General features: G+C 39.8%; 1 protein-coding gene across 1 annotated transcript; it reads left to right on the forward strand.

The window, feature by feature from the left end:
- Positions 1-776: 776 nt before the first annotated feature.
- Positions 777-119647, forward strand: LOC147639904 (uncharacterized). The gene is made up of 3 exons (XM_086824183.1): positions 777-982; positions 117507-119256; positions 119353-119647. Exons 1-3 carry the CDS (start codon positions 777-779, stop codon positions 119605-119607), a joined length of 2211 nt encoding a protein of 736 aa, XP_086680309.1. The 3' UTR covers positions 119608-119647.
- Positions 119648-128753: the final 9106 nt, after the last annotated feature.

Genomic DNA, 128753 nt, shown 5'->3' on the forward strand with positions numbered 1-128753 from the left:
GAGCCATCGAGTGAGTGTAAAAAAAGTGTGCAATGCATTTGAATAGTGGACAAGCAAAATATAAGGCTGGTGTGCATGTAGAAGTGAGACGAACGACCGGCGGAGCAGAGGACAGTGGAGATGAGTGCATCCCAATAAAAGGGACAAGTGGTGTGCAAAGAGAGAAATGCATCAAATAAGGGAGGCAAAGTACTCCACAAGTCAGGTGAGGAGATAGTAAATGAAATCATGTGGGGAGTGAAGCGAGTCTACAGACATCAAGGTGTTGGCGTCTAGGGAGATGATGGGGGATGCCAGGTCATGAGGGGATTTCCACTTAGGAATCATCCCTGGGATTGACCCCTGGAGGTTAAGGACCCAATCATCCTCTAGAATCCTAGAATACCCCATTCCATCTATAGGCATAGGAGTGGTGGTGGGAAACCAAAAGATCTCCACTATGTAGGCGGTGGTGAGGGTGGGGATGCGCTTGGTGGCTAGGTCCAAAGGAAGGATCTACATAAGTCCTCAAACATTGTGGTGAATTCTAAGGAATCAAAATGATCCAACCCTACTAGGGAAATCTCATGTGATGAGATAAGGGTGGACCTAGAGGGTGGCAAGGGAATGATACCTCAGCTCGTGGCTTGACAGCTTGGTAGTGGCGATGTGGTGACTATCAAGGAATCTGCGCGCAAGACATGATGGCGATGCCGATGGACTAGTGGAATGTGATAAGTGGAGGTGGTCAGTGGTGGGCCAGAGAAGAGTGACATTCTTGGGGTGGAAGTCAACCCATGTACTATGGCTGCCGAAGTGATGGTGACAGGGTGCTCCTCCATGGCAACAGCGAATGGCTTCAGAGAATTGGGGAAGTCTCAAGTGTTGATCATGCCACGCTTTACGTCAAAGTTTCTCCACCTCTGTGGCCCTTTGAGCGAGTTCACAAGTCCCTTCCAACACTTCAAGCTGCTCTTGCTGAGTGGAGTATGCGGGGTGATAGGTGGTGGCCCTAGGCTACCCCACTCCAGATGATCTTGTATTAAATTCAAAAGGTAATACAGCCTCTAGCCCAAAATCAAGTTGGAATGGAGTGTGCAAGGTGGTTTCCTTGTAAGCTGTGTGCAATAGGCCCACAATACACCCAAGAGGGCTTGATCCCATTGGTGAGAGTGCTCTTAGCCTTGAGGTAGTAATAAGCACAGGACTTTTGGTGGAAGATTTGATTAGCAGGGTATCTACGATTTCATTCATAAAATGTTTCCCTCTATCATTGGTGATTTCTATGATGGGACCCCCAAATCTAGTGAAGATGCTCTCATACAGGAACTTGGCACCTATGAGAGCAGTGTTGTCTCAAGTGGCTCTGGCCTCGGCCCATTTGGTCTCATAGTTGATTGCCACCAAAATTTACTCGCACCTAGTGGGGTGGGACTTTGGGGTGATGGGGGCCACAAAATCAATGCCCTACTTCTCGAAGGGCTCCCGGGGTGGTAAAACATGGAGAGGTGAGTAGTGCCTAACTATTTAGTTTGGGTCCAGACCTTTGACATATGTTGCATTGTTGCACCCACTTTTGGTAGTTAGAGAATAGGGAGGGCCACCATCATAGACCATACTGCATAATCTTTTGGGCGGTTACATGGCCAGGCCAGTGACCTCCACGTGGTCTAGAATGTGCATCCTCCATGATGAGGGGAACCTCATGAGGTTGACACATCTCCTCAATGCTTCATCCTTGCTTGCCTGACCCTCTTGTACAATTGTCCACAGCAATGAGCTGATAAGGCCTACTCTTAATTAAAAACCTCCTCTTTGCCTTAGAATCAGCATTCTGGGGAACTTAGCTATGATCAACATCACAATGTCCTTGTACCAAGTAGGGGTGGCATCCACCTGCAAACAACATGATGTCTAGGAGATCATCACAAATCTCATCTTCAAAGGCTGGCTCCCCATTTGATATTCTGGATAGATGATCAGCCATGACATGGTCCTTCCATGGGTGGCGGACCATAACCTCAAAGTCAAATTCTTGAAACAGAAGGAGCCATCTCCAGATTATGCCAACAACCACCTGGGTTTTATTCAACAAATACTTCAAGGCTTGATGGTCCATGATAATTGATCACCACACAAAGTGATGACGTAATAAATAATGTCTGAATTTTTGAAATGAATATACTATGGCCAAACTCTCCCGCTCTGTGGTGGATTAGGTTCTCTCGGCTTGATTGAGATCTCTGCTTGCATAATGAATAGGCCTATCCATCTTACATTCTACATCTAGCTGTGCTAGTATAAGATTCCTCCTCGACGCCCTGAATAACGAATAAGCCTCTATTTCAATCCCTTGTAATCATTCTATGTTTCTGAATACAAGAAAATATTATTTTTTCTTGTTTGACCTAGTGAGATAAAAATTTCTAGAGAGTGGTAAATCAATATTGGGATATTATATTTTATTTAAAAATTAAAGAAGGATTTTAGTTAAATTTATCTTTTTGCATAGATAAGTTTAAATGATGAAAGAGGTATTCCCACCATATTGGATTTCAAATATTTAAATGAGGAAAGTGTAATTCCTAGTGTAAAGGAATTAATGGAGATTTTTATTTAAATTTTAAGAGAAAATTTAGTTGAATTTATCTTTTTGCATAGATAAATTTAAATGACGAAAGAGGAATTCCCACCATATTTGGAATTTAATCATCTGAATGAGAAAAGTGGAATTTCTAGCTTAATGGAATTAATGGATATTTTTATGTATTTTTTAAGAAGAATTTCAGATAGATTTAATTTATGGTAAAAGAGGAATTCCCATGATAATTGGATTGCACTCATTAAATGAGAAAAAGAAGGATTTTAAGTTTATTCAAAAAAATGGGTATTGGTATCTAGTTAAAAGAAGAAATTTTATGATATTTTAGAAAAGAGGGATTTGAATTAAATCTTAGTGTCAAAAGATAAAATTTCCACCATAATTCTACCTAATGAATTAAGGTCGAGAAATTATGTGGCATAAAGAATATCTTTGGATATTTTAATTGGTAAAATCACTAATTAGATATTTACCCAAAAACTAGATATTTATCTGAAGGGAATCCTTGTAGAACTAAACCGAATGAATTTGGTTAGACTACGAGAGAGACAGACATTAAACCTACTTGTCCATCTCTCGATCTGAATCAAGTAAAAACTTCATGTGACCAATTCTGGTTAGTATCACAAAGCATAGACTACCAGAACTAAACTAGTTTTTCTTGACCAAACTCACCAAGAATCTAGTTGGACAATCAAACTGAATGATGGGTAGATTACCCTGATGAGAGATCCAGGATCCTCATTATGAAACTGGGAATTATGGAAAAAGGGTTTTTGGAACCAATCTCAAATTGGAATTTTACTTGCATTGGAACCTCTGTTTTTTTAAATTCAAAGGACTATTTTACGCGAGAATGCTGCAAAAAGCATTTAGCTTATGCTTTTCTAAGAGGAGGTTCGTTGGGAACAGCTGGTGGGGAGTCATGGGGGGATGTCGCTCGCGGCAAAGCCTACCTAGGTCTTGACCACCCTCGGTACAGTTAAAATGGAAATGTTCAGATGGAAATTTTGGTATAATGGACCATTATTGTGATAAGGAATTGAATGATATGATCTGAAAGAATTATTATCTGATGATGAGTTCTATATAAGGGATATTTATCCCAGGGTTTTGTTGGGTTCACCAGACTATAAGGAACCCCAGAATCACTTGGATCTTAAGGGAAAGAGTTGTCCTCTAGTTTACGAGATGAGGACATCTTGCATTTTTTAAGTGGGGTAGGGTGTAAGATTCCTCCCTCCAGCCTTTGAGGTGTGCACGTTGTCGTGCCATGGCACGTCTATGGTGTGAAACCATGCATGTGAGGCCATCAAATACAAATCCAGATGCATGGGGTTAAGTGCCATGATGAGTCATTATATGATGCCTGAGTGCATATGTTCATATTGTAAATGAGGTTCAATAAGATGAGCTAAGGCTGAGCCAGGTCTCGAAGCCTCTGACAGTGTGGTGTGAATTATGGAGTTTTTTATGCTTATGGAGAATTTTGGAGATAGCAGACACCTTGTGCCTTGATAGGACTTGATTATGCTTATGGGTTTGACTGTTTTATTGATTCCATGAGATGGTGAAATGCTCATAAGCCGTGCCTATCATGGTTGAGTTGATATTAACACTGAGACAGAGAACTTTTATGGTACATAATGGTCGTGGTCTTGATCATATGCTTTAGATAGCAAGGTCATATGTGTAATAAGGATGCCAAATGAAGCTTTCTTGATGTGGTGTGGGAAACCTTAGCAAGGTTATGGTGTGAAGAAGGTTGATTTTTTTAATGGTTATCACTTGAAAAATATATGCGTGGAATGGTAGGCGCAGTGAGAAAATTCAAAATGGGAAAAGCGCATTTTTAGCTGCAAAAGGTGGTGTGGGGGCCGATTTCCTCGCGAGAAAGAGGAGAAAAACCAGAGAATTGCAGGCGGCGCATATGAGAGTTTGGGGAACGTCTGCAGAAACGCGAACCAGTGTGATATCGACCAGAGATTTTCATTTCAAGGAGATACCTACTGTTCATAGCTTGTAGGTGCTAGAAATGAAGAGGGAAATGAGTACTACATGAAGAGATGATTTCGACTAATTCCGTGTTTTCTCCAATGCATGGTCTGCGCTGATGCGACTGTTGCTTCCCGCATATTCTCTATCGCGTACTCAGCTCTGAAGCGACTTATGAGATTAGCAAAAATAAAATCAAAGTGTAAATTCACTCGAAATGTTCAGATAAGTTTTTTTTTACTATTTCTTTTGATTTAGAAAAAGGCAAAAACTCTTAAATCCTTAAAGGATTTGGAAAATGAGTAAAAAAAGCTTTGGAGAACAAGTTAATGGTTTTGGAACTTGGTGTTTTGTGGGAAAAAGGTATCTAAAGCACATTTAAATCACGGGAAGTTGGTCTTGCTTCTGCTTGATTGAGTTTTGGAAATCATGAGCATGTTATAGCTATACCGTATGCCATCTTTTGCTTGTGAGATGTTAGAATATTAAGGCAGGTTTTCAGGTGATAAAGAGCATCTTGAAATGATGGTTTTGATGGCACTGGATGTAAAGAATGTAAATGGTCACATGTATGTTGGAAAAAATTGAAGGTTATGTTATGCCTACATGTGATTGGTTCAAAGGATTTGGAGAAAGGAGTCAGTGAATAAAGGGACAAGCACTTGGTACGCAATTTTGTGCAATCATCAAGAAGAATTCAAGGATGTATTGAGGTGAATTGACACATGTATATGTCATTGAAAATGGAGATATCCAATACTCCTTGGGAAATTTTGTGTGTGAGTTTCCTTGTTAGATTTGGTACCTACTCTCACAGCTAGAAGTCTCGTACTTTCCTGGCTATACCGCACACGTCACGACAACGTGTAAGAACCTCCCCTTCTGATCTTATAACTACTCCTTCCCTCTCTGAAATAAAAGAAAGATCTTGTTTTACCCTGTTTTGGCCTGGAGAGAGAAAATGTCTAGAGGGAGGTAATTCAAAATTGAGATATTTTTGGATATAAAAATCCTCCTAGTGTCTAAAATGGTTTCCCCTAAAATAGAAATTCAAAAAGAACTTTGTAATGTGTAATTAGAACTAATTAAAAATAGGTATATAAGGACCTTAGCCTAAGGGTCTAGATTTTTAGAATTTTTTAGATTATGGTCCAATAAAAGGTTCCTATGGACCAATAATATTAATCCAAATTTTTTAAATTTAGGGAGGAGATAAATTAAAGAATAAAAGAAAATCCCCCAAAAATGAGTAAATGCTCACATAAGATGACGAGTTGATTGAGTACAAGGTTTATTAATTAAAGATTAAGAGATATTTAGAGGAAATGATGCATTTTTGACACCTCAGTGTGGGGATATTCCCTCATGAAGGAGGCACCTATTTCACATGTGTGGAGGAGTTTTAAACTAAAAAATAATGAGATATTTTTATCTCTCCTCTCTCTTGTTTAAACTAGATCCAAAAGGTAAGCTAAACTGGCCCAAAAATGATCAAAAATTGACCAAACTGATCTGAAAAATTCTAGAATCAGGTTGCTTGGTTAGAGGTTCACTTTTTACTTTAAATAGAAGCCTCTCCTTTTGTAAAAGGTAAATGGTGTTTATGCATTGTTACTCTACTCCTACCCAGAGCCATTTACATTGAATTTTCTTGATAATTTAATTGTTTTTGGCTTAATCCTCTCCAAAGTAATTGGTGGCTACTCTTGCTTCAAACAATAGTAGAACCCTCAATCCCTCAAGCCAAGGAAAGCTTACAACTCCATGTAAGCTAAATTTCTCTTACTTTTTAATTTTAAATCTATGGTTCTCTTGATTTTCTTGTTTTATAGTTGATTAAAGTAAATTCTAATGCTATGCCTTGATGAAAAGGCCACCCCCTTCTCTTCTTTACATTCCAACCTTTTTTTATCCTAGAATGATTAACAAAAAGATTAATTAAACTTTTATTTTTGTTTATTCTCTTGAAAATTAAAAATTATGTAGATTAGAGTCCTATACATCTAATTGGGGTTTATTGAAGTTGAAAATAGAATGATAAAAATGAGAAATGGTCAGCCATACAAAGGAGGTTATGGTAAAATTTTCTAGAATTTTGTGGAAAAGAAAGTTTATTTTTATGCTATTCCAAAAGAGTAATTCCCACCGTTTGTGCATTCTAAAAGAAATATTCTAATTTACTCCATGTACATATTCACCTATGAATATGCATGGATATCACTAATATTAATTATTAAAATTGATTTCTATGCATAGAGAGATGCATAATGAAAATTATTTTATTATATAAAAGTGTTATTTTCATTGAATTTAATTTCGATGCATAGAAAGATGCATAAATGATTTATTTTTATTTCAAAAGTGTTATTCTCATTAAAATTGATTTTATGCATAGAAAGATGCATAAAGGATTTATTTTTATTTCAAAAGTGTTATCCTCATTAAAAATTGATTTTATGCATAGAAAGATACATAAAGGATTGATTTTTATTTCAAAAGTGTTATTCTCATTAAAATTTGATTTTATGAATAGAAAGATGCATAAAGGATTGATTTTTATTTCAAAAGTGGTATTCTCATTAAAAATTGATTTTATGCATAGAAAGATGCATAAAGGATTTATTTTTATTTCAAAAGTGTTATTCTCATAAAAATTGATTTTATGCATAGAAAGATGCATAAAGGATTTATTTTTATTTCGAAAGTGTTATTCTCATTAAAGTTGATTTTTATGCATAAATAGATGCATGAAAGGATTTTTATAAAAGTGTTATTCCCACTGAAGTTGATTTTTATGCATAAATAGATGCGTAAAGAATCTTTATATCTAAATTAGAATTCTCTTAAATTCTATGTTTAAATTCTGTGAATAGATGTAATGTGGATCGAGGTAGATAAGAATGAATCGCGATGTGAATGAATGGATCGATGGATGTGATGTGAATAGAAGTGATGAGATGTGATGTGAATCAGATAGATGTGAATGAATGGATGGATGAATGTGATGTGAATAGAGGTGATGAGATGTGAGGTGAATAGATGTGATATGAATCAGATAGATGTGAATGAATGGATGGATGGATGTGATGTGAATAGAGGTGATGAGATGTGAGGTGAATAGATGTAATGAGATGTGATGAGAATTATACAGGTGTGAATGAATGGATGGGTGGATGCGATGTGAATAGAGGTAACAAGATGTGAGGTGAATAGATGTGATGTGAATTAGATGGATGAATGTGAATGAATGGATGGATGGATGTGATGTGAATAGAGGTGATGGATGGATGTGAGGTGAATAGAGGTGATGAGATGTGAGGTGAATAGATGTAATGAGATGTGATGTGAATAGAGGTGATGGATGGATGTGAGGTGAATAGATGTGATGTGAATTAGATGGATGAATGTGAATGAATGGATGGATGGATGTGATGTGAATAGAGGTGATGGATGGATGTGAGGTGAATAGAAGTGATGAGATGTGAGGTGAATAGATGTAATGAGATGTGATGTGATTAGAGGTGATGAGATGTGATGTGAATAGAGGTGAATAGATGTAATGAGATGTGATGAGAATCAGATAGGTCTTAATGAATGGATGGGTGGATGTGATGTGAATAGAGGTAATGAGATGTGAGGTGAATAGATGTGATGAGATGTGATGTGAATCACATAGATGTGAATGAATGGATGAATGGATGTGATGTGAATCACATAGATGTGAATGAATGGATGTGATGTGAATAGAGGTGATTTGAGGTGAATAGATGTGATGTGAATCAGATGGATGTGAATGAATGGATGGATGGATGTGATGTGAATAGAGGTGATGAGAATCAGACAGGTGTGAATGAATGGATGGATGGATGTGATGTGAATAGAGGTGATGAGATGTGAGGTAAATAGATGTAATGAGATGTGATGAGAATGAGATAGGTGTGAATTAATGGATAGGTGGATGTGATGTGAATAGAGGTGATGAGATGTGATGTGAATCACATAGATGTGAATGAATGGCTGAGATGTGATGTCATATGAATCAGGATGTAAATGAATGATATGGGATATGAGTGGATGATATGTGATGAAAATGGATGTGAATGTATAAGTGAAGAATGGATGTGAAGAATGGATATGGATGTACGTGAAAGAATGGATGTGGATGTGTATGTGAAAGAATGTGATGTGAATGTGTATGTAAAGAATGGATGTGAATGAGTATGTAAAAGAATGGATGTGGATGTATGTGAAAGAATGGATATAGATGTGTATGTGAAAGAATGTGATGTGATGTAAAGAGATGTGATGTGACATGAATATATATGGATGTAAAGTGATAGATATGAATGTATGGATAGATATGAGAAGTCGTACAGGTGAACGATTGGATGGATGGGAATGAATGAGATGAGATGAGATGTGTATGAATGAGATATGATGTGGATAGATGTGATGTGATGTTATGTATGTGATGGGATGGTGATGAGAATGAATGTGATGGATATGAATGAATGTGATGTGAATCAGGATGTGAATAAATGAGATGTGATGTTATGTGAATCGGGATAGATGTGAATGAATGAGATGTGAGGTGAAATGGATGTGATGTGATGTGGATCGGGGTAGTTATGAAATGGATGTGAATGAATGAGATGTGAGGTGAAATGGATGTGATGTGATGTGGATCGGGGTAGTTATGAATGGATGAGATGTGAATGAATGTGATGTGATGAGATGTGGAGATGGGTAGATACGAGTGGATGAGATCTGATGAGGATAAATAAAGAAAGATGTGATGAGATGAAAATGATGTGATTGGATGAGAATGGGAATACATATGAAATGGATGTGATTTAAATAATGTGCATTGATGTGGAACAATGTGGAAAGACGAGAGTTCGTTATTATAGAAACTGTATTTATGACCTGTTTTTAAATGATTGTTTTATGTCAAGAATGCTAGGGAAGCATTTTGACCATCTTGTGAATGAAGTCATGGTGGGGACCTAATCTCATAAATTTGCAACAGCTGACGGCAGTGGAGAGTCAATGGAAGACGTCTTGCATAGCAAGGTCGGCCGAGGTCTTGACCAGCATCGGTTCGATTTAAATGGTGAGCTTGCGGTACAGTGGATGAGGGACTAAGGAAGCCGCCTATGAGTGAAGCACTAGGTGACCTGCAAATGATCCTAGAGGGTGCTGACCATAGGTGTTTGGGCTCTGGGTCACCAAAGATATCCACATGTACGCCGTGGAAGATATTGGAACAAGGAGTAAGAGTTGTTTTATGAATTCGGGCATGGATCTGGTTGATTGACCTTGCTCGTCCTTAACGGATGAGTCCATAGCTCTTTTATATGGATCCGTTGGTTGATCTTGCTGATCTTCAACGGAGATTCCATTTTGATATGTGAATATATTGCCGAGTACTATGAGCAAGGAACCATCGAAAAGGCCCCTGACTGGACAAGTGGTGAGCATTCTGGTTGTTGTGCCAATGATGCCATAGGTACACCGATGAAGGAAAAATTAAAAATTAGGATTCAACCGGATATTTTGGAGGTTTATGATCAGTGACACTATGGTTTCATTAAATGATTGTTTTAAACACAGCTGATTCTATGAAAAAGGCAATTTCATATTGGGTGTGTAAGTGGTGTGACTAGTTTTAAGTTTGCATGAATATCCAGCTAGGGGGCTTGAGAACTCTTTTCCCTGGTACCCGAGACAAAACCTAACCAAATTCTTAAATGGATCCCATCACTACAGTGGTTGGGCGGTTGGCTAACCCACGGGACTGGATGGGGTTAGGTTGGACTAATGGATCCCTAAATTGAGACTCAATTCTGCTATGGTACGATAGATGAAGTAAAACCTGGATAAAAATTATTCTATGGAAAAGAATCAACGGCTGTGCCTCTTAATGAGGAAATACGCATTGGTCTCTATGATCCAAGTGTAATCTTTTTCTTGATCTAACTATGGGACTTACGGGTTCGGTCAGATCAGTTCAATTAGTTAAGGCTTTTGACTGTGTTAGAGTAAGATTATCCTGGAGGAATTGCCCATGTTTTCCAGGCGAGGGAAGTTTTTCTAGGTTTCGATTTTGGAAGAACCGATGGATTAGTCTCTTGTTGGCAAAATAGGGAAAACACTTAAGATAGTCTACTAAGTCTTATCTTGGAGAAAATTTCCTACTCATCGACACCTTGACCATGCAGAGATTCAAGGATACGATTCATAGGTAAGACCTAGTTCTATCCCGCAGGGGGAGCGTGGTCTTCTAAAAATCAAATCACCCATAGGGTAATTGATCATAATTTGGGCAACTACTAGTCTTGATTCCTAGAGACAACGCTTTTTTCCTCATCCATGCAAGGCACAGCCGCCGCTGGCCTAGTCTTCTAGAATAGAATTGCCCGAGAATCTATTTATCTAACATAGGGCTTTCACTTAATATGTTGGAAAGCTACCCGACTAATCGGGTCCACCCGTCCATAGGATGGTGCCGTCGGGGCATTCCATCCTCCCACTTTCCACCCTACTCACTAGTCAATTTGTTTTCTAATTAATCCTACCACACTGTTTGACATAAATAAACATGTTCCTTAATTAAGACCCTTTTCACAAGGTTATTAAAACATCCTTTTTTCACAGTACAATAATGCCAAGACAAGATTTAAAAGAAAAGTTTATACATGCATCAATTTTATCCAAGCCAAACCGGCTCTCTTATTCTTTTCCTTTATATCATCGATGATCTAGAATTCGGCCTTCCAGCCTCTACATGCTGGGCAAAATCCTACGGGACCATACACCTCATCGTCGGGCTGGCGAGGACTCAAGCCGGCCTGTCTCCCTCTCAGGCTCCATCGCTCGATCCTCCCGCCCCTCAGAGGGATGTCTGCGCACTAGGGTGGGCTAATTCACCGCACTAGCCTGGGCCCTCAGAACTAGGCAGCATCACAATCACTCGCCTCCGGCAAACCTCATTCTCCCAATGGTATGAGGGATACCATGGGCCAACTCTGGGCCTTACTAACGTCTCTGCCATCCGGCTATACAAGCACAAGAATGGGGCAGCGTCAAGGCAGGGAGAGTTGTACCCGTACCTTAATTTAACCAAGATAACAATCCATTTACTTAACTAAACCATAGGACTAGAATCCATGTTACCTTCTTAAGAAAACAATCCTTTTCACAAAGATTTTTGCATTTCAACTTGAGATTGCAGATAAGACATTCTTTATTTACGCATATGTTGTTGTTTAAAAGAATACCAACTTTAAATAGTAAATCAATCAAATAGATCACTATTAACAATTTATAGAGAAGCCGGGGCCATACCTCAACCCCTAAGAATGATGTATAATTGAAAAACAAAATATGTATATATCTTATAGAAATTTATCATTTATCGTTGCCTTTGCTCGTTAACAAGAGCTTTACAACTTGACATATGAGAATAGAGTCTTCTAATACCTTGTCTTTTGATTGAAAACATCCAATAATCTCCAAGCTTTATCTTCTCTTACTCATACTGTGACTCTTCTCTCTTTCTAAGGTCTATGACAAAATAGCCTTCTTCTCTTACAGGGCTATGGGATACTATTCTTTCTCTAAAAGAAAAGCTATGGAGTTTTGGTCTCTTCCTCCGAAAGACCATAGCAATCTAAGCTTCTTTTCTAAGATATTAGATAAGAATGAAGGGATATATACATCTCAAACTCTAGGATTACCTTGAGGCTACTTGCTGCCTTCTCACAGTTTTCTTTGTATAGAGACCCTGACAGAAACAGCAAATTGTTTCGGCCATAACTCTCTGATAAAAACTCAGAATATAGTCCTATAACCAGTCAAAAGAACGGGAAGGCATCTGGTCTACAAGCTATCGCGGGCAGAATAGGCAAAAACGTCTGTATATAGTCACAAACGCGCCATCTTTAGAAACGCATTGTATTTCCACATTTTTAGTATGCATGGACTCTAAATGTGTAAAATTACTCTAAATATGATCTCTTGTCACCTAAATTTGAAATTCTATTTTTGGGGATACTTATCTCTTAATAGAACTATTCTTATGTTCTTACTTCTTTTAGGATTTTTGGAGCTAATATTTTTATTCTAACACTTTCCTAATGTTTCTGGCCTTATTGTCTCTCTTCTCTAATTACACCCTCTTTCTTTATTGAAATCTATATTAAAAGAGATACATACATACATGGCTTGGGAGGGACCTTACACACTGCTAGCACTCCTTGAATTTGTTGCGCGGTGGGGACAGGGATCTTTCACATATGTTCCCCACTGTGTGACAAACTTTGTCTTGAGCTGATCCTTCTCCATCAATCACTACCTGGTTTTAGCCACTAAACCCATCCATGAAGGAATAGAGCACATGGCCGGCCACATCTTCTAGAACCCCCTCTATGAAGGGCAAGGGAAACCCATCTTTGATTGTGCACTGAGGAGTCTGAAGTCGACACATATGTTGACCTTGTTGGTCTTATTTTTGGGAATCACCATAGTGCTCAATAGGAACAATGATACCGGCCTCTTCCATCTTGTCCAGCTCTTTCTTCACAGTACTTCAAAAAATTTTGAGTTCATGTGGTAAATGCCCTACTGATCGACTACCTTCTTTTAGTAGAAGTCTGTAAGTGTGCAAATGGTTGGTTCTATCCCTGGTGGGAGATCCTTGTAAGTCCATGCAAACACATCTTGGTGCTCTTTGAAAAAGTTGGTGATTCTCAAGAGAGTGGAAGGGTTCTCCTAGACCCAAGCTGCCACCAAGATGGGGCATGGCTCCTCTGCTGTGCCCAGGTTCAACTCTCACCTCCTCATGGTAAGTGGTGGATGGAAGAGGAGCGGTGCATAGTGCTACTTGATGGAGAGATCTCTTCTACTGTAAAGGCTTCCTCCCTAGTCTTGAGGTGCTCTGCTTTCGTGTCCTTGTGCGTATGTCCAGGAGGGGTTATAGGCACCACTGATGGCTCCTCTTGATGGACCTTCTTGCGAGGTTGTCGAGAAAACTCAGGATCCCCCCAGATCTATGACCTCTATTTCTTCTTGTTGAGGCACTGGTGCAGAAGAGGAGGCCAGAGTAAGCAAGAATTCTGTCCAATCCCATACTACTGCTTCTTCTGAGAGATCCTCTTCTTGGGACACCTCTTGAATGGAATTTGGGTCTAACTCCACTATGTCTACCATATTGCATTGGCCCCTCATAGGAATTTAACCAATTCCATAGAGGTTCTTCCACCTCTCCTTTTGAGCTGAATGGATCCCAAGCCTCATCCAGTGGTAATCCTTGCCATTATTGTTGCTTTTCCTTGTCATTAGGTCCTTCCTCCCGAATGGGAATCATGTCATGTAGGGCATTGCCCCTTGCACTCTCATCGAGGTCTTTTTCCAAGAGCAAGGTCACCGTCCCCCCCAGGTTAGGGATATGAAAGTTGTCTTGGCCCCATCATGGAACACGTGAGCTACCCTTAACCAAGGCCTTCAAATGAGAAAGTTGTAAGTCCCTCTAGGTGGTGGGAGGTCTAACACCAAAAGTCATTTCAAATACTAATCCCTCAAAAGTGATCGAAACTTTGCCGGACTAGTCCCAAGGGCATCACATCTCTCTGGTTTGCCACACTTGGATGGTGAAGGGAGCTGGTTCGGTAATTCGGAGACCCAAGACTTGCCTACTAGTAGCTACAAGCATGATGTTTACACAGAACCCCCATCCACAATGCCCCCTATAATTTGAGTTCCTCTCCCACAGAGACTATCACCCTTGGGTTTTGGTGAACGGCCACTCTTAGGGCATTGAGGCATACCCTTGCTTACTGCTTGGGCCATCGCCCACTACTAGATGTGGCTTCACCCCTAGAATCCATCCAATGCTGGACTAAGCCTAGAAGTTTCTCTCCTATTTTTTAGCTCAAACCACATAATTGAGAAAGTGTGATTTTCACATTTGCTCCTGCCAACACTTCCAACTTAAATTACTAATCTTGGGTTAGGTAGACCCATCACCTGCCTTTGAAGGTATGGTGGTTGGGGGAATGACCAAGGTAGGCGTTGCTTCCTTCTCTATGGGTGTTGTTCGAGTGAATTCCTCCATAGCCTACTTATAAGCTTGTTCCATAATGGATGGGTAAACTACACCCTCAAAAGAAGGAGTTGGTGTCTTTGGGGCTCCTTGGGACCAGGTGACAGCTGCCACTATTGGAGTGCAACTAGTGGGAGATGGCACCACTGCTACTATTGGAGTGTCAACCTTGGGAGATGGCACCACTGTTTCCACCATGTTAACTAGTGGGGTTCTAGTAAAATCTTGGGTGTGGTGGTCTCGGCTCTCTAGGCAATGGAGACATGGGGGAAAACCCTCTAGTACGGTGCATTGAGCTTGCATGTGGCCACTCCCCCCACAATGGTAGCATAAAAGAGCCTGGGTGGGGTTGTTGGGAGGACGGCGATTGGCAAACCCTTGGTTAGGTCAGTCCCCATACATGTTGTTAGCGGCCAGAGGTACTAGAGGAGCTATCGCATAGACCACCGGGGATGGGTTTTCATAGACTTAGGGTGTTTATGGGACCAGCACAGGTGGGAGGTATAGCTAATAGGTTGGGAGAGTGCCTGATTGATATGGGATTTGCATAGGTAGGGGGTTGTATGTTAGTGTTGCTCCGAGATGAGGGGTATTTGTGTATGCTATCGTGGCTACTTGAGCTCCTTGCTGAGATGATGTGGCCTGGGCCGGTGGAGGGGTTTGTACAAAAGTAGCCATGGGGAGGGAAGGGTATGTGGGGCTAGTGCTGACAGGGTTAATATAAGCTTGGGATTGGGGAGTAGCTACTCTAGCTAATTGAGGGTTTAAGAAGGACGTTGGGTTTAGTTGTGAATGCTATCATGGCTACTTGAGCTCCTTGTTGCTGAGATGATGTGGCCTGGGGCGGTGGAGGGGTTTGTCCAAAAGTAGCCATGGGGAGGGAAGGGTATGTGGGGTAGCTAAGTAGGAGGGGCTAGTGCTGACAGGGTTAATATAAGCTTGGGATTGGGGAGTAGCTACTCTAGCTAATTGAGGGTTCAAGAAGGATGTTGGGTTTAGTTGGTGGTTAGGGGCTTGGGAAAAAGTTGAAGCACTAATGGTTGGGGTCATCATGTAGCCTTCGGCGAAGGGATTAAGCGGGGTGGTACCTTACTTAAGTTTTTGTTGCTGCATATGCTGAATACCCTTGAGGTAGTAACACTCCTTATCCTCATGGCTTGCCTTTGAGAAAAATGAGCAATATTTCTTGGTGGGAAAATCATTTGGAAGATGGCCTTGCAAACTACATACTGGGAACCATGGACTCGTCTTGGGATCTTTGACCTTGAGCTGCTCGATCTCCTTCCTTAGCACTACCTTTGAGGGCCACGTCCTCTTGTTGTGACCTTTTGAAATCTTAAATATCCTTCTTGATCTTGGCTATATCATCCATGGAAGCAGATCTAGAAGCTATTGTTGGGGCTAGACGAACAGTTGGAGAAAGACATGCTGGGGATAGGTGGGGACCAAGAGGTACTGCACTCCAGTATGAGGCGAGCATTCTCCAGTTGTGTAGCTTTGTCTTGGAAGTCTTGCAGGTTACCTTGGGGTGGAAAGGTCTCTCTCATCATCATCAACATTTGAGTATGGAGTGCTCGAAGCACCCACTATTGCAGTATGTAGTTTCCAAGATATTGTGGTAGTCGAGCGACCAAAACTTTAGCTCTTCATCAACATTTGAGTATGGAGTGCTCGAAGCACCCACTATTGCAGCATGTAGTTTCCAAGATCTTGTGGTAGTCGAGTGACCAAAACTTTAGCTCTTGTGAGTTGGGCCACTGACTCCCCCGCCTTCAGGGAGAGTTGGTTGAAATCTTGAGTAATGAGGTCGAAGTAGTTCCCAGGAAAAAAGGTAGCTAAGAACTAGAGCATGAGGGTGGCCTAATCCGGGAAGTGGTTGATGGAAAATTTATTGTACCACCACCGGTTGGCACTTTCTTCCAGCGTTGTCAGGAACAAGACCAAGCGTGCATCATCTCGGTTGAGACCTCTTGAGTCACACATAGTGAGGAACCTCTGCACATGGTCTTCTTCATCTTCAGTGATGGTACCTTTAAAGGTTGGTAGTTTAACTTGCACGTGGTTAGGACAGTAGCCAATGGCTCTGGCCCTGGAGCTGCCATAGGCTTAGAAGAGGAAGATGTTGAGGGAAGAGTAAGGGAACGAGGAAGAACCCTACAACGACTAGTTTGAAGAGGAGAACAAAGGGGTGAATCACCTCTAGAATCTCTAATCTTTGGGGGCATACACAACACTCCTCTCACCACCATGAACAAAAATCACCAAGAAACAAAATAAATTTGAGACTATCCTTGACCTCTAGGAGAGTCCCATCGTGATCTCGCCAAATTTTGTCTAAGCTATTGACTAAGCTATTGATGACTCTGCCAATCCTCTTGCTAGGGAACTCAAGGACTACCGACATAAAAACTAGGGTTGGTGAAAGATCCCTGCCCCCTCCACGCAACGAATTTGGGGGGGGGGGGTGCTAGCAGCGGAAGTACACTTCTTGCAGGGCAGAACCTCTCAATCGGGGCCTCACCCATGGATATCCAGACAAGAGACTAATCCCTTGATTTATTCCAAAATTGAACTCGAAAAAACTTCCCTCGCCCAGAAAGCAGAGGTGATTCCTCTAGGATATTTTTATTCTAACGTAGTCAAGAGCCTTAACTAGCCAAACTAATCCGATCGAACCAGTAAGTAACATGGTCAGATCAAGGAAGAGACTTACACTTGGATCATAGAGACCAACACTTTTTTCCTCATCGAGGGGCACAGCCGTTGATTCTTTTCCATAGAACAAGACTATCCGGGATTTATTTCATCTATCGTACACCATAACAGAATTGAGGCTCATTTTAGGGATCCATCAATCCAGGCTAACCCCATCCAATCCCATGGGTTAGCCAACCGCCAAACCACTCTAGTGATAGGATCCATTTAGAAATTTTGTTATGTTTTGTTTTAGGTACAAGGGAAAAAAGTTTCTAGGCCCCCAGCCGGCGCTTCATGTAAACTTCAAGATAGTCACACCACTTACACACTCAATATGAAATTGCTTGTTTTATAGATTTAGCTGTCTTTAAAATAATATTTTAATGAAACCATAGAATCACTTATCATAATCTTTCGAAAAATCCGATTGAATTCTAATTTCCAATCATTCTTTCATCGATGTACCTATGGCATCATTAACAACCAGAACGCTCACCACTTGTCTACTCAGGAGCCTTTTTAATAGTTCCTAGATCATAGTACCCAAAAATATATTCACTTATAAAATCCAAATGGACTCTCTATTGAAGATCAGCAAGATCAACCAACAGATCCATATAAAAGATCCATGGACTCATTCGTTGAAGACCAGCAAGGCCAATCAACCAGATCCATGCCCGAGTTCAGAAAACAAGTCTAACACCTTGTTCCATTTTCTTCCTCGATGCACGCGTGGGTATCTTCAGCGACCCAGAGCCCGAGCACCCTATGGCAGCACTCCCTACTAGGATCCTTCGTAGGTCACCTAGCGCTTCACTCATAGGCTGCTTCCTTGGTCCCTCATCCACCGTACACAGAAGCTCACTATTTAAATAAAACCGAGATTGATCAAGACCTTGGCCGGGGACCTTGCTACGCGAGACGTCCTCCGTTGACTCTCTGTCAGCTCTGCTGTTGAACTTTATCAATTTGGTCTCCCTCGACTTCATTCACAAGATGGTCAAAATGCTTTCCCAGCATTCTTGATATAAAACAATCCTTTAAAAACATGTCATAAATACAGTTTCTAATGAACTCTCATCTTTCCACATTGTTCCACATCATTTCTCGTTATTCCACATTCTACATCAATTGACATTGCTTAATCCACATTCAATCATATGTATTCCCATCGTCCTTCATCCATTCTCATCCAATCACATTATATTACATCCCATCACATCTATCCACATCTATCCTCATCACATCTCATCCATTCCCATTGTCCTTCATCCATTCTCATCCAATCACATTATATTACATCCCATCACATCTATCCACATCCCATCACATCTATTCACATCTATCCACATCTATCCTCATCCATTCCCATCGTCCTTCATCCATTCTCATCCAATCACATTCATCCAATCACATTATATTACATCCCATCACATCTATCCACATCTATCCTCATCACATCTCATCCATTCTCATCTACCCATATCCACATCACATTACATCACATCCATTCACATTACATCTCATCCATTCACAACTACCTCGATCCACATCACATCACATCACATCTCATCCATTCACATCTATCCCGATTCACATCACATCACAGCTCATTCATTCACATCTATCCCGATTCACATCACATTCACATCACAGCTCATTCATTCACATCTATCTCGATTCACATCACATTCACATCTATCTCGATTCACATCACACCACATCACATCCATCTCACATCACATCACATTCATTTACATCACATCACATCCATCTCACATCACATCACATCCATTCACATCACATCACATCCATCTCACATCACATCACACCCATTCACATCACATCTCATCCATTCACATCTATTTACATCACATCCACATCTATCCACATCATATCTCATTCATATACTTTCTTTAGAATTAAATTCCATGCATAGAAGGAAGTATATTGAAATTGTTATTTTGATTATAAAAGTGTTTTTTTATCATAAATGATTTTTATGCATAAATAGATGCATAAAAGAAATTCTTTTATATTAAAAGAGTGATTTTCATCATAAATGATTTGTATGCATAAACACATGCATAAAAGATATTTTTTATATTAAAAGTGTGATTTTCATAATAAATGATTTTTATGCATAAATAGATGCATAAAAGAAATTCTTTTATATTAAAAGAGTGATTTTCATCATAAATGATTTGTATGCATAAAAGATATTTTTTATATTAAAAGTGTGATTTTTATCATAAATGATTTTGATGCATAAATAGATGCATAAAAGAAATTCTTTTATATTAAAAGAGTGATTTTCATCATAAATAATTTGTATGCATAAACATATGCATAAAAGATATTTTTTTAATATTAAAAGTGTGATTTTCATCATAAATGATTTTTATGCATAAATAGATGCATGAAAGAAATTCTTTTATATTAAAGAGTGATTTTCATCATAAACGATTTGTATGCATAAACATATGCATAAAAGATGTTTTTTAAATTAAAAGTGTGATTTTCATCATAAATGGATTTTATGCATAAATTAGATGCACAAGAGAAATTCTTTTATTCTAAAAGTGTAATTCCTACTAAATTGGATTTAAGCATGGAAAAAGAATTTATTTTAATCCAAAAGTGTTCTTCTCATCAATTTTGATTTTATGCATAAATAGATGCATAAAGAATTTTATTTTTAATTCAAAAGAGTTATTTCCATCAATTTTGATTTTATGCATAAATAGATGCATAAAGAATTTTATTTTTATTTCAAATGAGTTATTCTTTTATTTTTATCAATTTTGATTTTATGCATAGAAAGATGCATAAAAGAATTATTTTATTTCGAAAGTATTATTTTCATTGAAATTGAAATTATGCATAGATAGATGCATACAAGATTTATTTTTTATTTTGAAAGTGTTATTCTCATTAAAATGGAATTTATGCATAGTAAAATGCATAAAAAGTTTATTTTTAATTCGAAAGTGTTATTTTCCTTAAAATTGAATTTATGCCTAAATAGATGCATAAAAGGATTTTTATAAAAGTGTTATTCCTACTAAAGTTATCTTTATGCCTAATTAGATGTGTAAAGAATCTTTATATCAAAAATTAGAATTCTCTTACATTCTATAAATAGATGTGATGAGATGTGATAGGAATCAGATTGATATAGTGGATGTATGGATGTGGATGTGGATGTATGAATGTAGATGGGGATGGGGATGTGGATGTGGATGTATGAATGTAGATGGGGATGGGGATGTATGAGTATGGATGTGGATGTGGATGTATGAATGTGGATGTATGAATGTGAATGTGGATGTATGAATGTGGATGTGGATGTGGAAATAGATGTATGGATGTGTAAATGTATGGATGTGGATGTATGAATGTGGAATGTGTGGATGTGGGTATGGATGTGGATGTATGGATGTAGATATGGAATGTGGATGTAGATGTATAAATGCGGATGTGGATGTATGAATGTGAATGTGGATGTATGAATGTGGATGTGGATGTATGAGTATGGATGTGGATGTGGATGTGGATGTGGATGTATGAATGTGGATGTGGATGTATGAATATAAATGTGAAAATGGATGTAGGATGTGTAAATGTATGAATGAGGATGTGAATGTGGATGTGGATGTATGAATGTGGAATGTGGATATGGATGTATGAATGTGGAATGTGGATATGGATGTATAGATGTGAATGTGAATGTGGATGTATGGATGTGGGTATGGATGTAGATATGGAATGTGGATGTAGATGTATGAATGTGGATGTGGATATGGATGTATGAATGTGGATGTGGAAATGGATGTGGATGTGGATGTGGATGTATGGATGTGGATATGGATGTGGATATGGATGTATGGATGTGGATATGGATGTGTATGTATGAATGCGGATGTGGAATTGGATGTATGGATGTGGATGTACGAATGTGGATGTGTATGGGAAATAATGAATGCGAATGTGTATGAGAAATGATAAGACGTCAATATGAGTGAATGGATGAGATGTGATGACATGTGAATTGGGATGTGAATAAATGATATGTGATGTGAATGAATCTGATGTGATGAGATGGAAAATGATGTGATTGGATAAGAATGAGTACACATATGAATTGAATGTGGAATAAGTAATGTGGACTGATAAGGGATAATGTGGAAAGATGAGAGTTCATTATAGAAACTGTAATTGTGACCTGTTTGTAAATGACTGTTTTATGTCGAGAATGCTGGGGTAGCATTTTGACCGTCTTGTGAATGAGATCGTGGAGATCTATCTGTTAAAGTTGCAACTGCTGAAATGGAGGACGTCTCGCGTAGCAAGGTCGGCTGAGGTCTTGATAGCCTCGGTTTGATTTAAATGGTGAGCTTCTGGTCCGGTGGATGAGGGACCAAGGAAGCAGCCTATGAGTGAAGCGCTAGGTGACCTACAAAGGATCCTAGAGAGTGCTGACCATACGGTGCTCTGGCTCTGGGTCGCTGAAGATACCCACATGTGCATCGTGGAAAGATATTGGATCAAGGAGTAAGAGTTGTTTTCTGAAATCAGGCATGGATCTGGTTGATTGACCTTGCTAGTCCTCAATGGATGAGTCCATGGCTCTTTTATATGGATCTGTTGGTTGATCTTGCTGATCTTCCACGAAGATTCCATTTTGTTATGTGAATATATTGCCAGTTACTATGAGCTAGGAACTATCGAAAAGGCCCTTGAGTGAACAGGTGGTGAGCGTTCTGGTTGCTAATGATGCCATAAGTACACCGATGAACTAATGACTGGAAATAAGGTTTCAACTAGAGATTTTGAGGATTGTGATTAGTGACATAATGGTTTCATTAAAGGATTGTTTTAAAGATAGCTGATATACTGAGAAAAAAAGACAATTTCATATTGGGTGTGTAAGTGGTGTGACTAGTTTTATGTTTGCATGATAGGGAGCCTGGGAACTCTTTTCCTTGGCACCCGGGACAAAACCTAACCAAATTCCTAGTTGGATCCCATCACTACAGTGGTTGGGCGGTTGGCTAACCCATGGGACTGGCTACACTGATGGATCCCTAAGCTGAGACTCAATTCTGTTATGGTACGTTAGATAAAGTAAATCCTGGTCAAAAATTGTTCTATGGAAAAGAATCAATGGATGTGCCTCTCAATGAGGAAAAAAGCGTTGGTCTCGATGATCCAAGTACAATCTTTTCCCTGATCTGACTAAGGAACTTATGGGTTTGGTCAGAGCAATTCAGTTAGTTAAGGCTTTTGACTACGTTAGAGAAAAATTATCCTGGAGGAATCGCCTGTGGTTTCCGGGCAAAGGAAGTTTTTTCGGGATCGGTTTTGGAAAAACCGATGGATTAGTCTCTTGTCCGGATATCCATGGGTGAGGCCCCGAGTGTGGGACCCTGCCCTGTGCAAGAAGTGCTACTTCCACTGCTAGCACCCCAGAATTTGTTGCGCGGTGGGGACAGGGATCTTACAGAGAGAAAACTACTCATGGCCTTAGCGACGAATAGAAAGAGGTACGGTGCCAGAGGACAGCCCTGTTGAACTGAGCGAGAAAGAGGGAATCTGTCACCTCGGGCTCCTTGAATGAGAACATAGCTGGGAGATGCTGAATAAAGTCCTGAGACTCCACGAATCCACTCCATGGGGAGTCCCATCCGGCTCATAGTGCCCTCCAAAATCTTCAATCCACCTTGTCATAAGCTTTCTCAAAGTCTAGGAGTAGCACAATGAGGTCCTGTTGTCACATCTTGGCCAAAGCTATCACCTCCCAAAAGGTAAAGATGTTGTCCATAATACTCCAATCCCAAACAAAACTAGTTTCAGTGTCATGGATCAAATATGGGAGGGAAGGATGAAGTCGCCTGCACTGATGGCCTTGGCCAAAATCTTGTAGGCCATCCCTAGAAGGGTGATGAGTCTCCATTGCCGAATCTCCAATCTATCACCACCCTCCTTGGGGAATCAAATGTATTAAGCTCTCTCTGATCTTCTCTCTTGCATGGCACCATTGAGCATAATCTCATTAAAGAAGGCAGTGTGAAGGCCACCTTCCATGAGGTCCCAATGGCGAAGAAAAAAACAAGAAGCCCATCGCCCTTGGGCATTTGTCCCTGGGTAATGCCTTCACTGCCTCCGCCAGCTCCTCTGTGAAAGGGGTCAATAAGAAAGACCAAAGGGAGGGGGGAACCACCTATCTTGTATGCCTCTCGTGTGCATCACTTGGGGGGATAATGGGGCACCAATGAGAAGAGACTAGAAGAAATGCATGGCTATGGCTCTTACCTGTGGGGGATAAAAAACAATAGCTCCATCCTAGCCACGTAGTTTATGAATACCGTCTCTCCTCCTATGTGGGCCGAATATCTCAAAGAAGTCTCTAGTAACTCTGTCACTGGCTTGAGTCCAAAATAAAGCCCTAGCATGGTATCTATACTCCACCCTTGCCTCAATGGATCGAATCTTTGTGCAGGCGGTAGCAATCTGACTCTCAATCCATGGGTTGTCTGGGGAGCTCTCCTGAAGACACTGTAAAGAGGCTAGCCCCCTCCTCAGAATCCTCTCTTGCTCCTGAAATTTGTCCAATCTACTTTTGTGTTCCTTCTTGTAAGAAAATACTTACCTCCCCAAGGCCATAATCCAAAGTGCACTCTCCAAATCCCGAGGAAAAATTCAAACCTGCCCATATCTACTTAATCCGGCTACAACCTTAGGGTCTTGAATGAGATTGTCTGGAATCCTGGAGCTCGCATGTCTATCAGGCCTCCAAGGGTCCTCTAGGGATAGAATAACTGAGGCATAGTTTGAAAATGTAGTGCCTGCCAGAATACCAACCATACCTCCATAGCTACAAGCCCACTCCTCAACATAAAACCTATCCAACCGAGAGAGGTTGGGACCAGAGCTTCGCCTATCCAATCAAGAGAATCTAAGACTCCCAAGGCTATGCCCAAACTCTAGAAGATGCCGAGGGTCATGTCCCCTAAGAATTAGAATTGTCTCCTCCCATGCGGAGTACTCCACTCTTGAGACTGTAGCCGTGCCACCTCCAAGTATGTCCTTTGCTGCCTTTATCATGTTGAAGTCACTGCCCATGCACCAAAAATCAGCCTAGGGCGGCAGGGTCTGTTAGACAGTGCTCCAAAATATAGCTCTACCTATAGTCGCATCCATGGCATAAATGTTGAGGAAGCCAACGCTATCCTCTCCAATCAAAATGGTAACCCACTGAGCACATCCTGGAACTATGACTCCTGATCCTCTCATAGATGGTAGAAGTTGCTCACTAACACACACTCCTCCCTGCGTCCCTAAAGGGCGGAAGGATGGAGACCAAAAAATATAATTCGTGACTAGTAGAATCTTCTTGCAGCGAGTACACCCCTCAGTAAGATGATGCTCCTGGAGGAAAAGAATGTCAATAGATCCCCCACCATAGCTCGATGTGGCTCTCCTCTAAGGACACCTCATCTCTGAAAGCACTCAGGCCCCCCTAAGCCCTAAATGTTACATGAGACAATCCTCATCTCAAGCTTTGTGTGATATGAAACTACCAGAACTACCCTCCACTGAGTGTGGGATTAGACAGGGAATAGTCACAATCTGTCTCTTGGTATGGAGTCGCACCAAGTGGGCATGGATCCTACCCTCCATGTACTGCCACTCTACCTGAGCGTGAGAGTATGCATACTCCATTCTCCATCATCACACAATGGAGGTATCTGTAAGAAGGGGGGAGAGGTACTACGAGAGAGGTATGCATGAACACAAAAAGAAGCACCTCTAGGCTGGAGGTCACCACTCCCCTCTCCTTGGTCTTTGTGGGCTGATCCACCAAGCTCCATCTTGGCCAAAGGCCATAGGTGAGTAAGAACTTTGGTGATCCTGTAGATGATGCAATAGCTCAACTGCCTGATCCTGAATGGTAGCAGCCAACGACTCTAGATCCCACTATGTCTCAAGAGCTACACTCAAAGGAAAAGAGAAGATCATCGCGCCATTCTCTGGTGTAGAGGTCTGGAGTGGTGGAAGACCATACATACCCAAATAGTGGCTATAGTCTCCCCCTCAAACCCTTCTATCCCTTCTATTGGAAGACACTGGAAGAAACTATAATCAATAGGCTACCCCAAGATTTTGGGGGGCGCTATGGTGGCTACAGGGGCCAATGGGAATGCTCTGGAGAGGTTGAGGGGGGGATGGTAGGCACAGAGGAAGAGGAAGGCGCAAATGGAGCGACTACGGGTAGAGTCGGAGGCGAGGGGGAGTAGGAAGGCTAAAGAGGGATGCTTCTAAGAGGTATCAATCGGATAGGAAGGCTGCTAGGGAAGGCTCGATGAAGTGAGGGTGGGGTCAACCTGCCCCACTAGACAGTGAGGGCCAGACGAGTAGTCTCGCGAGACGAGGAATCCAGCACAACCTTAGGGCGGGTGGGGGGACTCTCTCCATGACTAGAGGGGGCCCATCGTCTACGGTGGGTGGGTGCTATGATAAATGCTCAAAATTGTTCTCTGATAGAATTGAATCCTCCTGCATGTTGCTAACCTAGTGCACATGGCGACGACACTCAGCTCTGGTGCTTGGCCGATGATGAGGGGGGGCAGCTGTCTGCCACTTTGTCTGGCTGATGGGTCATCGATGGAACCTGGTGCTCCATAGCCTAGGAACCTGCTCCTCCCTTGGCCCCCTTGATGAGGATTTGAGTGGGAAGTAGGAGGGGGAACCACCCGGGGCAGTTGGCTAGTCTGACGCATTGAGGGAAAACTCTGGCTAGATGACCCATCTGTCTCCAAATAAAGCATTGGTGTGGAAGGCCGAAATACTCCACTCATAGCATAATGGTATCACCCTGAAGATTGGGAATAGATATCATGTGAGGCACAGAATCCAATGACGCAACACAGATGCGGAGAGATGGAATCTCAACTACTCGTGCGAGGGCCGAGGTAGGTAGGAGAGATTCCATCACTCTCTTGATGGCACCACCAATCACCGGGAGAAGAGGAAGGTATTTCTTCCTGAGGCCTCGAAAGCAGACTGGCATGTGGGAAAGCCTAAAACTCCAACTAATGGGTCGGATGCCAGGTCAAAGTTGTGCTGCCACCATGCAAGGAAGTCGTGGGCCACATGCAGCACAACGCGGCTCAGCTGCATGATAAGATCACACGTCGCTGGTGAGTCGAACTCAACGTGGTAGTAGCTGCTCCCCAAAGGATGAATATTTGCAATCTTTGGTGATGCACCTAGGAAGCTAGCTTGAAGATCTCTGAGTTGGCCATGCGCGGAGTGGCTATTGATAATCTTGCATACCAGAGTGGAGGCCTCTAGGGATGTAACAATCATAGAGCGATAAGTTGCAAGTCCACTTCGAAAAATGGAAGGCAGGTAACGGAGGCCTTGGTCAGGGGAGGCGGAGCGGCTGCCATGGAGTCCTCTTGGGGGCGGAGACCAAAAGAGGCCAAAACTTGCTAAGAAAACAAAGAAATGTTTACAACTTGAGGGCGCTATTTAAGGATGGTGGTGGCGAAGAAAGGAAAGGAGGGGTGGAGGGTGTAAAAAAAAAAGAAAGAAAAAGGAAAAAAGAAAAAAGAAAAAGAAAGAAGGGAGAAAAAAGGAAAAAAGGAAAAAGGAAAAAGAAAAAGAAACAAAGAAACAAAGAAAAAAGAAAAAAGAAAAAAAGAAGTGAAGGCAAGGGATGGGCGTTTAAAGAAGTTAAAGGGAGGCAATGCAGGGAGGGGGTGGCACAGAAGGAAAAGGGGTGGGGGTCACAAGCATTGAATGGCACTGGCAAAACAGGGGGTGGTAGTCGGGAGCATGAAGTTTCGAAAGGGAGGAGGGGGCGTATGCGGGTAGGGGTGGATAAGAGGGTGCAGTCAGGCAGGGCAGGGGAGGGGCACAAGCGTTAGAGGGGGAGAAGAAAGGGGTGCAGGAGATTAAGAGCAAGAGAGGACTAGCGAAGGGGTGGAGCTAGGGAAAGAGAGGGTTGGCGAAGGGGGGGGGCATTGATAGCAACGCAGAGCAAGAGGGGGGAGCGTAGTTTGCTCGACCGTCTATCGTGATAAGCCTTGTGGGGACAAGGCCACCTTCAAACTTTGAAAGAGGATTTTAAGGTTGGATATTCTCACCAAGGTACCAGGTGGAGCTAGTTGAGCAACTGCATAATGTAAGGCAAAGGGAGGAGAAACCATCAGGGGATTACATCAGAGTTAGATATCTCCATTCACGCTGTAGTGTAAGAGACAAGTTCTTTGAGATGAAAGATTAATAGGGTGAGTCCTAGAGAGTCTTGATGACATGCCCTTACATAACTCATTGTATTCCTTGGGCCATACCTCCTTTGAGCAATGTTGTAGAGTGCTATGGATTTCGAGGACAATCTCAAGGGAAAATGTTCCAGAAAACTCCATAAAGGCACATCAGAAGCTTCCTTCAAGTCTACCAGTACTACAAATCCTGATGGAAAAAACAAGGAATCCATGTTAGGACAAAGTGTTGAGCAATTCGCCACTGCATTAATGCAGCAAATGACCCAACAATGGAGACTAGGGAGGCCAACATTTGCTGCATTAATGCAGCAAATGACCCAACAATGGAGACTAGGGAGGCCAACCTCATCTTTATCTTGGCAGAGAACTTGTATGGTGCCCAATCTCTCGAGCTAACCATACTGGCACTGCATGTCCACACCTGAGACCCTGTCCAAGATTTTATTGTACATATTGCGTAAAATGGGGCAATCATGAGGTCTCTAACTGCTATCATAAAAAATTTACCTTAGCTCAAGCTTTACCTCTGGCTTTGCTCACCAACCCCAGGCAACCCCAGGCAACCACTGGCCTTGCCAACACCTGCACATCATAATGCACCTCAACCTGGACAAGAATTAGCCCAAAGAGATATCCTAAGGGTACCTGAAATGCCCTTACCACCCCCAGTTCTTCCACCTCAGTCTTTATTACCAAGAGTTGCACTAGTTCGTTAGCTAACCTTGACAAAAATCTTTGAAGATGGGAATGAGGGAGAAATTTTAGAAGTTCCTATTTATGAAACCTAGTAGCCTACAAGTCCACCCTCTCAACTCTTTAGTCACTATGTTATGGAGGGAGATCAAATGTACCCCATGTACTTATTAGCAGCCCTTGCATCGCGGGCTAAAGACATGAATCGGATGACAAAACAACCACCCATACAGTGCTATGATTGTGTGGGACCTCACCGAGTGACTGATTGTCCTAACAGGAAAGGGATGGCAAGTACCTGTGTAGGTGCTCCCACCTGGACTCCATTGTGTGTAGGGTGTGGTATTGATCACATGTATAAGGATTGTCTACTAAGATCGGGAATGGCATGAAAGCCTTAACCTATTGAGTGTTAGAGATGGCTTCATTCGAGCAGTCCCTCTCAATGCGGTAACAAGACTTCAAAACCGGCATAGGGCCGCAACACATGCCACCTTCTACAAAGGCATCAACTTCACAACCCATGTCAAGAAAGGGCCCCTAAACAAGCATGAGTTACTCGGTGCTCATGAAAGAAAACCACCAAGACTAGAAAGGGTAAGAGAAGCGTAGCTATCAAGAGCCATTCGGGAGATGGAACTACAACTCACTCATCGACTTCTTCATCCAAAGAGGAAGATTTGCTATGCACTGTTGCCCGAGCGAGAGAACCCTATTGACACATGCCAATTACCCAAAAGGCTCATTGAGTATCCTAACCTCCTTGAGGAAAAGGAGAGACTTTTGGCAGCCCAGGAGTTGGTTAGGGAATGCCAGGCGCAATTAGAAGATGGCCCTCCCACTGCCTACCTTGAACCATGTCCATTGGTCTCTAACCTAAGACTTGCTGATAAAGCTTACGTATATCCTGGAGAGCTTCCAAACCAACCACTCCCACAAAGGTTAATGGAAGTAGTAGCTTCCATTGCAGCAGTTACCCCCACAGCAACAAGGAAATAGGGTAGCCGAATATCTTAAAAACGTGGGAGATGACCATATTTGGGGAATGAACACCGAAATCCCTATTCCCATCCCTTACACACAAAGAAGCTTACGACTAAGCCAATCCAACCTTCCTCGCAAAACAGCCCCCATTCTAAGAGAAATTGCAAGTCTCTCTGTCTTCCTCTCTTCTTGGGTACGAATCCCTATTGGCACTTTGCTCCAAGATAGCCCAAGCTTATGGAATGATTTGAAGGATTGGATGGAAGGACGCCTCAGGGTAAGCATGCACAAAACCATGGAGCCTAACAGCTCTAATGATTTTGAGAAAGAAGAATTTTGTATACCCCATAAGGTAACTAGGACCACTACAGTTTGAGTGAATAAGCTCGAAAAATACTTCAAAGGTGATGAACTCAATGCAGCCTTGCCAATAACCTTTGATGGCCACCAAGTCATAGCAATCTTGGATGGAGGAGTAGGAGTGAGAATTGTTACAAAACAATGCTCAGAAAAATGGGAAGCCCTTGCCTTGGATCACACCACCTTATTGGTTAAACTTGTTGATGGAGCCACCACTAGACCCATTGGTCTAGTGGTGGATCTTAAGATTAAGGTTTTTATCCCTTAAAAATCCTCTACTTTTGGAGAGATTGGAGCTTCTCTCTCTCTTCAACAATCCTTGGAGCTTTCTTCTCAACAGACTAAACCAATTGATTGGTTGGGGGCTTTCTTCTAAGAGAAAGAAGCAAGCAAGCAAAATTAAGAGGTAAGATATAATTTCATGGTTTTTCTTTAATATTCTCAATGTTTTCACTTCTCAACCCCTCTCAAGCTTGAGAAGTTTCAAAAGAATTGTTTTTCAATGTAAATTAAGCTCTCTATAAGAAGTCTAATGATTAATCACAAAAAAATTAGCATTTATACTTAAATATATTAGGATGCTTTTTATTTATCTCTCTCTCTCCCCAAAACAATAGTCATTCCTATGACTAATTCTTATTCAAATGGATGCTTCTCATTGATAAATTCTCAATTCAAAAATCAAACTCTATGCTAGTTAAGCTAGAGGTTATGAAAATGGCTTTTTATGCTTTTATGCTAATAAAATTATAGTAAACTTATGATTTAATTCCATAAATTGGATTTAGGTCCAATGATAGTTATTTTGTATTGTAAAGTCTTATTCTTTTCAAAAATATCAAAAAATATCAGTAATAGCAACGAAGCTATGGAAAACTTTTTAAGAAATCAATACATAATTCATTTTTGTACATAATATGAAAAGAGGAATTCCTACCATATTCTAGGGTTGGTCATCCTATGCTAAAAGAATGATTTTCATCACATTCATGCAAAACTAATTTTTAGTGTTTATGCAAAAATAAGTAATTAAGAAAAGAGGTAATTTTGGTAATTTTATTTTATGCAAAAAGAGGAATTCCCATGATAATGGAGATCCATGTAATAAAATGAAAAAGAGAAATTTTGGTATATTAAAATAATGAATATTTTTATTTAAAGAGAAATTTTAGATAAATTTAATTTTATGCATGAGAAAATTTAAATGATAAAAGAGGATTTCCCATGACATTTTGAATTCAATCATTTAAATGTAAAAAGAAGGTCCTTTTCTCAGAACTGTTGGAATTAGGGTTGCAGGAAAGCACACAAAGCTTGGAGAAGAAGAAGCAAGAATGCAAACAACACACAATGTATTAGATTGTGTCAATGTACAAAGATAAGTTAGCCCTAGAATGATGGGCATATATACAAGCTAGGAAAAAAAACCTCCTAAAGAGGGAAAAAGTGCCCCGGCGGTCCTAGGTGTGTTCACACACATCACTATTGGAATATGTTGGAATTTATGATCAATGTCATGGTCTAAGGTTAAAGCACTCAATCAAATGTAAAAGGACCATGTAATGAGAAGAGAATCTAGGTGAATGTAAGGGTCAAACCCCACTTGAAGTAGGCGAGTTTCAGAAGATTCCATGGAGGCTATATTCTAGGGAGCCATGTGGGGGGAGATGGCCTTGGATGCTCTTGGTTAGATGTAAGCAATGATGTCATTCAAACATGTACTCTTTGGCTATAAAATGGTGGCCCTCCTAATGAGAAAAACACGAATTCTATTGCCCCATTCATGTTGTTATTATGCTGTGATTAAGTCTCCCTAATCATGCTTAACTAGTGCTTAATTACTAGCTTTATGATATGGCTCTTTTCCATCCACCATAGCTCATCCATTGAGTATGAGATCAAGCTTATTCATACATTTAGTATTCTAACATGGTATCAGAGCCACATTTCATCCTTAGGCCTAGTTATCATCATCATCTACAAGGCATTAAACCATGGTCTTCATTTTCATCAAAATGAAGCTTTCCATTGAAGCTTCAACTACATAACCCTGGTCTTTTGCTGATTGCGGGCTGAATACTCAACCATTTCACAAACTTTTTGGTGCAAAAGAAAGCTAAGAGGCGGCGCTTTCAGCGTGTAGCTGCCCGAGAGTTCAATCGCCAGCATCGCGTCGTCATTACGCCTGCAAATCGGCGCCTTTTTCTGCAAAAACCGGCTACAGCAGGAGACATGGTCCATGGTTTACTAATTCCTTTGGTGAGCACTTTAGCAATGATATGAAGCTTATACATATTGAATTTCATGAGCATTGATGCACTGTAGCTGCTGCTTCAAGTCATTCATCAGTTTTCAAAGTGTCTGGAGTGTTGAGGCTCATATCAGTGATTTACTCACTTGTTTTGGATGGTGTTGAGCTCAATAGCTTAGCAAATCACTGCTATTCATTGTGTTCAAAGCATTTTAAGTGAATCATTTGGGAAGACCTTCAATGAAACACTCAAAGTCAACTCTGTTTTAGGGACAGCCTTCATATGAATGGATAAGGTTTGAGCTAATCCAATATGATTTTGTACTTCACTATCATATGGTATTGTGATGATGTAATAATAAACATCACAATTTAAAATCCTCTTCAACATTATCATGACGGAAAGTGATGCAGAATCCTCAAATGAATCATATGTGAGAAAATCCCTCAAAAGCACAAGAAAAATCAGAAAGCCAAGGATGCGGGTAAAAACTAGAACCTACTACTATCATCATGCTAGAGCTTTAGGGTTTGGGGAATTTCTAAGTAACAACATGCACTTGTATGTTGATGGTGCCTTCTAGTTTTTGAACTTTCTTATTTCTCATGAGACTAGACACTGCCATTGTTTGGTAAGACCTTCTCACGGAGATGTCATCTCAAATCCTCATTAAAAAATTCAATGGCCATGACTTCCACACATGGCAAGTCAAAATGAAGTTTTTGTTGATGAAAGATGGTGTTTGGGGCATCGTCAATGGATCTATACCTAAGCCCAACACTAGAGAAGGGGAAATCTCATGGCAAACCAAGGATGAGAAAGCTCTTGCTCTCATTGCTCTTGGATTGGAAGATAGTTACATTCATTACATTGGTAATGGTAACTCGTCACAAATAGCTTGGAACACACTTGACAAATCTTTTGGAGCACAAGGTCTACACAGTAAAATCAGTTTAAAGGTTGACTTTTACAGCTTGGAGCTAAAAATGGAAGAGACACTTGCGTCTCATATCAACAAAATGAAGAGCATAATGGCTCAACTAGAAGCCATCAATGAACCAGTCAAGGAGAGTGATGCCATAGCCATCCTCCTAAAGTCAATGCCATCCGAGTATGATACACTCATGCCGACCTTAAAGTATATGCAGGATCCCACTTTGGAGGGAATAGAGAGTGTTCTCTTGGAAGAAGAGAAGAAGCTGAAAGGTAGAGTCATTGATCTTGTCTCAAACCAGGCATACCTTGTTCAAAAGCAAACCGGCAAATCACTCCAATGTACACATTGTGGAAGGACAGGACACCTTGCCAAGAATTGCTACCACAAAGACAGGCCAAAGCGAATATGCACCAAATGTGGAAAGCCAGGTCACCTCGCCGACAAATGTTACACCAACCAGGCAAATATGGTAAGCACTTCGAATGATTCCGCAGAAGAAATCCAAGCATGCAACAATGTTACTACCTCCTTTGATGCAGAGGTAGATGCAGAATGGGCTTTCTAAAGCCAACAATGTTTATGCCCTCTCTTACCCAAATGTTTATGTATGGACACCTCTAACCACCGATGATGTAGGTTATGTGTTTCTATGATGCTCACAATATCTCTCAGTAGGCCATGTAGCCCTCAAGGGGGGATTGATGGGGAGTTGGGTCTCCATGACCAACAAATGATGATGATGATGTCCATGGATATGATGATGATGATGCTATGATGATGATGGGGTATGGGAGAGGAATGTTTTCATGTAGGAATGTTTTTTTTGTCATGTCATTTTCTTTTCGCAATGTAGAAGCTATGCTCCCTATGAGCGATGCTAATTTCTTTTATGTACTGTAGAGCTATACTCCTTATGAGTTAAGCTTTTTTTGTAATGTTTGGATCAAGGGAGGGCAATATACCATGCCATGATCAAGGGAGGGCAATATACCATGCCATGATCAAGGGAGGGTATTGGAATATGTTGGAATTTATGATCAATGTCATGGTCTAAGGTTAAAGCACTCAATCAAATGTAAAAGGACCATGTAATGAGAAGAGAATCTAGGTGAATGTAAGGGTCAAACCCCACTTGAAGTAGGCGAGTTTCAGAAGATTCCATGGAGGCTATATTCTAGGGAGCCATGTGGGGGGAGATGGCCTTGGATGCTCTTGGTTAGATGTAAGCAATGATGTCATTCAAACATGTACTCTTTGGCTATAAAATGGTGGCCCTCCTAATGAGAAAAACACGAATTCTATTGCCCCATTCATGTTGTTATTATGCTGTGATTAAGTCTCCCTAATCATACTTAACTAGTGCTTAATTACTAGCTTTATGATATGGCTCTTTTTCATCCACCATAGCTCATCCATTGAGTATGAGATCAAGCTTATTCATACATTTAGTATTCTAACAATCACTACCTATATATATGGCAACAAATCCCCCCTGGGAGTGATGGTCTGAATGAGAGCTGGCACTCATGTATAGGGAAGTGCCATGCCTGAAGTAGATCAGTCCACAAAGGGGAGCAAGCCCAAAGCTTTGCGAAAAGCTTCAAACTTCTCACGAGGAAGCACCTTTGTGAAAAGATCGGCGAGGTTGTTCTGTGTTGGCACATAGGCCAAGCTGATCTCTCCTGTTGAGAGTCTCTCCCTGACATAGTGATAATGCACCTCAATGTGCTTTGTGCGAGCATGAAAAACTGGGTTTCTCGCAACTGCCAATGTGCTCTGACTGTCCGTGTAGATAGAGGTGGTAGACTCCTTTCCAACACCCAAGTCGGCCACCATAAGCCGTCTAAGCCACACACACACTCAACCGTAGCTGTGAAAGCTACCCTGTACTCAGCGTCACAACTAGAAGTGGCCACAGTAGGTTGCTTCTTGCTCAACCAAGATATGCATGAGCTACCGAGTATGAAACAAAAACCACTTGTGGACACTCTTGTGTCATAGTAGCAACTAGCCCAATCTGAGTCCGAAAAAGCATGCAAATCTGGTGGCAATGATCCCCCCTTGGGATAAAACAACCCAAGATGTATGGTGCCACTCAAGTAGTGAAAGATGCATTTAACCGCCTTCCAACCGCCTTCCAATGCTGAGACCCTGGGCTATGCATAAACCTGCCCACCTGTGAGACTGCCATTAGGAAGTGAATGGGGTCTTCTTGGGCCCTTTAATTTGCCCAAGCCTAATCAAGGTGATTAAGGAATAGCCAAATGGGGGGTTGCCATGTGGACTGAAATGTTGGGTTTGTAAGAGAGGTGTAAGAGTGGTCAAAGGGTGCACTTTTCCCCCCAAAAAGGGGGGGAGGCAATTTTATAATTTTCGGACCTCCATAACTTCTACATACAAGCTCCGATTTGAGCGGAGATTATAGATCCGTGATCTACGCATCAAGAGCTTTCCATAGATATATTACATGATATGGTTTTGTCCGCTAGATTTTAAATTCCATTTTTCCCCCAAAATTCAAATTCGAATAAAGTAGCCGTTTTGAAGCTTCTAATTAGAAAACGTTTCTTCTTAAGAGAAAAGGTTTGACTCCTTAAACTGCCAAATAAAAGGGCCCAAGAAGCCTTCCATTGAGGTCCTAATGAAACTGAATGTCCGGCCTCGTAATGCATACATAAATGAGGTAACCAATAGATGTCTGATAGAGTATGACATCAAAGTTATCTCGAGCATCATGAAGACTCAACTTCAAACCTGTCTCCATTGGAGTAGCAATAGGCTTGCAATCTCCAAGGCCAAATCTCTACAACAATGTCTCAATATACTTTGTCTGACACAAAGCAATACCTCCATCACACTGCTTAAATTGTATCCCCAAATAATGATACAAATGCCCCAAATCTGACATCTCAAAAGAGGCATTCAAATCAGCCTTAAAATCAGCAATATGACTCTCATTTGGTCCTGTGAGCAGTATGTCATCGACATAGAGAGCAATGATTAGATGTACATCATCCACACGTTTAGCATACAAAGTGCTTTCTGTTGGACTATTTTGAAAACTATGCGCAGTCAAATATGCATGTATCTTTTCATATCAAGCTCGGGAACTTGCTTTAAAGCATATAAAGCCTTTTTCAACCTGCACACTTTGTTTTCCTACCCTCTTTGAACAAAACCACAAGGCTGCGATACACCTCCTCATGTAAATCTCCATTCAAGAACACAATCTTTATGTCCAACTGATGTACATTCTAACCATTATGAGCTGCCAATGCACAAATGCTATGAATGGTAGTCATACGACAAGTGGAAGCAAAGGTCTCATCAAAATCAATGCCCTTTTCTTGAGCATAACCCTTTGCAACAAGTCTAGCTTTATAGCGATCAACACTACCATCTGGCTTTCGTTTCAACTTAAAAACCCACTTACATCCAATGGCCTTTTTACCAATAGGCAAATCACACAAAGACCATGTACCATTCTTCATTATAGCATCATATTCACTTTGCATTGTAGCCAACCAATTTTCTGATTTTTGTGCCTCATCAAATGAAAGAGGTTATTCCTCTTCACACATACTAGACACAGCCAAAGCATAACAATCTGATGCATGCTGAAAACTTGAACGAGTACGACTAGATATTGGTGCATCAATTTTACTATCATGTAAGGTTTGCACCAGCCATTTAGGCATACCTCTAGCCTGCTCATGAATTACATCCTGTAAATATGCATCAGAAATAGGCTGATCTATGATGTCAATTGAAATTTGTATAGGCTGAGTATTTTCCTTATTAGGACTTACATTTGAATTCCCACCTATAAATAGAGGCAACAACATATCAAATACATCCCGTGAGCTCACACCTGTCTCTTTGGTACATGATAACAAAGGCTACACAACATCTTCCACAAAAACAATATCTCGACTAATCAAGATACACTTTGACTGTGGATGAAACAATCTGTAACCCTTGCTCTCAGCACTGTAACCAACAAAAATGCATTTGACAGCCTTATCATCCAATTTTTTGCGTTGTTGCATAGGCACTAAAGCATAGGCCAAGCAACCAAGGACACGCAAGTGACCAATAGAAGGCTTCCTGCCATGCCAAGCTTCATATGGAGTAATAGACTGTAAGGCCTTAGTGGGACACCTGTTGAGTACATATACAGCACACATGACAGCCTCAAGCCAAAACGCATGTGGCAAAGCTTGGCTCTTGACCATACATCATGTGAGATCCCTGTTCCCACCGAGCAACGGATTCGGGGTACTGGCAGCGGAAGTAGCGCTTCTCGCGCGGGCCAGGGGTCCCACACTCGGGGCCTCGCCCACGGATATCCGGATAAGAGACTAGTCCGTCGGTTGTTCCAAAACCGAACCCGGAAAAACTTCCTTTACCGGAAAGCACGGGCGATTCCACCAGGATAACTTTTTACTCTAACGTAGACAAGATCATTTTTGATCGAGATGATCCGATTACATCTATAAGATACTTAGTCAGTTCAAGGAAGAAACTTGCACTTGGATCATTGGGATCAACGCTTTTTTTCCCATTTAAGAGGCACAGCCGTTGATTCCTATCCATAGAACAGTTTCTGTCCGGGATTTATTATTATTTTTTTCTATCGTAAAAACAAAAGTTTGAGTCTCGATTTACGGATCCATCAGTCCAGCCTAACCCCATCCGATCCCATGGGTTAGCCAACCGCCCAACCACTGTAGTGATGGGATCCAATTTGGAATTTGGTTAGGTTTTGTCCCGGGTACCAAGGAAAAGAGTTCCAAGGCCCCCTAGCCGGAATTTCATGCAAACATAAAACTAGCCACACCACTTACACACCCAATATGAAAATTGCCTTTTTCTTAGCATCAGCTAGCTTTAAAACAATCCTTTAATGAAACCATAGTACCACTGATCACAATCTCCCAATTTATCCAGTTGATTCATAATTTCCCATCATTCCTTCATCAGAGTATCTATGGCATCATTGGCAACTAGAACGCTCACCACCTGTCCACACAGAGGCCGTTTCCATAGTTCCTAGCCCATAATACTCGGCAATATAATCACTTATCAAGATGGACTCTCGTTGAAGATCAGCAAGATCAACCAACAAATCCATATAAAAGAGCCATGGACTCATCCGTTGAGGACCAGCAAGGTCAGTCAACCAGATCCATGCCCGGTTTCACAAAACAACTCTTACTCCTTGTTCCAATATCTTCCTCGATGCACGCGTGGGTATCCTAGGCGACCCAGAGCCCGAGCACCGTATGGTCAGCACCCTCTAGGATCCTTCGCAGGTGACCTAGCGCTTCACTCATAGGCCGCTTCCTTGGTCCCTCATCCACCGTACCAGAAGCTCACCATTTTAATCGAACCGAGGCTGGTCAAGACCTCGGTCGACCTTGCTACGCGAGACGTCCTCCATTGACTCTCCGTCAGCAGTTGCAACTTTATCAGTTAGGTCTCCACGACCTTAATCACAAGACGGTCAAAATGCTTCCCCAGCATTCTTGACATAAAACAACCATTTACAAACAGTTTACAAATACAGTTTCTATATTAACTCTCATTTTTCCACATTATCCCTCATTAATCCACATTACTTATTCCACATTCCATGTATATGTGTACTCATCCAATCACCTCCTTTTCCATCTCTTCACTTCAGATTCCTTCACATCACATATCATATATTCACATCCATATCCACATCCATACATCCACATCCACATCCACATTCACATCCATACATCCACATCTACATGCTTACCTCCATTTTCACATCCTCATTTATACATCCACATCCCATATCCACATTCATACATACACATCCATACATCCACATCTACATCCACATACATACATACATCCACATCCACATTCCACATTCACATCTATACATCCACATCTACATTCACATTCACATACATCCACATCCACATTCCCATACATCCACATCTATACATCCACATTCCACATTCACATCTACATACACATTCACATACATGCATCCACATTCCCATACATCCACATCTATACATCCACATCTACATCCACATACATACATACATCCACATCCACATTCCACATTCACATCTATACAACCACATCTACATTCACATTCACATACATCCACATCCACATTCCCATACATCCACATCTATACATCCACATTCCACATTCACATCTACATTCACATTCACATACATGCATCCACATTCCCATACATCCACATCTATACATCCACATCTACATCCACATACATACATACATCCACATCCACATTCCACATTCACATTTATACATCCACATCTACATCCACATTCACATACATCCACATCCACATTTTCATTCACATCTATACATCCACATCCATTCACATCTATACATCCACATCTACATCCACATTTACATCTATGTATATACATCTTCATGCATATATCCATTTTCATGTTCATACATCCACACTCCCATCTCCATATCCACACATCCACATACATACATCCATTTTCACATTCCCATTTATATAACCCCATATACCTTCACATCTAATCTTTTACATCACATCCATTCTCGCCCTATCACAACCCATATACATCTTATCCTATCACATACACTTCTTACCTCATCCCCCCATACACATCTTAATTCATCTTATCACATCCTAACTTATTTCATAAGCATCTTATCACCTCTTATCACACCTCTTATCACATCCTATCACTTTCCATACGCATCTTATCAATTCTTATCACATCTCATACACCTCTTATCACATCTTATCACATTTCATATCTTTAAAAAAAAAAAAAGAGAATTCTTTTATTTGATATAAGATTTCTCTACACATTTATTTATACATAAATTCCATTTAAGGAGACTAACACTTTCGAAATTAAAATCAATCTTTTATGCATCTTCTTATGCATGATTTCAATTTGGTAGGGAATTATACTTTTAGAATAAAAGAATTTCTCTTATGCATCTAAGTTAAGCATAAAATCCAATTATGAGGAAAATCATACTTTTAGTATAAAAAGAATATCTTTTATGCATACCTATATGCATGAAATCCAATATGATAAAAGTAACACTTTTGATATAAAAATTTTTCCTTTATGCATACTTCTATGCATGAAAATAAAAATTATAAAAGTAACACTTTTGATATAAAAATTTTCCTTTATGCATACTTCTATGCATGAAAATTAAAAATGATAAAAGTAACACTTTTGATATAAAAATTTTCCTTTATGCATACTTCTATGCATGAAAATTAAAAATGATAAAAGTAACACTTTTGATATAAAAATTTATCCATTATGCATACTTCTATGCATGAAAATAAAAATGGTAAAAATAACACTTTTGATATAAAAATTTATCCTTTATGCATAATATTAAAATTCAATTTCTCCATGATTATAATGAAATTCTTTCAATTAATCTAGGATGATGATTCCTAGAATATGGTAGGAAGTCCTCTTTTTATGCTTTGAATGAAAATATGGTAGGAAGTCCTCTTTTTATGCTTTGAATGAAAATTTTTTTATGCATAATTTTTATAAAAATTTTGCCATAGCTCCGCTGCTATGACTGATAAATCTCAATTTTTCTAAGGGATAAAGCTTATCATTAAGGAAATAATTAAAATGATTCTCTAATTGGATCCTTAATCCATAATGGATTGAATCATCAATATACATAAACTAAAAGCATAAGAAAAAGCCATTAATTTGGTCTCAAGCATAGCTTAATCTTGGGTTAAGGAAAAGCTTTATGAAAAGCTTGATTTGGATTGAGAATGGGTCATGAGTATGACCATTTCTTGAGTGAGAGAGAGAATTTACATAAGAATCATTAGAATTTAAACATAAATGAAAATTAACTTCAATAGCATTTATTAAATTATGTAACTCTTCACTACTATTCAAACTTCAATAGCATTTAAAAAAAACCATACCAATTAAACTTCTCAAGCTTGAGAGGGATTGAGAAGAGAGAAACATTGAGAAATTATAGAAAGATGAATATTCACTAATTACCTTTCAACTTGCTTGATTCTTTGTTCACGGTAGAGGCCCCCAACCAATCAATTGGTTAAGTATGTTGATGGAGCCACTAATGGGGATTGAAGAAAGAGGGAAGCTCCAAAAACTAGTGAATTATTAAATGAATTCACAGTTCTTGGCTTAGGTGGAGTAGAGTAACGATGCATAAACACTATATATTTTTCAACAAGGGTGAGGCTTCTATTTATAGGAAAAATTGAGCTCCTAACCAAACAAACTGATTCTAGAATTTTCTAAATCAGTTTGGTCAATATTTGACCATTTTTAGGTCAGTTAAGCTAACTTTTTGGAACTAGACTTGAATGAGGAGAGAGGAGAGATGAAATATCTCAATTTTTATGAGTTTAAAACTCATTCAAGCATGTGAAATATGCACCTCCTTTAAAGAACTCCCCTTCCTTACATATGTCATATTTTTAATATTGCTCTTAGTTTTTTTACTAATAAACCTTGTACATTTTCAACTCTTCATCTTATGTGAAATATGCACCTCTTTTAAAGAACTCCCCTTCCTTACATATGTCCTACTTTTAATATTGCTCATAATTTTTTACTAATAAACCTTGTACATTTTCAACTCTTCATCTTATGTGAAATATGCACCTCCTTTAAAGAACTCCTCTTCCTTACATATGTCATACTTTTAATATTGCTCATAATTTTTTACTAATAAACCTTGTACATTTTCAACTCTTCATCTTATGTGAGTATTTACTCATTTTTGGGTATCTTCTTTTTCAAATTGGATTTATCTCCTCCCTACACATGGATTGATGCTATTGGTCCATATGAACCTTAATTGGACCATAATCCAAAAATTTCTGAAAATCTAGACCCTTAGACTAAGGTCCTTTATACACATTTCCAATTAATTCCAATTGCACATTGGAAAGTTCTTTTTGAATTTCTGTTTCAGGGAAACTTATTTTAATAAGATGAGATAATTTTCTATCCAAAAATATTAAAAATCTGAATATTCTCTCTCTAGAATATTTTCTCTCTCTAGAATATTTTCAGTTAGAAACAAGTCTTTTATATTTCTGAAGAGGGATTGATTACAGGGAAAGATACTAGACATCAAAAAGGGGGTGGGAGAGGAATCTTACATTCTACCCCACTTAAAAAATGCGAGATGTCCTCATCTCGCAAACTGGGATAATTTCGCAAGATGCACGAATATGAGACTTAGAGAAGAATTTTAATCAAGATTAACCATCAAGAAACGTCTTAAAGAGAGCAAGATTCAAAATAAGAACAAGACTTAAACTTTATTCATTCTCGGAACTTATACAGTAAAGATAGAAGAACTCTTTACACTTCCATAAGCCCGTCCATCATATGATCACAAAAGCAGTCCTCACAAGCTGCACAAGTATAAGGTAACTCATGTATGGGAATAATTCTGTGGGTTATTGCTGCGCCTATCTCAGTGGTATGAGGTGTTCTAACAAAAGGACCTCTGAGAGGCAAGCCAAAAACGGGGTAAAGGCATATCTTCTCATGAGGAAGAAAACACGCCAGTAAGAAGACCCGCTCAGAAAACCCAGGATGCCTTGATCTCATGACGCAGTAGTATCGGGGACCCAAACCCAAAGCTTCAATAACCATGGCCAAGCGGACATTGTTACGGAAGTGCTGCTGACCCCAGGGTGTTACCCTAGTTATGTCTTGATAGGTCCGCCATTTGGTCTGCGCTACAGAAGTTCCCAAGTGAGGGAAAAGTGAGCGCTCATACTGTTCTATAAAATCCTTCTTCACAGACTCACTTGCGTCTTGAAGGTGAGGAATCATTATGGATAAAACTAATTCTTGTTGCCAAGCCATGAAGGAGATTAGGAAGAAAGGAGATCGATGGGAGTAAGATTACTGTGAGCGACAAGTAAAAGTTACGACTTATATAAAGGAAGGAGCTAGCGTAACTTAGAAGCCAACGGTAGCTTGCCACCACTGAAGTTTTACCGTCTTTCCATGATTTGGGTTTGGCACAATTTTCTATAGAAGGCATTAAGAACTTTGAGATGAGGAGATAAAAGAAGCTCGTAAGCTAAGTCACTTACTTTCTTTGAAGTCAGATAAGGCTCACAATATCTGGGGGATAACTTCTTAAACTCCCCAATAGATAAAGAACTTCTTTTGTGCCGTACTCGAATGAAGACCAAAACCTTGGTATCCAAAACACCGATTTTCACTTCTGAACTCATTGTTCTAAATCCTTAAAACAGCGTGACTCCTGAGAAGTATTCTAGGGAAAGGGTCTTCCTTTTTTTAAACAGAATCTTTCTTTTATTTTTGAGAGGGAATAATTTTAAGATCAAAAAGGGAGATTCTTACTCCTGTATGCCTCGAAGGCTGGGGAGGAATCTTACATTCTACCCCACTTAAAAAAGTGTGAGATGTCTTCATCTCGCCAAGTAGAGGACAACTCTTTTTCTTAAGATCCAATTTATTCTAGGGTTCCTTATATTCTGGTCAACCCAACAGAATACGGGGATAAATATCCCTTATATAGAACTCATCATTAAATAAATTCATTTCAGATCATATCATTCATATCTTTAACACGATAATGGTCCATCAGATCGAAATTTTTTCTTTCTGAACATTCCTCCACGGGAATTTCAGTCAAGCAAGTTTTCAATTTGTCATCCCTTAACTTGATATACCGAGTCAAGTGTTAACAGTAGTACTTTGACAGCACAATCCACTAATCTCATAGTGATTTGTTGAAATCATTATCATCATTTATCATTACAGGGACTCGTCCCATTCATCCTCATTGCGGTTTTGCTCAAGTTATTATATTTCAACTAAATTTCAAAAATCATCATTTTTCAATCAGAATCCCAATCAATTCATCAGTTCCCAAACAGAATTAAAAATCATATCAACCACATTCAAATTCATCATCTGGATAGCATTAACGCTTATAATTTCAAGTCTTAGATTTACTCGTATATACTGTCAGTAAAGAGCTGCAGTTATACTCTCGGTATATACGGATAGTCACGGCCCTTGGAATTATAAGGTAAATACCATCATGTCTAGGCCTCAAGCAAGCCAAGGATTCTATATAATTGCGGTACTTCCATCTGAAGACCCAATTACCAAATTACGAATTTCAATTTGAATATCAAATTGTATGAATTATATCACACAATTACAACCTTTTTGTGTTTCTTGATAAATTTCTGACCTATTTGTCTTCTCAATTGATCTTTATTAACCAAATGCTCTGATACCAACTGTGAGATCCCTGTTCCCACCGAGCAACGGATTCGGGGTAATGGCAGCGGAAGTAGCGCTTCTCGCGCGGGACAGGGGTCCCACACTCGGGGCCTCACCCACGGATATCCGGATAAGAGACTAATCCGTCGGTTGTTCCAAAACCGAACCCGGAAAAACTTCCTTTACCGGAAAGCACGGGCGATTCCACCAGGATAACGTTTTACTCTAATGTAGACAAGATCATTTTTGATCGAGATGATCCGATTACATCTATAAGATACTTAGTCAGTTCAAGGAAGAAACTTGCACTTGGATCATTGGGATCAACGCTTTTTTCCCCATTTAAGAGGCACAGCCGTTGATTCCTATCCATAGAACAGTTTCTGTCCGGGATTTATTATTATTATTTTTTCTATCGTAAAAACAAAAGTTTGAGTCTCGATTTACGGATCCATCAGTCCAGCCTAACCCCATCCGATCCCATGGGTTAGCCAACCGCCCAACCACTGTAGTGATGGGATCCAATTTGGAATTTGGTTAGGTTTTGTCCCGGGTACCAAGGAAAAGAGTTCCAAGGCCCCCTAGCCGGAATTTCATGCAAACATAAAACTAGCCACACCACTTACACACCCAATATGAAAATTGCCTTTTTCTTAGCATCAGCTAACTTTAAAACAATCCTTTAATGAAACCATAGTACCACTGATCACAATCTCCCAATTTATCCAGTTGATTCATAATTTCCCATCATTCCTTCATCAGAGTATCTATGGCATCATTGGCAACTAGAACGCTCACCACCTGTCCACACAGAGGCCGTTTCCATAGTTCCTAGCCCATAATACTCGGCAATATAATCACTTATCAAGATGGACTCTCGTTGAAGATCAGCAAGATCAACCAACAGATCCATATAAAAGAGCCATGGACTCATCCGTTGAGGACCAGCAAGGTCAGTCAACCAGATCCATGCCCGGTTTCATAAAACAACTCTTACTCCTTGTTCCAATATCTTCCTCGACGCACGCGTGGGTATCCTAGGTGACCTAGAGCCCGAGCACCGTATGGTCAGCACCCTCTAGGATCCTTCGCAGGTGACCTAGCGCTTCACTCATAGGCCGCTTCCTTGGTCCCTCATCCACCGTACCGGAAGCTCACCATTTTAATCGAACCGAGGCTGGTCAAGACCTCGGTCGACCTTGCTACGCGAGACGTCCTCCATTGACTCTCCGTCAGCAGTTGCAACTTTATCAGTTAGGTCTCCACGACCTTAATCACAAGACGGTCAAAATGCTTCCCCAGCATTCTTGACATAAAACAACCATTTACAAACAGCATTTACAAACAGTTTACAAATACAGTTTCTATATTAACTCTCATTTTTCCACATTATCCCTCATTAATCCACATTACTTATTCCACATTCCATGTATATGTGTACTCATCCAATCACCTCCTTTTCCATCTCTTCACTTCAGATTCCTTCACATCACATATCATATATTCACATCCATATCCACATCCATACATCCACATCCACATCCACATTCACATCCATACATCCACATCTACATGCTTACCTCCATTTTCACATCCTCATTTATACATCCACATCCCATATCCACATTCATACATACACATCCATACATCCACATCTACATCCACATACATACATACATCCACATCCACATTCCACATTCACATCTATACATCCACATCTACATTCACATTCATTCACATACATGCATCCACAATCCCATACATCCACATCTACATCCACATACATACATACATCCACATCCACATTCCACATTCACATCTAATCCTTTACTCGGAAAGCATGGGCGATTCCACCAGGATAACTCTTTACTCTAACGTAGTCAAGATCATTACGGATCAACTGATCTGACTGCACCTTTAACGGTACTTGGTCAAATCAAGGTAGAAACTTGCACTTGGATCATTGGGATCAACGCTTTTTTCCCCATTTAAGAGGCACAGCCGTTGATTCCTATCCATAGAACAGTTTCTGTCCGGGATTTATTATTATTTTTTTTCTATCGTAAAAACAAAAGTTTGAGTCTCGATTTACGGATCCATCAGTCCAGCCTAACCCCATCCGATCCCATGGGTTAGCCAACCGCCCAACCACTGTAGTGATGGGATCCAATTTGGAATTTGGTTAGGTTTTGTCCCGGGTACCAAGGAAAAGAGTTCCAAGGCCCCCTAGCCGGAATTTCATGCAAACATAAAACTAGCCACACCACTTACACACCCAATATGAAAATTGCCTTTTTCTTAGCATCAGCTAACTTTAAAACAATCCTTTAATGAAACCATAGTACCACTGATCACAATCTCCCAATTTATCCAGTTGATTCATAATTTCCCATCATTCCTTCATCAGAGTATCTATGGCATCATTGGCAACTAGAACGCTCACCACCTGTCCACACAGAGGCCGTTTCCATAGTTCCTAGCCCATAATACTCGGCAATATAATCACTTATCAAGATGGACTCTCGTTGAAGATCAGCAAGATCAACCAACAGATCCATATAAAAGAGCCATGGACTCATCCGTTGAGGACCAGCAAGGTCAATCAACCAGATCCATGCCCGGTTTCACAAAACAACTCTTACTCCTTGTTCCAATATCTTCCTCGACGCATGAGTGGGTATCCTGGGCGACCCAGAGCCCGAGCACCGTATGGTCAGCACCCTCTAGGATCCTTCGCAGGTGACCTAGCGCTTCACTCATAGGCCGCTTCCTTGGTCCCTCATCCACCGTACCGGAAGCTCACCATTTTAATCGAACCGAGGCTGGTCAAGACCTCGGCCGACCTTGCTACGCGAGACGTCCTCCATTGACTCTCCGTCAGCAGTTGCAACTTTATCAGTTAGGTCTCCACGACCTTAATCACAAGACGGTCAAAATGCTTTCCCAGCATTCTTGACATAAAACAGCCATTTACAAACAGCATTTACAAACAGTTTACAAATACAATTTCTATATTAACTATCATTTTTCCACATTATCCCTCATACAATCCACATTACTTATTCCACATTTCATTTATATGTGTACTCATCCAATCATATCATTTTCCATCTCTTCACTTCAGATTCCTTCACATCACATATCATATATTCACATCCATATCCACATCCATACATCCACATCCAAACCACATTCACATCCATACATCCACATCTACATGCTTAACTCCATTTTCACATCCTCATTTATACTTCCACATCCCATATCCACATTCATACATACACATCCATATCCACATCCATATCTGCATTCATACATACACATCCATATCCACATCCACATGCATACATTCATTATCACGTCCTCATTCATACATCCACATCCACATACATACATACATACATCCACATCCACATCCACATTCCCATTCACATCTATACATCCATATCTACATGCACATTTCATCCATACATCCACATCTATATCCTCATTCACATCCATACATCCACATTCATGCATCCACATCTACATGCTTATCTCCATTTTCACATCCTCATTTATACATCCACATCCCATATCCACATTCATACATACGCATCCATATCCACATCCACATGCATACATATATCCACATCCACATTCCCATTCACATATATACATCGATATCTACATGCACATTCACATCCATACATCCACATCTATATCCTCATTCACATCCATACATCCACATTCATGCATCCACATCTACATGCTTATCTCCATTTTCACATCCTCATTTATACATCCACATCCCATATCCACATTCATACATACACATCCATATCCACATCCACATGCATACATACATCCACAACCACATTTCCATTCACATATATACATCCATATCTACATGCACATTCACATCCATACATCCACATCTATATCCTCATTCACATCCATACATCCACATTCATGCATCCATACATCCACATTCATACATCCACATCCACATCCACATTCACATCCATACATCCACATTCATACATCCACATCCACATCCACATGCATCTTATCATATCTTATCACTTCCCATATCTTTTATGCATACCTCTATGCATGAAATTCAATTATGCTAAAAGTAACACTTTTATAATAAAATATTCAACTTTTATGCATACCTCTATGCATGAAATCCAATATGATAAAAGTAACACTTTTGATATAAAAAAATTATCCTTTATGCATACTTCTATGCATGAAAATTAAAAATGATAAAAGTAACACTTTTGATATAAAAAATTTTCCTTTATGCATCCTTCTATGCATGAAAATTAAAAATGATAAAAATAACACTTTTAATATAAAAAAATTATCCTTTATGCATACTTCTATGCATGAAAATTAAAAAATGATAAAAGTAACACTTTTGATATAAATTTTTTTTCCTTTATGCATACTTCTATGCATGAAAATTAAAAATGATAAAAGTAACACTTTTGATATAAAATTTTTTCCTTTATGCATACTTCTATGCATGAAAATTAAAAATGATAAAAGTAACACTTTTGATATAAAAAAAATTATCCTTTATGCATGATATTAAAATTCAATTTCTCCATGATTATAATGAAATTCTTTCAATTAATCTAGGATGATAATTCCTAGAATATGGTAGGAAGTCCTCTTTTTATGCTTTGAATGAAATTATTTTATGCATAATTTTTATAAAAATTTTGCCATAGCTCTGCTGCTATAACTGATAAATCTCAATTTTTTTCTAAGGGATAAAGCTTATCATTAAGGAAATAATTAAAATGATCTCTAATTGGATCATTAATCTATAGTGGATTGAATCATCAATATGCATAAACTAAAAGCATAGAAAAAAGGCATTAAATTGGCCTCAAGCATAGCTTAATCTTGGGTTAAGGAAAAGCTTTATGAAAAGCTTGATTTGGATTGAGAACGGGTCATGAGTATGACCATTTCTTGAGTGAGAGAGAGAATTTACATAAAAATCATTAGAATTTAAACATAAATGAAAATTAACTTCAATAGCATTTATTAACTTATGTAACTCTTCACTACTATTCAAACTTCAATAGTATTTAAAGAAAAACTATACCAATTAAACTTCTCAAGCTTGAGAGGGGTTGAGAAGAGAGAAACATCGAGAAATTATAGAAAGATCAATATTCACTAATTACCTTACAACTTGCTTGATTCTTTGTTCACGGTAGAGGCCCCCAACCAATCAATTGGTTAAGTATGTTGATGGAGCCACTAATGGGGATTGAAGAAAGAGGGAAGCTCCAAAAACTAGTGAATTATTAAATGAATTCACAGTTCTTGGCTTAGGTGGAGTAGAGTACCGATGCATAAACACTAACTATTTTTCAACAAGGGGGAGGCTTCTATTTATAGGAAAAATTGAGCTCCTAACCAAACAAACTGATTCTAGAATTTTCTAAATCAGTTTGGTCAATATTTGACCATTTTTAGGTCAGTTAAGCTAACTTTTTGGAACTAGACTTGAATGAGGAGAGAGGAGAGATGAAATATCTCAATTTTTATGAGTTTAAAACTCATTCAAGCATGTGAAATATGCACCTCCTTTAAAGAACTCCCCTTCCTTACATATGTGTCATAATGGAATCATTTTAATATTGCTCATAGTTTTTTTTAACTAATAAACCTTGTACATTTTCAACTCTTCATCTTATGTGAAATATGCACCTCCTTTAAAGAATTCCCCTTCCTTACATATGTGTCATAATGGAATCATTTTAATATTGCTCATAGTTTTTTACTAATAAACCTTGTACATTTTCAACTCTTCATCTTATGTGAAATATGCACCTCCTTTAAAGAATTCCCCTTCCTTACATATGTGTCATAATGGCATCATTTTAATATTGCTCATAGTTTTTTACTAATAAACCTTGTACATTTTCAACTCTTCATCTTATGTGAGCATTTACTCATTTTTGGATACCCAAAATATCTCATATTTTTAATATTGCTCATAGTTTTTTACTAATAAACCTTGTACATTTTCAACTCTTCACCTTATGTGAGCATTTACTCATTTTTGGGTATCTTCTTTTTTACAAATTTGGATTTATCTCTTCCCTACACATGGATTGATGCTATTGGCCCATAGGAACCTTAATTGGACCATAGTCTAAAGATTTCTGAAAATCTAGACCCTTAGACTAAGGTTCTTTATACCTATTTCCAATTAATTCCAATTGCACATTGGAAAATTCTTTTTGAATTTCTATTTCAGGGGAACTCATCTAATTATAAGAGATATTTTTCTATCCAAAAATATTCAAAATCTAAATATTCTCTCTCTAGAATATTTTTCTCTCTCTAGGCTAAAACAGATAGAAACAAGGTCTTTATATTTCTGAAGAGGGTTGATTACAGGGGAAGATACTAGACATCAAAAAGGGGTTGGGGGAGGAATCTTACATTCTACCCCACTTAAAAAACGCGAGATGTCCTCATCTCGTAACTTGTGATAATTTCGCAAGATTCACGAATATGAGACTTAGAGAAAAATTTTAATCAAGATTAACCACCAAGAAACGTCTTAAAGAGAGCAAGATTCAAAATAAGAACAAGATTTAAACTTTATTCATTCTCGGAACTTATACAGTAAAGATAGAAGAACTCTTTACACTTCCATAAGCCCGTCCATCATATGATCACAAAAGCAGTCCTCACAAGCTGCACAAGTATAAGGTAACTCATCTATGGGAATGATTCTGTGGGTTATTGCTGCGCCTATCTCAGTGGTATGAGGTGTTCTAACAAAAGGACCTCTGAGAGGCAAGCCAAAAACGGGGTAAAGGCATATCTTCTCATGAGGAAGAAAACACGCCAGTAAGAAGACCCGCTCAGAAAACCCAGGATGCCTTGATCTCATGACGCAGTAGTATCGGGGACCCAAACCCAAAGCTTCAATAACCATGGCCAAGCGGACATTGTTACGAAAGTGCTGCTGACCCCAGGGTGTTACCCTAGTTATGTCTTGATAGGTCCGCCATTTGGTTTGCGCTACAGAAGTTCCCAAGTGAGGGAAAAGTGAGCGCTCATACTGCTCTATAAAATCCTTCTTCACAGATTCACTTGCGTCTTGAAGGTGAGGAATCATTATGGATAAAACTAGTTCTTGTTGCCAAGCCATGAAGGAGATTAAGAAAGAAAGGAGATCGATGGAAGTAAGATTACTGTGAGCGACAAGTAAAAGTTACGACTTATATAAAGGAAGGAGCTAGCGTAACTTAGAAGCCAACGGTAACTTGCCACTGAAGTTTTATCGTCTTTCCATGATTTGGGTTTGACACATTTTTCTATAGAAGGCATTAAGAATTTTGAGATGAAGAGATAAAAGAAGCTTGTAGGCTAAGTCACCTACTTTCATTGACAGATATAAGGCTCACAATATCTGGGGGATAACTTCATATACTCCCCAAGAGATAAAGAACTTCTTTTGGGCCGTACTCGAATGAAGACCAAAACCTTGATATCCAAAACATCGATTCTCACTTCTGAACTCATTGTTCTGAATCCTTAAAACAGGTGGGACTCTTGAGAAGTATTCTAGGAAAAAGGTTCTTTCTTTTTTAAACAGAACTTTCTTTTATTTTAGAGAGGGAATAATTATAAGATCAGAAAGGGAGATTCTTACTCCTGTATACCTCGAAGGCTGGGGAGGAATCTTACATTCTACCCCACTTAAAAAGTGCGAGATGTCCTCATCTCGCAAGGTAGAGGACAACTCTTTTTCTTAACATCCAATTTTATTTTGGGGTTCCTTATATTCTGGTCAACCCAACAGAACACTGGGATAAATATCCCTTATATAGAACTCATCATTAATATTCAGATCATATCATTCATATCTTTAACATGATAATGGTCCATTAGACCGAAAAATTTCCTTCTGAACATTCCTCCACGGGAATTTCAGTCAAGCAAGTTCTCAATTTGTCATCCCTTAACTTGATCTACTGATCAAGTGTTAACAGTAACAATTTGACAGCACAACCCACTAATCTCATAGTGATTTGTTGAATTCATTATCATCATTCTAGTTATGAATATCATCACTGGGACTCGTCCCATTCATCCTCATTGTGGTTTTGTTCAGATTTTTATATTTCAACTAATTTCAGAAATCATCATTTTTCAATCAGAATTTTCAATCAGAATCCAATTCAATTCATCAATTCTCAAACAGAATTAAAAATCATATCAACCACATTCGAATTCATCATCTAGATCGCATTAACGCTTATAATTTCAAGTCTTAGATTTACTCGTATATACTGTCAGTAAAGAGCTGCAGTATACTCTCGGTATATACGGGTAGTCGTGGCTCTTGGAATTATAAGGTAAATACCATCATGTCTAGGCCTCAAGCAAGTCAGGGATTCTATATAATTGCGGTACTTCCATCTGAAGACCCAATTACCAAATTACGAATTTCAGTTTGAATATCAAATTGTATGAATTATATCACACAATTACAACCTTTTTGTGCTTCTTGAAAAATTTTTGACATATTTGTCTTCTCAGTTGATCTTTATTAACCAAATGCTCTGATACCAACTGTGAGATCCCTGTTCCCACCGAGCAACGGATTCGGGGTACTGGCAGCGGAAGTAGCGCTTCTCGCGCGGGACAGGGGTCCCACACTCGGGGCCTCGCCCACGGATATCCGGATAAGAGACTAATCCGTCGGTTGTTCCAAAACCGAACCCGGAAAAACTTCCTTTACCGGAAAGCACGGGCGATTCCACCAGGATAACTTTTTACTCTAACGTAGACAAGATCATTTCTGATCGAGATGATCCGATTACATCTATAAGATACTTAGTCAGTTCAAGGAAGAAACTTGCACTTGGATCATTGGGATCAACGCTTTTTTCCCCATTTAAGAGGCACAGCCGTTGATTCCTATCCATAGAACAGTTTCTGTCCGGGATTTATTATTATTATTTTTTCTATCGTAAAAACAAAAGTTTGAGTCTCGATTTACGGATCCATCAGTCCAGCCTAACCCCATCCGATCCCATGGGTTAGCCAACCGCCCAACCACTGTAGTGATGGGATCCAATTTGGAATTTGGTTAGGTTTTGTCCCGGGTACCAAGGAAAAGAGTTCCAAGGCCCCCTAGCCGGAATTTCATGCAAACATAAAACTAGCCACACCACTTACACACCCAATATGAAAATTGCCTTTTTCTTAGCATCAGCTAACTTTAAAATAATCCTTTAATGAAACCATAGTACCACTGATCACAATCTCCCAATTTATCCAGTTGATTCATAATTTCCCATCATTCCTTCATCAGAGTATCTATGGCATCATTGGCAACTAGAACGCTCACCACCTGTCCACACAGAGGCCGTTTCCATAGTTCCTAGCCCATAATACTCGGCAATATAATCACTTATCAAGATGGACTCTCGTTGAAGATCAGCAAGATCAACCAACAGATCCATATAAAAGAGCCATGGACTCATCCGTTGAGGACCAGCAAGGTCAGTCAACCAGATCCATGCCCGGTTTCACAAAACAACTCTTACTCCTTGTTCCAATATCTTCCTCGACGCACGCGTGGGTATCCTAGGCGACCTAGAGCCCGAGCATCGTATGGTCAGCACCCTCTAGGATCCTTCGCAGGTGACCTAGCGCTTCACTCATAGGCCGCTTCCTTGGTCCCTCATCCACCGTACCGGAAGCTCACCATTTTAATCGAACCGAGGCTGGTCAAGACCTCGGTCGACCTTGCTACGCGAGACGTCCTCCATTGACTCTCCGTCAGCAGTTGCAACTTTATCAGTTAGGTCTCCACGACCTTAATCACAAGACGGTCAAAATGCTTCCCCAGCATTCTTGACATAAAACAACCATTTACAAACAGCATTTACAAACAGTTTACAAATACAGTTTCTATATTAACTCTCATTTTTCCACATTATCCCTCATTAATCCACATTACTTATTCCACATTCCATGTATATGTGTACTCATCCAATCACCTCCTTTTCCATCTCTTCACTTCAGATTCCTTCACATCACATATCATATATTCACATCCATATCCACATCCATACATCCACATCCACATCCATACATCCACATCTACATGCTTACCTCCATTTTCACATCCTCATTTATACATCCACATCCCATATCCACATTCATACATACACATCCATACATCCACATCTACATCCACATACATACATACATCCACATCCACATTCCACATTCACATCTATACATCCACATCTACATTCACATTCACATACATCCACATCCACATTCCCATACATCCACATCTATACATCCACATTCCACATTCACATCTACATTCACATTCACATACATGCATCCACATTCCCATACATCCACATCTATACATCCACATCTACATCCACATACATACATACATCCACATCCACATTCCACATTCACATCTATACAACCACATCTACATTCACATTCACATACATCCACATCCACATTCCCATACATCCACATCTATACATCCACATTCCACATTCACATCTACATTCACATTCACATACATGCATCCACATTCCCATACATCCACATCTATACATCCACATCTACATCCACATACATACATACATCCACATCCACATTCCACATTCACATCTATACATCCACATCTACATCCACATTCACATACATCCACATCCACATTTCCATTCACATCTATACATCCACATCCATTCACATCTATACATCCACATCTACATCCACATTTACATCTATGTATATACATCTTCATGCATATATCCATTTTCATGTTCATACATCCACACTCCCATCTCCATATCCACATCCACATACATACATCCATTTTCACATTCCCATTTATATAACCCCATATACCTTCACATCTAATCTTTTACATCACATCCATTCTCGCCCTATCACAACCCATATACATCTTATCCTATCACATACACTTCTTACCTCATCCCCCCATACACATCTTAATTCATCTTATCACATCCTAACTTATTTCATAAGCATCTTATCACCTCTTATCACACTTCTTATCACATCCTATCACTTTCCATACGCATCTTATCAATTCTTATCACATCTCATACACCTCTTATCACATCTTATCACATTTCATATCTTTTTTTAAAAAAAAAAGAGAATTCTTTTATTTGATATAAGATTTCTCTACACATTTATTTATACATAAATTCCATTTAAGGAGACTAACACTTTCGAAATTAAAATCAATCTTTTATGCATCTTCTTATGCATGATTTCAATTTCGTAGGGAATTGTGAGATCCCTGTTCCCACTGTGCAACAGATTCGGGGTACTAGTAGCGGAAGTAGCACTTCATGCGCGGGGCAGGGACCCACACTCGGGGCCTCGTCCACGGATATCCAGACAAGAGACTAATCCGTTGGTTTTTCCAAAACCAAACCCGAAAAAAAACTTCCCTTACCCAGAAAGCATGGGCGATTCCACCAGGATAACTCTTTACTCTAACGCAGTCAAGATCATTACAGATCAACTGATCTGACTGCACCTTTAATGGTACTTGGTCAAATCAAGGAAGAAACTTGCACTTGGATCATTGGGATCAACGCTTTTTTTCCCATCAAGAGGCACAGCCGTTGATTCCTATCCATAGAACAATTTCTATCCGGGATTTACTTCATCTATCGTAATAATAGAAATTAAATCTCGATTTACGGATCCATCAGTCCAGCCTAACCCCATCCGATCCCATGGGTTAGCCAACCGCCCAACCACTGTAGTGATGGGATCCAATCTGGAATTTGGTTAGGTTTTGTCCCGGGTACCAAGGGAAAGAGTTCCAAGGCCCCCTAGCCGGAAGTTCATGCAAACATAAAACTAGCCACACCACTCACACACCCAATATGAAAATTGCCTTTTTCTTAGCATCAGCTAACTTTAAAACAATCCTTTAATGAAACCATAGTACCACTGATCACAATCTTCCAATTTATCCAATTGATTCATAATTTCCCATCATTCCTTCATCAGAGTATCTATGGCATCATTGGCAACTAGAACGCTCACCACCTGTCCACACAGGGGCCTTTTCAATAGTTCCTAGCCCATAATACTCGGCAATATAATCACTTATAAAAATCAAGATGGACTCTCGTTGAAGATCAGCAAGATCAACCAACAAATCCATATAAAGAGCCATGGACTCATCCATTGAAGACCAGCAAGGTCAATCAACCAGATCCATGCCCGGTTTCACAAAACAACTCTTACTCCTTGTTCGAATATCTTCCTCGACGCACGCGTGGGTATCCTGGGCGACCCAGAGCCCGAGCACCGTATGGTCAGCACCCTCTAGGATCCTTCACAGGTGACCTAGCGCTTCACTCATAGGCCGCTTCCTTGGTCCCTCATCCACCGTACCGGAAGCTCACCATTTTAATCGAACTGAGGCTGGTCAAGACCTCGGCCGACCTTGCTACGCGAGACGTCCTCCATTGACTCTCCGTCAGCAGTTGCAACTTTATCAGTTAGGTCTCCACGACCTTAATCACAAGACGGTCAAAATGCTTTCCCAGCATTCTTGACATAAAACAGCCATTTACAAACAGCATTTACAAACAGTTTACAAATACAATTTCTATATTAACTCTAATTTTTCCACATTATCCCTCATATAATCCACATTACTTATTCCTCATTCCATTTATATGTGTACTCATCCAATCACATCATTTTCCATCTCTTCACTTCAGATTCCTTCACATCACATATCATATATTCACATCCACATCCACATCCACATGCATACATCCACTATCACGTCCTCATTCATACATCCACATCCACATGCATACATCCACTATCACGTCCTCATTCATACATCCATATCCACATACATACATACATCCACATCCACATTCCCATTCACATCTATACATCCACATCTACATCCATATCTACATCCACATGCATACATCCACTATCACGTCATCATTCATACATCCATATCCACATACATACATCCACTATCACGTCCTCATTCATACATCCATATCCACATACATACATACATCCACATCCACATTCCCATTCACATCTATACATCCACATCTGCATCCACATACATACATACATCCACATCCACATTACACATTCACATCTATACATCCACATCTACATCCATATACATACATACATCCACATCCACATTCCACATTCACATCTATACATCCACATTCACATATATCCACATCCACATTCCCATTCACATCTATACATACACATCTACATCCACATACATACATACATCCACATCCACGTTCCACATTCACATACATCCACATCTACATTCACATTCACATCTATATCCACATCTATATTCCCATTCACATCTATACATCCACATTTACATCCACATACATACATACATCCATATCCACATTCCACACTCACTTCTATACAACCACGTCTACATCCACATTCACATCTATGCATATACATCTTCATGCATACATCCATTTTCACATGCATACATCCACACTCCCATCTCCACATCCACACATCCACATACATACATCCATTTTCACATTCCCATTCATATAACCCCATATGCCTTCATATCTAATCTTTTATATCACATCCATTCTCACCCTATCACAACCCATATACATCTTATCTCATCTCATACACTTCTTATCTCATCCCATACACATCTTATCACATCTTAACTCATCTTATATGCATCTTATCATATCTTATCACTTCCCATATCTTTTGTGCATACTTCTATGCATGAAATTCAATTATGCTAAAAGTAACACTTTTATAATAAAATATTCATCTCTTATGCATACCTCTATGCATGAAATTCAATTATGCTAAAAGTAACACTTTTGATATAAAAATTTATCCATTATGCATACTTCTATGCATGAAAATAAAAATGATAAAAGTAACACTTTTGATATAAAAATTTATCCATTATGCATACTTCTATGCATGTAAATAAAAATGATAAAAGTAACACTTTTGATATAAAAATCTATCCATTATGCATACTTCTATGCATGTAAATAAAAATGATAAAAGTAACACTTTTGATATAAAAATCTATCCATTATGCATACTTCTATGCATGTAAATAAAAATGATAAAAGTAACACTTTTGATATAAAAATCTATCCATTATGCATACTTCTATGCATGTAAATAAAAATGATAAAAGTAACACTTTTGATATAAAAATCTATCCATTATGCATACTTCTATGCATGTAAATAAAAATGATAAAAGTAACACTTTTGATATAAAAATCTATCCATTATGCATACTTCTATGCATGTAAATAAAAATGATAAAAGTAACACTTTTGATATAAAAATCTATCCATTATGCATACTTCTATGCATGTAAATAAAAATGATAAAAGTAACACTTTTGATATAAAAATCTATCCATTATGCATACTTCTATGCATGCAATTAAAAATGATAAAAGTAACACTTTTGATATAAAAACTTATTCTTTATGCGTAATATAAAAATTAAATTTCTCCATGATTATAATGAAATTCTTTCAATTAGTCTAGGATGATAATTCCTAGAATATGGTAGGAAGTCCTCTTTTTATGCTTTGAATAAAATTATTTTATGCATAATTTTTATAAAAATTTTGCCATAGCTCCGCTGCTATGACTGATAAATCTCAATTTTTCTAAGGGATAAAGCTTATCATTAAGGAAATAATTAAAATGATCTCTAATTGGATCATGGATTGAATCATCAATATGCATAAACTAAAAGCATAGAAAAAAAACCATTAATTTGCCCTCAAGCATAGCTTAATCTTGGATTAAGGAAAAGCTTTATGAAAAGATTCTTTTGGATTGAGAATGGGTCATGAGTATGACCATTTCTTGAGTGAGAGAGAGAAATTACATAAAAACCATTAGAATTTAAACATAAATAGAAATTAACTTCAATAGCATTTATTAAATTATGTAACTCTTCACTACTATTCACCAATTAACTTCAATAGCATTTAAAAAACCATACCAATTAAGCTTCTCAAGCTTGAGAGGGGTTGAGAAGAGAGAAAAATTGAGAAATTATAGAAAAGAGCAATATTCACTAATTACCTTACAAATTGCTTGATTCTTTGTTCACGGTAGAGGCCCCCAACCAATCAATTGGTTAAGTATGTTGATGGAGCCACTAATGGGGATTGAAGAAAGAGGGAAGCTCCAAAAACTAGTGAATTATTAAATGAATTCACAGTTCTTGGCTTAGGTGGAGTAGAGTAACGATGCATAAACACTATATATTTTTCAACAAAGGGGAGGCTTCTATTTATAGGAAAATTTGAGCTCCTAACCAAACAAACTGATTCTAGAATTTTCCAAATCAGTTTGGTCAATTTTTGACCATTTTTAGGTCAGTTAAGCTAATTTTTTGGAACTAGACTTGAATGAGGAGAGAGGAGAGATGAAATATCTCAATTTTTATGAGTTTAAAACTCATTCAAGCATGTGAAATATGCACCTCCTTTAAAGAACTCCCCTTCCTTACATATGTCATACTTTTAATATTGCTCATAATTTTTTACTAATAAACCTTGTACATTTTCAACTCTTCATCTTATGTGAAATATGCACCTCCTTTAAAGAACTCCCCTTCCTTACATATGTCATACTTTTAATATTGCTCATAATTTTTTACTAATAAACCTTGTACATTTTCAACTCTTCATCTTATGTGAAATATGCACCTCCTTTAAAGAACTCCTCTTCCTTACATATGTCATACTTTTAATATTGCTCATAATTTTTTACTAATAAACCTTGTACATTTTCAACTCTTCATCTTATGTGAAATATGCACCTCCTTTAAAGAACTCCCCTTCCTTACATATGTCATACTTTTAATATTGCTCATAATTTTTTTACTAATAAACCTTGTACATTTTCAACTCTTCATCTTATGTGAGCATTTACTCATTTGTGGGTATCTTCTTTTACAAATTGGATTTATCTCCTCCCTACACATGGATTGATGCTATTGGCCCATAGGAACCTTAATTGGACCATAATCCAAAAATTTCTGAAAATCTAGACCCTTAGACTAAGGTCCTTTATACACATTTCCAATTAATTCCAATTGCACATTGGAAAGTTCTTTTTGAATTTCTGTTTCAGGGGAACTTATTTTAATAAGATGAGATAATTTTCTATCCAAAAATATTAAAAATCTGAATATTCTCTCTCTAGAATATTTTCTCTCTCTAGGTTAAAACAGTCAGAAACAAGTCTTTTATATTTCTGAAGAGGGATTGATTATAGAAGAAGATACTAGACATCAAAAGGGGGTTTGGGGGAGGAATCTTACATTATACCCCACTTAAAAAACGCGAGATGTCCTCATCTCGCAAACTGGGATAATTTCGCAAGATGCACGAATTATGAGACTTAGAGAAAAATTTAAATCAGGATTAACCACCAAGAAAAAGTCTCAAAGAGAGCAAGATTCAAGATAAGAACAAGATTTAAACTTTATTCATTCTCAGAACTTATACAGTAAAGATAGAAGAACTCTTTACACTTCCATAAGCCCGTCCATCATATGATCACAAAAGCAGCACTCACAAGCTGCGCATGTATAAGGTAACTCATCTATGGGAATAATTCTGTTGGTTATTGCTGCACCTATCTCAGTGGTATGAGGTGATCTAACAAAAGGACCTCTGAGAGGCAAGCCAAAAACGGGGTAAAGGCATATCTTCTCATGAGGAAGAAAACACGCCAGTAAGAAGACTCGCTCAGAAAACCTAAGATGCCTTGATCTCATGACGCAGTAGTATCGGGGACCCAAACCCAAAGCTTCAATAACCATGGCCAAGCGGACATTATTACGAAAATGTTGCTGACCCCAGGGTGTTACCCTAGTTATGTCTTGATAGGTCCGCCATTTGGTCTGCGCTACAGAAGTTCCCAAGTGAGGGAAAAGTGAGCGCTCATACTGTTCTATAAAATCCTTCTTCACAGACTCACTTGCGTCTTGAAGGTGAGGAATCATTATGGATAAAACTAGTTCTTGTTGCCAAGCCATGAAGGAGATTAAGAAAGAGAGGAGATCGATGGAAGTAAGATTACTGCTGTGAACGACAGGTAAAAAGTTACGACTTATATAAAGGAAGGAGTTAGCGTAACCTAGAAGCCAACGGTATCTTGTCACTGAAGTTTTATTGTCTTTCCTTGATTTGGGTTTGGCACATATTTCTATGAAATACATTAAGAACTTTGAGATGAGGAGGTAAAAGAAGCTTGTAGGCTAAGTCACCTACTTTCATTGAATTCAGATATAAGGCTCATAATATCTGGGGGATCAGTTCTTATACTCCCCAAGAGATAAAGAACTTCTTTTGGGCCATACTCGAATGAAAACCAAAACCTTGGTATCCAAAACACCGATTTTCACTTCTGAACTCATTGTTCTGAATCCTTAAAATAGCATGACTCTTGAGAAGTATTCTAGGGAAAGGGTCTTCCTTTAAAAAAAAAACAGAATCTTTCTTTTATTTTAGAGAGGGACTAATTATAAGATCAAAAAGGGAGATTCTTATTCCTGTATACCTCGAAGGCAGGGGAGGAATCTTACATTCTACCCCACTTAAAAAAGTGCGAGATGTCCTCATCTCGCCAAGTAGAGGACAACTGTGAGATCCCTGTTCCCACCGAGCAACGGATTCGGGGTACTGGCAGCGGAAGTAGCGCTTCTCGCGCGGGACAGGGGTCCCACACTCGGGGCCTCGCCCACGGATATCCGGATAAGAGACTAATCCGTCGGTTGTTCCAAAATCGAACCCGGAAAAACTTCCTTTATCGGAAAGCACGGGCGATTCCACCAGGATAACTTTTTACTCTAACGTAGACAAGATCATTTCTGATCGAGATGATCCGATTACATCTATAAGATACTTAGTCAGTTCAAGGAAGAAACTTGCACTTGGATCATTGGGATCAACGCTTTTTTCCCCATTTAAGAGGCACAGCCGTTGATTCCTATCCATAGAACAGTTTCTGTCCGGGATTTATTATTATTTTTTTTTCTATCGTAAAAACAAAAGTTTGAGTCTCGATTTACGGATCCATCAGTCCAGCCTAACCCCATCCGATCCCATGGGTTAGCCAACCGCCCAACCACTGTAGTGATGGGATCCAATTTGGAATTTGGTTAGGTTTTGTCCCGGGTACCAAGGAAAAGAGTTCCAAGGCCCCCTAGCCGGAATTTCATGCAAACATAAAACTAGCCACACCACTTACACACCCAATATGAAAATTGCCTTTTTCTTAGCATCAGCTAACTTTAAAACAATCCTTTAATGAAACCATAGTACCACTGATCACAATCTCCCAATTTATCCAGTTGATTCATAATTTCCCATCATTCCTTCATCAGAGTATCTATGGCATCATTGGCAACTAGAACGCTCACCACCTGTCCACACAGAGGCCGTTTCCATAGTTCCTAGCCCATAATACTCGGCAATATAATCACTTATCAAGATGGACTCTTGTTGAAGATCAGCAAGATCAACCAACAGATCCATATAAAAGAGCCATGGACTCATCCGTTGAGGACCAGCAAGGTCAGTCAACCAGATCCATGCCCGGTTTCACAAAACAACTCTTACTCCTTGTTCCAATATCTTCCTCGACGCACGCGTGGGTATCCTAGGCGACCCAGAGCCCGAGCACCGTATGGTCAGCACCCTCTAGGATCCTTCACAGGTGACCTAGCGCTTCACTCATAGGCCGCTTCCTTGGTCCCTCATCCACCGTACCGGAAGCTCACCATTTTAATCGAACCGAGGCTGGTCAAGACCTCGGTCGACCTTGCTACGCGAGACGTCCTCCATTGACTCTCCGTCAGCAGTTACAACTTTATCAGTTAGGTCTCCACGACCTTAATCACAAGACGGTCAAAATGCTTCCCCAGCATTCTTGACATAAAACAACCATTTACAAACAGCATTTACAAATACAATTTCTATAATAACTCTCATTTTTCCACATTATCCCTCATTAATCCACATTACTTATTCCACATTCCATGTATATGTGTACTCATCCAATCACCTCCTTTTCCATCTCTTCACTTCAGATTCCTTCACATCACATATCATATATTCACATCCATATCCACATCCATACATCCACATCCACATCCACATTCACATCCATACATCCACATCTACATGCTTACCTCCATTTTCACATCCTCATTTATACATCCACATCCCATATCCACATTCATACATACACATCCATACATCCACATCTACATCCACATACATACATACATCCACATCCACATTCCACATTCACATCTATACATCCACATCTACATTCACATTCACATACATCCACATCCACATTCCCATACATCCACATCTATACATCCACATTCCACATTCACATCTACATTCACATTCACATACATGCATCCACATTCCCATACATCCACATCTATACATCCACATCTACATCCACATACATACATACATCCACATCCACATTCCACATTCACATCTATACAACCACATCTACATTCACATTCACATACATCCACATCCACATTCCCATACATCCACATCTATACATCCACATTCCACATTCACATCTACATTCACATTCACATACATGCATCCACATTCCCATACATCCACATCTATACATCCACATCTACATCCACATACATACATACATCCACATCCACATTCCACATTCACATCTATACATCCACATCTACATCCACATTCACATACATCCACATCCACATTTCCATTCACATCTATACATCCACATCCATTCACATCTATACATCCACATCTACATCCACATTTACATCTATGTATATACATCTTCATGCATATATCCATTTTCATGTTCATACATCCACACTCCCATCTCCATATCCACACATCCACATACATACATCCATTTTCACATTCCCATTTATATAACCCCATATACCTTCACATCTAATCTTTTACATCACATCCATTCTCGCCCTATCACAACCCATATACATCTTATCCTATCACATACACTTCTTACCTCATCCCCCCATACACATCTTAATTCATCTTATCACATCCTAACTTATTTCATAAGCATCTTATCACCTCTTATCACACCTCTTATCACATCCTATCACTTTCCATACGCATCTTATCAATTCTTATCACATCTCATACACCTCTTATCACATCTTATCACATTTCATATCTTAAAAAAAAAAAAAGAGAATTCTTTTATTTGATATAAGATTTCTCTACACATTTATTTATACATAAATTCCATTTAAGGAGACTAACACTTTCGAAATTAAAATCAATCTTTTATGCATCTTCTTATGCATGATTTCAATTTGGTAGGGAATTATACTTTTAGAATAAAAGAATTTCTCTGATGCATCTAAGTTAAGCATAAAATCCAATTATGAGGAAAATCATACTTTTAGTATAAAAAGAATATCTTTTATGCATACCTATATGCATGAAATCCAATATGATAAAAGTAACACTTTTGATATAAAAATTTTTCCTTTATGCATACTTCTATGCATGAAAATTAAAAATTATAAAAGTAACACTTTTGATATAAAAATTTTCCTTTATGCATACTTCTATGCATGAAAATTAAAAATGATAAAAGTAACACTTTTGATATAAAAATTTTCCTTTATGCATACTTCTATGCATGAAAATTAAAAATGATAAAAGTAACACTTTTGATATAAAAATTTATCCATTATGCATACTTCTATGCATGAAAATAAAAATGGTAAAAATAACACTTTTGATATAAAAATTTATCCTTTATGCATAATATTAAAATTCAATTTCTCCATGATTATAATGAAATTCTTTCAATTAATCTAGGATGATGATTCTTAGAATATGGTAGGAAGTCCTCTTTTTATGCTTTGAATGAAAATTTTTTTATGCATAATTTTTATAAAAATTTTGCCATAGCTCTGCTGCTATGACTGATAAATCTCAATTTTTCTAAGGGATAAAGCTTATCATTAAGGAAATAATTAAAATGATTCTCTAATTGGATCCTTAATCCATAATGGATTGAATCATCAATATACATAAACTAAAAGCATAAGAAAAAGCCATTAATTTGGCCTCAAGCATAGCTTAATCTTGGGTTAAGGAAAAGCTTTATGAAAAGCTTGATTTGGATTGAGAATGGGTCATGAGTATGACCATTTCTTGAGTGAGAGAGAGAATTTACATAAGAATCATTAGAATTTAAACATAAATGAAAATTAACTTCAATAGCATTTATTAAATTATGTAACTCTTCACTACTATTCAAACTTCAATAGCATTTAAAAAAAACCATACCAATTAAACTTCTCAAGCTTGAGAGGGATTGAGAAGAGAGAAACATTGAGAAATTATAGAAAGATGAATATTCACTAATTACCTTTCAACTTGCTTGATTCTTTGTTCACGGTAGAGGCCCCCAACCAATCAATTGGTTAAGTATGTTGATGGAGCCACTAATGGGGATTGAAGAAAGAGGGAAGCTCCAAAAACTAGTGAATTATTAAATGAATTCACAGTTCTTGGCTTAGGTGGAGTAGAGTAACGATGCATAAACACTATATATTTTTCAACAAGGGTGAGGCTTCTATTTATAAGAAAAATTGAGCTCCTAACCAAACAAACTGATTCTAGAATTTTCTAAATCAGTTTGGTCAATATTTGACCATTTTTAGGTCAGTTAAGCTAACTTTTTGGAACTAGACTTGAATGAGGAGAGAGGAGAGATGAAATATCTCAATTTTTATGAGTTTAAAACTCATTCAAGCATGTGAAATATGCACCTCCTTTAAAGAACTCCCCTTCCTTACATATGTCATATTTTTAATATTGCTCATAGTTTTTTTACTAATAAACCTTGTACATTTTCAACTCTTCATCTTATGTGAAATATGCACCTCTTTTAAAGAACTCCCCTTCCTTACATATGTCCTACTTTTAATATTGCTCATAATTTTTTACTAATAAACCTTGTACATTTTCAACTCTTCATCTTATGTGAAATATGCACCTCCTTTAAAGAACTCCTCTTCCTTACATATGTCATACTTTTAATATTGCTCATAATTTTTTACTAATAAACCTTGTACATTTTCAACTCTTCATCTTATGTGAGTATTTACTCATTTTTGGGTATCTTCTTTTTCAAATTGGATTTATCTCCTCCCTACACATGGATTGATGCTATTGGTCCATAGGAACCTTAATTGGACCATAATCCAAAAATTTCTGAAAATCTAGACCCTTAGACTAAGGTCCTTTATACACATTTCCAATTAATTCCAATTGCACATTGGAAAGTTCTTTTTGAAATTCTGTTTCAGGGAAACTTATTTTAATAAGATGAGATAATTTTCTATCCAAAAATATTAAAAATCTGAATATTCTCTCTCTAGAATATTTTCTCTCTCTAGGTTAAAACAGTTAGAAACAAGTCTTTTATATTTCTGAAGAGGGATTGATTACAGGGAAAGATACTAGACATCAAAAAGGGGGTGGGAGAGGAATCTTACACATCATGCCATCTCCATAAGTAACCTGTTTTTCCTCTCAGCAACACCATTTTGTTGAGGGGTATACGGCACTGTACATTGGTGTTTTATCCCACGACTAGCCAGAAATGCATCAAACTCTTTAGACATGTACTCCCCCCCTAGATCAAAACGGCGGGTGCCCATAGTACAATTGGATACATTTTCAACCATAAGCATAAACTGTTTGAAGCACAAAAACACTTCGGACTTTGCCTTCAGTGGATATACCCATGCATTCCTTGAGTAATCATCAATGAAAGTCACAAAGTACAAGTGTTTACCAAATGTAGTTTGCATAGGCCCACATACATCACTATGTACAAGTTGCAATTTGTGAGTGACCCACACAGAACCATCCTTTGGAAACGCAAAACGCTGCATTTTTTCTAAAATACAGCCTTCACAAACATGTTTCAATGGTGCCTCAAGAGGGGGCAATGAAGCAACCATATCAAATTTCTGCAAACGCAGCAAACTAGCAAAGTTCAGATGACCAAAACGAGCATGCCATAGTTTTGCATCTAAAACTGCCTTTTCATCAGAAACTGCATTTGCTGAATCTTCCACACACTTGTCATAAGAATTGAGCCTATACAGCCCACAAAACAAGGTGCCAGATGCAATAATCGTATCACCAGAAGTCAAATCATGAACAATACATCTGTCATCCATAAATTTGACTACAAATCCAAGTCTAGCAAGCGTAGAGACAGACAATAGATTCTTCTTTATCCTTGGCACATACAAAGCATCTGAAAGTGTGAAAGCGCTGCCATTTGCAGTAGTAAGTATAATTTTACCAATGCCCTTCACTGGGTAAGAAGCATTATTGGCACATGTGATAGTATTCCCATTAGAGACAGACAAGTGAGCATAGCACGATGCGAGATAATGTGCTTTGTAGCACCACTGTCAAAATACCATACATTAGAGTCAATAGAATTTGCCAAACATGCATCATGTACAGATGGGTCATACTGGCAATACACGCTCAACGCCCATTCTGTATCCTGCACAACATTTGCAGAATCTGTAATTGTAGAAGTATCTGCTATTGTCGCTGCATTTGACTCTTTCTTCTTTTCCTCTTTAGCCTTTAGCTTAGGGCAATTCTTAATGACATGATCAGTTGCCTTACAGTAGTTGCACCTGATCTTTTTCTTGCCTTTATCAAGAGCCTTCTCAGACTTATTGTTGCTACGTGTGGAAGGAGAAGAAGTTGTAGACCTATTAATAGGAGAAGAAACAATGGAAGGGGCTGCCTTACCACTTCTTCTCTGCTGGGCAACAATAAATGCCTGATCAACTGCACGCTACCTAGCCCTGTTTTTCTTGGACTGCGCTTCTTGCAAGAGCTTGTTGTCCTTAGTAGCAAGTCTCCACGTGGAAGCAAAAGTCTGATATGACTCAGGTAAAGCATCAAGAACAGTCTACACAAGAGAATGATCAGGAATAATCTCACCTGCAGAAATCAACTGTTCCTTGAGATCTTTAATCTAAGCAAGAAAAACATTCATGTCATCATCTTCCTGCATAATCTTCGATTCTAGCTCTTTACGCAGGTAAGAGATTTTTGCCTCGTTTACCTGCATACATTAAACCACCCAGAATATCCCAAGCCTGTTTTGCTATTTTAGCTGAACGAATATGTGGGGTGATGTTACGTTTCACAGAAAGTGCAATCAAGGCATGAGCCTGTGCATCTTTACCATCCCAACAACGAGCTTGTTCAACAGTGGGTAAAATAGTAGCAACAGTAGAGGTGCTAGAACCTACAACATCCTCAACAAATCCTACATCCACAGAACCTCGACGTACATCCATACCTTGTACAATATTCCACACTCCTTTTGCAACCAAAACATGCTGCATCATGTATGCCCAAAGTGGGTAGTTGCTATCTCCATGTCATCGATAGACAACATGCGAAATACATCATTGCTGTTATCAGCCATGGCCACTGACTGAAACTGATGCCAAAGCTACCTGTAATGAAAGCAAAGACTAAACAGAAAACAACTCGTGCTATGTATCATGGTGCACAATAGAATACGTATGCTTGTTTTGCAGAAAACTACACTGTCAAAATTTTTGCACAAAATGACGAAAACACCTGTGCAGAAATTGTAATGCAAAAATGGAGCCCGAAACGACCTCAGATGCAATTTCTGAGAACGCAAATCCCTACGAGCTTATTTGCAAAGTATAGGGACCTGCAAATGCTCGTGAAAGCTCACCTCAATCGGAGAACGTGAGTTGGAGAGTGCTAGCGACATAGCCCTGGGAGCCGATGCTTGCTCTGACACCAATTATTGGAATTAGGGTTGCAGGAAAGCACACAAAGCTTGGAGAAGAAGAAGCAATAATGCACACAACACACAATGTATTAGATTGTGTGAATGTACAAAAGATAAGTTAGCCCTAGAATGATGGGCGTATATACAAGTCGGGGAAAAAAACCTCCTAAAGAAGGAAAAAAAGCCTCGACGGTCCTAAGTGTGTTCACACACATCACTGCCTATATATATAGCAACAAGAACTCAATCCCCTGGAATTCAACTTTGAAAGTTCCACCCTTGAACAAGGAAGTAAATTGCTATAACTGTCAAGGATTTGGTCATCGTAGTATGGATTGCCCAACTCCTTTTGGATCAAGGTTTTCGGAGCGGTGAAATCAGGAACCAAGATTCCAGACTCCAGATCCTTCCTTCCAGAGTATTTAGGTTCCTTTCTGCCAAAATCAGGGAAATCTCAAAGGTAGACCCTCTCACCAACCCTCAGTTTTAACCCAAATAAAATATTTTTAGTATGCATTTTCTTATACCTAGGATGAAAATTAACACTTTAAGAATACATATACGATGGGAATTACTCTTTTTGAATAAAAAAGTAAAACTTATTTTTCACAATTTTAGAAAATTTCACCATAACCTCCTTTGTATGGCTAACCATTTTTTAATTTTTAATTCTCTAAAATTAATTGGAAGTTCACCACAAGAGTATTTAAATCATGCTAATGTAAACATTTTCTACTTATCAAAGCGAAACATTATGAAAAACTTGATTTTATCCATTAATCATTCATCTAGGATAAAGAATGGTTGGATTTACTAAAGAAGAGAGGGAAATACCTTTTTTCAATGAGGCATAATATCATAATCATTTTAGAGAAGACAAAAATCATAAAAACCATAAAATGAAATAGAAAAAAGAAGAATCTCCAACTTACAAGGAGAATTTGAGAGCTTTCCTTTGGCTTGATGGTTTGAGGGATCTACTCTTGTTTGAAACAAGAGTGGCCACCACCAATCTTTAGAAGAGGGAAGGTCAAAAACTAATGAATTATGAGTAAATTCATAGTTTTTGGCTCTTGGGAGAAGCAGGGTAACAGTGCAAAAAACACTATTAAGCTTCCACAAAGGGGAGGCTTCTATTTATAGGAAAAAATGAGCCTCTAACCAAGCAAATTGATTCTAGAATTTTCTAGATCAGTTTGGTCAATTTTTGACCATTTTTAGGTCAGTTTAGCTCACTTTTTGGATCTAGTTGAAACAAGAGAGAGGAGAGATAAAAATATCTCATTATTTGGGAGTTTAAAACTCTCCCACACAACTAAAATGGGCATCTCATTCATGAGGGAAATTCCCCCATACTGAGGTGTCAAAAATGCATCATTTCTTCTAAATATCTCTCCTTTATTAACTAATAACCTTGTCCTTAGTCAACTCTTCATCTTATGTGAGTATTTACTCATTTTTGGGGGGATTTTCTTAATTTCTTCTAATTATCTCCTCCACACATTTGGATGAATCTTATTGGCCCATAGGAACCTTAATTTAAAATTTCGAAAAAATCTTGACCCTCAGGATAAGGCCTCTTGAACAGATTATACTTGATTTCTAATGCACCTTTTGAAACTTCTATTTCGGGGAAACTTATTTTAATAAGAAGAGATATTTTTCCATCTAAAAATATTTAAAAAACTGAATTACCACTCTCTAGAAGATTTTCTCTCTCTAGGCCAAAACTAGTAGAAACAAGATCTTTTATATTTCTGAAGAGAGATTTGTCTACATGGGAAGATACTAGACATCCTGAGAGGCTGGGGAAGAATCTGACATTCTACCCCACTTAGAAAATGCGAGATGTCCTCATCTCACAGGTGGAGTATAATCTCCTTCATCATCTTCTTCTTCTTCAATCACTTCCAGTGTTACTGCCTTGGAAGTGGACGGCCGATTTGGGAACAACTCTCTTTGACTTCCCCTATTCTGAGGTGGAGGTCTTGCATTACTTTGGATTGAAACTACAGGTTGGATAGAGGGTCTACCTCTGGGATTTCCTTGATTTTGGCGATAGAACCCTGATTACTCTGGAAGGAAGGGGTTGGAATCTTGATCCCTGATTTCCTTGCCCTGAAAACCTTGATCCAAAAGGAGTTGGGCAATCCATGCTGTGATGTCCAAACCCTTGATAGTTATAGCATTTCACTCTCTTGTTCAAGGGTGGAACTTTTGAAGTTGAAATCCAGGGGATTGAGTTTTGGGAAAAGGACATTTCTTCCATTTTGGAACTTCCCATATCCTCGGTTTGACCCTGATGTCTCTTAGGCGGAGGAAGGTTGGAATCATCTTCTGGGAATAAAAAACTTTTGAAAGGTGATGGTGCTGGCTTCGGCGGGACTTTGACACCAAAGGCTTTGGCGAAATCCTTCGCCATCCGAACTGCTTCAGCTATGGAAAGTGGCTTGGCATTCTTCACCAGGATATTCAAAGGTTCGTTTAGTCCCCGAATGAACCTGGCCATCAGCTGTTCTTCATCCAGTGGAGGCGAGTATCTGAGGAGGAGGGCAAATGCTTGGTGATATGCTTCAATAGATCTACTCCCGTGGGTTAACTTTAAGAATTCGTTCATCTTTGTTTCTAAAAAGCCTGGAGGACAGGTGGATGTGTATGTGGATATGGATATATCACTACAAGACACTGTTGCCATACACGCGTTCAATACACGTGATAAGTTACGGGCACGTGTATGGTCGCGCATGTATATGAGTAGTATCGGGTGCGTGTATATTGGCATCTCAATTCGCGTGTATATTGGCATCTCAATTCGCGTGTATATTGGTTTTAGAAACGCGTCTACTAGCACGTGTATATTGGCATCTAAATTCGTGTGTATACTGCTTCAAAAACATGTGTATTAGTGCGTGTATTTACACGCAATTATACACACGAGAACTTTATTAAGAAAAAATCCATTCCTTTACAAAATTTAAAACCATTTTCTTTAAACCATCTCATAGTACATTACAGTATATATCATTACACAATCCCACTACAGTATATATCATTACGCAATCCCACTACATGCATTTACAACAATGAAATATTTTTAAAAATAAATCATGAGATGATAATTAAAAGATAACATATACAATAGAAATGTCATCAATTTAGAACGATACAGTGATGGATTGGTTAGGGTTCGATCTCATCTTCAATAAGATCCATCCTTGCCAAACGATCAACATCAATATCCATTTGATCAATTTGTAAGGCTACGATTAAATTTATTCCACTATCGATATTCTGTCCATTGCTAATAGTATTGATGCCCTGATCATCCTCATCAACATCACCATCATCCTCAATGGTAGGGTCATCCTCATGATCATGAGAAATGGCACGCTCATCCTCATTATCATGATCATCTCTTATTTCTTGCAGATTATCGATCACAACATCTTCATTGGCATGTTTGACATCATCTTCATTGCGGCTTGTTACATCCTCCATATGCTCCATATCAGTGAATGTATTATACATCACTTTGGAACGTGGTGCAATAGGGATGACGTACCACCATTTAATGTCATGCACCATTGGCAGATAGATAAGCTACTCAAATACACATACTACAGTAATTAATTAGCATATCAAAAGTCAAAGGGTATGCAAGCTTAGATATATATGTACATGAAACACATTAGTAAAAAAATGCATACCTGTTCACATTGTTGTGGCAATACGAGCCTATCTTTCTTTGTTTGCCAAAACTTTGTAGAGTTAATAGTTACATAGCCACTTGCATGGCGTTTTATCGTTGCATTAGGCCCTTTTTCCACCACGTTCATTTGCCATTTGACATCCAAAACATACACAAAGAAGCGACGAAAGTCAAGCCTAAATATGTCTTGGATTGTGCCACAATAATCATCCATTTTTCCATTAGCTCCCTCAAAGCTACTAATGACACCGCAATCTTGTGTATTCCTCTTTTCATCAATTCTTTGTGTTTGAAAATGCTTGCCTTCACACCATATAGCATTGAACATAGTGCACTGGACCAAAATAGAAGCAATATTTGTGTAAGCAACGTGAATAAATATTAAAAGCAAATCACTTACAACTAATGCAAAACATTAGTTCTATGTACCTTTAACATGCATCCTCGTGCATACTCCCATTATTCCACCATGATATGCAGCCCCTCGCCGCTCTCTGCTCTCTCCATTTCCTCATGCAACCAATCAACATGGATATCATTCAGAAGTGTTGCTAGATGCTTAGGGTACACCTTACGAGAGCCATGTTGCCTCCGAAAGAGAGCTCTTTCTGCTTGCCTTTTTGTCTTTGCATCCTCAGATCTTGTTACCCATCTGCTCATCACATCACTTTTAAGGATGCAAGTGAAATTGAGATCATCAATCAATACTCTGTCAATTACTCTGTCCTTTTTCTTGAGGCACAATAGAGGTCATCCTCAAGTCCTCTTCATTGCTCCATAGTCGCGGGCAAAGAGCTGTCCACCTGACCAAGAAATTCTGAAATATATACAAGAGACTTGTATCAACGAACCCTCGGCCATGCTTCCTTCGGGCCTTGCACTTTGCCTCACAAAGTCTTTTAAGGTCTTCATGAAGCGCTCTAGGAAGAACATCCAACGTGCATGCACAGTGCCACATAAAGCAATTTTGTCCACTAAATGCACAATGAGATGTAGTTGACTTGTGAGAATGGTTCGCGGAAAAGTCTCCTCTACCAAACAAACCACCTCCACTACCATAACACGCGCATCTTTCAACGTGGCTCGATCAATTGCTTTGGAAGAACTAACATATTTAAAAAATAAATGAATAGTACATTATACGTCATGCACGTTCATTTTTTGCAAGGTATAATGAAGGGTGATTTGACATGGGTTTTACATACCTCACAAGCTTGCCCATCTTATAAATACATTTTTTCAAACTCTTGTTTGCACAATGGTCGATGCTAGGTAGTATGAACTGTGCACATAAGAGCACATGCATGTATGGTTTATGGTATTACAAAATTTAATTTCAATGTACAAGACTTGGAAAACACTTACTTGGAGCATCTTGTGCCAATTGTGGGACTTCAACCCATATAGTTACTCAACGCCTCTTTTCTTAGTGGTTGTAAAGGCTCCCTTAAATGATCTCATGCATCCAGGTTGATCTTAAGATGGGTCCAATATGGTAGTAGCCGAAAACAAATGGAGTACCTACACAAGGGATTGCTCTATGTGATCTTTAATCCAATTAGAGACTACACAAAACAAGATTGAAAAACATTACTATACCTGTTCATGCCATCTGGAGAAAGAACATTTGTAGACTCCCAAATACGCTTCCAATCTTTTGCAGGAAGTGTTTGTGGAGGAATGTTACTCTTACTAGCAACATATTTAGGATGATCTGATGGGAGAAATGGATGATGATTATCGAATATGGTCTTACACAAACCGTCAGCATACTCATGTACTAATGAAGGGCCACAAACAGGACATGCATGTTTACCCGATGTTTTCAAACCTGTTAAAATATAAATAAAAGTTAGAATAATAAAGTCAATAGTTATAATTTATAGCCAATATTATTAGAGTAGGGAGGTAATTAGAATTCTTACCAGAACAATCATTATATCCTGGGTGGAAAGTAATGCATTGTCCACATCAACACTGCTTTTAAGTCGAAGTGTCGAGAGGAGGGAGGCCTACTAATGTCCACCACTGCAACACCTCTCCATAGTTCCTCCAACTCATCAATCAACGGTTCGAGATAAACATCCATATGCTTAACTTTATGTTTCCCTAGAATTAGAAGGGATAACATAAGATGTCTCTTCTTGATTGCCATTGATGGTGGAAGGTTGTAATTCACCAACACAACTGGCCACACACTGTATGCGGTGCTTTTGAAACCAAATGGATTCACTCCATCCATACCTAGGCCAAGTCTCAAGTTTCTGGGTTCTGTTTTAAATTTGGGCCACTCATCTTCAATATGCTTCCAAGCAGGAGTGTCTGCGGGAATATCCGATCGATGTGAGGAATGCCATGACATGAGCTGCTATGGATTTGCACTTGAACATGTGTTTGATGCGAGGAATTATAGGAAAGTGTCGCAAGACTTTACGAGGTACATCATCAAAACTCTTCGCATCTGTTCTATACCTTGCTTCACCACAAGTGGGACAATGTCGAGCCTCCTTATGCATCCCACGAAAGAGAAAGTAATCATTGACGCATGCATGTACGCGATCATAATCCAATCCTCCAAGAGATGTCACATAGCACCTCGCTATGTCTCTTGAGGTGGGTAGTCTATTCCCCTTTGGAAGCATGTTTGATAATAGCCTGCATTCAATATCATCAATTAGCCCTAAACCCTAAACCCTAAATCCTAAACCCTAAACCCTAAACCACATTCAAATTTGCAAAGTTAGAATGCTTACTTCAATAATGCGTCAAGACTTGCATTGCTCCATCCATAAACTGTTTGTATATTGAGTAGTTCAAGTGAAGCACGTAAATAGAGAATGTGCACCCTTCAAAAATCGGTGTCGATGAAGCCTTGTAAAGATGCTCTTGATTCATAACATCGTCGTCCATACCTTTGGGATCATCCCTAAAAAGACACGGCACCATATCATCAAACACTTCCTCTTCCACAACTTCGTGGGGTGCAGGGCTATTGTCATCCCTTTCCCACTCATCTCTGACAATAGATCCCAAAGCTCCAGCATCATCTCGTTGATGTTTTGCGTGCTCTCGTCGCGCGTAGGGCACCATGTTAGGGTGTGGTACTGCATCCTACTTCAATTAGAGTATATATATTACAACTCCATTAATTTAATTTGGATACCATGAGTCATTTGAATACTATCAATTTACATCTACTCACCTCAACCTGTTTGATTCATTCTCCATACATGGAGATGTGATTCAAGGTAATTCGACGTGCTTGTACAATGCATCCTTGACATCGATTACACATACACTTGATCCTTTGTCCCAACCACACATCGCAATTATTATGATGCATTGTCTCATCCTCACCAGAACTGCTTGAGGAGGTTGATGACATCCTATGTCCAAAAGAGCAAACACATAATCATAATAAGTTTTTAATGAAAGTATAAAAAGAGCAAACACATAATCAGTTTTTAATGAAAGTATAAAAAATTTCAATGTTCTAAATCGCATGTATCAGCGCGTCTACATCCTAAAAATTGCGTGTATCAGTGCATCTCACTGTTTTAAATAGCGTGTATCAGTGCGTCTACATCCTTAAAATTGCGTGTATAAACGCAGATACATCCTTAAAATTGCGTGCATAAACGCGACTGTTTTATTATACACGTGAAAACACATGCGCTCCTACACACGACCACCTGTCTATACCTAAAATAACTCGCCGCCTTCTCCAAAAAACCATTTTCAAACTCAGTTTTTCTCTCCTTCATCGCCGCCTCTTCGAACAGAGCACTAAAGCCAAGTGCAAGGAGCAGACATGGGTGGAAGGAGCAGACACGGGTGAAGGAAACCAACCAAAAAGAAGACTCACTTTTTCAGAGGTGAGTCAGTTTGTCCTTTGTCCTGTCTTTTTCGTTCCATTTGTTTATGCGATTGTCTCCGTCCTTCTCTGGTAGTACTTTTGTGAACGATTGTGACAGTCTGGGCTTTTTTTATAAGAAAGATTTGTCGGTGGTCGATCGTTTTCAAAATTTTTTTTGCGCAGGCCGCGTGTAAGAACACGTGTATGTCTGCGTGTATCCTGTTTGCATAGACTGGTCACATGCATATACACACGGATGGGTTTTTACACGCGACTGTGTTTCACATGATTGCGATCCAGGTTCTTCAGAGAGATGATCCCATCTACATATGGCTTGCCTTCACAAAATCATATGTGCTAGCTTGCATTTGTGCTGTGATAAAATCATGTATATACTTTTATTTTTGTAGATTCTTCATGGATTCAGGTTCTTCATCTGATCCATTTTGCGTACGGCACTTGGATGATGGAGATGCTAAATCATTTTGGGCGCCATCTTGGTCCACTTGAGCTTACAGAGTACATGTATGCCCATCCCCTTCCTGGATTGCCTCATTATGAAGTGAATGGGGTCTTCTTGGGCCCTTTAATTTGCCCAAGCCTAATCAAGGTGATTAAGGAATAGCCAAATGGGGAGTTGCCATGTGGACTGAAATGTTGGGTTTGTAAGAGAGGTGTAAGAGTGGTCAAAGGGTGCACTTTTTCCTCCAAAAAGGGGGGGAGGCAATTTTACAATTTTCGGACCTCCATAACTTCTACATACAAGCTCCGATTTGAGCGGAGATTATAGATCCGTGATCTACGCATCAAGAGCTTTCCATAGATATGTTACATGATATGGTTTTGTCTGCTAGATTTTAAATTCCATTTTCCCCCCAAAATTCAAATTCGAATAAAGTAGCCATTTTGAAGCTTCTAATTAGAAAACGTTTTTTCTTAAGAGAAAAGGTTTGACTCCTTAAACTGCCAAATAAAAGGGCCCAAGAAGCCTTCCATTGAGGTCCTAATGCGTATCTATATCCCGCCCCTGTGAGTATCCATGTCACTCCACTGTCATCTCTGCTTGCGAGTCCGACGAGACGGCATGCAGCTTCTCCTCTTCCACGCCCACTGAGGAGACATACCCCATCCCAGACACACTCACGCACACCCTCCCAAGCACCATCATGTCAGGGCTCATAGCCACCATAACGTACTCTCTCATAGCCACAGTCATGTAGACAATCCCCCAGTCGTGACTCCACCCATAGTACAGAGGAGAGCAAACGCCGCAGTAGGAAGAGTGGGAGTGGAGGATGCGACGGGTGCTTTGGTGGGGGAGGTAATAGGGCACGCGGTGAGAGAGAAGATAGAGGGAGAAGAGTTAGAGGAGACAGTGAGGATGAGGTAATAGGGCACGCGGTGAGAGAGAAGATAGAGGGAGAAGAGTTAGAGGAGACAGTGAGGATGAGGAGGAGGTGAGAGAGGTGGAGGGAGTGATCTGCTATGATGTGACGGATGAGGGCGGGGTAGTGATGGATGCGAGGGGGAAAGAGGTAATAGAGTACATGCGTGGGGTGGTTTCAAACTTGTACAGAAATTATTTTATTAGATTTAAAGATCAAAATAGCCGATTAGTTGGGGACGTGATAGATGCTATACATAGTCGGTACCCCAATCCCCCACATGCGACATTCTCGGATGTATGGGGAAGGATGCGAATAAGGGAGATCTTAAGTAATAAAAGATCTCACCTTAAGAAACTCGTGTACGATGATGGGCTAAATGTAGCTGCGGGTGGCTATCCTGCCGAGAAAACTGCCACTGCGCACAAACACGAGTGGAAGGAGGTAAAGAAACGAGTAGAGGGTGGTGTGAAGAGCAGGCAGCATGTGGAGGCACGACGGATCCAGATGGAGACCATTGGGTCTTCGCATTTCGGATCTGGCGGCGTCGAGTCATGGGAGGTAGAGTTCGTATCTTACCACTTTATTTGATTGTTTACTTAATTCATTGATGATTGTTTTAATCTTACAAATTGTGTTGATTATGATACAGCGGACGGGTTATGGTGGGGAGGAAGCCCACAGTCCACGATACTGGGTATGCTCACCGGCATATCAAACGTGACACGTGGGCCCTCTTTAGAGCCGAGGGACGTATTACGGACGCACAGTTTGAGATGGCCATGAGACCATACGGTCGATAGGTACTTGAAAACTCTAAACGAATGATTTTGGTTTATTGAATTACATATATATATACTTATATACTATATATTACTTGAACAGGCAACAGTTGTTGCTGCACCGCTGATGATCCTGCCATTGATGATCCACCTGCTCTGCCACTGCTCCTGTTGGACGTGAGCACTACTCATCGGACATGTATACCGATGTGAGCTCATCTGATCATGGAGAGAGCAGCGAGTCATCATCTGGGTCTGAGTAGTACTCAGACTTATAGTATCACATTCCATATAGAGGATGTGGTTGTATATATATTTTTGTAACTGAAGCCATGGGCTACTTCGACATATGGACTCCCTTGTATATATGTGTACACATAAAATTTTGATAGTAATATTGAATCGTGAATTAATAGTATGGCATTCATGTGTGTCTTGAATCGTGTATTGACAATACATGCATTCATGTCGTTCTTGAATCGTGTAATGACAATGCACTAAATCTTCCTTGTGGATGGTGCAATGCACCCAAAAAAAATTCCAGAGAGTGCTATTGGGTGCTGGAATGCTGGAACAGCATTCAAGTACCAAATAGCACTCTTTGGATTTATTTTTTGCTCTCTGTTTGTGTGTATAGACGCGTCAACTCTAAAAAATTGCATGTATATACGTGGATACTCTATGAAATGCACGTGTATATACGCGGATAACTCTGTGAAATGCGCGTGTATAAGTGCAGGTAAACTGACAAAATGCGTGTATACACCCTTGTATGAGCGTGTCTAAGCACAGCTAAACTGACAAAACGTGTGTATACGCCCTCGTATGAGCGTGTCTGATTGCTTCTATACACGCGCATTTACACGCATGTCTTTGGTCGTGATGATACACGCGCTGATACACGGGCCCGTTACTTTTTTTCCACACATCATTTTTCGCGGCTAGGAGCGTGGGTATGAGCCTGATCCCTTGTAGTGTATGGATGTGGATATGGATATGGATGTATGGATGTGGATGTGGATGTGGATGTGGATGTATGGATGTGGATGTGTATGTGGATATGGATGTAGCTGTATGGATGTGGATGCATGGATGTGGATGTGTATGTGGATATGGATATGGATGTAGCTGTATGGATGTGGATGTATGGATGTGGATGTGGATGTGGATGTATGGATGTGGATGTATGGATGTGGATGAGTATGTGAAAGAATGAATGTAGATGTGTATGTGGAAGAGTGAATGTGGATGTGTATGTGGAAGAATGGATGTGGATGTATAGATGTGGATGTGTATGTGGATGTATGAATGCGGATGTGTATGTGAAGAATGGATGTGTATGTGAATGTGTACGTGGAAGAGTGGATATGGATGTGTATGTGAAGAATGGATGTGGATGTGAATGTGTACGTGGAAGAGTGGATATGGATGTGTATGTGGAAGTACGAATGTGGATGTGAATGTGGAAGAATGAATGAGGATGTGTATGTGAAAGGATGTGATGTCGATGTGAGTGAATGGATGAGATGTAATGTGATGTGAATCGGGATGAGAATGAATGAGTTGTGATGTCATGTGAATCAGAATGTGAATGAATGATATGGGATGTGAATGGATGATATGTTATGTGAATGAATCTGATGTGATGAGATGGAAAATGATGTGATTGGATGAGAATGGATACACATATGAATTGGACGTGGATTAAGTAATATGGATTGATGTGGAAAAATATGGAAAGACGAGAGTTCATTATAGAAACTATATTTGTGACCTGTTTGTAAATGACTATTTTATGTCAAGAATGCTGGGGAAGCATTTTGATCGTCTTGTGAATAAGGTCATGGAGACCTAATTGATAAAGTTGCAATAGCTGACGGAGAGTCAACGGAGGACGTCTCGCGTAGCAAGGTTGGACGAGGTCTTAACCAGCCTCAGTTTGATTTAAATGGTGAGCTTCCGGTACGGTGGATGAGGGACCAAGGAAGCGGCCTATGAGTGAAGCGCTAGGTGACCTGCGAAGGACCCTAGAGGGCGTTTACCATACGGTGCTCGAGCTTTGGGTCACCGAAGATACCCACGTGCATCGTGGAAGATATTGGAACAAGGAGTAAGAGTTGTTTTCCAAAATTAGGCATGGATCTGATTGATTGACCTTGCCGGTCCTCAACGGATGAGTCCATGGCTCTTTTATATGGATCTGTTGGTTGATCTTGTTGATCCTCAACGGAGATTCCATCTTGAATTTTTTCTATAAGTGAATATATTACCGAGTACTATGAGCTAGGAACTATCAAAAAGGCCCCTGAGTGGACAGGTGGTGAGCGTTCTGGTTTTGCCAATGATGCCATAGATACTCTGATGAAGAAATGATTGAAAATTAAGATTCAACCGGATATTTTGGAGGATTGTGATCAGTGATACTATGGCTTCATTTAATGATTATTTTAAAGACAGTTGAATCTGTGAAGAAAGCAATTTCATATTGGGTGTGTAAGTGGTGTGACTAGCTTTAAGTTTGCATGAACATCTGGCTAGGGGGCCTGGGAACTCTTTTCCCTGGTACCCGGGACAAAACCTAACCAAATTCTTAATTAGATTCCATCATTATAGTGGTTGGACCCATGGGGTAAGGCTGGACTAATGGATCCATAAAATGAGACTCAATTTCTATTGTAGTACGCTAGATGAAGTAAATCCCGGATAGTAATTATTCTATGGAAAAAGGAATCAATGGCTGTGTCTCTCGATGGGGAAAAAAGCATTGATCTCTATGATCCAAGTGCAAGTTTCTTCCTTGATCTGACCAAGTGACTTTAGGTTCGGTCGGATTAGTTTGGTCAGTAATGACCTTGACTACGTTAGAGTAAAAATATCCAGGAGGAATCGCCCGTGCTTTCCGGGCAAGGGAAGTTTTTACGGGTTTGGTTTTGGAAGAACCGAGGGATTAGTCTTTTGTCCGGATATCTGTGGGCGAGGCCTTGAGTGAGAGGACCCTGCACCGCGCAAGGAGTGCTACTTCTGCTAGCAACCCCGAATCCGTTGCGCGGAGGGGGCAGGGATCTTTCAGACCATGTGACTTATGGGCTCGGTCGGATGAGTTTGGTTAGGGCTCTTGACTACGTTAGAATAAAAATATCCTGGAGGAATCACCCGTGCTTTCTGGGGCGAGGGAAGTCTTTCGGGTTTGGTTTTGGAAGAATTGAGGGATAAGTCTCTTATTCAGATATCCGTGTGGTGGGCGAGGCCTCGAGTGAGAGGCTCTACCCTGTGCAAGAAGTGCTACTTCTACTGCTAGCACCCCCGAATTTGTTGCACGGAGGGGGCAGGGATATTTCGATGGAGGCCTAGCCCTTTCTTCAAAGATAGAGGCAAGGACCCCATTTGGCATTGCAAACCACTTGTGTGTTTCCCCCCTGTCCCCCTATATAAGATAGCCTTCTACTCATAGAGCAGCCAGTCGGAGGAGAAGCATCTCTTCCCTTTATGATCATTTGTTTCCCGCCCTTATATGAGGCGAGAATTTATTTAGCCCTTCATGGTTGTACTTAGTCCTTTGTGCCTGTTTTTTTCTTTAACCGATTGAAGGATCTTTTTCTTGGGAAAAAACAAAGGTGGCCTTGTCCTTAGCTTTCAAGGACTGAAACCATTGGCCGGCCTTGCCATCAAGGGTAAGGCCGAAGGCACTCACCTTGACTTGCTCTTTAACATGGCCAAAGGCATCACAAATTTGATTAAACATCTCTAAATGTGGGATCGGGTCTCCCGTTCCATCAAATTTTGTGATAGGCTTTGAGATGTTAGCGGGTTTATTCCGCTCTAACCTTAGTGTTGGTGTGTTGGTTGCACTGGTGCTAGAGGTGTAATACTAGCAACCATCCCCTCCCTATTTCCATGGCCAATCTCAGCATTTCTAGTGTTGGCCCTAGAGCAGGAGCAGATTGTGGAAGGGTTGGTGGAGGAGTAGGTGTACATGGCCTTAGAAAGGTTCTGTACAAGGCATTAATAAATAAAACATCACTCAACACCATTCAAAGCACAAACTCTGATTCATCACGACAGCGTAATGATTACACAAACATCAAGAAAGACATAATAGACACTGAACAAAGACATAGCAGAACTTCTCCTTCATTCATTAGCAATCAGAATCAACGTTCCATCCCTCTAATCCCTAGATGCAACTGTCAGGGTAATAACTACTCGGTTCAGATCCCAAAGGGTACATCCACACGTAACTAACCCCCAAGCCCTTTGACTAAGGTCTAAGAATTACATAAGAAAGCCCTAATAGTAGGGCCAGGAGGATAATAAACCATAGGAGGCCCCTCTCTGATAGGTGGATTTAGATGTGCTCCTTGTGGTCCCATGTGGTACCCTAGGTAGACTCCCTATGGTGGATATTGCTAATACACAGGTGGACTAGGATGAAATGAAGGCCTGGGTAGACCCTTTCCCTTTGGTGTGATGTTCTTGGTCCCTGAGGTGATGGACCTAGCCCTGGGTTTTGCACTAGTCCTTGGGCCTTATATTGATCAGCTATACCTGAAACGGGCATAGCTCTCCAGACTGGTGGTTCTGTCTGGGTCTGTTGGCTTGCACTTTTTTCTTCTTCTACTCTAGGATCTAGAGGAGTGGGCTCGCCTTCTTGGGGTTCGTCCATGCCTCTTACCCTGGGTTGCAGTTCTTCTACTGAGTATTTCCTATGATAAAATCACGAAACCTCGAAGCAAGGCTTCTCTGCGAATGAGTGGAAGAGGAAGGAGCTTTCTTTTGGATAGATGGTCTATCCATGCACTGAAGTTGCGGCTCTCTTGTTTCAAGGTCTTGTGTCCCTTGTCCCATACTTGGGTGGTGGTTGCTTTCACTGGTACTGTCAAAGACAAGCATCATTTGACTCCACTCAATATTGACCCATGGGTCCAACCTTACCAGCAAAGGAGCTTCCTGAGAGTTTTCTTTATCAAAATGAGCGTTATTTTGCACCAATTTATCAAATCGTAATGCATAGGAATATGGAACTACTGTGCAGAACCCCTTTGTTGGTGTAAAAAGTCTTTTTTTTTTGGAAATGGAATGGATGTATGCTTTAGAACGAATGGGTGTTTGCTTTCAAAATAAGAAATGAATGGGTGTATGCTTCTCAGGGAGAGAAGGAATGGACGTTCGCTTACAGAATGGCATGGCATGTGCTTTGGAGATGATGGAACAGACGTTCACTTCAAGGCAAGAGGGAATGGGCATTCAAATTTGATACAAAGTGGCACGAGCGTTTGCTTCAAATTTGAGAGCTAGAACGGAATTTTGCTTTAGAAATGAAGGATGGAATGGATGTTTGAATTGGGGTCTACAATAGAATGGGCGTGCCAAAGTTGCCACGGACATTTGCTTCAGAAATAGAACTGTATGGACATTCGCTCATAGGGAAGGAACAAATGAGCATTTGCTTGCAAGTTAAGAATCGGAGGAAAAGATGCGGGCATGGTAGTTGCGATTGAGATCTGCACAAGCGTTCGCTTCAGATAAGAAGGAAACAACGTGGCACATTCGGAATGGCCGTGGCACTTCCGGAACATCTGCGACACTATCAAGTTTTGGAAATTTTCAAGATTTTTCAGGGGCTTTATGGCTGCAGGTTTGACAGCCTCCCTGGATATTCTCTCACAGTACAATTCGCCCTCTAGATTAAATGCAATTAAAATTAAATTTATGCTCAATTAAATGCAATTAAAATTAAATTTATGCTCAATTAAATGCAAATATACCATTTTTATGCACCTTCCACTTTTAGGCAAAAGATCTTGCTAGATTGGTTTGTTGAGGAAAGGAACAGACATGGCAAATGTGCCACTGCCGTGGCCTGGTAAGCGAATGGGCGTGGGCTTCTCCAAACCTTGCAAAATGTAGTTTTGCTCAATTTTCTTCTCAATCACCTGCTGATTCAAGTGTTTTCCAAATATTTTTTTAGTGTTTTTATTTCAATAAATGGATAGAGCTAATGTCAAGCTACCTCTACTGGTGCCTATAATGCAGGATTAGAACTAACTATTGAGATATCGAGCTTGTCTAGTGAGGCGGTGGACACTGATGACCCGCCTGGGGGATAGGCCCCACACTTACACCACTGGCATGGTTGGTGAGATCATGGGTGATATGCGGCCAGTGGGATGACAGGCTGTGTGACAGCCATTTTAGAGACTGGCATAGTTATAGCGCCAGCTCATTTAGTTGGGTTCACACTATAGAGAACCCGTGTATGTATTGGTTGAGTATCTTTCATATTGTGTGTACTCTTATCTTGTATATGGTGTGTTGAGTGTTGAGTGAAGAAGAAGAAGATTTTTAGCCTCTCACCTTGTGTGTTCTCTATTAGGGTTTTGTGAGTGTGTGTGTGTGCTTGCAAGAGCTCAAGCTCTCTTCCCCTCTGCATCCTTTCATGGTATCAGAGCCTGGTTTGTGCTAAGGGCTGAGCTGCAAGCAAGAGAACCACAGGAAGCGGTACGAGGGTAAGAGCTTCAACTACTCTTTCCTATTTGTGTTGGTGACTACACCCTTGTCGGAAGCTCTACGGGAGGCACCGGAGCGATCTCTGATTGAGGAGATTTCTTCGCAGGAGTAAAGCTACTGGACAACTATACTGTCCTATCGGACAAAAAATTTCTGGGCCAAAAAACACGTTTCAGGCGCGTCTGGACCTCTGCTTTTAGAAAGCAAGCGATTTCGAGCACTGCGGGTAAGTCATCGATTCTCTGCAGAACTCTGTTTTAAGAACTGCAACAGGATAGATTGACTGTGCAGACACTGAGGGTGCTGCAAAGAGGTCAACAATTGCCATTGGGTGTATGTATGCACACTGAAGTCACTGGTTGTGACATTTGAGAGTACTATAGTACTGCTGCAGAAAATACAGTAGTTTGTGCAGGAAAAACCAGAGTGCTGTTTCTGGTAAATTTGTGTATCTGGCAAGATGTCAAATGATGGAATAACCCAGATTGTGGCTAAGAAGCTTGATAAGAATAGCTTGGAGGTTCAGGTTGACAAATTTCCTGATGGGAAAGGGCTATTGGGACTACATAGAAGGTGAGCATGAAGAGGCAGCGGACATAAATCCAACTGCTGCAGATGTGAAAGAGTTTAAAGACTGGAACCAAGGAGCCAGGAAAGTTATGTATTGGCTCTCCATTAGTATACAAGACACCATGATTGGGCATATTCAGGATGCCAAGTCCCCCAAGGAGGCGTGGGACACCTTGGTTAAACTTTATGAAGCAAATACCAAGGCACGCAAGATACAGTTGAAGAACAAACTTCATATTGTGGAGAAAAAGAGGAGAAAAAGAATGAACTTCATACTGTGGAGAAAAAGAGGAGAAAAAGGGCATGTCTGTGAATGACTATGCATTGAAGATAAAGGGTATTGTGGAATCCCTTGGTTAAACTCTATGAAGCAAATACCAAGGCACGCAAGATACAGTTGAAGATCGAACTTCATACTGTGGAGAAAAAGAGGAGAAAAAGAGCATGTCTGTGAATGACTATGCATTGAAGATAAAGGGTATTTGTGGAATCCCTTGCATCTATTGGTGTGTCAGTAGATGATGATGATAAGGTGGAAGTCTGTCTATGTGGTCTCGGGCCACAATACAAGGCGTTCAAGATGTCTATTTAGACTCGAAAAAACATTCCCAACTTTACGGATTTGGTGTCTATGCTAATTATAGAAGAGAAGAGCTTGGGTGAAGACCAACAGTCTTCACAAAACAAAAACAGTTCAGAGCAATAGGCCTTCTACACAAGTTCAGGAAGAGGACAAGGTAGAGGAGGCCGTGGATGCGGTCAAGGAGGTAGCCGAACAGATAATCAGAATTATGGCCAGCAGCCACAACAACAGTCCCAGAATACACAACAACAACAACAACACGCAGGTGGAAGAGGCAAACTCAGAGGCAGGGGAAGTCAAAGAGGCCGTGGAAATTGACAAAGGTAGTATAATGATGCACGTGAATGTTATTATTGTGGTAAGCCTGGATATGTGCAGGCAGAATGTTATAAGAAGCAGGCTGACATGCAAGATGGGAAAGTGCAGCAAAACAACTATGCATCCTCAAGCAGAAATAATGAGGATAATGAAAGGTTGTTTGTTATGCAGCATGTCGTGAATGCCATGTCTGAAAATGTTGATGTAGCACAAAAAGATGATGTATGGTATGTGGATTTAGGTGCTTCAAACCACATGACAAGTCATGGGGAGTGGTTCAAGGAGATGAAAAACCCGGAAAGACCAGGTTTTGTGGAAACAGGGGATGACACTACTCATCCAATTGCCCATGTTGGAGATGTGCCATTGTCTATGCTGCAGGATGGCAAAGTGAAGTACCTAGCAGATGTACTTCACGTTCCGAACATAACAAAGAATCTGGTTTCAGTTGGCTAGATGATTGAGCAGGGTTTGCAGGTTCGGTCTAACCTTTATGGTTGTTATGTTGAAGACTTTAAAGACAAGTGCAGGTTGGTTGCAAAAGGCAACAGAGTGGGCAGAACGTTTACATTGGATGTAGACATGCCTGAAATGAGTACTGCAATATTTGCAAATGGTTCAGGAATTGTTGCAGACACAGACATTTGGCATAAAAGAATTGGACATGTGAATGTGCAAAGAATGAAGTCTATGCAGACGAAAGGAATTGTGATAGGGCGGCCAAAATTTAAAGTGGAAGGTATGCAGAGAATATGTGAAGCATGCCAATCCATGTAACAGATATGTGAGCAGAAATGCACTAGATGTTGTGCATTGAGATGTATGGGGTCCTTTGAAGACCATATCTATGGGAGGCTACGGGTATTATGTGACTTTCATTGATGACCACACAAGGAAAGTGTGGGTATATTTCATGAAGGAGAAGAGTGAGGTGTTCACTCACTTTCAGAATTTCAGAGTTTTGGTTGAAAAGCAAACAGGGAAATATGTAAAGTGCCTAAGGTCAGATGGAGGGGGAGAGTACTTCTCCAATGAGTTCTCTGAATTTTTGAAGAAGAATGGTATTCAGAGATAGTTTACATGCAAATACACTCCGCAACAAAATGGAGTAGCTGAGCGGAAAAACAGGCACATTGCTGAGATTGCGCGAGCATTGATGGAAGAGAAGAATATGCTGCTGGGCTAAGGCTGTTTCTACAGCAGTATACATCATGAATAGGACTCCAACTGCAGTCATACATGATGTAACTCCAGAGGAGAGGTTTACTGGCAGAAAACCTGATTTGTCTCATTTGAAAGTCTTTGGATGCATTGCATATGTGCATGTGCCAGATGAGCTGAGAACTAAGCTGGATCCAAAAGTTGAAAAATGTGTGTTTATTGGATAATCCCTTGAGCAAAAGAGATACAGGTGTTATAACCCTGCTACACATGAGTTGAGGGTAAGCAGGGATGTTGTCTTTGATGAGATGAGTAGCTAGTATGCTGTTGAAAAAGAAGCTATTGGGGCTAATGTGAGTGTAAGTGTGGTTGCACAGAATGCAGGTCAGCAATCACAGTCTTTGAGTGGACCAGGAGAGTCCTCATCTAGTGGGTCTGTTGATAGACCATGGAGTGGCAAGCTGCATCATAATACCAGTCCTGCAAATGTGATTAGTACATCACATAAAGGAAAAGAGAAAGTGGTTGAGCCCCTTGGTATGCCTGACATTTCTGTAGGGCATTCTCATGTTGATGGAGAGTCTAGTGGCTCAGATATGAGCCTTGATGAGGAGCTTGGAATCCCAGCTATGAGAACACCTGGTGTAAAGAAGGCTATGGAAGCCATGAATGAAAAGCTACGAAGATCTGGGAGAGTGAAAAATCCTATGCAAAGATTTACCTATGATGGTTATGTGGCACATCACTATGCATATATGGCAAAGGTTGTGCAGGTTGTTGAGCCCACATGCATTGATGAGGCTGTTGGAAATGTGTGTTAGGAGAAAGCTATGGATGAGGAGATGAATGCACTATATGGAAATGAAACTTGGGACTTAGTGCAATTGCCTGAAGGCAAGAAAGCCATTGGCAAGTCGGTGTACAAAGTAAAACATAACAGTGATGGAAGCATAAATAGGTATAAGGCTAGGTTGGTAGCCAAAGGATATGCGCAGACATATGGCATTGATTATGAGGAAACTTTTAGCCCAGTTGCCACGATGGCAATGGTGAGAATTGTGATAGCAGTGGCTACGTCAAAGCAATGGTCTTTACATCAGATGGATGTAAAGAATGCATTCTTGCATGGGGATTTGCAAGAAGAGGTGTATATGTTGCAGCCACTTGGTTATGAGGATGTGGGTCACCCCGAGCATGTTTGCAGGTTGAAGAAAGCCTTGTATGGCTTAAAACAAGCACCAAGAGCATGGTCTGACAAGATTTCTGAATATCTTGTCACTATTGGCTTTCATGTAGCCAATGTAGATTTCTCGTTGTATGTGAGACATGGTGATAGAGGGGTTCTGTTTGTTGTTATCTATGTAGATGACTTGATCATTACGGGGGACCATGACGCAGAGATCTTTGATGTAAAGATCTTTCTTAGACAGAAGTTTGAGATGAAGGATCTGGGGGAGCTCAGATATTTCTTGGGCATTGAGGTGATTAGGTCACCACATGGTATTGGATTACTGCAGAGACAGTATGGCTTGGACATGTTGTCCAAGTATGGTATGACAGGCTATAAGCCTATTTCCGTGCCATTGGATCAGAATGGCAAGTTGAGTGCAGATTCAGGAGAGATCTTGGAGGATCCTACTATGTACAGCCACATAGTAGAAAGCTTGATCTACATGACGATCACCAGACCAGATTTGAGCTATGCTGTTGGGTCAGAATGGCAAGTTGAGTGCAGATTCAGGAGAGATCTTGGAGGATCCTACTATGTACAGCCACATAGTAGGAAGCTTGATCTACATGACGATCACCAGACCAGATTTGAGCTATGCTGTTGGGTTGGTGAGTCAATTTATGTAGTTCCACGGAAACCACATTTGGATGCAATGAGACGCATACTAAGGTATGTGAGGTCTACTTTGCATTGTGGACTATTCTATGAGACTGGGACAGAGATATGTGTACATGGGTACACAGATGCTGATTGGGCTGGTAGTATCTCGGATAGAAGATCTACCAGTGGCTTCATGTTTTCTTTGGGGAGTGCTGCTGTGACTTCGAGCAACAAGAAGCAGCCTACAGTTGCTCTATCTAGTACAGAGGCAGAGTACAGAGGAGCTGCTATGGCAGCATGTGAGGTAGCTTGGTTGAGAAAGCTACTTGCAGATTTGGGTCTACCAGTGATAGACAAGTTGTCATTTTCTGTGATAACATTAGCAGTATATAGTTGGCCAGGAACCCAGTCTTTCATGCTCGCACGAAGCATATAGAGGTCCACTACCATTTCGTCAGAGAGAAGGTCTTGGCAGGAGACCTTGACCTTGTTTATGTCAGCATAGAGGATCAGGTAGCTGACATCTTCACCAAAGCATTGGGTACAGAGAAGCTCCACAGATTTAGGGCTTCGCTTGGTGTACATGAGATGGAGTTGAGCTCAAGGGGGAGTGTTGAGATATCGAGCTCGTCTAGTGAGGCGGTGGACACTGATGACCCGCCTGGGGGATAGGCCCCACACTTACACCACTGGCATGGTTGGTGAGATCATGGGTGATATGCGACCAGTGGGATGATAGGCTGTGTGACAGCCATTCTAGAGATTGGCATAGTTATAGCGCCAGCTCATTTAGTTGGGTTCACACTATAGAGAACCCGTGTATGTATTGGTTGAGTACCTTTCATATTGTGTGTACTCTTATCTTGTATATGGTGTGTTGAGTGTTGAGTGAAGAAGAAGAAGATTTTTGGCCTCTCACCTTGTGTGTTCTTCTCTCACTCTTGGTGAAGACTCGAATGCTCCAATGCTTGATTAATAACCAAATATTTGGAAAACAACACACAATTAAACAGCCAACCGGTGGATTTGCACTCCAACGGGCTAATCCTAAGCCAAATGCCACCAAAGATGTTAAGGAAAACATACTACCTTGCACACACAAGGGAAAGAAGAGAGGAAAGATGCATGCAAGAGTCGAATCCAGAGAATAGCACTTAACCAACCCAATGAGGCTTACATGGTGGATTATCTCCAGTAAGCACATAATTATACCTTAATAATTTACATTTGTACACAAAGTTGAATAAAATTAAAAGCTCATGTAAATATATGTGAGCACACAAGAGTACAAAGTATATAAAGTGATTAAATCTCTGCAAATGGTAAAATTTGATGAGTAAAAGTGTTAGAATTTGAGGCCGACATAGTCTACCTAATCCTATACAAATGCTATGGGTAATAGTATAACTATGTACAACAACTCCAAATATAAAAAGGGGCTCAAAACAAGATAGGTATCGCGAGAAAGGAGGAGGGCCGTCTACTCTACATGATCTATATCCTCATCATCCTCCCCTAATGTAGGCTACTCCATCGGCGTAGATCTACACCTAATGGCACTCTGTCAATCTACCTCTGGCATATCCTCATCACCATGTAACTCCTATGGTTTAGAAAACTTGATTGTCTTATGTTTGATTATTTATTTAGAAGTAGAATGACATTTAATTGGGATTACTTTACAAAAGTAGCTAGTGAAGGTATCTAGGTCTTCAGATGCCTATAACCCTGATGGATAGCCATCTCTATCTCTTGAGAAGTGGGCTTATTTGCGACCATAGTCCTTCACCTATTATTTAAAAAATGCATGAGTTATCGATTAATATGAAGAACATATGATACAAACTTACCTGCACGTACAAGAACAAATGTAAACATTCTAATAATTACTTACAAAAGTGGCAATAAATTCCTTCTTTCCTATCATGCCAAGACGTAATGTATGCCTAGCCTGTAGCCTAGCTCGTGGTGCATCCTATAGACATACGTTCGGAATGAAAAACATGTATACATAGACCTAATATTTAAGACAGGCACTAGTACATAGCTAGAGAGTAAATATTACATACCTTTTGTTGAGACCAATGTGTCCTGAGTTGCATCTCTTGCCAAAAGGCCCTCCATGACTCAAGATGCATACTAGTGGGGCAAGTATTCTTTGCCACTAACCAATATCTCCTACACATTTCCAAGTCACATCCAAGAAGTTAGAATTAAAAATTAATGCATGTGTGAATAACTCTGAGCTACGAAACACTCACCCATCAAGTCACCAAATTTCATGTTATGTAGGCAGAGGTTACAACAAACACTGACTCTAAATATAGATTACAACTAGCGATAATACTTACTATGTTTGTATGAGTGAATAACTCCCAAAAAGATGAACATGCTATGAATACTTTCACTACAAACTCATACATAACCAACTTTAATGAGTAGTTACTTTAATTTTTCTTTTGTTCAAATGGCAAATAGGTTCCAACTCACCCTATAGTACACTGATACCTCCATCATGCCTACGATCTCCTATGATAGGGTGAGGAGGTGTGTCCTCATCTTCATCGATATCTTCTGCGATGTCCTCTAGATCTGTATAGCATGAAGCTGATAAGGCACATATACGTACTACGAGTAGAGAGTTCCATGTTGGTGTGTGAATTGCCGAGGCATTTACTATTGAGATGATGGATATGACGGCAATGCCATATCCATGAGCTAGAATTTGGAAGATGTCATGATGCACCCATACCAGATACATGTGATTAGCTTATGGTAATAAATCGATGTTTCTTTTTTCTCAAAATTGTACATTGAAATGTTCAAATTTTGTATGATCTTAATAGATAAAGTGATATATAACATGCATCTAGGTACAATAATCATCGCCAAATAGACTTCTACATCTTTTTGATGATGATGGCTTTCATGGGCTTTATTTATCTATGCTTCCTCATGTACGACATAGTCAAGCTGTTCTTCAAATACAAACAGAGGCACGTGCGCACTACTTACCTCCTGGTTCTTAGTTCCCGAGATGTCGAGCAATCATCCCTTACCTAGTCACCTACTAACTCTCATAGAGACATCTAATTGTAGACATTACGGCAGCCAGTTTTGGGAACATCATTTCTGTGTGGCTAATGGAGAGGTTTTTGGCTTCTGGGGGGTATTTGCTATGTGATCGTGCCATCTATGATCACCAGGGGTCGAGGTCTTTTTATTGCAAAGGATTTACATGTCCTAGTTCACTTTGATGTCACTCTTATGACATTTTGTGGACCTATTTATTCATGGGGTCCGTGGCATCTTCTTGCGCAGTACATCAGGAGTATGCCTTGGAGAAGAAGGCCCAAATCGAGAATTCGAAGTCTTCTTGCAGGCTGCCGACGAGGAGAGAAGGACTATGGTTGGGGAAAGCACCAAGCCTTCATTGGACCACCACGCTTCAGTGGACGTCTCGAAATTTCGGGGTCCATTGCCAAGCAGATGGGCAGAAGAGGGTGATCACATATGGGCTATGTGCTAATGCTGCCTCTCTCGCTAAAGAGGCATTACCCATAACAAATCAGAGAGATTGTATATCCATGGTACACCTTACATTCAAGGAAATATATCGAGACTAATCCACAATAGTAGAGGGAGAAATAAAAGAAAACTAATTGTACTTTTGTGTAGTGTGACAATGTTCATGAGCTAGTGCACATGAGTAGAGATGTGCCTAGATACATTGTAGTCAATGCTATTAGATTGTTGCATGCTGGGGAGGAGTTTCTAGTGAATTATGGTTGGCGTAGACGACCACCAACTCCACATAGTATATTTACATTTTTCCATTATTATATCTTGTGGCGTTCAAGGTCTTATTAATTTGAGTATATTTGAAACATGTGTACATGATGTCAAAATTTGATGAGACTTTGCAAATGTGCGTACTCGTGCTTTGTTGTCACTTGTCTTATTACTTTGTTGAGGGTACTACCTTGATAAGCTGGCTGCTTTTTGCGGTAGTTTGGCAAGAAGTGGGACATTTTTTAGCCTCCCGAATCTGTGTCCACAGGGTATCTCGAGGGAGTTCAAAATGACCAATCAGCTGCCGCCCGTGGCCACATTTCTTGGTCGAGATATGTGTCAGCCATGTAGGTTCGGGAAAATTAGCCACGCAATATCTCAGGAGAGATAGATGAAACCATGACCAGGCAATCTAGTGAGCATCTCAATGTATCTCGAGCAAGATAGGTGGAGTTGCTGATTAGATTGCCGAGCGATGGTGGCATGCCAACTCAGTATGTATATTTATATCTCGGGCGAGATGTGAAATTTGATAAAAAGTTTCTCAGGCGAGATAATTATATATTCACCATATGTCGAACGAGATACATAAATCAAAATAATTTTATATTTATCATATCTCGGGCGAGATAATTATATATTTACCATATCTCGAGCAAGATACGTAAATCAAAATAATTATATATTTATCATATCTCGGACAAGATACGTAAATCAAAATAAGTATATATTTATCATATCTTGGGCGAGATACATAAATCAAATTAATTATATATTTATCATATCTCAGGCCATATACGTAAAGCAAATTAATTATATATTCATGATATCTTGGGCAAGATACGTAAAGTGAATTAATTATTTATTTATAATATCTCGAGCACGATACATAAAGCAAAATAATAATTTATATTTTATTATATCTCGAGCGAGATATTGAAAGCGAAAATGAATGTCGGTGCCACATATCTCGCCCGAGATAGCTGTACCCTAAAATTCCCACAAACTTTTCCTAAGATATCCTAGGATTTGTTTATTTAACATGAAGAAAAATCCTAAGGATTTAGAATCTCGCAACCAATCAAGTAGCCACATCATCCAAGCACTGTTCTCACTTGCACACCAATCCTTAAGTTAATGCCACATGTCTCGCTCGATGTATCTCACCCAAGATAGTTGTACCCTAAAATTCCTAAGAGTTCTTGAAATGTGATTCCATAGAATTTTTTTATTTAACATGAAGAAGAATCCTATGGATTTAGAATCCCTCAACCAATCAAGTAGCCACATCATCCAAGCACTATTCTCACTTGCACCAATCCGTAAGTTAATGTTATTAAACCTTTGTTAATTAAGTCTTTTTTTAATCACCTATAAACCACGAACTATAGTGCACGACTCAGCCTTCTTGATGATTGAATTGCATGGGCATATCATCACCTATGTCTCTCTCTCATATGCTCCCAACACTCAAAAAAGAAGGCCAATTGTTGCCCCAGCCCCCCTTCTTGACCTTTTGCGCTCAGTCCCTTGTTCTCGTCTCCATCGCCCGCCCTTTTGTTAGTCCCCTTCATCCTCATCATGGACAACAACAAATTAAAACCACATCACAGTTACGGTCACCCTCTTCTCTTTGCCTCGTTCTTAGCCATCACAAACTGGTCAGCCCTTTGTTTTGATAATCACCCTTTTTAGCAATAGATCTTAAATAGGATAATGCTTCTAATAGATTAAAAACTTGTGCATTAAATAGATTAAAAACTTGTGCATTCACTAGAAGAGATATCATGATATCATGAAACGGTGTTTCGTGGTCTCTTTTCATTACATTAATTCTCACTTTTCTAAAGTTTTTAACCTTCATAATACCTTTAAGTATAGATCACCAACCATCAACTAATTAATTGATTTTCCTTTTTTTACACACTTGGAGTCCCTATTATCTGAAATCTGTGTTTAAGGAAAAGGGAATAGATTGAGAGAGAGAGAGAGAGAGAGAGAGAGAGAGAGAGAGAAGGCAAGTGCAATAGATACATCTATTGGTAATGATGGAAAGTAACTACCATGAAAATGCTCAAAAACTTGAAGGTAATTACTAGATAATAGATGTCTCTTTGGGAAAGGTAGGCATGCACAACCTTATGATCTTGCATGCTAAATGGAGTGATTCGCATGCACATATCTTGTAAAATCATTCATGTGGGATAAAGTGTTTCTCTTGTGGAATAAATTACTCTCTTTCTCCTTCATCTCTTAAAACAATGATAAGTGGAAATTTATATTATAATATGTGTTATCTTAAATTTTTGGATCTATTAAGTATTCTTTTAGGGCTTCAACATGTTGTATCCATGGAGTGTAGGCTTTTAGGATAGCCTTATAAAATATTCTCTTTTTTGGAAGTATGCTATACACATATAGTGTAGTTATTTGGCATTTAAGCATATTTTATATGTGTTGAATAATGCAACCAAGTTTTATCTTTATTTCATTCAGTGACATCTAATTTTTAAGCATTTTCACACTCATGTAAGTTGTGTATTTTCAATTGATATATGTGCTTGTCATTTGTTCCTTCAGATTTTTATATGTGCTTGTCATTTGTTCCTTCAGATTTTTATATGTGCTTGTCATTTGTTCCTTCAGATTTTTTTGTTTGATGTTTTACATGTTTGTGTTTAATAAGTTTTAGAAGATAAGACATTATTTATAATACACTTGATATCCATCTTGAAAAATACAAATCTCCTTTTGTTTATGATGTACAAATACTTGGACATGTTTCCTCCAAACTTGGGTGTAGACCATATACCTAAGGACACAACCATTTTTTAAACAACCTTATAGGTTGAGACAATCTAAGGGGATGAAGAGATTAAATATATTCAAGAGTACTTATGGATAGGGAATTGAGGCCTAGCGAGTCACCATAGAGAGTCTAACTAGTTCTCCTAGTGATATACAAAAGTGGGTGTTAGTTATTATAATAAGGACTTAAAATGTTTAATGTAAAGATTAAATATCCTTTGTTGTGAGGAAGAATGAATTTATTGATTGGCTTTATTGAGTGTGATACTTCATAAACATAGATATGATAATAGGTTACCATCATATTTGGTTATTTGAGGGTGATGTCTTTAAGATAGGACTTGGATTTAGCTATGGGGGAATTATGAGTTCATGGTTTTTACCAGACTTGCCAATTCACTAGCTATTTTCCAATGGCTATCCTGATATGAATGTTACAAAAGTCTGACTAGTATCTTGTTGATCCCATCTCTCTTTAGTGTAGATGCATCACAAAAATATTGAGAATGAGAGAGATAATGAGAGAGAGAGGGAGAGAGATTGAAAGAGAGTGACAAAATGTGTGTGAGAGAGAGAGAGAGATGACTTTTTGGTTACGTGGCACCTTGCAATTTTTATCATAGCTCGTGAGGCACGTCAAGAGACCATCCCCGAGATGATCGCACTCTTAGAGGCTTCATGTAGTCATCTTTGCGGACAGAGAGATCCACATCCCTCCACCATGCATCTTGTTTCATTGTTGGAGGGCATGCTAGAGACTTTGTTGCCATATATATAGGCAGTGATGTGTGTGAACACACTGAGGACCGTCGGGGCACTTTTTCCCTCTTTAGGAGGTTTTTTCCCCCAGCTTGTATATACGCCCATCATTCTAAGGCTAACTTATCTTTGCACATTGACACAATCTAATACATTGTGTGTTGTGTGCATTCTTGCTTCTTCTTCTCCAAGCTTTGTGTGCTTTCCTGCAACCCTAATTCCAACAATTGGTATCAGAGCAGGCATCGGCTCCCAGGGCTATGCCGCCGACACCCTCCGATCACGTTCTCCGATTTAGGTGACCTTTCACGAGAACTTGCAGGTCCCTATACTCTGCAAATAAGCCTGTAGGGTTTAGCATTCTCAGAAATCGCATCTGAGGTCGTTTCAGGCTCCATTTTTGCATTGCAAGTTCTGCACATGTGTTTTTGTCATTTTCTGCAGAAATTTTGATAGTGCAATTTTCTACAAAACAGGCATACGTATTCTATTGTGGACCATGCTACATAGCATGAGTTGTTCTCAATTCAGTCTTTGCTTCATTACAGGTAGCTTTTGCATCAGTTTCAGTCAGTGGCCATGACTGATAACAGCAATGATGTATTTCGCATGTTGTCTGCTGATGACAAATTGGATGGAGACAGCAACTACCCACTTTGGGCATACATGATGTAGCATGTTTTGGTTGCAAAAGGAGTGTGGAACATTGTGCAGGGTATGGATGTACGTCCAGGTTCGATGGATGTAGGATCTGTTGAGGATGTTGCAGGTTCTAGTAGCTCTACAGTTGCTGCTGTTTTACCCACTGTTGAACAAGCTCGTTGGGATGGTAAAGATGCGCAGGCTCATGCCTTGATTGCACTTTCTGTCAAACGTAACATCACTCCACATATTCGTTCAGCTAAAACAGTAAAACAGCCTAGGGATATTCTAGCTGGTTTGTATGCAGGTCGTAACGAGGCAAAAATCTCTTCCCTGTGTAAAGAGCTAGAATCGAAGATTATGTAGGAAGATGATGACATGAATGTTTTTCTTGCTGAGATTAAAGATCTCAAGGAACAGTTGATTTCTACAGGTGAGATTATTCCTGATCATTCTCTTGTGCAGACTATTCTTGATGCTTTACCTGAGTCATATCAGACTTTTGCTTCCACGTGGAGACTTGTTACTGAGGACAGACCTGATGTTATCAAGTATGATACTTTAGTCAACAAGATCTTGCAAGAAGCGCAGTCCACCAGGCAAAATAGGGCTAGGCAACAGCGTGCAGTTGATCAGGCATTTATTGCTGCCCAGCAGAGAAGAAGTGGTAAGGCAGCCCCTTCCACTGTTTCTTCTGCTATTAATAGGTCTGCAACTTCTTCTCCTTCCACAGGTAGCAACAATAAGTCTGAGAAGGCTCTTGATAAAGGCAAGAAAAAGATTAGGTGTAACTATTATAAGGCAACTGATCATGTCATTAAGAATTGCCCTAAGCTAAAGGCTAAAGAGGCAAAGAAGAAAGAGTCAAATGCAGCCACAATAGTAGATACTTCTACAAATGCAGATTTTGCAAATGTTGTGCAGGATATAGAATGGGCGTTTAGCGTGGGCGTTTAGCGTGTATTGCCAGTATGACCCATCTATACATGATGCATGTTTGGCAGTTTCTGTTGACTCTAATGTATGGTATTTTGACAGTGGTGCTACAAAGCACATTACCTCACATCGTGATATGTTCACTTGTCTTGAGGCTATCTCTAATGGGAATACTGTCACATGTGCCAATAATGCTTCTTACCCAGTGAAGGGCGTTGGTAAAATTATGCTTACTGCTGCTGCAAATGGTAGCGCTTTCACACTTTTAGATGCTTTGTATGTGCCAGGGATAAAGAAGAATCTATTGTCTGTCTCTGCACTTGCTAGACTTGGATTTGTAGATGATAGATGAACTGTTCATGATTTGACTTCTGGTGATACGATTATTGCATCTGACACCTTGTTTTGTGGACTGTATAGGCTCAATTCTTATGACAAGTGTGTGGAAGATTCAGCAAATGCAGTTTCTGATGAAAAGGCAGTTTCATATGCAAAACTATGGCATGCTCATTTTGGTCATCTGAACTTTGCTAGTTTGCTGTGTTTGCAGAAATTTGATATGGTTGCTTCATTGCCCCCTCTTGAGGCACCATTGAAACATGTTTGTGAAGGCTATATTTTGGGCAAAATGCAACGTTCTGCGTTTCCAAAGGATGGCTCTATGCGGGCCACTCGCAAATTGCAACTTGTACATAGTGATGTATGTGGGACTATGTAAACTCCGTCATTTGGTAAACACTTGTACTTGGTGACTTTCATTGATGATTACTCAAGGCATGCATGGGTATATCCACTGAAGGCAAAGTCCAAAGTTCTATAATTTTTGTTGCATTCAAAGATGAAGTATTTTGAAGATATGTAGTATATTCTGCATAATTAATATGTGATTGAGATAGTCTTGAACTATAACCAAGTAAGCCATCCTCCCCATCACCAACAAATCTAATCAAATCATGTGGTGTGTGAAAACAAGGATACCTTCCTGTTTTGGGATCCGGTGGATATAGACTTCCATCTGTCCATAGATCAATATGCTTCTTTCCTTCGTTGCGAAGATGTTGAGCTTCATTTGCACATGAAAGGGATCTTTGGTAGACACTCCGTGTAGTTGCATACTCTTGGTTGAGCTTGATATTCAAATGAAACTTACGATTAGATGTATCACTCATTACTAACAGAGCTAAAAATATAAGCAGAGCTATTAGAACATGAGAGACACAGAAAAATGAGAATGAGATGTAGCTTGTGAAATTTTCAGAGAAGCAGAGGAGTGAAATTTTTTTGGAGAATGGATAAGAGCGCGTTTGGAGAGAATGGTCATTTTGCCACGTAGTCACTAAAAGAGGACAAATTTCGAGACGAGCCATTAAAGAGTAGCATGAAAACGATATATTTTTTTAGATTTTAAAATATGCACTTAGATACATATTCAATCAGATAGATACGCTTTAAATATCCAAAACGGCTAAATTTGGAGCCGTTTTGACCTTCAACATTCTACTAATTAGCAAGTTAGCGAAATTCCTTACACAGCCCATTTTGAGACGTTTTTGGCCCTAATGGGAGTTGTCGAATGAGCAGGATGGCTGTGGCCTACTTAAGCTCCATGTGATCAAAGGGATTATGCCAATTTAGAGGGTTAACCTCCTCATGCTCCAATGGTGGTAGCGGGATCTCCCCTTCTTCGAGGTTGTGTGGGGGGGGTTGCTGAGTCGGCAATGGGGGTGGAGGGGTTGTGGACGTTCAGGGTCCCATGGCAAGGCTGGCGTCGAGGATTAGTGGGAGTTTAGCGGATGTGGAGGACATGTCTCTGAATGCTCTGTGCATTTCTAAGTGACGAGATAAGAAAGGTGCTGAGGCACTACAACACATCAGGGATACAGCCAACGTTTCAATAGCGCTTTTTTGTCGGGATGTCTGGGATTTCGTTCACTGCTGCAGTGCTCCTAATAGCAAAATTTCACTGTAGAGCAGTGTCTTTATTAGCAAAATTTTGCTACTATACGGTGATTTCACTACTAAACAGCAAAAATAGTAGCTAAATTACACTGCTATTTTCATTACATGAAATTCCAAACAGTTGTTAGATGCTTAATTTTGAAAATACATGTCACATACACAGAAAATGATATATAGTTTAAAGAAAACATCCATTAGAATACTTGGAGCCATGTTTCGAGCAAAAAAAAAGATAGTTGAAAACTTTTGAGAGGTGAAACAATGTCAAGATCATGAATCCATCCCATCTTGTAATAAATCCATATGTGTTGCTTCAGCAATGTCTATATCTAATGGAAGATCAATGAAAAGATGAGGTTCTATATCAATATCAATATCACTATCATGATCTAATAAAGCATTGTCATGATTTATAGGTGACTTATCATCTTCTTCTGATTCATGTTCCTCATGCTCTTCATTGGCCCCATCCAAAATGTTTTCTTCATCATCTTCTTCCAATAAGCCAATTTGATGTAGTACTTGCACCTCATCCAAAGATTCGGCCTCCACATCTTGATCTTAAAAGATATGTTTTGAACGAGGGGAAACTTGTATAACATACCACCACTTTGGATCAATTTGATTGGCATGAAACACAACCTAATATCACAAAGCAAAGGTTACACTTTTATTATACAACATCAAGATTTAATTTGGGATTGGTTGGGTTACTAACCTGTTGACAATGTTGAGGTAGTATGAAGGTATCTTTCTCATCATTCCAAAACTTGGTGGAATCAATTTGAAAGACTTCATTTGGATGATTCTTCACGGTTTCTTGAGCACCTCTATATATCACCTTGAACCATTTGACATCAAAGATGAATAGACTAAATGCTCTAAATCCAACCTCAAGAATATCCTGAATAGTTTCACAATACTCAATATTGTCCTCTATGACATTGGTATCATGTCTACTGGCTCGAGTTGCCATCAAACCATAATCAAATGTGTTTCTTTTATAATCCACATGCTCCATGTAGAAGTGTCTTCCCTCTAACCATATTGCATTATAGAGTTTGTACTAACATTTAAAAAAAGCATGATATTTAGTATAGTGCATTAAACAAGGTATATATGTGAGATAGTGAGTAAGAATGTACTTACTTGTTAAGGGTCACATCCTCTTGCATACTCATGCTCTTATCTTGTGATCATCTCTCCATTTTGCGATGCCATTGATATTTCCATACAAGGTATATATATGAGATAGTGAGTAAGAATGTACTTACTTGAGGGTCACATTCTCTTGCATACTCATGCTCTTATCTTGTGATCATCTCTCCATTTTGTGATGCCATTGATATTTCCATACAAAGCCATTCTATATTGATCACATTTGGTAGAGTTTCCAAGCTAGGCGGGAATGGCAAGCATCTATTTGCTCTTCTAAAAGCTCTTCTCTCATCCTTTTGTCTATTGATTGCATCCTTGTATCTCCCAATCTACTTCTCCATGATGGGACTATTTAGAATGCAGAATGTATTCACCTTGTGGTGTAATTCTTCATCTGGTCTTTGTTGCCTTCCTTTTCCCTGAGACACATTAGTGAGATTAGTCGCTCATCCTCCTTATTCCTCTACAATCATGGTAAGGAAGGATTTTTGTGAGATAGATGTTTTGAGGTATACACATGAGACTCTGGCATCAACCATCCCTCTGCCATGCTTGCTTCTGGCCTTGCTCTTTGTCTCACAATGTCCTTTAAGGTTTTCATGAACTGATGTAGGTTCTATCTCTGTTAAGGATATGTACTTACATACATAGCAATTATATGTACTATTTACCAATACATAAGTAACATAACTTGTGAGCGTATGAGAATTCCAAATAAGCAATATAACTTAGTGAATTGAAGAGAAGATTCATACCTCACCAAGCTCCCTATTTTGTAAATAGCCTCTCTCACCTTCTTGTCTCCACAACCAACTATAGCAATCGGAAGAATAAACTATGCATAGAAAAAAATGAAAGTTAGTATATGAGCTTACAAATTATGTACCGCAAAGAGAAAAAGAAAAAGCAAATATTTATATACCTATAATATCTTGTGCCAATCATGTGTCTTAAGGCCATATAATTGTTCCTCTCCTTTCTTTTTGGTCTTTCTGAGAAGACACCCTTCAATGAAATCATTACTCTCGTTGGTGTACAAAAAGAGGCGATCACACTTTTCACCTTATTGTGCTCCCTTTTGGTTAATACCCATGGTGCCTTTGGTATGACTATTTTGCCACTCTCACTTTCAATTGGCCATGCACTTTGAGGGTGTCCAATGTTTTGTAATCATCCCTTGCACCCTTTGTATCTCTTTTACAAATTAAATGGTCCCAAATATTTGTTGCCAAATTCTTGAAGACATGCATGGGATCTAACAGATGCTTGATCTTCATGTCACACCAAGATGAAAGTCGAAAGAATATTGAGTGTCTAGACATCCTATTTGGTTGTGGATTGGGAGTGCTTCTCCATGCCTCAACCCAATCTCTACCTCTCATCACAAGTGGTGAGACATCATGTGGCACATACTTGGTATGTGAAGGAGAGAGAAATCAATGATGTTTGTCATAAACCACCTTTATAAGTGTAGAGAGTCTTTTCGAAATAAGTGATGGTCTGCAGATCAGACATGCATGATGTCCGGAGGTTGCCAAACATATTTTAAAATTGAGATGATTGAGATAGAGATATAAACTTAAAGTTTAAAGGCTAAAATCTTATACATATAAGGTTCAAGAAGGTACTTGAGAACTCGAAGAACCCTTGATAGTCATACATCATCCGAAGAAGAACTTCTTTCACCTCCACCTCACACCTATCTACTGGCCTTGAAATGTCATGTACTTTGATACCTTGCCATAGTGTCTCAAGCTCATCAATCAAAGGCTCGAGGCACACATCCATGTTTGGCACCTTATAGTTGCCTGGTATACAAGGAGAGCAAGCATAATATGACCTTTCTTGATTGCCACCCATGGAGGGAGGTTGTAATTCACCAATATAATAGGCCAAGTAGACCATGATGTGGACTTCAAGCCGAATGGGTTAACACCATCCATGCCCAAGCCAAGATATAGGTGACGAGGCTCATCTTTAAAATCTAGCCATTGATGCTCCAGATGTTGCCATGCCATGAATACGATCCTCATAATGCCATTGGTCGAGTGATGAGTAGCATGCCACATCATGAGTTCTACAATCCCCTTACATTTAAACATGTGTTGGATGCGAGGAATGATAGGGAAGTGTCTCAAAACCTTTTGGGAAACTCTATCTCCTTGAAAATCATCCCTATAGCAGCTCTCTCCCCACATTGTAAACATTGTGTTCTATCCACATCATATCTCATTCATCCAATCCACATTACATCACATCCACATCATGTCTCATTCATACACACCTCATCTCATTCATCCACATCCATCCAATCATTCACATGTATGACTACCCACATCAATCCATACATTCATATCTATCACTTCACATCCACATATATTCATGTCACATCACATCTCTTTACATCACATCACATTCTTTCACATAAACATCCACATCCACATCCACATCCACATCCATTCTTTCACATACACATCCACATCCACATCCACATCCACATCCATTTACATCACATTCTTTCACATACACATTCACATCCACATCCATGTACTTCCCATCTCACCCTTTCACATATCATCTCATCTCATCATTCACATCCACATCCATTTTCATTACATCACATCCTATTTACATCTTATCGCATCTTATTTTCATCTTATCACATCCATTCACATCCTATTGCATCACATTTACATCTTATCACATCCATTCACATCCTATCGCATCCTATTTACATCTTATCACATCCATTCACATCTTATCGCATCCCATTTACATCTTATCAAATCCATTCACATCCTATTCCCATTTAGTAGTTTTAACTACTTTGATACCGATAATGGGACTTTTTCATTTTTGCCAAATTGCTTGGCCTAGATAAAGGTTCTTTTTCTCGATGACTATTTCCATATTCTTTCTCAATTTCTCAAATGAATTATATTCAATATTCCTCTTTTGGAATAGAAGAATTCATGGGATTTACAAAAATCAATTCTAGCCATATTTCCACTTTTGAAAAATAATCATAAATTAAATTATACTAAAACTTTCTCTTTTTCTTATTTAATTTCTTGGACCTCAAACATCATGGGAATTCCTCTTTTTGCATTTGATTATTTGTATTCCAATATCATGGGAATTCCTCTTTTATCATCAAATATTTCTCATAAAATAAATTCATCAAAAATAAAATATCCATTGATTTAATATGCTAGGAATTTCTCTTTTCCCATCTAAATGATTGAATTCCAAATGTCATAGGAATTCCTCTTTTATCATTTAAATATTTCTCATAGATAAAATAAATTTATCTAAAAATCATCTTTAAATTTAAATAAAATATCCAATAATTTCAACATGCTAGGAATTTCTCTTTTTCCATCTAATTGATTGAATTCCAAATGTCATAGGAATTCCTCTTTTAACATTTAAATATTTCTCATAGATAAAATAAATTTATCTAAAATTCATCTTTGAATTTAAATAAAATATCCAATAATTCCAATATGCTAGGAATTTCTCTTTTTCCATCTAATTAATTGAATTCCAAATGTCATAGGAGTTTCTCTTTTACTATTTAAATAGATAAAATAAATTTATCTTAAATTTATCTTTGAATTTAAATAAAATATCCAATAATTCCAATATGCTAGGAATTTATCTTTTCCCATCTAATTGATTGAATTCCAAATGTCATAGGAATTTCTCTTTTATCATTAAATATAATTACCATAATTTTCTCATTTCTTAATTATTTAATTATACATAAACTTAAAAATTAGTTTTCCATTGAATGTGGCAAAAACCATTCTTTTAACCTAGGATATTCAATCCTAGAATATGATAGGAAGTCCTCTTTTCACGTTATGCATAAGAATGAATTATGCATCAATTTCTTAAAAATTTTACCATAGCTCCGCTACTGCTATTACTGGTAATTTTCATAATCAATTGGTTTAGTATGTTGATGAAGACTCCAAAGAAGGTTGAGGAGAGAGAGAAACTCCATTCTCTCCAAATTGTAGAGGATTTTTAGAGGATAATAGAAAATATCATTATTTCAGTATAATACTGGCATGGTATAGTTTACACACTTTTTTTACAAAGAGTTAAGGATCTATTTATAGTTGAGGGAGGCCTCTAACCAAGTCCAACTAGTTTCTAGAAATTTCTAGGTTCAGTTTGGCTAAATTTGGACAAGATTTGGACCTAGTTTGGCTCAGTTTGGCTGAATTTCTAGGTTCAATTTGGCTGAACTTCTAGGTTCAGTTTGTGGCTGTGTGCGCTTTTGCCACACAGGTCCTAGCTGGGGACTTGCCGTACACCGTATGCGAGCCACGAATGGCTGCAAGCATACAACCAGGGAAGGAAGCTCAAACAGAATGCCAAAGGGTGTGTCACTCACCGCTCAACCGCCCGCCGCCTTGAAGGATTCCCGCGTCGCAGCCATGAAGGAGGAGCCGCTGTCGCCGCTCTACCGCCTCTCCGCCGCCGTGCCGCTACACAGTGCTCGATCGCTCTCTCACTCTCTCTCTCTCTCTCACACACGCAGGAGAAGGAAACCAAAGAGATAAGGCAAGAGCCCTCTTGTATTCACAACACATGAGAATGAGGATTTTAGGGTTACATATGGCTCTTATAGGTGACTTGGCCGTTCACACTTGGGAGCCCATACATGGCCGGCCAATCCTAACCCTTATCCTACTGATATTCCAATGTGCGCCTCTCATCGGCGATCACCCAATCCCTTCATCCTTAACATATGGTGCCGACAAGCTCGGCCCATGACTCAGAATATTTAAATTAATGACGTAAAACATAGTACGTCTGAATGTCCGTCATAGGTTAACATGCCCCCCTTCCTGATGTAGATTCCATCCTCGGAAGCTATGGTATGGTAAGCTTGATAGGGTTGTTGTGGTGGACCGTCTGCAAAACAGGGAAGTAGAGTGAAAGTATGCTAGAATTCAAAAGATATAAAGTGTATAAATTCAAGCATGATAGACCACAATGGATGTTGCTATGAGAACTTAGTTTAAGGGTCACATGAATGAGCTAGTGTAGCAAATTAACAGCAGTTTAAAATTATTGAAAGTAAATCAAGAGTAAGCAAGGTGTCAAAGGTTAATCAAGGTTTATAACTGGCTTAAGTCAAGGAAAATAACCAAGCTTAATAAATAAACACATGACCACACTGTGTCTACTCTAAGAACAAGTTAATACCACAAGCCTAGGGAAACAAGAAACATCAGAGTTACAGGAGCTTTTTGCCTCTCTTTTTTTTTTTTGCACGTGACAATTTTTACACACAATGGCGACCTTCCTAAGGCAAAACTAACATCGATCCTGGTACCATGTTTAACACAAGGCATTATCCAGGAATCTATTAGCTCACTTTAGGCAAGGCTACCCCCTACCAACCAAGGCATCAGTCTGGAGTAGAATACTCCTCGCCTACCAAGTATCAATAAGGCGATAGGCCAACATTAAAGCACAACTATACTTGTATTGCCATTTATTGTAGGCTTTTTTTTTAAAATCTATTTCTTTTGATCTTCGCTCCTGAACTATAATTTGTCTTGCATCCTTTCGACAAAGGGGTAATAGCTATGTCCTAGAGGTCAACACACACATGGCCAGGTGTCAAACATTAAGATGGTTTGACCCTAGACCTAAGACAATCGTATTCCAAGGTTAACTAAAGACGTCATGCTGCCTAGGAATATTTCCAATAAAGTTAAGCTCATTAATGATTTACACTAGCATGCAAGCAACTTCAAAAACTAAGCAGTACATTGACAATTTCCATGTGGTCATGCATTATAGTTTATGCAATTAATTGAACAGTAAAAACGAAAGAGAGTGGGTATGGAAGAATTACACCTGTAATTGGAGATCTCCTTGATTTGACGAGACAGCTTGCAATTTGATGTAGATATATTTTAATGAACGTTGCGGCAGTCTCAGGACTTGAAAGCGAACCCACCTCAAACTTTTCAACCTGTACAATCAACTAACAAGCACTATACCTCGAGAGGCACATCAGTGTGAAAATTTCAAGACTTGTTTAAGGAATCTAAACTAGAAAAAACTTGAAAACACTAACCTACCTACCAATCACCACACTACTACTGAGGATACAGTAAGATGATGTTGTAGAGTCCTGGCTCTAGCCCTAAGGCTAAGCCTCTATCCGCATCATCCAAACAAATAAAGTCAACCTCAGTAGTGCCATGAGTTTCATCCGTCCATTCATCATTGTCAGATATTTCCTTTTCATTTTCCCATCCACATAAACTCATCAAAAATGTAACCATGCGAGGATAGTCATCTTGTGGAAAAGGAAAGCATTGGGCTATCGGGGATATGTCCTCTACGGAGTAGGGGTCAGTCATGGTCAATAGGCGAATTAGCCATTCTAATTCCTCAACATTTTCTTCTCTGGCTAGTACATCTATATGATCCCATTCAGTTTCAATTACAGGATAGCACATGTGGAATATCTGAGAAAGGTATAGATGATACCTCTCACCAAAGGTAGGAGTGGGTGAACTGTATGATGATCGGGCATCTGCCATATCTGCAAACACAGATATAGCATCAGTAGGTTTATGACAGGTCAATCTAGGTCTTGATTGTATACGGATATTTCTCTTGTTTTTGTGCTCTTGCTCTTTTTACTATTTTTTGTTTTTCTTTTCTTTGTTTTTTTTGTTTTTTAAATGTATGAAGCTATATATATACATCCCCTTGAATTTGGCAATTACATGGTCAGGGGAGAAGGTTAAGGAGGAAGCATTAGAATGTCGAGCGTGAGTACATGCTCCCCCTTTCCTTGGGTAGATCATATTATTTGCAATGATGTTGCAGCCTCTTGGAACCAATTTGTCCAGCGGGTCATAGGTTGTGATGTGGGCAGATAGCTTTTTATGACCCTTGTGGCCACATCCACAATTGCAGAGATGGTAGTGTACGCTCCCATTGACGAATGGAGGAAATGGTTTCCGATGATACTATTACAAGGGGAGACATAGACTCATCGGTTTTTTGTTGGGTGTTGACAAGAGTAGGTGTAGAGCATGTAGAAACTTCTATATGAGTATGTGCCTGGCATGAGGAGCTAGAAGCTTCATGTGGCTCCCCCCTAGGTGGTAATGATCGATATCGTTTGGGAATCCAAACTAACTCTGGAAGAAGTGGTGCGGAGCACTCTATTACCTTTCCCTTACCACGGTCTTGAATTGTCATTGGGGTGGCAACAATTGGTTTGCAAGGTTTTACAGGTGATGTAGAGGGATTCAACTTATGTTTAGGGACCCAAATTTGGTCATTCCCCTCGTAGTACCCTTGGGCTACTAATAATTTTTTAGGGATCCATCGCGATGTTACATTGCCCTTTCTCGGGTGGGTAGCTGCTTTTCTTTTACGAGGCTTCTTGGTGGCTGAACGAGATTGAGCAGGGGAAGTAGCTGTTAACGAAGCTTTGGGGACCCATTTGTATGTACTCTTTGGCATAGTAAGCGAAGCTTTAGGGACCACCTTGCCTGTTTCCACTCTTGGCGTTGAAGCGTTAGAGGGGTGGCCAACAATCGAAGATGGTTTTGCCACTGGACTTTGTGATTTTTTGTTATCTAATATTTGAGTGGATGACTTAGTGCGGGATTTTGAGCGGTCAGACCTAGTGTTGGTTCTTGCGTTGTGTGTCTGGTTGCCCAATCGATATTGCACTTGGTGGCCATCATCCATTTGCGCCCTAAGATTACAGTCCCTTCCCTGGTACCAGCAGGCATAACCAAAAAGCTTTGAATTATGGTTCCCTTGTCATAAGCAACCGGAGTGTGCAGAATTCCTGAGACAGGGGTTTTCTTCTTGTTGATTCCTTGAACTTGGATAGAACTCTTGGATAAAGGTGGTTTTCCCAGTTGACACCACACGCCATATGATAGCAAATTGTGTTGAGCTCCTGTATCCAATAATGCATTATACAGCACCTCCCCGTAAGGACTCTGTAACTCAATTGGGTATCTTAGAGGTGGGTCAGATTCCAGTGCATCCTCCTCTGCTTCCTCGAAAAATACTTGCGTAATTCCCAAGTTGGCTTCTCGTTGTCGCCTAGCACGCTGTTGACGTTCTTTGGCTTCGACTCTCGCTTGTATCTTTTTAAGCTCAGCTTGTTCTTTAGCTGCCTTCTTTTGATGGATTGCATGTAACTCCTCTTGGCTCAGGGGATCATAGTATCTTTTGAATTTACTCCCATTAAGGAATCCAATGGTTTCAACTCCGTCGAGAGTCTCCACTCTGATGGTACCTTATGGGGTAATTTCACATACTCTATATGGTCCCTTACCAGCATATTTGAGCTTTTTCTTTTCGTTTTGCACTCCATACATCAGGACTTTATCCCCAACCTTGATGTCCTTGTCCTTTAGGTGGCGATCAAACCATTTTTTCCTTCTATCCTTCTCCACAAGGGCATTGTACACAGCCAATTGTCTTTCTTCATTTAGCCGCTCAAGGATATACAGACGCTCTACTAAGGGATTACCATCCCAACCCTCTTGAGTAGCAACACGAAGACTAGGAATAACAAATTCCCACGGCATGACTGCTTCTTGGCCATATACCATTTTGAATGGTGTGCAATTAATAGCCACTTTGTACGCAGTACGATATGCCCATAAAGCTATCGTAAGCTTTAGATCCCAATTCGTGCGATGAGCTTCAACTGTCTTTGTCAAAATAGAGATTAAAGTCTTGTTGGTACTCTCGGCTTGGCCATTTACTTGCGGATAATAAGGAGTAGATTTATGATGGGATATCATGAAATTTGTTGTGAGCTCCTTAATCACGTCATTTATAAAATGCGTACCATTGTCGCTCACAAGTTCAAAAGGACAACCGAAGCGTGTGATTATATTTTCAAAGAGGAACCTAGCTGTTGTCCTTGCATCTACCTTACGTGTCGCTTTCGCTTCAGCCCATTTGGTCATATAGTCAGTGGCCACAATAATATAGCGAGATTGTGTGTTTCGGGCCGCTGGGCTAATCGGACCTACAAAGTCTAAACCCCACTTTTCAAATGGTTGGTTTACTTTGATTGGATGTAGGGGCATCTGATCTTTCCTCTGGGGTTTCTTATATCGTTGGCATTCATCGCAACCCTTCACAAAGAGTGATGCATCTTGGAACATAGTGGGCCACCAATACCCTGATTATAAGATCTTTCGCGCAGTTAAGTCTCCTAAGAAGTGACCACCGGCTACGCCCATATGTGCCTCTTGTAAAATGTATAGATACTCATCCTCTCGGGCACAACGCCTAAGAACGTCATCCTTTCCTCTTTTATAAAGAGTCCCGGCTATCAGGCAATAGGGTTCGCATTCTTTGATTAGCTTTCGAGCTAGATCTTTACGAAGCTCCTTGGGTGGAAAGCCATTAACCAAAAAGTTAACAATCTTCTCACTCCATTCAGGCATTGTCTCCACCATGAACAGGGAAGTGTCCGGTAAGTCATCATCAACCCCTGTAGGAGCCTCACCATTAGGTATGCGAGACAAATGATCAGCCACCATAACATGTTTTTTGCCAGGTCTCACAACAACAGTGAAATCAAACTCAAGAAGAATCAATAGCCATCGTGTGATTCTTCCTGTGGAGCATGGTTTGTTTACCAGATACAACAACGCTTGATGATCTACATAGAAAACAAACTTGGTGGCAAGGAGGTAATAACGAAATTTCCTTACTGCATATATCATTGCCAACCCTTCTCGCTCTGTAGTGGTGTAGTTCATCTCAGCATCGTTCAACTGGCAACGACTGGCAAAGCTAATGGGGTAGTCAAGCTTGTGTTCTCCAGGTTGAGTCAACACACACCCAATAGCAAAGTTTGATGCATCAATATGCACATGGAAGAGTAAATCCCAGTTAGGCATTCTCAAGATTGGAGCACTCGCCAAGGCCTTCTTTAGTAGCTCATAGGCACGGTCACATTCTTCGGTCCAGATAAACTCGATGAGAAGCTTATACAATGGTCGAGCTATCTCAGCGAAGAAGACAATAAACCTTCGATAATAACCAACGTGGCCCATAAAGCGTTGGACTCCCTTGTAGTTGGTGGGTGGCGGCAGTTCCAGAATGACCTTGATTTTACTCTCGTCCGTGGAAATCCCATTTTTGGACACTATATGCCCTAAGATAACTCCGTGTTTAACCCAGAATTGGCATTTGAAAGGATTCAAGGAGATGCGATATAATCTACACCTTTCAAATATTTTTCGTAAACACATCAAGTGCTCGTCCCAAGAGGAATGAACACAAAGATCATCTAAGAAAGCTTCACAAAAGTCCCTTAGATATTCCTTAAAGGCCGTGTTTATCAATCGTTGGAATGTTGCAGGTTCATTGGTCAAGCCAAAAGCCATGACGCGAAAGGCAAACACTCCAAACTCCGTGATAAATGCTGTTTTAGCTTGGTCCTCGACTGCAATTGTGATCTGATTGTAACCCGAGTACCCATCTAAAAAGCTATATGCCTCCTTGCCTGCCACTCTTTCAAGAACATGTTTAGAATATGGCAAGGGGTAATGATCCCTTCTGGTGGCTGCATTAACCTTTTTGAGATCAACGCACACTCTGAGTTTCCCATTCTTCTTTGGCACGATGACTATCGGAGAAACCCATTCTGAGTGCTCAATTGGGTATATGAATCCACATTTTACCAGCTTTTCAATTTCCTCTTGTACAATCTTTGCGTACTTAGGATTCATTGGGTAGGGACGTTGCTGGACTGGTTTAGCGGTGCTAATCATTGGAATCGTGTGTTGCACCACCGAGGGTGGAACACCCTTCATATCATGATATGTCCAAGCAAATATGTCCTTGAATTCTTTAAGAAGCTTCGTAAGTGCAGCTTCTTCCGCCTTGGTGAGGTCTTGAGCAATAAAAACTGGTTTAGACTCCTCACCCGGATCTGCTAAGTCTATCTCCTTGACTACCGCAGGGCAATCGTAGACACCGCTACTCCCATTGGTAGGCATTCGTTGGGCTTTTGTGTAGACTACTTTACGTTCCCCTGTGTGGGTGGTGAATGATTTGAAATGCTCGGGTGCAGGGTGTAAGTCTACTGGTTCTTGTTGTGCCAGGCTTTTTTCTTTCAATTCCGCTTCCTTTTGTTGTTGAGCCAACTCTTGGTTTTGCCGCCTTCTTGCAGTACGACTTAGTTTTGGCTTCTCTTCGATTTCTAATTGGGCGACGTCATGAGGTTGCGGAATACACCACATGACACTTTGGAGGTATTGTCCCCAATTATCCGCTATCTTCCGATGAGCGTCAATGGCTCCTACATAACTAAGCCATTCTGCAGTGGATCTCTCCTTATTTATTGCAGTTCGTACATTAGCTCGATAGCGTTGGCACTTATGTCTCGTTTTCTTCTTACCAAGTTTTTGATTTTTGTTTCTATCAGATTCGGACTCACTTGGTCGATCTTCACTTTCGGATGAACTGCAGGAGGCCACTGTCTTAGGCCTTGAGCACCTTGCTTCCACATTTGGGTGAATATTTGATTCATTTTCCCCATCAGGCTCAGGGTCAGTTTCTTCTTGAGATTCATACTCAGAGTTGCATTGGTCAGAGTCTTCGCTACTTTCAATGTCGGTGGAGTTTGCCACGTTCTCGCCATCAGGGAGTCAAGTGCATAACACCTATCATGTTTATTGGCACTAACGGTGGCATATCTTGCCCCTCAGGTGTTACCCAACTTGTGCCTCTATTTCCCCATGTGTCTATGGTTGCCGCTAGGTGTACCCAATCCACGTTATCCGACTCAGTCATACCCGGTAGGACATCCATGTAAGGAGAATCCTTCCCATCATCAGTCTCTTTTTTGCATGTATAGCAATACCTTAATGGGGCGGAATGAACAGTGGTATCCGATCGATTATCGATGATAACCTTGCTTCCTAAAGGATGTGCACGACCATTCTCAAGATCAACTCGAATGACAGAGTCCTGGAATTGTAGGTAGACATGGTTTTTCGACCAGTCATGCACCATTTGTGCCTCCCTCATGAAAGGACGTCCTAAGATCATTTGATATGACATAGGATGCTTGGAGAAATCCATTACAATGAAGGTATGTTTTATCTTGTATCCCAGGACCTTGATCTTAAGGTCCCTTAACATTCCAATAGGTTTAGCTATGGTTCCGTTTGCCATCTTAACCACTATGTTTGTGACTTCAAGGTGAGGTTTCCCCATAGATTCCCAACAATTTTTAGTCACAATGCTCATGCCAGCACCACCATCAAGGATTCCCTTTAGAGTTAATCCCTTGGTAGTAATGGGGAGGGTTGCATTAGATTCGTCACCTTCAAAGTACTGTCCCAACTTGTTCACAGGTATTTCAACGACCGAGTCTTCATCTAGGTTGGGTTGTAGATCCCAATGTTCCCCTTCATCTTGAAGCGTGTCGGGTCTATCCATATTTGCAAATTGTGGTAGCCCCGCCTTTAGTTCTCCATTGAGAAATGCCCGAAGAGCTAAGAATAGCTCAGGATCTCCGTATAATTTGGATATGATCGTGGTTCTGATCTCAGAGGACATGAAATCCATTAGCTTAGACACATTCAATGGTACTTTTCGAGACATCGCCCCTTGACTAGGGACTGGTGAAGATGGAATCACTTCCTCTTCAATGGGGTCAGGCATTCCCTCACTAAACATTCTTTCCAGCAAGAAGGGTGTTTGCCCACTTCCGGATGTCCTATCCTCGCTTTCTTCCCGAATGATACTAGGTATAGCTAACGGTTTATGGGTCCGGTGAGGCTGAACTTGCGTAGGAAACACTGTGTCTGGAATTTTGATTTTTCTCGGGTTTGGCTCCAGTTCTCTTTGTGTTTCTTCCACCAAACCCCTTAAGTGTTGCACTTGTTCAATCTCCCAACTGGGTTTGGGTAAGTACCAATCTTTTTCTTGAGGGTTTTTGGCCCATGTGGCTTGTCTTGGGGAGTCTCAGTCAGTTTGGGTGGTCAAGAGGGCATTAACTGACTTGGTTGTGGGGCCGAGGAAGTTTCCTTCTATTTCCCCTTATTTATGTACTCGCTTGATTCTCCTTCATTGAGCTCCCGTCGTGTGGGTTCCTCCCTTAAGGTAGTGGCTTTGGTCCCCATGGTTTCTATTGAATCAGAATCATCTTCAGGATCATTCATATACATGGGGTCGTCTCCTGTACCTATGTTAGTCTTTGAACTGGGCTTGGAGCTCGTGGCATTAAGCGATCTCTTTCGCCGTGTTTTCTTTTTCTTTGCCTGAGCGATTGATGCAGTATCCCTCTCTTCAAGAATGTAGTTTTGATTTTGAAGCATTGACCATGTAACTACATTCGCGGGTACAACAGGTGTGGTTCCTCGTGCTTGGTTGGCGACCTCAACCAAATTCAATGGCGTAATCTTGGGTGCATTAGGATTATGTGGACATTGAGCAATCAAATGATCTATGCCACAACGATTACATGTAAGTACCGGCATTCCCGATGTGCTCCCTTGATTTGGTTGCATCTGAGTAGCGATCTTCTGTAGCCTATTAGGGCACTCTGCTACACGATGCGGTCCACCACACTCGTAGCATTGAAGAGGTGGTCTCCTCGCCAAGGTATTAAGGTTTTGCCCCCTTGTGGCGAGAGCAGCCGCTTGATATACAGGCTTAACTTGCCCGAAATGATCCTCCATGTAGTACTGGGGAATCATTTCAAACGTATCAATCCCATATGGAGCAGTGGGGTCTATCTCCTCTTCATAATCCCCACATGCACTATGTGACTCACAACCCATCTGGTTTATTGGGGTAATCCTTGGATGTGGAGGTTGTGGTCCTAGCACTGGCGGTGGTAACGGCACAGACTGGACTACATTCGGATTCCTTGGAACTATGTGCTGTGATGGTTGCTCGATAGGTTGTGCAGGCATTAGCGCGGGTACTTGAGGTGTGTTTGACCAGGCTAGTGGTGCCTGATTTGCCAACATTCTCTTAAGTACTAGGCAATCTTTAGATTGATGGCCATACTTACCACATGCATTGCAATTCCCATTGAATTTGACTCTGAATGTGGGACATTCACTCGTGCTATGTGGTCCTAAGCACACCGAACACCATTGTTGCTCTCTCCTTGGGTACATATGGCTATTCTGAGGAGCTCGATTACCCCTAAAGTATTCTTGGAGAGCCTTAGTAAGGTCGGTCACAGACATTTCAGATATCTTGGGCTCCTTGGCAATAGGTTTTACTGTCATTGGCTCGTGCCCAGATACTTGCGAACTAACGGATTTTGTTTCTGAAGACACCTTTTTACCTGCAATCATCAAGTTGTCTTCTAACTGGATTGCATTGGCAGTGACTGCTTCCCACGTTGTAAGACCTCTAATGACTAGGCCATTGTAAATGTCCTCGTGGCGCAATCCTCGGATGAATCTATCAAGGAGTTGGTTGTTATTGAAGCGTTGATCAGGAGTGCAGCGAGAATTTAGATGCTTCAATCGACTTATAAAGTCTCTCACTGACTCCCCTTCCTCGCGTTCAGCTTTTTGAAGTTGAGATGCTACCCCCCAAAGCACACCCTCGCGTATGTATTCTTTCAAGAACAATCTCTTGAGAGTGGGGTAGTGAGTGCGCTCTTCAACCCTTAAGGTTCGATACCAATCTCCGGCCTTCCCACTCAAGGTTAAGCCTAAGGCTTTACACTTATGCAACTCATTGTGCTCTTCCAAGGAATCACACACGTGTTCAAAGACTTTAATGTGCTTCCTAACATCCTCGTTACCACTGAAGTTTTGAGTGAGCTTAGCCACTTGTACTGCCTTGCTTCTAGGTTCTCTCTCAGCAGGCATGCCCCGCATGTTTTCCGCAATGGATCGTCCGATCGTCTGAGCAAATGCTGCGAGATCACCTAAGTGAGCAGGCATAGTTGGTGGAGGCACTTCTGGGATAGCCTGGCTGATAGGAGTTGGCGTTGGTCTGAGTATGTTGGCAAACGACGTAGGATATGATATGTGACTAGGCCTAGCTCCCCTTGGATAATGGTTATGATAAGGTGGTCGTGGAGCATACGCCGTTGGCATACTAAGAGGCGTAGGAGCTACATAAGCATGAGTAGCGATAGGTACATATGGTTGATAGGCACTGGCACGCACTGCTGTAGGTACTGTTCCACTAGGTAGCAGTGTCGTACTAACTACAGCGGTAACAGGTGCATTTTCCGCTATGCTCATCATTGGGGTAGGCATTGTGGATTCCTGAATGGAAAGTTGAGCCAAGGTTGGAAAGCTAAAGTTACTACTCGTGGGCTCAACCTGCATTGAGACTCCAAGCGAAACAACATACGAAGGGTCTATGGGACTCACCAAGGGAGTCTCCAATTGTGATAGGGTTGGTTGTTTGGCCTTGCCTATATCCAAAAACCTCATAGGGCCAGTGGAAACTAGGTCCACTCCCCTATTTTGCCTCTCAATTTGGATAATTCTATGAATAACCTCACATATCATTTGCTGTTGCTCTTCTAGATTAGTGGCGCTAGATGTAGATCGTAGGACTTCTAAACAACTTGAAAACAAAATACTGTCTTTGAAACAAGAAAATGATCAATTGAAAACCTTAAAAGAAACTCCAATAGGATTAAGAGCACGAGTAAAACGAATGCGGGATGTAGTTAACTTAACAGAGAGATCTGGACAAAGAAAAAAAAGGTTAAAACTTGTAAGAGATCATGTTACTAACCTTCTAGGATTTGACATGTCTAATGCTCAGGAAAGGGTAAGATTTTTGAATGAGCTTATGAATAGGTCGGATATCTTGAAACTTTTAGAACTTCATGAAAATCAAAGTAAAAAAAAACTGATCTTTCAACATCTTTTAAAAGATATGGACTTATTAGTCCAGCCTTCCCAAATGCAAGAAGTTTGTGACACAGTGGGAGTGAGTAGAAAGGGATACAGAGCCATCTCTAAAACCTGGTTCAGGGTCCTTAAGTATTACAAAATCAAAGCTTTTGGGTTGCCTAGACCTCACAATGTTGGAAAATACAAAACTCTGTTAAATCAGGAAATTTCTAAACATTTCGGAGAGTATTTCCATATTAAGGGAACAATGCCATATGAGAGACAAAAAAAAAAATCATCTTTTGAATACAACGTTTATAATAATATTTGGATGAACATTAGAAAAGTCCAATCTTTTATGGTGAGATATTACAACATAAGGGAAATAGATTATGAAGGAAAACTTGTATTTGTTTTAAAATTAGATGAAGCTCAAATCCAAAAATGTCAAAAAATGGAAAGAATATCTATATCCCTAATGAATAAAGCATTGGACTATAGTCAAGGTAAGCTTGATTCTCCATACCACAAAACTCAATCAGAAATGGAGCTATGGTGGATTGGATCAGCTCAGGTACCAGTAGAGAGTCATGAAACATTAAAGTGGCTCTTCTCACAAACAGACATTCCTTCAGTTATTCAGAGCCAAAATACAGGTGAACACCTTCATGTTGACGACATAGGTGATTTCATTGTGGAATGGCATTTGAGTGCCGACCTCAAGGCGTTGAAGTGTATGTTTGGTGTATGTGGAGGAGCAAATACCAAATATCCATGTCTGTATTGCATGGCAAGCACAGGGACAAGAGAATGGCTTGCAGAAAATGAGATTGGAAAACCACCATCCAGAAATAATGTGAATGTCGTCGATTATCCAACTTCTCTTAAAATATGGGATCCAATTCTACCAATACATTTGAAAAATGTGCATATATGTACATTGCATGCAGAGATAAGAATCTTGGACAAATTGCTCAGACTTCATCTGGACTATGCATATTCTATTAAGCCGACTAAACTTGCAGATGAGTGCATAGAAAAGTGCGAAGCCTTGCTCTCTCAAATGGGTTTTCATGGTGGGGAAGTGCATCTTAAAAAAGATCCTGTTCTTTCTGGAGGTACAGGTGATGTTCTGCAAGATGTTTCAATGGGAGGAGCAAAAGCGAGAAGATTTTTGAGCAACCATGACACCAAACAAGTCAACGCAATGTGGAACTGTTGGAAACAGCTATGTGTCATCACCACAAATGTCAAAAGTAGACCAGATGTAGCCAACAAACGTATGGAAGTTTGGAAAAAACTCTACAATTTTTTCAAAGTCCTTAGACAACAAGTTGGTTCAAATACTTATGCAGATGATTTCAAAAAAGCAATAAAGCTTTTGATCAAAGCTATCATAGATGCCTGGGGAGAAAAAGGCATAACTTATTACTTGGTGAGTGTTCAGACTTATCAAAACAGTTATAAATTGGTGTGTCCAGACTTATTACTTGTACTTTCTTAAATGTACTAACAAAAATTGTCTTTGTAGCATATTCTTTACTTGCATGGACCATATTTTGCTACAGAAGGACCACTTGCAACATGGAATACACAAGGAATGGAAAAGTCTCATTATCAAGCGAGAACTTCCTTTTTTAGATGTACCCGAAGAGGAGGAGGTGGACAAAGAAGAAGCAATGCACTTAAAGAATTATTCAATTGGTTCTACAGGAGGCAATTACAAAGGATGAGATCAAAGACCCAGCAATCTGAAACTACACCAACACCTCAAGAAAGAGACTAATGATTACTAACACATTTGTACCTCTAACAAAATATTTGCTGAAATATAATCGGTCCTTGCAAAATATTGTGTACATTAGTTTTTGATTCTCTTGGGACTACTTGGCATGTCACCTCTGTATCTCAAAAATTTTCTCCTTCTATAACCCCCAAGAAGATTGATATCTGACACCTCAGCTGCAGCTGCATAGCTAGAGTAGCAAAGAAAGTATCCTGCTCTTGAGGCATTGAAACCTGCAACATATCCAAAGATTCTAAGAGCAGCAGCTCTCTCCAGAAGCAAAACCTTATTAGCATTTATTGGAAGGGGAGTATATCCCATGAACCTTGACAACACCTTCAAGGCAAAAATTGGCAACTCAGCATCTTCAGAGAAGTTCATGTGGAATGCACAGAACACAGCCTTATCCACAATGTAGGCAAGTAGTGCATGAGAGCAGATGAAGACCTTCTTGACCTAGTGTCTGTAGATTTCACTCTGCTGCCTCTAGCTCTTCCAAGAAAATCATCCTTATCAAGCAATTCAATCTGCAAGACAAAAACCTCAATTTAAAAAAATTACAATCACAATAACATTTTACAAAAGATTAAATGGAAGCTACCTTCTGCAACTCATCCTCAATTACTACTTTGTCTTTCATCAAGTTGCATGAGCCAACCCTTTCCACTTTATCAGAATCTACCTGAAGCTTGAAATCTCTGCCAAAAGACTCAATACCCAACTCAATAAGCCTGTTCTCAAAATCCTCATCACTCAAGGAAGGTTTCCCCTCTTCCACTTTTTTAAGGCACAAGGCAAGTGCATCATTAGCAGGGATAAATGAGTGGTCAGATGTTTGCAAATCATGTGCCAAAAACTCTTCCTTTGACTCTACTTCTGTATCAATAAAGTCTTTGGCCACTTCACAAGCTTCTGAAATTGCTGCAATACAGTAGTCTTCTCTGATATTGAAGAGACTTTGAAGATAGGACAGAGGAATAAAATCTTTCTCATTGATAAAGAAGAAAGGAAGGTTTGGAAGAGTAACAGAGGATTCAGATATGCTTGCTTCCTCTAAGGGCTCTTCAGTAATAGTGAAAGCCCTAAATTCTGCAACATCAAGATTGGCACTTTCTCTCTCCTCAGCTTGAACATCAATTTCTTCCTCTTCTAAAATCTCACTTTTCTCTAACTTTGAAACTGTGGTGACATTTAAGTTTTCTTCTTCATTCTCTGAATCAATTTGTGGCTGTTGCTCTTTATCCTGTATTTCTGCTTTCAAAAATAGGAAGAAAAGAAAGGAGACATCCTTGGGGACAAGGTTGCAATGCTTTTTATGGATTGGACAAGAAATGGATGAAGGACATGTGAAAGAGTTTCTATTTGAAAACCTACTGAACCTCTTTGTAACTTTGGCTTTCTCCACAGACAGCTGTGTAAAATCTGTAAGGTGACAAAAATCATGGTCTCCTATACGAACACAATGAGCTTGAATTGACAATTCAAATTGCTTGTAATCATCTTCAAGAATGTCCTTAAGCTTCAACAAAACATCTGAAAGAGAAAACCTTGGATTGAATATCTCCACTACATCAACGTATATCTTCATATCATGACCATCTTGCAAGATAGCATTCAAGAGTTTCTCACTTGGGCTTTCTTCAACAAGTTCATGTCGACCCGCAACACTTTTACTCATTGAGATATTTGAGAAAAATGCTTGAGCCCGAACGAAGCGAAAACGGAAGGTCCAAAAAAATTGGAATGCCTCTATCGCTTGGTGCGGGCTTTGGCAATTCCAAGGTCCCAAAAATTAATATTGAGTTTTGCAAAATAGGGCTAGGAAGATAATACGGTGCACACCTTGATTTGACACAAATAAGTGGTCCAAAACTGGCTAAAAAATTTGAAAGAGAGTTTTGAAAAATATATGTTGCGTGATTAAAACACCTTAAATAGTGAACGTTTATGCCATGTGGCAATAATGATGAGATGACACGTGTACCCAATGGTAATTTGTACGACATTCTCGAGGTATAAAAAGTAAATTTTGTTGAAAATAATCATATTTTTCTCCGACACTGTATCAAGCGAAAACAGGCTACCTTATTTCCCAAACTTACTTTCTCATTTCTTTCCCATATCAAGTGATTGCACATTTCCAGGGCATTCGGAATCCTTTACTCGCTTCGTTCCGTCCTTTTCTTGATTGCCCGAATCAAGCGATTACGCTCATCCGAGATTTTTGGATTTGCCTCATCGCTTCGTTCGGGACTTCTACTTTTTTCATTTCCTGAACCAAGCGATTATTACTTTCCATTTTCTTCGGATTCGATCTATCGCTTCGTTCCGTCCTTTTCTTGATTGCCCGAATCAAGCGATTACGCTCATCCGAGATTTTTGGATTTGCCTCATCGCTTCGTTCGGGACTTCTACTTTTTTCATTTCCTGAACCAAGCAATTATCACTTTCCATTTTCTTCGGATTCGCTCTATCGCTTCGTTCGGGCCACCTTATTTTATTTGTCCTATTACACAAATCACTTCATCTGGTCTCCTATTTCAAGCTTCAATGGCAAGGATGAAACAGACTGCAAGGAAAGTTTACCCACCTTTGGACACTGAAAAAGCTGAGGACAAACCAGGACCTTCCAAACAAGAACAGCCTTTTCCAAAGCCTCGTGCAAGGGCGACAGCAAGAAAGAGATTGAATTATCAAGTGAAGTCCTTAAGAGAGATAAGAGCAGCACAGAAATCTACTAGTCTTCTCATCCCTCGACTGCCATTTACTCGGGTTGTTAGGGACATATCAGAAAGGTTAGTTGGCAAAATGAGAAACACAAATCTTCAGAAAGTGCGATGGGAGACCCAGGCCCTCATGTGTCTTCAAGAGGCTGCTGAAGATTTTTTAATCGACTTTATGAATGATGGCTACATTGCTGCTGCATTTGCTCATAGGATCACTCTTATGAGCAAAGATTTTGTGCTTGTGTCTAGACTTAGATATAAGTTTGACAAAGCTTTGGAGCCTATTCCAAGTCAAGATATGAGAGCTTTTGAAATTCTTAATATCCCTCCAGCAAGGCAACCCAAGCAATCAGTTGTGATTGAAGATATTTCTCATTCTTATGATACAAGAAAAGCTCAAGATATCAAAGAAGAAGTTGAAAAAGAGAGAGAGCAGGAGAAGATTTCAGAGGATGCAATTCTTTCTCAGCAAGCTGAAATTCTCCATGCATCCAATTCAGAGCTTTATCAGAATGTGACGGGTCAAATGATAGTAGATGTGTCCATGCATGGAGAGGATGAGGTTTATTGTGACATTGCCCCTGAGGACACAAGTATGCTTGTGAATCACAATATTGAGATATCTGACACAGTCCTCTTCATCTGTCTGAGGTTTGTGTTGATTTGCTTTTGTTTTCTTGATGAATTTCTCAGACTCCATATTTTGTTGACATGTTTTGTTTGTGTCTCCAGATGTCTTATGAGGGATCTTCATGAATCAATGGCTGTGCAAGTGACCATTCTTGATCCCCTTGTTACACAGTGCCTTTTCAATAGACAGGGGATCTTGCAAGTTTTCTCAAAAACTTTGATATGCTTACCTGCAATTACATTATATACCCTTATGTTGAAGTGTAAGACTCATTCTCAATTATCTTTTGCCTATAATAGACATGACAGTATTCATTACTAATTTCAGTATTCATATTATCACAGAGGCCATTGGAGTCTTATTATCTTCAATCTATTGGATAGAGATGTGATATTTATGAACTCTTTGGCATCCATTCATGGGAGAAGTAAAATGTAAGAATCAACTTTTCCATGGTTTATGTTCCAGAACAATTTCTTGTATGATTTCAATTATTTGGTTGACCCTCAATATTTTATGCTTGCAGTGCTGCCAAACTTATCTTGAGCTTTCTAGGTTCTACCTATGTAGACTACAAACTTGAAGATTTTAAGTACTTCAATCAGGAAGTTCCCTTGCAGAAAGACTCAACATCTTGTGGATGGATGGTTCTTGCTAATGCTTGGAGATATCTTGAGTCAAGATTTAGAATGACAACACTTACTGTAAGTTCATGAATGAAAACAATTAATTGATTTAGTGAATACATTTAGTGACCTTTTTTCTTACTTTCTTATTTTCTTTTGTCTTAGTTACATGAGTATCCAGATTCTTGGGTAAGTTGGGTAAGGGAGAAGGCAGTGTCCATGGTTTTGAGTAGATCCATCAATCCATATGATCCTGATTCTCCCTTTCCACCTAATAAAGGAGCCAAGGATACAAATTCAAAGAAAAGGAAAAGGGAGAAGAAGGAAAGCAAAGACAAGGATGACTCATTCAAAAAGGAAAAGACCTCTGCCAAAGAGAAGAAGAAGAGGAAGAAGAGCCCTACTAAGAGCAGATCTTCCAAGGGGAAAAAGAGCCATTCTAAAGAGAAGAGCCATTCTAAAGGAAAGATCTCTCAGGCTACAGAGAAGATCCCTACCCCTCCTGCTAAAGAGAAGAGCCCTAGCCCTCTTGCTAAAGAGAAGACCCCTAGCCCTCCTGCTAAAGAGATGAGCTCTTCACCAGCTCAAGGGAAGACTCCTATCAAAGAGAAAATCCCCAGTCCTCTTGCCAAAGAGAAGAGCTCTTCTCCAGCTCAAGAGAAGACACCTATCAAAGAGAAGACCCCTGTCAAAGAGAGGAGTGCTACTAAAGGTCTTCCTTTTCACTCACCAGTGAAATTTAAAATTCAGAAGCGTCGTTTATCCAACAAAGGTGGTAAGAGGGCAAATGTTGGCTCTCCATTAAATTTCTTGTTCATGTTCCCCAAGAAGACTGCCAAGTCTCCAAGGCCAACCTCCAAAGAACCTTCTCCAAAACCAGACCCCACTGCCAAATCTCCTTCGCCAACACGTGAAGGTCTCAGAGAGGAGCCCAACTTACCACCATTGTAGGAATTCTATCTAAAGTCTTCCTCTCCAACACCTCAAGTGCTGAAAACTCCAGAACTTGAACCTCAATCAGCAAAATTTGATCGAAGCAAACAGAAGAGAGAAAGATTCTCTAAAGATGCAGGGTCATCTCATGCCAAAAGGAAAGTTGATTTTGTAGAGTGATTCCACATATTGGATTTTGTTTTGTTCATTTTGTCCATATGAACACACCCTTTTTGGGACAATATTCTGTACTTAAATTCAGTATCAATAATTTGATATTTAACTGTTAAACCTTGTTCTGTGTCGCAAACAATTTGTTAACCAATTTTGTGAAGAAGTCAAGACGAAATCTAGCAAAATATATTGATTACATTATTGGAGAAATCCTTTTCAACTATACAAACTTGCCCTTGCAAGTGGCTCAAATACAACTTTTTTTGGGGGGAGGCATGTGATGCATGAGGTTACACTCTCCATCCTTGTACTGACAACAATATCATCTACTTTGAATCTATATTCAGGTGATATTTCGTCCAGAAACTCAAGCGACTCTCTTACATGTTGTAGTCGCCAGTTTGATGTTACTATGAGTTTCCTGGGATCTATGAATGGATGGACTATGATGTTAAATTCAAACTCTGGACAATTCTCTTCAGAATCCAAAGGGACCCAACTACCAAGCTTGCTTTTCCATCTCCTATAGTCATAGCCCAAAACTAGGGATTGGCGACACAGTTGGTATGAGATGGACAAAGAATTTGGGCTTACTCTACAACTGATATTGTCCCCCATATGAAAGGTTTCCTTGGTACTCCATCCTTCTCCAAGTACAGTGTCCATATCAGTCAGAGATAGTCTTCTATTAAGCCACATCGTTCTTGTCCTCTCCAATTCCATTGTTTTGAAACATGCCACAAAGACATGTATAGGCAAGAACCATTGAATTTTTATCCTTCTTGAAATCCTTCCAGGAGACATAGCTTTAAGAATATCATCTTTGATTTTGGATTTGAAGCTTGTTATGGTATTTGGATCAGGAACTTCCCATTCTAGTGACATTAATGTGGGAATAGGTATGTCATATAATTCTCCATGAACACCTTCTCTTGATGGAACCCTGTATTCTGCAAAATACACAAATAAATCCATTGATTTGTAAAATGAAGGTGGTTTGTCTGCGTACATGACATCTGCAATCCCCTTGTGAATTGCTTTGAATGTGCCACTTAAGCTCTCAACAGGCTGCCACTCCACAGCTGTTGACGGAAAGATAACTGAAATGAAACAAACAACAAATATATCAGAAAGAGAAATATTGTGTTGTATCAAATAGATAAAGTTTTGTTGAATTACAGTAAGAATGGAGAATTGGATGTTCATCCAAGTTCAACACCATGTCTTTGGCCATGTAGACATGTTGAACTTTTGCAAGCCAGCCATTGTCGGTCACTTTGAATGCAAGAACACGACCTTTCCAATGGGATTTCACTTCATTTCGCTTGGTTCTTTTCACCCTGTGGGCACCTTTGCAAGAGGGAAGCATTGTTACCCAATCATTCACACGAAAAGACATGGGTTTCCAAACACCATCTTCTCTCGTGTTATGAAAATCACAAGAAGTTATATTATGAGAAGGACGACGTGAGGACGCCATAAAAGCTCACAGATAAGAGAAAAATAGTGAATCTTTTGAAAGTGAATCTTTTGAATAGTGAATCTTTTGAAAGTGCAAAGAAAAGAGAATAAACCATATGCCAAAATGAAGGGAAGGTGGAAAGTAGACGTTTGAAAAAATTTGGTGTTTTGTCATTAATAGCGTTGTTTTCAAGGCCTTAAAAGAGGATTTCGTATCTTCATGCTTGATTTTTTGAAATAAAAAATGGAACAAGATGTCACTATTTTGGACCCAAACTTTAATGTTAGCCATCGTAAACGTCTAAATTTAGCCGTTTTAGCCATTCGCCACCAAAATAGAACCGTTAAGAAGACATTTGGAGGAGACAAGAATGCCATACTTTTGTATACGTGTCAATTCACAATTGGACAATTTCTTAATCCTTAGATTAACAAACAGCCCTTTTCTAGCCGTTTTTGGCCCTAATGCAGGAGGCTAAACCTCTCACCTGCATCATCGACTGCCTCAACATCAATGTTCTGTGCCAATACCTCGAGGCGAAGCATCACCCATGGTGGCACGACCACCCACCCCAAACCCGCATGGTGACTACCATCGCCCACCCGTGCTGCTCACCCATAACGCTCGAACTCATGGGCGAGTAGTCGGTAACCTTTCCTCGGTAAAGCCTTTACCTAGGAGATATATTGTAACATGGCATGCACAATCAGGGCCCTGAGTATCTCTCGATTTGCAGACGGTTGGCCTGGAAAGTCTTCCATGAGGAGTAGTAGAAGAACCCTAATTTGAAGTTCAACTTCCCTTAGTTTTCTCCCTTGTCCGTGCAGCAACCTTGCACTGAAGAAAGCATGGTCTGACGCTTCCATGACTTCATCCGCCGCTATGACCATGTCCTTGACCCAGCCATGATTGCCACCATTTGCTTCTTACGTGTTCTTGCTTGCTTGCATGTTTGATTGTTGGTGTATGTGAGTAGGAATGGTAATGCTCTCCTCTCTCATTCTCTACCTTCTCATTGCTATCTACCATGTCCTTTTGCATACTTGTGGCTTGAGGTAGAGGTTGAACTCTCCATAGCTCCTTCCCTCTTGCTCTCTACGTAGCATTGGATCTCTTCTTGGGTGACACAAGGAGAGTGTGGAGTGAGCCCCTGGCAGCTTCACACATCGAGGAGTTAACCCTCATTGGGTTGGTCAAGTGCTATTCTCCAGAATCGACTCTTGCATGCATCTTTCCTATCTAACACCATATTAGTGAAAATGGGAATTTTCCAATTCCCATTTTTGAATACTTAAAAAAGGGGACATGGATAACATGTTTGTAAGTTTCTCAAAACCCTATCATATGACCTATCGTTGGAAAGCGCTTGAAAAATGGAATCTAAAGAGCTATAAAGCACTCATTTTGGATTTGTGGTGTTCAAGTTATGGTTAATCCAAACTTTTGACCACGTGTCCCAAACTTGTGGGAAATTCCCATATTCCCCAATATGGTGTTATCTTCTTTCCCATGTATGTGCAAGGTAGTATTTTTTCCTTAACAGAGAGAGATAGAGTTATTTAATGTGACCAATCCCATGAGAGAGAGAGAGAGATGTGTGTGTGTGAGTGACCAATCCCATGAGAGAGAGAGAGATGTGTGTGTGTGAGAGAGAGAAAGAGAGAGAGAGAGAGGTGTGTATGTGTGTGTGTATGTGAGAGAGAGAGAGAGAGAGTGAGAGAGTAAGAGAGACATAGAGAGAGAGAGGAGTACTATAATGTGTATATGTGAGAGAAACAGAGAGAACCGTCACACTAATATGCCAGTTTTTCATTAGGAAAAAGAGATGTTGGTCATCGCTTAAGTGTTGCAAGTGACAGAATATTTATTTTTAATGAACCATATTTATATGACGATAGGTGTCGTTATGATGCCATGTAAAGAATATCACTTGAACGATGCAAAAGTGTTGCTTATGTGACATCTATTCATTATTTTGAGCATCGCACACACGACAATTAATAGTGACATGTAAAAATACCCATGACGGAAACGAGCATTACTAAGGGGGGTTTGTGTTGTATTGATTTGAATTCTTGACAAAGACAATCTGTCTTCTCACCAAAATCCACATTATCACACTAGATGGTAGAATCTATGCACTTGGCTTTCTGAGTTGTATCCCACAAAAATGCTTTTACCCCTTATTATCTATCTTATTGTGTTGTTAAGTAAATAAGAAAGACAACCCGAAACATGCAAATGAGGCACACACAACTACCTTCAATTCCAAGCTTTATAAGGGATAATTGTCTACAAGGCCTTATGGGGCATTTGCTTAGCATATAAGTGGCAGCATAATTGCTTCCAACTAAAAACTATAAGGCAAATCTTGGCCTTTAACAATGCAACATGCCATATCCACCAGAGATTTATTCTTCCTCTCAACCACACCATTTTGTTGAGGTGTGTAAGGTATTGTGCATTTATGTTTCATGCCTCTTTCAGTCATATATGCATGAAACTTCTTTAACATATACTCTTTCCCTTAATCGTCACAATTCAAATGATTAAAGCAGGAATTTCATAACTTGTCATCACTCATAGCACATGTG

This window comes from Cibotium barometz, chromosome 3 (assembly GCF_041138505.1).
Source record: "Cibotium barometz isolate CiBa-2024 chromosome 3, ASM4113850v1, whole genome shotgun sequence".
NCBI lineage: Eukaryota > Viridiplantae > Streptophyta > Polypodiopsida > Cyatheales > Cibotiaceae > Cibotium > Cibotium barometz.

Bases quoted from the DNA above. Each gene is read 5' to 3' on its own strand.
- LOC147639904 (XM_086824183.1), top strand. From the start codon at position 777: ATGTACTATGGCTGCCGAAGTGATGGTGACAGGGTGCTCCTCCATGGC. The intron at 983-117,506 runs GTGGTGGCCCTA...TTGCTCTTCTAG, and splicing joins TGGAGTATGCGGGGTGATAG to ATTAGTGGCGCTAGATGTAG. The intron at 119,257-119,352 runs GTGAGTGTTCAG...TTGTCTTTGTAG, and splicing joins AAGGCATAACTTATTACTTG to CATATTCTTTACTTGCATGG.